This window comes from Stigmatopora argus, chromosome 16 (assembly GCF_051989625.1).
Source record: "Stigmatopora argus isolate UIUO_Sarg chromosome 16, RoL_Sarg_1.0, whole genome shotgun sequence".
In the NCBI taxonomy this organism is placed as follows: Eukaryota; Metazoa; Chordata; class Actinopteri; order Syngnathiformes; family Syngnathidae; genus Stigmatopora; species Stigmatopora argus.
In genome coordinates this window covers 12,212,976-12,357,154 of record NC_135402.1, presented here as the reverse complement: position 1 = coordinate 12,357,154, position 144,179 = coordinate 12,212,976, and the positions used below count along the sequence as shown (strand labels likewise).

Genomic DNA, 144,179 nt, shown 5'->3' with positions numbered 1-144,179 from the left:
TTGGAGCCATAGAATTTGGGTAGGCTGGTGGCCTTAATTTTGAGAATGGGTTGCAGGGCTGGCTGTGCTGCAGGCTTTGTTTGGAGGGTTCCTTCTCTCATTCCCTACCGCTCTGACTTTAGCACCACTAGGTGTTCTGCCTTCCTTTCGTCGAAGATGACCTTTTATTTTCTTAGGTTTCCCAGTCTCCTATCCAGGGTGGCTTTCTTCCTCTGTCGTGAACTCATTTATTCATCTTTTTGCATAGCATACTCGGAGTTCGTAGGCATTCTTAGATGCTGCAGACACTGGGGTCTCAAGGGCCCTTTCGTTGTATGATTCTGCTTCTTCGATTGCCATCGAGAGCTCGGCTTTACCATATCTATCCCAGATATTTGATTGTACTGTTCCCCTTACCTCTGTCAGCTTGGTTTCGCAGTCTTCTCTGGTCTTCTCTAAGTTCAACAGTATGCTGCTTCTCCAATATCACTTCTCTATCTTCCTCATCACCTACCAGTTCTGCTAGTTCGTAATTGCTATTAGTGCAATTTACCTCTCGTGCATGTGCATAGAGCATATCGTATTCCTTCAGCAACTTTGATTTTTCCAGTGTTCTTGCCTCTTTGCCTAGGTAAGTGGCTTGATTGATGAAGGCTCTTTTTGCTTTGGCCCTTTCTTGCCTTAGCAGCTCAATTGTTTTTTATATGTTACTTGTTGTTGGCTGCTCATAAGAACATCAGGGGCACTGGCTCCGCAACTCCTCGTGTAATATCTCTGGTCGCAACTCCCTCTTTGTAATGTCTCTGCGAGCATTGGGCGGAGCGTTGCATTTTTTTCAGTGTTTTTCCCCCCTTAGCCTGTTAGCTCCCGTTGGCGGAGCGATCGCTAATTCAAGACTACTTCTCGTTGGCAAGTGGTCGTGCGTTATCCTATTGTGAGGACATTTGTGTGCATCATTTTCGGAATATTTTGAAGGGAATACAAACTCAAACAACCCTCAATATTGACTGAAAGTCAGTGAGGAGGCGGGGCAAACAGAGCCAACCCGGCCGGGAGAAATGTATAAAAATGTAAAATAAAATTAGAATTAAGTTTAGTGTAAGGTTAGATTAACCTTATTTTTGAGTGTGTCTGCATCGTAATCTAAGTTCATTTAAATTTGTTTATGTTATATTACGATTCACCGGTGCTAAAAGTCTCCCCCACTCGCACAAAAACACCACCCCCCTGCCCCCTCTATGTCCCTCTCTCTACCCTCCGCAAAATCCGTCTAATTTTAGTTCTATTAAACACATTTTACATTTTAGTAATATCACACAAAACCACTAGTTATGTGTTACTTTGTTAATATATGGCGAATTAGAAGAAATAAAACATTTTTTTCCAATCCAATATCCGATTTTTTGTGTTTTTTCGGGGGGGTTGGAACAAATTAATTTGTTTTTAGTTCATTTCAATGGGAAACGTTCGTTCGAGTTACAAGAATATCGACATACGAGCTCAGTCCCGGAACGAATAAAGCTCGTATCTCGAGGTATTGGGATGTGCTGACATGGTAAACACTATGAACACATGTAACAAGGCTACTCGTGTCTGGCCAGTCAGAGTACATTTAACTACTGGTAAAAGGTAAGATGGCAGGCACAAATAAGTGAGTTTTTTCATGTTTTATGCAAGATACTTTTTTTCTTGAATTTCATTAAAACATTAAAAGACGTCAAAATTAATTTTGTTTAGCGTTTTATCTGTTTATCTTTTCTCTATTTTTAAACAAATGACCGTATTGGCCGCATTGTCATGCATTATGGCGTTTCGTCTTTGTCACCTTGCAGTTTTGTCTATGTCAAATCTAATTTGTGCACATATAAGACGTACTCTTGATTCAGTCATCATATGTTTAATTACAAATACGGATTACATGCGAGAAAATACAGTATATATTTTTTGTGCATTTATTCGGCTTACATATATATGAAAAGTAAAGCAGATGATATGATGAGTATATTAGAAAAAAAGACAATTGAAGATGGAACTAGCAGGCAAGAAACAGCGAGGAAGACTTACTAAGAGTAGGTGGGTGGTTGTGGTATTGGAATACATAAGGGAAGGGTGTGTTCGAGAAAGATTGGACAAGTTGAATAAAATGAGGATACAGAACACCAACAGATATCTCATTTTGTGTCAGGTTTGCCATTTGACATCCACAAAAACATGCATAAAGGAAGAGTAAAGACACCCTTCTGGATTTTCACTTGCAAGGAGACGGATGTTGAGTACCGTGTGGCAATTCCCCAACGGCGTTCTGCCCTTTCTTTTCTTTTGTTCATTTTGATTACACGCCAAGGCCATGATTACATTGGCCTCCCAACTCTAAATAGAGGGAGGCATTACACAATTGGGTCCTCAGAAACATGCTCACAATCGTCAAAAAAATAGTCAAAACCGAAGGCACAGGCACTCCAAAACGCCCCGGCTCATATCGTTTTGATTAAGAATAAACTAAACGTGAAGCATTTAACCAATCACATTTCAGCCATTATTTGTTGCCAGGGTCAGAAATCTGCCTCAAGGCCTTCACAATCAGTTCTGCAGGCTCCGCTGCATTAAACAAGCGTCGATAAGACTGTTGCTTTAACCAATCAGATTTCGAGTTGGCAACACCACAATGCCTTGTCGCAGGCGTAGGGATACGTCATCGCTTTCACCAACTATGATTGGCTAGTGATTAGCCAGAGTTACCAAACTGTGTCTGTAGCGAGCTGCACAAGCAAATATATATTGTTGTGTTGATTTAAAGCCATTTTCAAGACTATGCCAGAAATACGACAGGACAGGCTTGACTTTCAGCATTAGCTTCGATGGCGATAGAAAAGAAGGAAGAAAGAAAGGAGGATTGATATTGTGTACAGTTATAAATGATTTTTGGTGAGTAAAATATGGCTATATTCCTAAATAATATTTCAATTGTGGGCCCGGTTCTGATATCTGAAAAGGTCCAGTGTTTGTATTTAAGCTCCTGTGTTTGTATTTAATCACCAAATGCTGCTAGGAAGTGGATTTTACCCCATTTTAGTGCAATTTTTGCCGTTTCACCATTGACGCCCATCGCTGTCTTTTCCCGGGAAAATCACCCCCCGGCCCGGTTGTAATGTGTGAAAAAATCCAGTATTTGTATTTAATCATTAAATGCTGCTAGGAAGTGGATTTTACCCGTTGAAGGCGCTACAAGAAAATGCACGGACCGCCACTGCTAAATTCATAGCAGAGATTTTCAATTGTCAACTCCTTAGATTGTGCAAATATGCCTAAAATTGGGTTCAGTGAGTCTGTATTGCACCTGTGTCACTTGCTGATGCTGGGCATCCCAGCTGTCCAAAATCAGCACATCAGCACTATCTGAGTGTAACAAAACCGTAATTATTAATGGATCACATTTTGACTGGTTTAAATATAGCAGATGCCTAGATTATCCTAGAGATTTATAACCCAGGGAAAATTCAATGAATCGTGCTTTAGAAAATCCTGTCCTTCGGGAAAATGCAATCCTTTGTACAGCGTAACTGAGGGAAAGCGGAGAAATCGCTAATATCATTCTATATGACAGCTGCCAAATATAGTCTGTAAGCTGGCTAAAGTGTCTCCAAATGCTGCCTGCTTATTCAGCTGCTTGTTACAAGGGCATTAACTGTCCTGTTCGCACATCACATGCTGCATCTACACAGCTTAGGTGGGCTCACACTCACACACACACACACACACACACACACACACACACACACACACACGTACTCCTCCTGCACCCTTCAACCTCAACTGTGCCGTGATTTGGATTTTAAATCTGTTTTCCAGCCAGCTGTGGACCTTTGTGTCTGAAAATGATTATATTCCCTACAGATGCTCAGCTGCATTGGAATGTAATATATGTCCCAGCCAATGTGGGGCTGTTGTCCACTGAAGATTGGTTGTTTAAACAAGGGGTGTCAGACTCACTTTGGTTCGTGAGACACATTTAAGGCAATTAGATTTCGTGGGCCAGACCACTTTATTTTCGGTCCAACAAGTTCACTTGCTGCCTGCCGTTCACAGAATCCAATCTATTTTGACCTAGTCCAAAACTATTGGACATCCGGCGCCGTTAATAGCACTGAAAAATGAACGTCCACAGCCCTTACTCCCAGTTTAAGGCAACAAGTTAATTTTGCCTCACTTGGTTGGAATTTTGTGGTATTCATGGGTCACTTACCTGCTTATTTTGGATCATTAGCTATTGATTTGGGGGAATTTCTGGGTTGGCTCCTCCTGATTTCGTGGCACTTTCTGTTGGTTTGGGAGTATTTAGGAGTCACTTCCTTGACAACTCAATGGCTGCTACTGACGGCACCATTTTGATTGGGAGGGGCCGAATGATTACCTCATATTACTTCATAGACACAACAATGTGCATTATGGCTTTTTTTTTTAAAGTTTAGTTACTTCGGTTCCTTAAACCCAAATTTTTTGGTTAACATAAAACTCTAAATTAACGTTGGATGTGATTTTGAGTGTTAGCGCTTTTTTCTATCTATTGTGTGTGTTTTGCAGTTGGCTGGCAAGCGGTCCAGAGTGTACTGTACACCAACTCCATGTTCTCTTTTGTTTTGCTTTGTCCCCCCTCCCTTGTGTGAGATCTATCCAGACTTCGATAAATGCATAAATGCTTAAATTCTAGAATTCTGTGTTTCTGAAGTTCTGAAGCACCTGAAAGGGCGAATCGGCTGGCAGCTATTACTGTGTCGGTCGACCTGTACTTGGAAAACAATTTCATTGTACTTGTTACAATGACAAATAAAGACATTCTCATGGGACATTGTTATAATTTTCATATTGCGTTCATAAATAAATTTTGTAGTGGGTTAATACTTATTGTGAATTCCTACTAAATACAGTTATATTACATTTGATTCAAAATAACACAAAATTGACTAAAGCCCAGTCTTGAGGACTGTCACGCGCTTTCTATATTCTCATTAGGGCAACAAGTGAATTAAAGCCTGGTTTAGCGTGGTTCCAAGTCGCAGTCAATATTGTAGAATAATATGTGCAGTTATTGAGAATAATCTATTTATATCTGGGAGAAACTATTTCATAAGTGAATTTACAAGAAGAACTCATGATGAGAAAAACCATTGAACTCTGGAGTCAGGCCTGGAGGCAGTAAGTCGGATATGTTTCCAATGCGGGTTGGACTTCGCCAGGGCTGCCCTATGTCACCAATTCTGTTCAGTTTTATGGAAAAAAATATCTAGGAGCAGCCGCGGCATTGAGGGGGTCCAGTTTGGTGGCCTCATTATTGCCTCCCTGCTTTTTGGCGATAATGTGGTTCTGTTGGCTTCATCAGGCTGTGATCTCCAACTCTTGCTGGAACGATTCGCAACCGAGTGCAAAGCGGTCGGGATGAGAATCAGAACCTCCAAAGTCAGGGATCAGGTCCTTCCCCAGGTAGAGTAGTTTAAGTATCTTGCGGTCTTGTTCACGAGTGAGGGAAGAATGGAGCGGGAGATCCACAGGTGGATCAGTCCAGCACCTGCAGTGATGCGGACTCTGCATTGGTCCTTCGTGGTGAAGAAGGAGCTGAGCCAAAAGGCAAGGCTCTCTATTTACCAGTCGATCTACGTTCCCACCCTCATCTATGGCCACGAGTTGTGGGTCGTGACCGAAAGAACAAGATACGGAATACAACCGGCCGAAATGAGCTTCCTCCGCAGGATGTCCGGTCTCTCCCTCAGAGATAAGGTGGGAAGTTCGGTCATCCGGGAGGGCTCGGAGTGGAGCCACTGCTCCTCCGTATCAAGAGGAGCCAGATGAATTGGCTCGGGCATCTGATCAGGATGACCCCTGGACGCCTTCCTCGGGAGGTGTTCCGAGCACGTCCTACCGGGAGGAGGCCATGGGGCTGACATTGGACACGCTGGGACACGCTGTCTCCTGGCTGGTCCGGTAACGCCTTGGGGTCCTCCTGAATGAGCTGGATGAAATGGCTGAGGAGAGGCAAGTCTGGGCTTCCCTGGTGAAGCTGCTGGCCCCGTGACCTGACTTCAGATAAAGCGGAAGAAGATTAGATGAGATGACAATTTAAAACTGTTTTGTGGCAAATTTAATTTTCCCATCATCTTTTTTCCTTCCACTGAACTTGTATTTGATTAATGTCTCTTGTATACCAGCACATGGCCACTCCAAAACTCGCTCCTTTTCAGAGTGTTTAAGGCAACGATTGAGGGGAGAAAAGCAGTACAGATGCAGACCGCATTAGCTTGTTGTAATGGGTTACAGTATTGCTTATTTAATTTACACTTTAATTACTTTGGAATTTCCCAATGGCACATTTTTGAATGCAAGTCAATTCTGAGTCACCTGATTTTGTGGATCTTCTGATACCTACTCCCATTCGATACTACGTTATGTATTAAGGAGGAAAAAATAGTGCCTCCATTTTTTTTCCAAAGTGAACAAAGCTATACAACTTTACAAGTGACGTTTATATATTTTTCATTCATTCATTAATTTTCTGAACCGCTTTATCCTCACTCGGGTCGCGGGGGCTGCTGGAGCCTACCCCAGCTGACTACCGGCCAGAGGGGGAGAACACCTTGACAGACAACCATTCACTCTCACACTCATACCGAGGGGCAATTTAGAATGTCCAATCAGCCTATCATGCATCTCTTTGGAATGTGGGAGGAAACCAGTGTACTTAGAGAAAACCCGAGAGAAAATGCAAACTACACACAGGTGGACCGACCTGGATTTGAACCCAGGACCCCAGAGCTGTGAGGGTGATGTGTTAACCACTCAAGCCACCGGGCTGCACGTTTAGATATTTGGTTCTCATAAATAAACTTATATTTTAAAAAAATACTCCAATGTGATAAACTTACCTCTCTTGATTGTGATTTTCTTGACTTTTTGCTGTTGTTGGACTGTGCAGCGACTCCTGCAGACTCAGAGGCGGAGGACTCAGAGGGGGCACTGGCAGATGAATTAAGCAACTTTTTTTCCTGCTTTGAGTCCCAAGCACAGCATTGAGTCACACCACCTCAACCTCCAATACATCACACACCAACCTCTGGACAAAGCATCCAACTCACCGTGGAGGTAGTTGACGTGGGGCCGGAGTCAGTTTGTAACAGGAAAAGTGTGCTGGAGTGCCCAAATGTTAAAATGTATTGTTTTCCAGAAAGCCAGAATCCAATGGCGGTCGATGCATTTTCTCGTAGCGCCTTCAACGTATCAATCCAACCCTCAAAAACTATTTTATGGCTATAAAACCTCTACTGCAGCTAGAGCTGCGACACATAAAAATAATCAATAAATCAATGCACAAAAATGGGGTAAAATCCACTTCCTAGCAGCATTTCATGATTAAATACAAATACTGGAGCTTTTCAGACATTAAAACCAGGCCAGGGGGGCGATTTCCCCGGGAAAAGACAGCGATGAACGTCAATGGCGTGCGGGCAAACATTGCCCGGAAATGGGGTAAAATCCAGCCGAAAACAGCATTTATTGATTAAATAAAAAATACTGGAGCTTTTTAGACATCTGAACTGGGCCCGGAGTATCATTTCCCCGGTAAAAAGACAGCGATGAACGTTGATACGTCCATACGTGAAATGACAAAAAATGCACTAAAATTAGGTAAAATCCACTTCCTAGCAGCATTTATTGATTGAATACAAATACTGGAGCTTTTGAGACATTACAACCAGGCCAGGGGTGTGATTTCCTCGGGAAAATACATCGATGGATGTCAATGGCGAAACGGCAAAAATTAAACTGGGGTAAAATCCTCATCCTAGCAGCATTTGGTGATTAAATACAAACACTTGAGCTTAAATACAAACACTGGAGCTTTTCAGATATCAGAACCGGGCCCACAATTGAAATATTATTTAGGAATATAGCCATATTTTGCTCACCAAAAATTCTTTTTAACTGTACACAATATCCATCCTCCTTTCTTTCTTCCTTCTTTCCTATCGCCATCGAAGCTAATGATGAAAGTCCAGCCTGTCCTGTCATATTTCCGGCATAGTCCGTTTTGAAAATGGCTTTAAATCAACACAACAATATATTTGATGGTGCAGCTAAGTTAGCACACTGAAAGTGGCACGCACACACCATTTTCCCGGCTGTAACAGGCTTGCTAGCTTCGGAGTTGACCGCCCTTTCTTAATGATGTCCATTTTTTCTGGAAAAGTCCGTCTGGAAAATAGCTTTGTGAGAGAAATCTGCAACAGAATCCATTTGTTTTTGCCACTGTCGGCCATTGTGGATGGAGTTTGCGATCTCTGGCTGCGGCCCGCCTACTAGCCAACCATAGTTGGTGAAAGCAATGACGTAACCCAGCCAGCAAAATGCTAATGCGTATGAAAAAGCATTGTGGGGTTGCCAACTCAAAATCTGATTGGTTAAAAGCAACAGTCTAGTTTAATGCAGCAGAGCCCGCAGAACTGATTGTGAAGGCTTTGAGGCAGATCTGATCTTGCAACAAATAATGGCTGAAATGTGATTGGTTAAATGCTTCAATATGAAAACACACATCTGGAAGCAGTGCAACCAGGGGTAAAAGCAATGAAAGGAAGCTAACAGACCATTTGGAATAATAAGTATTGATGGACAAAATATAATATGATTCAGATATTTCTTAGGCCAGCAGAGAAGGCCTTGAAGGCCCTGACGGCCCGCCACTGCCACAATCAAATAAGCCTTTCCAGATTATTCACAGAGTAAAAATCAGAAAATAAATGTATCCGTCTTTCAGAACATCCCAGTTTTGTAACTCGGCTAAATCAAACTGATAAGAAGGCTGGGCTTCATCAATGTCGGCAGTAAATGAGTTCTGGAAAAGACGCATTTCTTTTGCACAAACAGGTAGTTCACGGAATCGCACACCGAACTCCGCCTTCAACATTTACAGGGCTTCCACACACCAGCTGGAAACGGGACCGGTGGGTTCTCTGCAAAGAGGTTTTGTGTAGTAGAGAGATGGATGAAGCTGTGCTTTTTCACTTGTTGCAAAAGCAGCTATTTTTTCACCTCAAATACTTTTATGTGGGAATACATTCCGTAAATGAGTTTCCTCTGGCCTTGTAGTTGCAAGTTACAGCTGTTTAGCATTTCTGTCATGTCTGTTAAAAATGTGAGGTGCCATTTCCATTCTGAGTCAATCATCTCTGGCACCGTTTTGTTTTGTGAATGAAGAAATGCATTAACTTCAAGCAACATCTCATACAAACGCCTCAAAACTCCGCCTGGGCTCAACCACCGTACCTCTGTGTAGTACAGCACATCTCCATACACAGATTCCAGTTCAGACAGAAATTCTTGGAACTGCCTGTGTTTAAGTCCTTTTGCTCTGATGAAGTTTATGCATGACCCCACAACCTTCATGACAGAACCCCATATCAACACTTTGCAGCACAGTGCTTGCTGGTTAAATAGGCAGTGGATTGTAGCGGCGCGGAGAGACCCTGTTCTTCCATCTCCCGGTTCATGCGTCTAATTAGACCCCGAGACATGCCCACCATACTAGGAGCCCTGTCAGTTGTGATGCTAGCCAGCTTTGACCAGTCCAGGTTCAACTCTTCCAGGGTTTGGTACACTTTGCCAAAAATATCCTCCCCGTCATAGTCCCTTTCAGACTTTGGAGGGCTTCCAGTTACTCACGCATCTCAAAGTTTACACTAACTCCACGAATAAAAATTAGCAGCTGCGCGGTGTCCGGCACGTCTGTGCTCTCATCCAGTGCTAATGAAAAAAATTCAAATTCTTTCGTCTTCTGCTGCAGCTGGGCATAAACAGTACCCCCCATTTCTTCAATGCACCTGGTCTTTGTACTCACTGGTAGACTCACTGCATTGAACACATCTTTCTTCTCAGGACAAACTTCCTCTGCGACAGAGTTCATGCATTTCTTGACAAACTGTCCATCGGTGAAAGGTTTACAAGCAACCCGAAAGCTGGCCCGAACAGATGGCTGTTTCAGCTGATAATTGCGCACAAATGTATTCTGGTGAGCTAACAGTCCACTTTTGAGAGTTTGTCTGCTCGCAATTGGATTGGATTGGATAACTTTATTCATCCCGTATTCGCGAAATTTCATTGTGACAGTAGCAAGAAAAGGCATAATTATAAGTTAGACAGTACAGTCGCAAAGGCCGCAGAACAACAAAGCAAAAGCAGAAAGTACAAAGCAAATCAAAGTAAATGGAATCATTAAGAATCACCAAATCATTAAGACAGAAACGCAGCAAAAACACAAAACCGGTAGCTCCGTCCACTCTTGCTCGAAGAGTGGACGGAGCTACCGCCGCCGGCTGCCACTTGAATGGCGCCATCTTCGATTGTTTTCTTTGAATACCGCCACCACCTCTTGACAAATGAGACAGACAGCCTTTTCTTAAATAATTTTAAATTTTCGTTAAATACCCTGCATTCTGAATCAATTTTTCTTTTACCTACCGTATTTACTCGCATATAAGTCGCTTTTGTCAGACAAAAAATGATGACTCAATCGGGGGAACGGCTTATATGGGTGTAAAAACACGACTTGCAAAAAAACTGCAATTTGACGGCCGCGTCACACGATGATGTCACGACAAAATGGCGCTGTTGCGTGCACCGTGTCGTCATGACGCAAGTGAATACATTACAGTCATTTTTTTCAAAATAGAGAAAAGATAAACAGATAAAACGCAAAACAAAATTAATTTTGACGTCTATGAATCAAATTCCTGAAAAAAAAACGTGTCTTGCATAAAATGCGAAACGTTCCCATCACTGCTCGCTCGGGGCACGGCCATCTTAGCGAGGTTGTTGCGCAGCCATCTTAGCGAGGTCGGAGCATTGCCATCTTAGGGAGGTCGGGGCGTGGCCATCTTAGGGATGTCGCGGCGTGGCCATCTTAGTGAGGTCAGGGCGCTCCCGTCCACAATTTTTTTCGCCAGACACGAGTAGCCTTGATTTTGAAATAAACAAAATTCCACCTTGATTTTTTTTCATTTTATTTCTTGTTCAAAAGTGACGACTATTGGAGTAATATGAACCATCGAAATACCGTAATTACTCGAATATAACGCGCACTCGAAAATAACACGCAGGTAATTTTGGGCCAAAAAAATCTGGAAAAACGCAGTACTCGAATATAGTGCGCACCTAAAATTTCCCGCTGACGAAAATCAGAAATCTTACCTTTTTTTCTTCGTTTCACGATTGTTTTGTTCAAACAAATTTATTCATTAGAATCCTTCAAATGAAGAGTTCCTCTCTCTCTTTGTCCTCTCATACATCTCTTCGTTGAGAATCCTATCAACGTCCACGCTTCCTTCATCCACTTCCTCTTCCTCCACTTCCTCTTCCTCCCACAACACATCATCCGATTGGCTTTACGAGATTACGTAAAATCCGTGCGTCAAAGTGAGTTTGACAATGCTTTTTTCGATCGAAAATTTGTAATTTATTTTAGTTATTGATTATAACACTGAACTGAGAGAGGGTGAACTGAGACGGGTACGAGGCTAGAGGGGGGCAGTGGTGGTCTCGGCTTTACGAGATGACGTAAAATCCGTGCGTCGGCTTCACGAGATGACGTAAAATCCGTGCGTCGGCTCTACGAGATGACGTAAAATCCGTGCGTCAAATTGAGTTTGACAATGCTTTTTTCGATCGAAAATTGGTAATTTATTTTATTCAATTCAATTTCAATTCAATTTATTTGGCAAGAAAAAGCACCAGGCTAAGGGCCATGTAACAAGACACAAAAAATAAAAAAAATAAAAAAAAATAAAAAAAATAAAAATTAGTTATTGATTATAACACGCACCCCCAACTATTGGAATTAATTATATAGCAAAAATCTGCGTGTTATATTCGAGTAATTACGGTAATTGAGATATTTTGATTTATAAAATGGCTGCCACAACATCTTAAACTTTTGGTAAGAAATTTGTAATTTCTGTAATTAGAAGGCATCAGGTTCTCATCAAGACAGACTTATTTCTTTTTTGAAATGGAATAATTTGGTATTTTGAATTTACAAAGACAGGCATATTAACTTCCTTATGACATTGACCCTAATAATGTGCTTTTGATTCATACAGTATCTCAGAAATACCACTTGTGAAGATTTTCCCTTCAAAGTAACACACTACCTATTAAAACCATGAATATAGAGGTGACGATGGGGAATCAGGAGGGCGGCTTATACGCGAGAAATTGGAAAATTTAAAAAATTCAAGGCAACTTTCGGGGTGCGGCTTATACGTGCGGGCGGCTTATATGCAAGTAAATACGGTAACCTTTTCGCCATCATTCTGCTTTCTCTTTGAGAGGGGCAGGTTTAGGATTTTTTTGGGGTGTGGGGGTTGCCAGATAGGGGCACAGACTGCAGAATGGTGGAACAGAATGTCACGTGATGTGCGTGTATAAAATAGTTACTAACTAATAGCAGAGCTGCCAACCTCCGTTGACCCCATTTCAGGAGTACCCTTGTCCCATTTCCGGAGTGAATGCGATTCACGCAAAATCAATATGCGCTGAAATCGCACAAGACAAATCATTCCTCAGAACTTGTAACTCGGATGATTTACAATGCAATCATGTTACCGAATTCTTCCAGTTTACAGTGCAGTTGAATCAAAATGACGGAAGTCATAGCAATGGTATGAATTTTGAGGCATTTAGATGGGAAATTTGGTACTTTTCCGAAATAGTTGCTTCAACAAAAATTTAAGTGACCATTTTTGGGGGATTTCCGAAGTTTAGGGACGTTGTCCGGAGTCCCGGAGTTTGCCTTGCATTTCCGGGTAAAGTCCTGAAATTCCGGAGTAGTTGGCAGCTCTGTAATAGTTAATAATGAAAATATTTCATAACTAAGGAACATTTTATTGCAAAAGTCCAACTTAATTATCAAATACAAATACACATACAGTGGTACCTCGAGATACGTGCTTAATGCGTTCCGGGACTGAGCTCATATGTCGATTTAACTCAAACGAACGTTTCCCATAGAAATGAACTAAAAACAAATTAATTTGTTCCAACCCTCTGAAAAAACACCCAAAACAGGATATTGGATTGGAAAAACATTTTTATTTGTTCTAATTCACCATCTATTAAGAAAGTAACAAATAACTAGTGGTTTAACAGTACTAAAATGTGTTTAATAGTACTAAAATTAGACGGATTTCGCGGAGAGGAGAGACGGACAGAGAGAGGGGGGAAGGGGGGATACTTTTTGCACGGCGACGCGCTCGTAACATAACATAAACAAATTTAAATGAACTTAGATTACGATGCAGACACTAAAAATACGTTTAATCTAACCTTGCACTAAACTTCTAATTTTGTTTTAAATTTTCATACCTTTCTTCTCCCGGGTTGGCTCTATTTGCCCCGCCTCCACCCTGACTTTCAGATGCAACCTATCAAGGGCTGTTTGCGTTTGTCTTCCCTTCAAAATATTCCCATAAATGATGCACACAAATGTCCTCACAGTAGGATAAAGCACGACCACTTGCCAACAAGAAGTAGTATATACTCTGCTCGTATTATCGAGCAAGCTCCTCTGCCATTCTACACTGACTAGCGGGGAAAAAACACTGAAAAAAATGCAACGCCCAGCCCATTGCTCGTAGATACATTACACAAGGGAGTTGCGACCAGAAAGACAGTGACCATGATGTTCTTATGAGCAGCCTCTCGCGTCTGCTGTATGCTCGTATATCAAAATTTGTCTCGTATCTCAAGATAAATATTTGCTCAAAATTTGGCTCGTATCTCAAATTGCTCGTATGTCGGGGCACTCGTATGTCCATGCATTACTGTATATGAAAAAAATCTAAATGCTCTCTGGTATTGTTCAGGGGGCTGGACCAAATGTGGAGCTGGGCCGTATCCGGCGCGTGGGCCGTAGTTTGGGGACCGCTGACATAAGACATGTGCTGACCAACTAGCACCAGTCTTCACAGACATTTTCAATTTGTCATTGAATAGATCCACCGAAGATGCAATAATCACGGCCCTCCACGCTCCACTGAGCCACCTTGAGAAAAGGGAGCTAAGTCAGAATGCTCTTTATCAACTACAACTCAGCCTTTAACACCATAATAAGTTGGCCAACGTGCAGCTCCCACCTTCCACCTGCTCCTAGTTTAAAGACTTTCTGGCCGACCGACCCCAGCACATGAAGCTGGGTCGCCACCTCTCATCAGCCTGCACGCTCAGCACTGGCTCACCTTGAGACTATGTGGTGAGTTCACTACTTTACTCGCTCTACACACACCACTGCAGAACCACGCACCCTGAGAACATCATTGTGAAATTTGCGGATGATACAATGGTGGTGGTGATAATCACAGAGGGGAATGAGACGGCCTACAGAGACAAGGTCCTTAGACTCAGCGAGTGGTGCGCTCTCAACAACCTGGGTCTGAATGTTTCCAAAACCAGAGAACTCATCCTGAATTTCCGACGGAACAAGGCCATTCCTGACCCCCTGCATATCAACGGCAAATGTGTGGAGCGAGTGGAGACTTTCAAATTCCGAGGGATCCACATCTCTGCTGATCTCACTTGGGCAGCAAACACCACAAAACTCATCAAGAAGGTGCAGCAGAGGCTACATTTCCTGACAGTACTCAGGAAGAAGCAACTAAACACCAAAGTGGTAATTGAGACGCATCTAATTCCCAACAAAGTCCGTTGAAATAAAGCATATACGCGGCAAGTCTCTTCATGTTTTCAACATAGAAGGAATGAATTAACAAGCAGCTGTGACAGGTCGTTTATTTTAGCCGAGGCTATGGCCACCGCACTTAAGATCCTGATTAGAGTCTAATGATTGTTAAATGAGTCAGATGTGCATCTTCGTAAAAAGTATGAGTATTGCAGCGGGCACATTGCGATGTCGTGGTACCAACGAGTTATTGTTGAGGCTTGAAGGAAATTTTACTCTGAGGCAATCTAACAATAGTACCTTGGCAATCGACATCATGAGCACTCCTGTTTTAGAGGGTTCAACCAGCAACCTTGCATATTTTTGGGATGTGGGAGGAAACCAGAGTACCCAGAGAAAACCCAAACAAGCCCAGTGAGAGAGAACATGCCAACACCCCACGGGAAGGTCTGAACCTTGGATCGAACCCTCTATCTTTGAACTGTGAGGTTAATGCACTAACCACTTGCACATCAGGCCATTCAAAGTTAAAAAAGAAATAAAAAGACGAACTAACTCTTTGACAATTCATACTTAAAAATAAATAAATACATTTTAAATCTCATCATCTCATTTACTGAACTGGTTTATCCTCTCAAGGGTTGCGGGGGGTGCTGGAGCCTATCCCAGCTGACTTCGGGCCAGAGGCGGGGGACACCCTGAATCGGTGGCCAGTCGATCGTAGGGCACAAGGAGACGGACAACCATGCACGCTCGCACCCATACCTAGGAGCAATTTAGAGGGTCCAATCAGCCTACCATGCATGTTTTTTTAAATGTGGGAGGAAACCGGAGTACCCGGAGGAAACCCACGCAGGCCCGGGGAGAACATCCAAACTTCACCCAGATGGGCGTGACCTGGATTTGAAACCACGACCCTAGAGCTGTGAGACCGACGCACTGACCACTTGCATCCCGGGCCGCCCATTTTAAATCCCGATCTTTTTTTTTTACCTCATTCCGATCGTCTGAAAATGACATGACCGCACCTAATTTCACATCTGGATCTGGGAGAACTCTATTAATTATTGTTTTATAATGGCCTGCCTCCTTTGTTGCCTCTCTGGAATTTTATTTTCTGTCATTTTCAAGATAAAAATAAGATTCATGTTTTTCCCTTGTCGATTCCTCTGGAGCCACAGCTGCATAATAACTAAATTGTGATTTGTCATGTCGACAGTGGTTCAATTTTGCCCTGACTAATACAATGGTTGAACGACATCATCGTGAATGAAACAGCCAGTTCTTCGGAAATTAAGATCTCGACATCCACTGCAATATGGCTTTTTCTTTCTTTCCTCCTCCTTTCACTCCTCTCCTTGCCTGACTTTTCTGTCAGTCACACATGAAACAAAACACAGCGAGCTGTGAACAGAGAAAGGACACCTCGCTCTCTGGACATCCCACGAGAAATCTCACTTTATCCTTCTTGTCATCTAACAAGCGCTTTTTTTTCTTTCTGATGCTTGTGGTGTTATTTTGAATCAAGAAGCGATGTGATGGCTGGCTAAAGGAGTATTTTAACATCGTTGTTTCACTTAAATCAGGTTGGTCAAAGATATTTTCATGGTGAAACACAACATAATTTGTCCTTAGTGAGACAGCTGTATTGGTGAAACCACATAAGTATACATTTGTTACGTGTGGACCAGGATTTTAAAATTCCGTTTGAGTGGGGGGCACTTTGCTGATTGATTGCTTAACTCAAAAGATGTTTTAATATTTTGGGTCAAATTTTACTGAAGTACTAAATCTGGACTATTTCTGGTACACATTTATGTTGCTTTAACCATACAATGCTTAGTTATTGCTCATCTCATTTTCTGAACCACTTTATCCTCATTAGGGTCGCGGGGGGTGCTGGAGCCAATCCCAGCTGTCTCCAGGCCAGAGGTGGGTTGCCAGCCGATCACAGATGGACAACCATGCACGCGCACACCCATACCTAGGGACTATTTAGAGTGTTCAATCAGCATGCACGTTTTTGGAATGTGGGAGGAAACTGGAGTACCCAGAGGAAACCGACGCAGGCAAGAACTCCAAGAACATGCCAACTCCACACAGATGGACATGCTGTGGATTTAAACCCAGGACCCCAGAGCTGTGAGGCTGACACACTAACCACTCAACCACCGGGACGCCCTTACATTAACCAATTTCTTAAATTCCTTTTGACATTTTAGAGGGAGAACAGTAATCGTAATATATGAGGCAAATCTTTGTCCACATATAAATCTAAATACATAAACTAAATAGTAGATGCTGAGTTTGGTCGTGCATGCCAAAGTGTCACGCAAAAAAATATATTAAAAAAATGCCATTCTTCCTTTGTTGAGGGTATTTATTGTCTCTGTCCTCAGTTACCTACTGCATTTCCAAATCATGCATTCAAATTTGATCGAACAATGTAACTTGTGGGCAGCCCGGTGGCTGAGTGGTTAGCGCGTCAGCCTCACAGTGGAGCCTCACATTTGGGGACCTAGGTTCAAATCCAGGTCGGTCCACCTGTGTGAAGTTTGCATGTTCTCCCGGGCCTGCGTGGGTTTTCTCTGGGTTCTCCGGTTTCCTCCCATATTCCAAAGAAATGCATGGTAGGCTGATTGGACGCTCTATATTGCTCCTAGGTATGAGTGTGAGCGTGAATGGTTGTTTGTCTCCTTGTGCCCTGCGATTGGCTGGCCACCAATTCAGGGTGTCCCCGCCTCTGGCCCGAAGTCAGCTGGGATATTCTTCAGCACCCCCACAACCCTTGTGAGGATAAAGCGGTTCAGAAATGAGAATATAACTTGTCAGTAAATGTGACTGTGAAACTTTGTTTGTCTAAATGTCTCATGCAATTGACTGTAAATCCAGGGATCTCGATTGGTAACAGTGACAATTTGAGGTCACAACCAATGAACTTTAACATAAGTCGTTCTTAACAACCTGCATTAACTGCAAGCTGTTATTATTATGTTTTTAGAGATTTGTCTGATAATTCTGGTCTTACTTTTTACAATTCCAAACCATTTGTACACATGCACACTTACTACTGTACGTCGCCAGGGTGAATTTGCCCTCAATTGTCCTTAAAGTGGAGCATTACCTTGCTCATGAGCAAACAAACTCGCTCAGATATTACCCTGCAAGCTAACCAAACAAAGCAGCTAGCTAGCTGGCGAACTCAAAATAAACCTGAGACAATTTGAGCTCATTAATTGTTTTGGTAAAAGTTCGAGTAATATCAGAAACAATCTGTTCATAAACTAATGTTTAACAGCCAAATGGCAAGCTGCTCTCTTGTCCAGCTTTCCTGAAAAGCTTTGAGAATACAAAATTACTACTTCAATGAGCACCACAGCTGAGACTGTGTAGAATATATATATATATATATATATATATATATATATATATATATATATATATATATATATATATATATATATATATATATATATATATATATATATATATATATATATATATATATATATATATATATATATATATATATACACACACACACACAATGTGGGCGATTTTTGGCTAATCAATTTCAAAGAGATTGTTAGGTGTTGGTGTTTGGGGGTTTAGTTTGGGTTTTGTAGTCTTGGCTTTTTCCCCTTTGTAAATTGTACTTGTGATCAATGTTCACTCTTTTTTTTTCACGTCTGGGCATACAGACAACCTCCCTGAGCACACATGCCATAAGCATGTGCATGTCTACTACCCATAAATGATCTTGTCATAATAAAATTTAAAGATTAATATCTATGAATAAAATATCTTAATAAATGTCATTTGTATTGTATTTTCACATCTGTCTTTCTCACTTCTCATTCTCATCCAAATGAATTTTCTGCTGAAGGTGTCACTTGAGATAGTGAAGCTTCCATCTATATGCTATATTTTTCTATTGGAAAACTCACTTACAACTTTAGCTTCACTGTATGTTTTGCAGAGGAGACCTTTCTCAAACAATTTCTTCTCTTTGCACATAGTCGACACCCATTTCATCTTAAAAGAACTGCATTTCTTTTTTTACTTTGCCTTGTTGAATGGCTCCGCCACAGCCCGCTCGTTTCGCTATGATAAAGGCTTGGCAGCAGCTCCAATGAACCGTTAGCTATATGCTAACCTGCAAAACAGGCATTACGCGTAACTAACGCAGCCAATCAATATCGTTAACATTTACTAATGCCGCGGAAGTAAACACACGTGACGGGAACCGCGCCATATAATTAGCTGGACACAGCAGTGGCGGGCCGTCAGGGCATTCTCTGCTGGCCTAAGAAATATCTGAATCATATATTATATTTTGTCCATAAATACTTATTAAATAATTCCAAATTGTCTGTTAGCTTCATTTCATTGCTTTCCCCCCTGGTTGCACTGCTTCCAGATGTGTGTTTTCATATTGAAGAATTTAACCAATCACATTTCAGCCATTATTTGTTGCCAGGTCAGAAATCTGCCTCAAGGCCTTCACAATCAGTTCTGCAGGCTCTGCTGCATTAAACAAGCGTCGATAAGACTGTTGCTTTAACCAATCAGATTTCGAGTTGGCAACACCACAATGCCTTGTCGCAGGCGTGGGGATACGTCATCGCTTTCACCAACTATGATTGGCTAGTGATTAGCCAGAGCTACCAAACTGTATCTGGAGCTAGCTGCACAAGCAAATATATTGTTGTTGATTTAAAGCCATTTTCAAGACGGACTATGCCAGAAATATGACAGGACAGGCTCGACTTTCAGCATTAGCTTCGATGGGGATATAAAAGAAGGAAGAAAGAAAGGAGGATGGATATTGTGTACAGTTAAAAATGATTTTTGGTGAGTAAAATATGGCTATATTCCTAAATAATATTTCAATTGTGGGCCAAGTTCTGATATCTGAAAAGCTCCAGTGTTTGTATTTAATCACTAAATGCTGCTAGGAAGTGGATTTTACCCCATTTTAGTGCAATTTTTGCCGTTTCGCCATTGACGTCCATCGCTGTCTTTTCCCGGGGAAATCACCCGGTTGTAATGTCTGAAAAGCTCCAGTATTTGTATTTAATCAATAAATGCTGCTAGGAAGTGGATTTTACCCCATTTTAGTGCAATTTTTGCTGTTTCGCGTATGGGCGTATCGAAGTTAATCGCTGTCTCTTTCCCGGGGAAATGATACTCCGGGCCAGGTTCTGATGTCTAAAAAGCTCCAGTATTTGTGTTTAATCAATAAATGCTGCTAGGAAGTGGATTTTACCCCATCTTAGTGGCATTTTTGCCGTTTCGCCATTGACGTCCATCGCTGTCTTTTCCCGGGAAAATCACCCCCCTGGCCTGGTTGTAATGTCTGAAAAGCTCCAGTATTTGTATTCAATCAATAAATGCTGCTAGGAAGTGGATTTTACCCCATTTTTGTGCATTGATTCATTGATTATTTTTGTGTCGCAGCTGTAGCTGCAGTCGAGGTTTTATAGCCATAAAATAGTTTTTGAGCATTGGATTGATTCGATGAAGGCGCTACGAGAAAATGCACGGACCGCCACTGAGTTTTAGTAATAATTTCATTCCTAATTCCCATTTCTTGTTGTTTGTCAGTGACAGGCTGCCACAGTTGCGTTGCAGAAGGGCAAAGAAAAAATAGTTTTTTTACAATTCAGGTTGGATTTTATTTTGTGCGCTGCATGTTTGCTGTGCACGGAGAACATGAGATTAGTGTATAATTGCGCATGCGCACAGCTTGGAGGGAACATTGCTTGTGATTGCCCATTGATTTCACCTGCTGTTTCCTGCCCCAGGTGTCTCTCCTGCTTGATGCCCATTGTGTCACCCAGGTGTTTCTGATTGTCTTGTGAACCCCTCTCTGTCTATTTAAACCCTGTGTCTTTGTCAGCCCCTCGTCAGATCGTCTGTGCCGTTTTGTTCATGCCTGTTGACATCTGTTCCCTTATGTCCAGTTCTCCTCATGTTCCTTTGTGTTTTCACCATAAGTTTGCTTTAGTTGTTAATGTTGTTGCATTGCCATTATGCCCCAGTTTCGGGATTTAAGGTTTTATTTTTCGTGAACAAATTTCTGTTTGATAAAGAACACCTAAGTTTACCGCCTCCCCTACCTCTGCCTGCTTCCCTGCACATGGGTCATTCGCCCACTCGCTCACCCTGCACGACTCAAGCTCCCATCCCGCCGCATTGCCATGTCCCAGTTGCTTCAGCTTTGGTGCCGCCAAGTTTCTGGTGGGCGCCTATCGGCGCTCGTGATGGCGAAGCTCCTGCCCTGGTGCCGCTGCTCGGCTGGCGCACCCCTCCCGATGGCAAGGAGGAGGCCCAGAGTCTAACTCCACCAGGGAATTGGGTGGGTTTGACTGAGTGCGAAACCTGCGTCCAACCAGTGTCCTTTCCAGACAAGCTAGTGTGTTTCCAGGGCCGAAGCCGCCTGCGTCGAGCTACCATGTTTCCAGGGCGAGGCGCCCGACTGCGCCCCTCCAGAGTCCGTAAATGACGTTCAATCAGTAAATGTCGTTCAATCTGCAGGAAGTCAGCATTGAAAGTCAGCATTGACAGCATCAGTGTCTGTCGCTCAGAGGGCATTGTGTTGACACTTGAGCGTTAGTTAGAATGCCTCACGGGAATCATAAAAAAAGACAGATGATGTTGGCTTTTAGCCAGTAAGGTTGGTGAACAAACTCTCTGCTGCCTCGTTGTAAAATTGAGCGCAATGCTAAAACCCAGCTTTAGGACATAATTCTACTCGCATCGACTATCAACTAGTATCGAGGATGATATACCAATCAGTTTATCAATGCACGGGAGCTGGTTATGTTGTACCGTGAGTTTGCCGGTCTTTCCAAGCACTTCACATTTTAATGCTTTCTCATTCTTTCTTGGAGGTGTAACCTGTTTTGTCAACAGAAGACAGCATGGCAACAGAATAGGAAACGTTTATTGTTGAGGGTAGACTGATAGATTCGTCTTCTGGTTAGATGTCGTGGATCTGGAATCTTGATCTCGTGAGGAGGTGTTCGGGTTAGATGAAATATACAGTAATCCCTCGAATATTACGGATATTGCAGATCAGATATGGCTGCGATAATCAAAAAAACACAAAGTAGGATCACCCCTATTATTATTACCTACCATACTACATGTTTTTGTGACTATACAAAAATACAAGTACACAAGTACAATTATCAAGAAGAGTGTTTATTAAATATTACAGTTATAACCATATGAAAAGACTACTATATTAATATCTAAATATAATATATATAAAAAAGATTGTAAATACTCTGCACTCACAGTGAAATAGTTCCTTTCCACTTGATATAAATCCAAAAAAGACAGGTTAATGGGAGTTTGAGTTCAACTCCTTGAAGGGGAGCCCCTTTTCTGGTTTTACCATGAAGCCAGCCAACAGCATCACCACACATGAAGAGCGTCAGGCGATGTGAGCCCTAGCACTTTCCGTTCATTTTTTAATAAGAATGTCCGGGGAACGCATCCTCTTCCCAAAAATTTGGCTCCGGTAGTGATTCTTCCACAGGAAGGAGTCATTGTAAACGATGATTTAAAATCCAAACAAAGCTGGAAAAGGCTAGGCGTTGGCTTTATCCAAGTGGTAATCTGCACGATGGTAAACTCACTCGCAACAAAACAAGAGAGGGCAAGATATTGTACTCCTCAGCCTTTTATAATGTATGTTGTGTCATTCTTCTTCTGCAATTAAATTCTTCTTCTTTGGTGCTGGCCATACAATTCAGCACCAAAGAAGAAGCGGGGTCCTGACTTCCACCATTTTTCATCTGTCTTCCATTTGCGAGTTTCAGCGTAGATTTTATGAACTTTTTTTATACTTCAGAAAAAAATCTACGATGTAGTAAAGCCACAAAAATTGAAACCGCGAAGTGAAGAAGGATCACAGTAGATCTACAAGTGTATTTTATCTCTGTTGTTAGTTGTGTTGAGTAATGAAGATTGTCCTAGATTGTAGAGGATGGTGCTCCTGTACCAAGTATTATACATACTTAGTACATACTAGACATATGTACGTACATATTATACATACTTAGTAAAGAAAGTAAACCAGTACTTGAAGTACTGGACTGTCCTCACACTTCAAAAATTCATAGTCCAGAAAAATGTGTGAGGGTGGGTTGGTGGGGGAAAATGGAGGTTGAAATGCTCATTAAGGGAACAGAGGAAGGAAATGCTGAGCGAGTGGGCAGATGGAGAATTGGCGTCACGTGGGAGACAGGCAGGCTTCGGCGCAAATGCCGACGCTGTTGGCATCCCGCTGGGTCCATGGTTGATCTGATCGTCCTCAGTTTTCGGGAGGCAAGTGTTCTTGGACCCATAAGCAGGGAAGCAGACAGACACTGATTGATGGTGCACCAAGGTAAACTTTATCGATAAAAACTTGTTCTAAAAAATCAAACGTTGAGTACAAATAGCTGGTGAAAATGAGTGAAGTAGAACATGAAAAAAAACCAAACATAGGGTGGAAAACATGGGGACATGAGGAACACTTGAAGTTGACAAGCATGAAAAACACAGTGAACCCAGAACAGATGATCTGGCAAGAACTGTCAAATTCACAGGGTTTAAATAGACAAACATGGGTTGACGAGACAATCAGAAATACCTGGGTAACACGAGAGGCAGCAAGTGGGAGAGACACCAGGAGCAGAACAGCAGGTGAAAGTGAAACCAAAGGGCAATCACAGTACAAGTCACAAAGGAAAAAAAATAAGATTACAAAAAACCCAACACCTAACAATACTCAGATGGGTTATTGGGGCAATACCTGGGCGTGATTAAGTTCCTGATGTATAAGACAACATATGCCCATTTTTCAGTTTGTAATGTGATTAATAAATGAAGTATTTATCATGTATTTTTGCTTTTTGCTTTTGCTTTGTTGTTCTGCGGCTTTTGACTGTACTGTCTAACTTATAACTTTGCCTTTTCTTGCTACTGTCACAATGAAATTTCCCAAATACGGGATGAATAAAGTTATCCAATCCAATCCAATTGACAGATCAGGAGCATGGGGTGACGAGGACTCTTCTCAGCTGACCTCAAGGCTGATGTGCCGTGATGGCCACAGCATTACCTCTACTGTAAGTGCTGTTTAGAAAATATTTGTGTGCGTGTATGTGTGTGTGTGTGTGTCTGTGTGTGTCTGTGTGTGTCTGTGTGTGTGTGTGTGTCTGTGTGTTTCTGTGTGTGTCTGTGTGTGTGTGTGTGTGTGTCTGTGTGTGTGTGTGTGTGTGTGTGTGTGTGTGTGTGTGTGTGAGAAAGCGTCAATTCCATGTGCTATGAAAATATAGACTCAGCAAAAACAGTGTTTTAATCTAGGTTTTGATCATTTCAGTACAAAGGAAGAAAAAGTGCATTATTCAGGTCAACCAACGTATATTGAACTTCAACGTACTAGCTCATCTTTGGTTCATTTTGGTTTTGTCAGTTTAAAGGACGGTGTGATAAATACAGATCATCATCATCACCAACAAGAGAAGGAGGAATTTCTGAGGTCACTGGAGAACATCCTACTCACCATTGCACTGTCCATTATAATTATCATGACGGTGTTTGGAAACCTGCTGGTCATGGTAGCGCTCTGCAAGGATCGGCATCTCCGGTAAGATTAGGAAAAAACAGCAACATTGTCTTTTCTTTTTAAACCATTTGAAAACTACTTAATAAAATTAAAAAGTTATTAACAAAGAAAAACAGCAGCCATGAGTCATTCACTCGTTTTCTGTACCGCTTATCTTAACAAGGGTGTGGAAGCATATCCCAGCAAACTCTGGGCAGCAGGATTGGTTAACAGCCAATCGCAGTGCACAGCAATTCATGCTCACAATGATACCACGGGTTTCAAGTGTTCAACCAGCCTACCATGCATATTTTGGGATGTGCGAGGAAACCGGAGCAGCCGTAGAAAACCCATACAGGCCCTGGGAGAACTCCATGCAAATTCAAGCACATTTGTCAAATATTGAAAATAATTTTGTAATAGTAGTACAGTAATTTCTTGACATACGAGTGCCCCAACATACGAGTAATTTTGAGCAAATATTTACCTTGAGATACAAGACAATTTTGGATATATACGAGCAAACACACTACGCTTATGAGAACATCATCTCGTCACAACTCCCTCGTGTAAATGTCTCTACGAGCTCTGGGCGGGGAGTTGCATTTTTTCAGTGTTTTTCCCCCCGTTAGTCAGTGCAGAATGGTGCTTGCTCGCCAATACGAGAGGAGTATACTACTTCCCGTTGGAAAGCGGTCGTGTGTTATCCTATTGTGAGGACATTTGTGTGCATCATTTTCGGAATATTTTGAAGCCAAGACAAAAGCAAACAACTCTCGATAGGTTCCTTTTATAATCTGCAGCTGAAAGTCAGGGTGGAGGTGGTGCAAATAGAGCCAAACTGGGAGAAAAAAAGGAATAAAAATTTAAAACAAAATTTGAATTGAGTTTAGTGTAAGGTTAGATTAAACTAATTTTTGAGTGTGTGTGTATCATAATCTAAGTTCATTTAAGTGTTTATGTTATGTTGTCTTTCTCTGTCCCTCGCTCTCCCCTCCACGAAATCTGTCTAATTTTAGTACTATTAACCATTATAACCACTAGTTATTTGTTACTCTGTTAATAGATGGCGAATTAGAACAAATAAAAATGTTTTTCCTTTCCAATATCCTGTTTTCTGGTGTTTTTTTTTCAGAAGGTTGGAACGAATTAATTTCTTTTTAGCATTAAGCTCGTATCTCAAGGCACCACTGTATAGGACTATGGTAAAGCTTGTCAAGGAAGATGTTTAACAACTGGTTGCCAACTGCTTTTTAGGTAGAATTTTAAAAATAATTTCTTACTTGTTAGAAAAGAAAAAGAAAATTTTCAATTCCTAACTTAAGTTTTTTTGTTGATGCTGTTATAAAGTAACTTGTAAACATGATGACAATTTATTTTAAATTTAGTAAATCCTGTCTGGCATGCGTGTAACATATTAGGCCAAAATCCTTTTTTTTCCAAATAACACATCCCTTGAGGATTGAACATGTAAAAGTATTAAATAGGTTAGTCCTAGCCATCCGATGGTTCAATGGTTCCTTCGCCTTACTTCGGTGCACGCAGCGTGGGATCGGTTTCCACTTGGTGGCAGTGTGCATATGGGTTTAGAATGGTTATCTGTGTACTCTACAACCGAATGATGACCAATCTAGGGTGTAGCTGGGATAGGCTCCAACCCCCTACGACCCTTACAAGGAGAGGCAGTGTTGAAAATGAATGAATGAAAAAAAGTCCTATCAGACGATAATTCAATTCAATAATATATCGTGACTAATTATATTAGATTTTTCACTCTCACACTGTGGGGGCGGGCCGGTGGACAAGTGGTTACCGTATCGACCTCACAGTTCTCGGGTTGAGCGTTTGATCCCAGTGTGGCGTTTGCATGTTCACCCCGGGCTTGCGTGGGTTTTCTCTGGGTACTCCGGTTTTCTTCCACATCTCAATAACATGCTTGGTAGGTTGAACACTCTAAATTGCCCCGAGGTATGAGTGTGGGAGTGTGAATGGTTGTCCGTCTCCTTGTGCCCTGCGATTGGCTGGCCACCAATTCCGGGTGTCCTCTGCCTAGTGCCCATAGTTTGTTGGGATAGGCTCTGGTTTCATCATAAAATTGATGAGTTAGGCACATAGTAACATGACTGTAATAAGGGTTGTAACTAAATAAAATGAAGAAGAAAAGCACTGCCATTAATTTAGCATTTTTTTGGCTCATGAATGAGAGTCGTACAAATATTATGAATTTTTATATCTGAAAAAGAAAAATGTTTAGATGAAACAGAAACTGATTTATAATTGTTTTTTTTTAATCTGAGTAGAAATCCACTTAAGTCCCTTCATTTTTCCTCTGCCTCAGGAAGAAAAAGACCAACTACTTCATCGTGTCGCTGGCCTTTGCTGACTTGTTAGTGGCATTGGTGGTGATGCCTTTCGCCGCTATCGAGCTGACCACCGGCATGTGGAAATATGGCGAGATTTTCTGTCTGGTGCGAACATCGTTGGATGTCCTTTTGACCACAGCGTCCATCCTGCATCTGTGCTGCATCGCACTGGACAGGTCAGCGTCTTGCGCACTCTTGTGTTAACTCATTGGTGAAAGCCAGGCTGATATCTGGCGTACGTTTCAGGTATTACGCTATCTGTTGCCAGCCCCTAGTGTACAGACACAAAATGACCCCTCTCCGAGTGGTGGCGATGCTCGGCGGCTGCTGGCTCATCCCCACCTTCATTTCCTTCCTGCCCATCATGCAGAGCTGGAATGTCATTGGCATTGAGGATATAGTAAGTCCTAGTTCCTTTTTGTCCAAGATGACATGATAAAGTTACCATGTGAAAGAGAATTCAAGCTCAACCAAGTATATATGTAGCAGTGAGCAGTCAGTATATCCTCTTTAAAGAGGAAGGTGTTCTTCCAGCAATTCCAAAGAGAACATAAAGTTCCACAGCTTCATACTATGTTTTTTCTTACAACATTTTCAATCCCTCCAACAATGACACAGTTATGCAGTGATCACAAAACAATTTCTCCTCAGCGGCGGCTCACTGGCTGCGAGTGATGACAAGGCTTGAGTGGACATTTTGGGCCGGTCCACCTGTGTTTTGTGACCAGGTTATTTCAGAGCTTGAAATAAGCTGTGCAAATCCCTGAGGGCAGGGCAGAGATGGACTCATTCATTCCGCCACATTTATTGGAATACACATTATTTCGTTCTCCCTAAGTGACAGACTGCTTCCAAATCATATACGATATACGGTGTCAGGAAAACAAAAGATTGTTATATCAAACGTATCGTAAATTTTGTTAGTGTTTTATTCAAACTTTGCAGCCCTTTTGGTGCAATGAGGAGGAGGGAAATGCTTCTTAATTTTCCAAGTTTGCTTAAATGCAACTGTCAACATAAGGCTGAGCAAATGCTGCTGTTACACTCGTAGTGAGAAGTACAAATTAACAACAACATGCTATCGTGACAAAGGAAAATGCCAGGATTGGAGTAGCGCATTACTGGATATAAATTGCAAAGTTACATGCCATGAAGTGGTCTGATTTAATAATACATCAGAGCCAAAGCCCCACAGTACCTCACCACACGCTGAGATTTATGGGTAGCAAATCTCACTTTTTGGCTTGAGCGCACCTGCAGAATGTAAAAGATGGACGAACGTTTCACCTTTACTTTCTCAGGACATGATGTGCCCATGTAAGCCAACATCCCTAAAGAAAAGATCATAACAAACCTTTTTTGGGTAAGATGCAGAGTTGCAAAAGAGCTGGAAATAGCCAACATCCAACGTGCAATTTAGCAGGGGGGATTTTGAATATATGCCAAGTTGGAGACTTTCCATAGGAATGAATACGAACCCACAGAAACAAGAGTAATCAAAGATATTACATCCATTGGTTAGTCGTTACATTTTTTATCGAATATAACGTGGCTCGGATGTAAACTGCGGATGTGAAAAGATTTTGAAAAGTCCCTCAATTGTGGATGATTTGGAAGCAGTTTATTGTCCTCTACCTGAAGTCACCTGTAACACTGAGCACACATAATAAAGAAAATTGCACATAGTGCATTTAAATACAGAAGGTATTTCATTTATCCTAAAACAATGAATATTCATACCTTGTAAGAAAAGAAATTGAATCGACTTACTCGTAACGATAGCCTGATGGATGCTTTTTTCCCCTTCAACTCACTTGGATATGTTGCAATATCTTTAGGGAAAGCGAGTTTTGGCACCAAGCTTGTCCTGCACGTTATGTTCACATTTCTTCCAGATAGAAGAGAGACGGACCTCGCCAAGTGGCTCCAACGAGACAAGCTGCATATTCCTCGTCAATCAGCCTTACGCACTCATCTGCTCCACTGTGGCCTTTTATGTACCGCTGTGCCTTATGGCTCTGGCATACCAACGCATCTACGTGACCGCCATGAGCCACGTCCGGCAGATAGAGACCCTGCAACGTGCCGGATCCGCTCCAGTTGGCAGGCCAGCGGCCCCCATTGTCACGGTACGCTCATCGACGTGCTCTGGCCCGGAGGACCACTACCACCTCGGAGTGGCCGAGGGAGAATTCTTCTCGGAGCCGGCTCCAGTAGTCAACAACCACATGCGCGTTGAGACGAAGGCGGCCAAGACGCTCGCCGTCATCATGGGCTGTTTCTGCCTGTGCTGGGCACCGTTCTTCATCACCAATGTGGTGGACCCCTTCATCCACTACTCTGTGCCTTGGCAGCTATGGACAACATGGTTGTGGCTCGGCTACATTAACTCTGGACTTAATCCGTTCCTGTACGCCTTCCTTAACCGGGCATTTCGTAGAGCTTTTCTAGTGATTCTCTGTTGCGGGGATGAACGGTTTGTACGGCAGGGGAGTTGCTCCTATGGACATACCCGCAGAATCTGCTCACCGACATCAGTCAATCCGACATCGATGGCACTGAGGTAAAGATATCCCTTTTCTTTTTTATTTTTAGTTGGGTTTGACGCACTGATGGTGCAGTGGTACATTGGCCTGATTTGGTTGCGGGCAGGATGGGATAGATTCTTATTTGGTGTCAGTGGGATTGTGAGTGGCAATGGTTGTTTGTTTATATGTGTCCGACTGTCGACCAGTTTAGGGTGTAGCCAACCCTTTCGACCCAAGTCAGCTGGAATAGGCTCCACCACAACGAAATCAACCTCGGTCTCAGTCTGCAGAAGTTCCCCACCTTGTGGAAGACTTGCTGTGTGGTTCCAGTTGTATCTAACTCTACAATGTCTTTTTCATGTGTCTGTATCCATACTTGCAACCAAGATGGCGCAGCTCAAGTGGCAGCCGGTAGCGGTAGCTCCGTCCGCTCTTGCTCGTTTTGTGTTTTTGCTGCTTTTCTCTCTTTATTAATTGCATTTTAATATTTCTTAATGCTTTCCCATATACTTTGCTTTGCTTTGTACTTTGTGCTTTTTGCTTTGTTGTTCTGCGACCTTTGCGACTCGACCCCACCCATCGAGTGGCTTGGTTTCTTGGTGCTAGTCCTACATGTCTTTGGAGCCATTCAGCCGTGCCTCCGCTGTCATGAACGCGGGATCAGCTGTGAGCAGTGGACGATAGTACCAGACCGAGCATTCCATCATTGTTATGGGAGCGTGAGATCTCTCCCTGGTCAGATGGAGGAGCTGCCAGTGCTTGTGTGCTTTGAAGCCCCCCATCGGTCTCTCTGCTGCTGCTGATCAAGTGATAGGACAGCTTAGGAGGATCTAGGCAAGGAAGATGATCTTTAAAACCTGCAGACTACTGAGGGACTGTGCGGATCAGCTTGAAAGAGTGATTCTGCATATTTAACCTCAGTCTCAGTCTGCAGGAGGTCCCCACCTTGTGGACTTCCTGTATGTGGCTCCAGTTTTTTACCTAGGTCTACAATGTCTTCTGTGTCTGTCTTGCTACTGCAACCAAGGAAAAATTATAACAGAAAATACAACACAGAAAACAGTCGGGGGATGCTTTGATCCGCTGTTAGTTTGAGAGGGAGAGAGGAAGAGAGGGAGAGAGGGAGAGGGAGGGAGGGAGGAAGAGAGGGAGGGAGGAAGAGAGGGAGAGGGGGAGAGAGGGAGAGAGGGAGAGGGAGGGAGGGAGGAAGAGAGGGAGAGGGAGGGAGGAAGAGAGGGAGGGAGGGAGGGAGGGAGGGATACATAGAGAGAGACAGAGAGACACAGAGAGACAGAGAGAGACAGAGAGGGGCAGAGAGAGGCAGAGAGAGACAGAGAGAGACAGAGAGAGAGGGGGAGGGGGGAGAGGGAGAGGGGGTATGGAGGAAGAGAGGGGGATGGAGGGAGAGAGGGGGGAGGGAGGAAGAGAGGGAGAGAGAGGCAGGGAGGGAGGATGGGAGGGAGGGCGAGTGAGAGAGAGAGAGAGAGAGAGAGAGAGAGAGAGAGAGAGAGAGAGAGAGACAGAGAGTTTACTGTTGAAAGCAATCAACCAGGTAATCTCTCGCTCTCAAAATTATAATCACATTGATATATAGGCCACTTACTGCAATGTTGATATTTTTTTCCAATTCTTTTTTTTAAATCTAATTTTAAGCATATGCTTTGTTTAGAGCGGGCCTGTTAACTAAGCTAAGCTTATGCAATCACTGAATCCTCAACAGGTCAATCTCAAGGACAGCACATGTGCATATGAGTTGCTGCTCTAACTGATATCTGCACTGACAAATGACATTCTTATTTTCATCCAAGACTGATTCACTTTTTGGTCCACATCCCCCCCCCCCCCCCCCCCCCCAAAAAAAAAAATCCACATGACTTTGCAGCACATGCAAATGAACACTGGGAAACACGCAAATTGTTAAGCAACAGCAAACATAGCGGGACACTAAAAATGCCAAAACCTATATTTACAGCAAATGCTAAACACTAACAAAAGTTCTGTTTATGACATATAGTCTTGAAATAAACATTGATCATTTCAGTGTGCTGCCATGTAATAGCATTGCATCTAACTAAGTCTGTTGATAACTTTTTCAGTCATGATTGTGCTGTGGCAGGTCTGCCTGTGTTATGGACCACAAATGTTGGGTTACTATAGCAATTATAGAGATACTGCTATCCACTTTTTTTTACAACTGAATGTAACTTCAGGGAGGCCCGGTGGCACGAGTGGTTAGTCTGTTGGCCTCCCACATTCCAAAAACATGAATGCTGATTGGACGCTCTAAATATTCCCTAGGCTCCCCACCGATTCAGTTTGTCCCCCCTCTGGCCTGGAGATGGCTGGAATTGGTTACCGGCAGATGAGATGAGATGTAACTTCACAGTGAATTTATTCACTATTGTTTTTTAAGATTTGTGTTTTAGCAATGTATTTGAATATTTCACCCTGGTTAGCTAATATTTGTCTTCATAATTAAGAGCATAAACATTGCTCACTTTCAACGCAGGATTTTGGTGGTTGTTAGTAGTGATGACTCAGTTGACAGCTGTTTGTGTTCCTTCCTTCGAGTGAAATGGATGATGGAGGATGGGAGTTGCTCGCACCTGGTTTGTTTAAATTTAACACGAGCGCTCAGCTTACGCAGATGAGACAAAAGCAATTGCATGCATACATTCCTTAAGAAGAAATCTGCTCATATGGAACATAAATAATTGCAAATATTTGAATGAAAGAATTACCAAGGTTTAATAGGGATTCTATTGGGATCCCACTGTTGGGTCTGTAAAACAGCTTCAGGAAAAGGCACAAACAGACTGAGACCAATTTAAAGGAAATAAGTTTATTACCAGACTGCAGTATGGGGAGAGCTCAAACAGCGTGGACGCACAGCCTGTTTGCCTTGCAACTCTCTCAGAATGAACAGTTTGTGCGTCTATTTATATGTGAAAAACTTGATGCTGCACAGAGAAGATAACAGAAAGAGGGTGTGGGCTGATACGCTCAGACATCTGCAGAGCAGATGTCTCAACATGACTCGACAGTTTATATAACTCACACAAAACTGATGCAATACTAACAAGCAATTGCAAAGAGTGAGTCAGCATATCTTACAATTCCTTCCTGTTGTGAGTACAAAAACATCGGAACCTCGTTCGTTAGCGACGCTACTTTTGAACGAAATTCTTCACAAATTACTTCAGACTGTAGTTTAGACCGACCAGAAGGAGGCGAAAATCCTCGTGCAGTTGAGGGGAAAATTCCTCCTTTGACCTCCCGCTTGGGACGATCGCCTCATGGCCTGGTGTCTCAGAATAGAAAAGACATATTAATCAGTGTCAGACAGTAGCACAACATCAGGGTCAGATTGGGGTATGGATTGTTGCATGTGTATACAAGTTAGCATTAGCTGGGTTTCAACAATCATGGTACGTTCCACTGTGGCATTAATGGTACATTTGATCCAAGCTGAGAAGCAGGGTAAACAACAGGTTAGGATAACAAGCACGAGAGCAATAACAATTACGAACGGTACTAGGGCTTTCAAAAGAGTCTGTGTCCATGAGCCCAAGAGGAACCAGTCAAGCCATCCTCGTTGTGCAACCGGATCTCTTGTCATAGCGTTCTGTATATTCTTCATAGTTTGTAGGGCATCATGGACTGAGTAGGATGCGTTGGCAGGGATGAAGGTGCAGCATGAATCTCCTACCATGGCACACACACCTCCCTGCTGGGCGGTTATTCTGTCAAAGGCAAGGCGGTTCTGGATAATCATTTGGGTCATGGCGATTATTTGGACTTCTCACCCTTGTTGTAGTCGGACTGATGCATTGACATAGGCCTGGAATCTGTAGTCAATGGTTTCCAGACGTAGGGTGTTCTTTGCTGTTCCTACCCAGGGGAACAGATCCATTGGGTTTTTGGAGGAGACGGACCGGTGTTTGTGTTTGAGGGGGACATCCGAGCCCCACACTGGATCATGGACTGATGTATCCAGGTGTCTCTTCCGTCGATTTTGACGGTGGTGGCCAACTTGGTGAAGTTAGCGGTCAAAATGACACGCTGAGGTCCTTCCCAACTTGGAGACGACCAGCACTTTCTTTTTATCACCTCGACGAGAATCAGGTCGCCTGGGGACAGGACTTCCTGTGTGAGAGACAGAGAAGATGTTGGCAGATCATTTGCATTTATCACATTTCTTTCTTGGAACATTTTGCATAACCACTGAGTGAGAGAATCTGTTTTCCCTTTCTCTTCTACCACCAGATCTTTTTTCCCACTTTGATAAGTGGAAGGGTCTGCCGTTCACTGCCTCAAATGGTGTGCATCCCTGTGCTGTTGGAATGATGCTCATGTATGTTTCTACCAGGCTCAGGCATTCTGCCCATGGTTTTCCTGTCTTCCATGTTTTTTCTGAGTCTTACTGTTCTATTGGTTCTTTCAACGAGTCCATCACTTTGGGGGTGGTAGGCGCAATGATATTTCAGGTTGATTCCAAGATGTTGTCCCATAGTTGGATTACGTGGTTCACGAAGTGAGCACCACCATCACTCCAAATGACTTGCGGCATTCCATGGCCTTGAATGATCTTCTTGCATATGGCCTTTGCGACTGCCATGGCATCCGTTTTCTTGGATGGGCATATCTCAACCCACTTGGTAAGTGTGTCAATCATCACCAGACAGTACTTGTATGTACCACTTTGGTTCAGTTTGATGAAATCCATGTTCAGAACCTCGAAGGGATATGTCGCTGTTTGCCTCGTTCCACGCCTGGGTCATTCATTGCCTTGAGAGTTGTGTCTACAGCAGGTGAGACAGTTTCTGCAAAAAGTTTTAAAGTAGGTTTGGAGACCTCTGGGAACATGCATTGTTTGTTGTACTATACTGATCATCCCTCCTGTTGAGACATGGCTCCTCCCATGGCTCAATTTGGCAATCACTTCACACAATGATCGTGGGACGCAGGGCTTGTTTTCTACTGCATAGAGGCCGTTCTTGTGTTGAGTGGCTCCTTCTGTTTCCCATTGCAGTTTCTCTTTTTCTGGTCGTTTATTTTAACCCGTTGTAAGAAGGTTTAGTCTCAATTGAAATCCTTTCACATTTTTTGCATATGGAGACAATAAAACAAATATAAAAGAGTTCCCTATGGTTTATGGCATTGCTTGCTGAGCAATAATCTTTACAATCAATATTGGAGTGGTTGCCGTTTAGTGTTATTACGTCAAAAAGTTTATCTCACCTGTCTCATCAAACGTTTCAACTGAGACAACCTTCTTACAGTGCAAAAGGTGGATCCTCAGCCCCCTCTCGGCTATTTTCATGTCTGCTAATTGGTCAGCAACACTTGGTATGGACGTTCCCACTTTGGGTCGTGCTAGTGCTTCTTTATACTGTAGGTTGGGCACCCAGGCTCCTGGCACCACCATTGGTCCGTTTCCTATTGAGAAGCACAGTCTCCTTCTGCTAACTCGAATTCAATGCGTTCCCTTCAAGATTTTTGTTTTTACATAGTCAGCCAGATTAGCCTCATCATCCAGTTCCAATCGTGCAGTGAATAATGGCGATTTGTATGGTCTACCAGTAGGATTTTCATATGTTGTTGTCCGGTTGAACTCGTTATGTACGCGCAGTGATTTCATAACGAAATATGGAACCTTTTGACAATCCTGTCAATTATTTTGTTAACACAATTTGGGTGCCATTATCACTATAAATCAATGGTTCTTTGGAATTCCATAGCATGCACTGATATGCCGAGCACAGTTTAAGCATGCTCTGCAACCAAGTAATATGTGTAGTGGCACCGTACCAAGGCCACCATCCCCCCTGTCGAGACATAGGACTTCCCATGACTCAATATGGAAGCTCACCTAAGTAAGCTGATGTACAATTTTTTTTTCTTTTCTCAGTGCCCCCAAATTCCCCCTTTCGCAGAGCAGATTATTTGTTCCTCAACGTCAAGTTTCACATTTGGAGTAATGCTGCTGCATTTTCATCAAATATTTGATTTGACGAAATATTTTTTTCCATAATTTGTTGCCGCCATCCCTGAAAATGGCTTATTGGCGATTTCAGAAATCGATTTCAAATTTCCAAATCCTTTTCCACCTTGATATCTGATCGATTGATTATATCTTGGTGGCCAGCCAATCAAAAACACAAGAAGACAGACAACCATTCACGCTCACACTCATAATCAGACATCAGTGGTCTGCAAATTTTCATCACCGGTGGAGACCGCCATCCCCAGTGGAGCTTCTTGGCAGCTCACCACCTTTTGCTGTCCTATCAGCAATAATAATTCCCAAAGGAAATAGGTAATTAACGTATGAGATATGCGTCTCACACATCTACAAATAGAAATTTGTTTTGGAAGTTCAATTTCCGCCGTTCGTCGCCCTGGTCAGTCAGCATGAATGACTGCCAAGCGAGTGGCTGTGATTAACTCTTTGTTTGCCAAATCTGTAAGTTTTAAGATAAAGTTCTCTTAATTTGTATGCCTTTAAAGCAATAGAAAGCAACGTCATTTGGTATCCAACATTTTTTTTTCATTTTTTGCGTGTATGCATGTTCGATGTATGGGACTTAGATTCATATTTGTTTCTTTCTAATTGGTTATTTTGTTTAAAAGCACTATAAATGTGGCTGGGCTTCCTAATAGACAAAAACATGACAAGATAGTAGCATTCTATGAATTTTGGAGATAACATAAGATGGTGGAGGACCCTTAAAGGAAGACATGCCCAGGTTGACGATCAAGCATTGTCAAAACTCATCATTACAGAATCTCTGACCTATAGGTGGTTGGGTCTTTCTAGTTGTAAACTCTTCTGAGAAGGGTATACTGTGATTCTTCTTCACTTCGCGGCTTCAACTTTTGCGGCATCACTACATCGCTGATTTTTTTCAGATTTTTTTTCTCATAAAAATCTGAAAATCCACAATGAAACACAGAGAAAGCCACTCCCTTGTCTTCCACTTGCCACTAAGAACATGGCGGAATACAGAGGATTGTCACTCAACCCAGCACCAAGGGGGAAAAATGGTGGGCAGCGGGCGGTGACTGTCATTTTCATCCGAAAATAGAGCTTTCTGAGCCCCTCTGAGGGTGGATTTTTACCAGAAATGCGAGCTCCGTGCAACTTCACTGCCTGGTGCTTATTTGAAAATAGAACTTGCTCAGCGAATTGGAGAGAGCAGCAGCGCAGGAGGATTATTTTTTTAGAAATACGAGCCCCGGGCAAAGTTACAGCAGACGCCATCGGCCTTGTCCGAAAATTGAGCACCTAGAATGGCGGGACGTCAAGGCGGAGCAATGTGGAAGTTTCATTTATTCATATATACATATGTATATATACATATGTATATATATATATATATATATATATATATATACATAATATAATAAATATATATATAGCGTTGCATTTTTTCAGTGTTTTTCCCTGTCGCTAATACGAGAGTAGTACTACTTCCCGGGCAAGTTGGCAAGTGGTCGTGAGTTATCCTATTGTGAGGACATTTGTGTGCATCAGAAAGTCAGGGTGGGGCGGGGCAAATAGAGCCAACCCGGCCGGGAGTAAAAAGGTATCAAAATTGAAAACAATATTAGAATTAAGTTTAGTGCAAGGTTAGATTAAATTTATTTTGAGTGTCTGCATCGTAATCCAAGTTTATTTAAATTTGTTTATGTTATGTTTTCCAATCCAATATCCTGTTTTTGTTGTTTTTTCAGAGGGTTGGAACGAATGAATTTGTTTTGAGTTCATTTCTATGGGAAACGTTCGTTTGAGTTACGAGAAAATTGACATACAAGCTCAGTCCCGGAATGCATTAAGCTCATATCTCGAGGTACCACTGTATATATAAAGTGGGGCAAATAAGTATTTAGTCAACCACCAATTGTGCAAGTTCTCCTACTTGAAAAGATTCGAGAGGCCTGCAATTGTCAACATGGGTAAGCCTCAACCATGAGAGACAGAATGTGGGGGAAAAAACTGAAAATCACATTGATTGATTTTTATATAATTTATTTCCAAATTAGAGTGGAGAATAAGTATTTGGTCACTTACAAACAAGCAAGATTTCTGGCTGTGAAAGAGGTCTAAAAAGACACCTGTCCACAACCTCAGTCTCACACTCCAAACTCCACTATGGCCTAGGCCAAAGAGCTGTCGAAGGACACCAGAGACAAAATTGTAGACCTGCACCAGGCTGGGAAGACTGAATCAGCACTAGGTAAAACACTTGGTGTAAAGAAATCAACTGTGGGAGTAATTATTAGAAAATTGAAGACATACAAGACCACTGATAATCTCCCTCGATCTGGGGCTCCATGCAAAATCTCACCCCGGGGCGTCAAAATGATAACAAGAACGGTGAGCAAAAATCCCAGAACCACACGGCGGGACCTAGTGAATGACTTACAGAGAGCTGGGACCACAGTAACAAAGGCTTCTATCAGTAACACAATGTGCTGCCAGGGACTCAAATCCTGCACTGCCAGATGTGTCCCCCTGCTGAAGCCAGTACACATCCAGGCCCGTCTGCGGTTTGCTAGAGAGCATTTGGATGATCCTGAACAGGACTGGGAGAATAGAACTTTTTGGGAGGAAAAACAGGTTCTCGTGTTTGGAGGAGAAATAATACTGAATTGCATCCGAAGAACACTATACCCACTGTGGAGCATGGTGGTGGAAACATCATGCTTTAGGGCTGTTTTTCTGCAAAGGGACCAGCATGACTAATCTGTGTAAAGGAAAGAATGAATGGGGCCATGTATCGAGAGATTTGGAGTGAAAATCTCCTTCCATCAGCAAGGACATTTAAGATGAGACGTGGCTGGGCCTTTCAGCATGACAATGATCCCAAACACACAGCCAGGGCAACAAAGGAGTGGCTTTGTAAGAAGCATTTCAAGGTTCCGGAGTGGCCTAGCCATTCTCCAGATCTCAACCGTATAGAAAATCTGTGGAGGGAGTTGAAAGTCCGTGTTTCCCAATGACAGCCCCAAAATATCACTGCTCTAGAGGAGATCTGCATGGAGGAATGGGCCAAAATACCAGCAACAGTGTGAAAAGCTTGTGAAGAGTTAGAGAAAACAGTTGGCCTCCGTTATTGCCAACAAAGGGTACTTAACATAGTACAGTGGTACCTCGAGATACGAGCTTAATCCGTTCCGGAACTGAGCTCGTATGACGAGATTCTCGTAACTCGAGCGGACGTTTTCCATTGAAATGAATGGACAACAAATTAATTCGTTCCAGCCCTCTGAAAAAAACCCAAAAACAGGATATTGGATTGGAAAAATGTTTTATTTCTTCTAATTCGCCATCTATTAACAAAGTAACATAACTAGTGGTTTAATAGTAATAAAATGTGTTTAATCTAACTAAAATTGGGCAGATTTCTCCGACGGGAGACAGAGACGTTTGGGGGCGTGGGGGGGGGGGGGGGGGTTGTTTTATCTTCCACGACAACGCACTCGTAAACGGAACAAACAAATTTAAATTAACTTGGATTAATATATACAGACACTCAAGCATACGTTTAATGTAACTTTACACAAAACTGAATTCTAATTTTGTTGTAATCTTTTGTTACCTTCGTTTTCCGGGTTGGCGGTTTGCCACGCCTCCACCCTCACGTTCGCTATCGATGGACTGTTTGCTGTTGTATTGCCTTCAAAATATTCCCAAAATGATGCACACAAATGTCCTCACAATAGGATAACGCACGACCACTTGCCAATGAGAAATAGTCTTAAAAGAACCATCGCGGGAGCTTCTTTCCTTAGAAAGAATAACAGGAAATACAATAGTTGAGCTTACCAACGTATTGATTGTTGGTATTGAAGTTTTATTCTGAGAAAGGTTGCCATTGCCTATGGGTGTTGTGTGCACGAGTATACTTCATTACCCAGAAAGCCCTATTTTTGCACGCGCATGCGCGTTGTGCGTTTCCTGGTCTTAGGAGAAACTCGTCTGAATTAATCGTTCCGTGCTCGTAAATATTGTTATACACGAAAGACATGCAAAAAAGACCTGGCTTGGTCGCATCACTAAATTTTGATCGCATGACGGGCGAATTATTCGATCAAAATTTCCGCCGTAAGACGAGAATTTTGTATGACGAGCGGTCGTATGACGAGGTACCACTGTATTGAGATGAACTTTTGGTATTGACCAAATACTTAATTTCCACCATGATTTGCCAATAAATTCTTTAAAAATCAAACAATGTGATTTTCGGATTTTTTTGCCACATTCTGTCTCTTATGGTTGAGGTTTACCCATGTTGACAAACAATTACAGGCCTCTCTAATCTTTTCAAGTAAGATAACTTGAACAATTGGTGGTTGACAAAATATTCATTCGCCCCGTTGTGTGTGTATATAAGAAGACGCTTTTACCGTCGTTCTTGGTTGCCATGCTAATGGACAGAAACTACCACCTATGGTGATTTTTAAGCGAAAGATGCTGCCGAAAGAAAAGTTTCCAGCCGGCGTCATCGTGAAGGCAAACCAAAAGGGCTGGATGGACGAGGAGAAAATGAGAGATTGGCTACGTGAGGTGTATGTTAAGAGACCGGATGGCTCGCCGTCACTTTTGATTTGCGACTCACCAAGTCACGAAAATGAACTCCGAGCTTTCCGTCATTCCTGGAGGCTTAACTAAAGAACTCCAACCGCTGGACATCGGCATCAACCGGGCGTTCAAAGCAAAGTTGTGAGCAGCATGGGAACAATGGATGATAGGTGGCAAACATCGCTTTACGAAGGGTGGCAGGCAGCGCCGGGCTAGTTACGCCACTATTTTCGAATGGATTGTGGCCGCTTGGACTAACGTGTCTGCTTGCACTGTTGTTCGAGCTTTTGCCAAAGCCGGCATCATTTCTGTGTAGCCACATGGCAATGTGAGTGACTACGACAATGAAGAGAGGGAACCCGGCATTTTTGATGAATCATTTGGACAATTGTTCAATTCGGACACAGAAAATGAGGACTTTGATGGATTTGTGGGTTTGATCAGAAAACGTGAGTACATTGTAAAATTGCTAAATAAAGTACAACCGAACTCAGTTTTGCTTCCGTTGACTTTTTAAAAACGTGTTTTTAGCCTGTGTCCGTATGTTTAAGCTGGTGTATGATCAAGCTGGTGCATGTTTTGCCATCCCTGGCTGCGTGTATTGGTGCGGTGCGCCTTGTGTGTGTCAAATACAGAAATAGCGCTTGTTACTGAGACTGCGCCTTTAAATGCGGTGCGCCATATAGTCGTGAAAATATGGTATATATAAGCACACGATGAAAGCTGCGTCCCCTAAGTTTGTCACATTTTTTTCGCTTTGGAAACATAACAAATTACAAATAGTTGTGTCAAAGGCTTCCTGTGATACTAAATCTACTGTACTGACTTCCATATTGAATTTCCCTTGAACCTTCCAGTGACATTATAATCGACATCCCTGGACTTTCTCTTTGCTTTTCAGTACAGACGCTCCCCTACTTACGAACGCAATTGGTTCCGAGCGATTGTTCATAAGTTGAATTTGTTTGTAAGTTGATTCAGTGCTATATTTTGTATTATAATTTATGTTTAAGGCCGATATAAGTATATTGAAGATTTATATAAGTGCATTTGTATGTTTAAGGCTTGTATAAGTAACACACATTGGTTTGTACTGAAAAAAAAAACATTTAATAAAATGGAGAGAATATGTACAGTACGGTAGAGAGAGATTTATGTATTAGAAACTGGCCAAAAGAAGCGACCTAATGACAATTGCACAGTTTTCTTCTTTTTTTCATCATAAATGATGTGGTAGCACTGTATGGCATCATTCAATTGATTTGCAAACTTTGTGCAACGTTCAATATTTGGGTCCTGCTGCTCGATCTTTCTGTTTATAAATGGTGTTGAATGTGCAACGCTCACCACTCTCACGCGCATTAAGCTTCGTTATTATTGCCACTCGTTTCAAATGAAATGGCTTGCCTCTTCCTTGCAACTCCCTCAATAGAAGCCTTTAGCTTTTTACCAACCATATTCAATATTGGATGCATGAGATATTTAATGATACAAATGAAAAAGGTTCTTTGCACACTGGAGATACATTCACGTACTTCCGCATTGCAACGAAGAAGAAGGTAGATGCTGGGTGAGCTGAGCTCTCACAGCGCCAGGCGTCGGTATTAGCGGCGGAAAGAAGTACTACTCCGAAAAAGGCGAAATACAAAATTGGACTTGCGAACATTTTTGGACTTAAACGCAATTTGCAGACATGTTCGTATGTACCGTTGTTCGTAAGTTGAATGTTCGTAAGTAGGGGAGCGTCTGTAGTGACACTGTAGATTCAGATCAGAAACAGATCCTCTTTCACTAAAATAGACACTAGGCTGCTATTTGTCCTCAAAGTGTCAAAGTTTGAATAAAAGTCCCGAGAATAAGACTCCTAATGTTTGATGTGGCTGTTAACAATGTGCATGTCCATTACAACTCTCACCTTTCTAAAATTACGTGATCAGGTCCGATTTCCGATCACGTGATCAGTCTTGTTGTATTAACTCAATTTTTGCTTGGAAACATAACAAACTACAACTCGGTGTGTCTAAGTCTTCCTGTTATACTAAATCTACTTTACTGGCTTACATAGTCAATTTACCTTTAGCCTTCCAGTGAAATCATCACCGACAATTCCTCTTTGGGGGCGGCCTGGCAACTGAGTGGTTAGTGTGTCAGCCTCACAGCTTTGGGGTGCTGGGTTCAAATCCAGGTCGCTCCCCCTGTGTGGAGTTGGCATGTTCTTCCCGAGCCTGCGTGACTTTCCTCCAGGTACTCCGTTTTCCTCCCACATCCAAAAACATGTATGATTGGACACTCTAAATTGCCCCTAGGTATGGGTGTGTGTGCATGGTTGTTCATCTCCTTGTGCCCTGCGGTCGGCTGGCCACCGATTCAGGGTGTCCCCGTCTCTGGCCCGGAGTCAGCTGGGATAGGCTCCAGCATCCCCCGCGACCCTAATGAATATTCAAATATTAATACATTACAGTCTTTTGATATGCTTATAGCTGTAATATTTAATAAATATACACTTTTTGGTAATTGTACTTGTGTACTTGTATTTCTGTATACGCGGGAAAACGTAGTGTGGTAGTGGGTGATCCTACTTTGCGTTTTTTCGTTTATCGCGGCTATGTCTGGTCTCCATTAACCGCGATATTCGAGGTATTACTGTATGGCATCATACTGTTGTGAAATCGGTGATGTACGCCACTGTAGATAAAGAAAATAGTGATGGAATTAGAACTTTTACTGAAAGACAAACATTTTACTTACAGAAAATGAATCGATCGCTCCAATAATTTGGGGAAAGGCAACAACTCCATAAAAGAAATGGTTTCTATAACTGAAGACTTTTTCTATTCTGTTTTGCTGAGGCATGAAGGATGAGGGGTACATTTATACAAATTTAGCGGTCCTCACCCCTGCTTGGTGAAGGGAAGTGGACCTTGTGGGGAACACTCAGAGTGAGTGAGAGGGAGATGCTACTGTTTTGCAGTGGCGACCCTAGAGGGAATAAGCCCAAAGTCCACCACAAGGCGTCTTTATGTAATTATCCTCTTTTAAAACAAACTGTTTGACAATTTAGCTTATCAAATCCTGGTGGGGTTCTGTTAGTGCAGGGGTCCCCAAACTTTTTCTTGTGAGGGCCACATAACTTTTCCCTTCTCTGATGGGGGGCCGGTGTCAGTTTGTAACAGAAAGAGCCATGGAACATTAACTTTCTGTTGTGCCATGCACAATCTTCTCCCTTTGCTCTGAAGTTTATGCACGACACCACAACTGTCATTACAGAATCCCACGTCAACATTTTGCAGCACAGTGCTTGCTGGTGAATTTGGCAGTGGACTCGTAGCGGGGCGGTGAGACCCCTTTTTTCCAACTCCCGGTTCATGCGTCCCATTATTAGACCGCGAGTTTCGGCCACCATGCTAGGAGCCCCGTCAGTCGTGATGCTAGCTAGCTTTGACCAGTCCAGGTCCAACTTCTCCATGGTTTGGCACACTTTGTCAAAAATATCCTCTCCCGTTGTAGTCCCTTTGAGACTTTGGAGGGCTGCCAGATCCTCGCAAATCTCAAAGTTTGCGCTAACTCCACGAATAAAAATGAGCAGTTGCGCTGTGTCTTGCACGTCCGTGCTTTCATCCAGTGCTAATGAAAAAAAGTCAAATTATTTCGTCTTCTGCTGCAGCTGGGCATATACATTACTCCCGATTTCTTCAACGCGTCTGGTCATTGTACTCACCGACAGACTTACGGCATTAAATGCATCTTTCTTCTCGGGACACACCTCCTCCGCGACAGTATCCATACATTTCTTAACAAACTCTCCGTCAGTGAAAGGCTTACCGCTGCTTGCTATCAATTTAGCAACCCAAAAGCTGGCCCGAACGGATGCCTGGTTCTGCTGAGATAGTAGTCCACTTTTTCGCTTTGAGAGTTTGTCTGCTCGTATTTGGCCTTGCAATCTATCGTACTTGTCTTTGTGACGGGATTCATAGTGTCGGCAAAGATTGTATTCTTTGAATACCGCCACCGTCTCTTGACAAATGAGACAAACAGCCTTTTCTTTGCATTAAACAAAAAAATAATCGTTTGTCCACTCCAGGTTAAATATCCTGCATTCTGAATCAATTTTTCTCTCACCTAACTTTTTCGCCATTATTCCGTTCTCAAACAGGTTGCAGTTTTAATATGCTTGAATAGTCCGCGATGGTCCCAGGGCTCCGCCCTCACCTGCGATCGTCCAGATGTCTCGGTAACACTGCTCGTGCATGCAACGGTGGACGTGCCCGCATGCATCAAAGGGAAACACTCTCCCCGCGCATGTCACCAAAGAAGCAATGCGAACCCCGCTTCACTGGGATGATTTGTGGGCTCAGCAGGGGTGCAATGAACCAAACACAAGATTAAAATGTCCCAGTCTTCAAGGCCAAATAGGAAAAAAAATCCGATAGCGTCTCTGGTATTGTTCAGAGGGCCGGTCCAAATGTGCCAGCGGGCCGCATCCCCCCCAAAAAAAAAAAAAATCAAAAAAAAAAAAAAAAAAAATTCCGATAGCGCCTCTGGTATTGTTCAGAGGGCCGGTCCAAATGTGCCGGCGGGCCGTATCCGGCCCGCGGGCCGTAGTTTGGTGACCCCTGTGTTAGTGGATCAGCTTCAGCAGCTGCACGATTAAGTTTAGGGTAATTTTTATGAAACAATCCCTTATTAAGTTGGGCATTTAGCAATACAGACACTCCCCTACTTACGAACGCAATTGGTTCCGAGCGATTGTTCATAAGTTGAATTTGTTTGTAAGTTGATTCAGTGCTATATTTTGTATTATAATTTATGTTTAAGGCCGATATAAGTATATTGAAGGTTTATACAAGTGCATTCGTATGTTTAAGGCTTGTATAAGTAACACGCATTGGTTTGTACTGAAAAAAAACATTTAATAAAATGGAGAGAATATGTACAGTACTGTAGAGAGAGATTTATGTATTAGAAACTGGCCAAAAGAAGCGACCTAATGACGATTGCACAGTTTTCTTCTTTTTTTCATCATAAATGATGCGTTAGCACTGTATGGCATCATTCAATTGATTTGCAAACTTTGTGCAACGTTCAATATTTGGGTCCTGCTGCTCGATCTTTCTGTTTATAAATGGTACTGAATGTGCAACGCTCACCACTCTCACGTGCATCAAGCTTCGTTATTATTGCCACTCGTTTCAAATGAAATGGCTTGCCTCTTCCTTGCAACTCCCTCAATAGAAGCCTTTAGCTTTTTACCAACCATATTCAATATTGGATGCATGAGATATTTAATGATACAAATGAAAAAGGTTCTTTGCACACTGGAGATACATTCACGCACTTCCGCATTGCAACGAAGAAGAAGGTAGATGCTGGGTGAGCTGAGCTCTCACAGCGCCAGGCGTCGGTATTAGCGGCGGAAAGAAGTACTACTCCGAAAAAGGGGCGAAATACAAAATTGGACTTGCGAACATTTTTGGACTTAAACGCAATTTGCAGACATGTTCGTATGTACCGTTGTTCGTAAGTTGAATGTTCGTAAGTAGGGGAGCGTCTGTACTAACTTGACCCAACTGAAATTAAAAAACACTGACACCACTAGGTTGTTGCTACATTAATAGTTAGAAATTCGTAGAACAAATAGCAAACATTTTATGATTAATTGTGGCGCACATGGAAAAGATATCCCTTTTCCCTCCTAAATATATGTTGCCTGTCCGTTTATTTAGCACCATGGGGATACAGTCATATTTATGATTTATTCATGAGTGCTGTTCTTGTCAAATGAGCTCATATAAATGAATATTTAATAGACCTAAGCTGACGTGCTAAATTATCTTTGACTCATTTGCCTGATGTTAGATGCTTTTTCCTGTATATTTAAAATACTTTGTTTTTTAATGCTTCACTAAACACTTGTTGCAATATGGCCTCTGGTCTCACCCTTAATTCTTGTTTGTCTGTAATCAAGCCCACCATTTTCATGAATTTACATGTGAAACTAGCCAGGCGTTGAATTGTTGGACACAAAATCCTCCTAAGCTTGATTTGCTGGAGGTCTCTACTTGTTGAGAGCAGGACAGACAGAGCTATGTTTGGACAGCAAACACAATCCCTGTTCAGAAAACACAGGCAGAAAATGAGCTGCCTAAGTTTAAGAACATTTGTGTTTTTCTTTTGACTGCTCCGGTCTCCCACGCCCCCTCATTGCGGGTGTACGCATTTTGTCAATAAGGCGAATGATCATTTTGATGAATGTAAACTTCACCTTTATTATCGCAATATCACCATTGTAAAAACGGTTCAAATATCCATATATAGAAAACATGCCACGGTTCAGTCAATCAAAAATCCTGAGAAATTCTACTACCAAAAAACAACAATGTAGTGCCCATTTTCGGTTACTGAAGACTCTACCAGGGCTGCTGGCCTTCAGATGGAGAGCTGTATCACAAGCTGGATGCTGCAAGAGACCACTAGGATCAACCAACCACAAGCTGGACACGGTGCTTGATCTCCTTCATTGGATGGGGATAGGACAGCCATGTAGGAGAGAGGCCAGAAAAGGCACCAAATTCGGCGGTATTGCACATCACGAGACTGGAGTGGAAAACCTTGGCGAAATCTCCCGGGAGTGAATATATGTATGTATGTTATAATTGTCCGGTCAGGCTGTACCTGGAATGCACCTCGTTGTACAATGACAATAAAGCTTTCAATTCAATAAAATTAAAATTATTGTGTACAGTAATCCCTTGTATATCACGGATATTGTAGAACAGACATGGCCACGATAATCGAAAAACTGCGAAGTAGAATCACCCCTATTATTACTACGTACCATACTACGTTTTCGCGCCTATGCAAAAATACAAGTACACAACTACAATTATCAAGAAGTGTATTTATTACAGTTATAGGCATATGAAAAGACTGTAATGTATTAATATCTAAGTATAATATATGAATAAAAAAATCGTAAATACTTTAAGTACTGTACTCAAAGTGAAAATAGTTCCTTTCTATTTGATTTTTAAAAAAACAAGATCAAGTCCGCTTCGTCAGATTCCAAAGGCATTGGATCATCGATGTAATCTTCAGGGGGCACCGTAGGGGCTGCTTGCCATATTGAAGATCTCCTGCAGATGTCTTATATAAAGGAAGACCACGCTCTTCATCCTCATTCTCATTGTTGTCCGCTGCTCTCACTCCCCGATGTGATCATTTCTACGAAGTCCTCATCAGTTGGGGGGTGGAGGGCTTCTGAGTGTCTCAATTAATGTGCTGACGTTCTATCGTTATTCCAACTTCTACGATGTGAATGCCTCATAATGTTGGTTCATTCTTTTTTTTATTCATAATGGTTACCACTCGCTTAGTGTCCTTGGAAAAGGACATTGTGGCCATTTTCCAAATGTTCACTTCTTTCTTTGTAAAATACACAATAGATTCATTAATGCCGCAATGGCGTGCTATGCCTTTAGCATAACAAGTCACTTTTTCGGTGGTCACTGTCATCATGTCTTTTCTTGGGCTCATTGGCACTTTGGAGGCATTTTTGAGGACTACCGTATTTACTCGCATATAAGCCACCCACGCGTATAAGCCGCACCCTGAAAGTTGCCTTGAAATTTTTTAATTGTACAATTCCTCGCGTGTAAGCCTCCCCCTAATTCCCAATTTGCACCTCCATATTCATGGTTTTAATAGGAAGTACAAATGTGTTACTTTGAAGGGAAAATCTTCACAAGTGGTATTTCTGAGATACTGCATGAATCAAAAGCACATTATTAGGGTCAATATCATAAGGAAGTTAATGCCTGTCTTTGTAAATACAAAATATCAAATTATTCAATTTGAAAAAAGAAATAAGTCTATCTTGATGAGAACTGATGCTTTCTGATTACAGAAATTACAATTCTTTTACCAGAAGGTTAAGGTGTTGTAGCAGCCATATTGCATCTAATGACAAAACATCTCAATGATTTTGATGGTTCATATTACTCCCATAGTTTTTGCTATAACCGGAGTAAATAATGCATGCTTACCCGGTGACAGTTTCAGAAGATTTTAGTAAACAAAACACTCATTTACAATCAGCCAATCGTTACATCAAAACAGTGACGTGGAGAAACTGTGGCAAACACTTAAGGTTCCAGGGTGCATTCTTACAGTGACACAATCACAGTCTATAACAGTTGTCACTTTCGAACAAGAAATACACCGAAAAAAAATCTAGGTGGAATTTTGTTTCATTTCAAAATCAAGGCTAATCACGTCTGGCGAAAGAAATGTAGAGAGCAGCGCCCCAACCTCCCTATAATGGCTGTGCTCCGACCTCGCTAAGAAGGCTGCGCCCCGTGACCTCACTAAGATGGCCGTGCCCCGAGCGAGCAGTGACAGGAACGTTTTACGTTTTATGCATTTTTTTCATAATCTTAATTCATAGACGTCAACATACATTTTGTTTAGCATTTTATCTGTTTATCTTTTCTCTATTTTGAAATAAATTACCGTATCAGCATTCACTTGCGTCATCATGTCACGGTGCACGCATGGGCACCATTTTGCAGTGACGTCAACATGTCGCGTCACGGCGCTGTCAAATTGCAGTTTTGTTGCAAGTCGTGTTTTATGCGCATATAAGCCGTACCTTCGATTCGGTCCTAATTTTTTTGTCCTACAAAAGCGGCTTATATGCGAGTAATTACGGTATTCAAACTGTAAACATAACGGGAATAGGCCTGGCGGAATGTTAATCCACAAGTAATGTGCGCGATTTGATATACAATCTGAAGAAACCAGGAAATGGCACGACATTGTCCTTCTCTTTTATATTATTCAGAGCCTCAATTTTCTTCTACGGTTAAATATAGCTTCTTCTTCTTCTTCAGCGCTGAGTGCCACCCAATTCAGTGCTCCAGAAGAAGCGGAGCCCTGACTTCCGTCAATTTTCATCCCGGGTCTTCCATTTGCAACGGTTAGGGTTAGCGTGAATTTTGACTTTTTTATACTTCATATAAAAAATGTGATGTATTGAAGCTGCAAATGTTGAAGCTGCAAAGTGGTGAAGGATCACAGTAAATGTTTTGAATGCCCGGGTGACTCAGTGGTCTGAACGCCCCGCTGCCCTAGTGGTGGCCCAGGTTCAATACGGCGTGTGTGGGTTGTGTCAGGAGAACGTACATAAAACTTATGCAAAATCTATTATGCGGATCGACTGTTTTGCTCTGGCAACCCCTTCACTGAGCAGATAAGTCAATGTAATTTCTTCAAAAAGTCAGCAGTGTTGTATTTTTATTAGATCAGAAATTTATGATTTCGCCTAAACGCATGTTCTTCTATAAAAAAAACACTTGACTTTGCTTGTTCACTTCTCATTGTCACTGGTGATAAGAAATTATCCATCCATTTATTCATATAGACTTTCAACTTCGACCGAGTAAAAATTGGAAAAGAAAAAAGAACAAGAAATTGTTTGTGCTTCTTCTTTAGATTGTCCTTCCTGCCAAATCGAAGCTACTGTGACAACAGAAGAACCATCCTTGCCAACGAGCAGGAGTCCCAGGATTCACTCGGACCATTATGAGGAAGATTCCTCCAGTTGGAGGCCTGCCGTGATGCCAAATATCCACTGTGGCGCAAACTGCGGCCAAATGATCTAACTGTACCGCACTGGTCGGTAATGTAATCGTATCAAGATATAATTTAAGAACTCATGTAAGCTTGTGAACATTTGCCAACTAAGCATTACAGTTTCTTCATTGTTTTTATATTGTTTTTGGTGTATACAAATTAATTAAAGATCAGCGTTTGCGTGATACAACATTTATATATTATCTTCATCTTCCTCTGCTTATCCGAGGTCGGGTTGCGGGGTCAGCAGCTTCAGCGGGGGAGCCCAGACTTGCTTTTCCCCAGCCACTTCATCCAGTTTTTCTGGAAGGATCCCAAGTCATTTCCGACCAGCCGGAAGACAGTCTCCCCAGCACGTCCTGGCTCGGCCCTGTAGCCTCCTCCCGGTGGGGCATGCCTGGAACAGCTCAACAGAGAGGTGTCTAGGAGGCATCCTAATCAGATTTCCGAGCCAGCTCATCTAGCTTCTCTCAATCCGGAGGAGGAGCGGCTCTACGCCGAGCTTCTCGCCTTATTTGTAAGGGCGAGTCCGGGCCCCCTATGGAGTAAACTCATCTCAGCCGCAAGTATCCGGGATCTTTAGGTCACGACCCACAGCTCGTGATCATAACTGATCGACCGATAAATAGAGCTTCACCATTCGGCTCAGGTCTTTCCTCACCACGACGGACTGATTAAGAGTCTGCATCACTACAAACGCCGGCCCGATCCGCCTGTCGATCTCCCGGTCCAATCTTCCCTCACTCGTGAACAAGACCACGAGATATCAAAGTCGCCCATGTGGGGAAGCACCTCATCCCTGACACGGAGAGGGCATGCCACCTTTTCCCGACTGAAGACCATAGTCTCAGATTTGGAGGTATGATTCTCATCCCGACCGCTGCACACTCAGTTGCGAACCGTTCCAGTAAGAGTTGAAGATCACGCATGGCCTGATGAAGCCAGCTGGACCACAACATCTGCAAAAAGCAGGGCTGCAATACTGAGGCCACCAACCTGGACCACATCGACACCACCGCAGTGTCTAAATCAGGGGTCTCTAAACTATTTCAGAAAAGGCCACAGTGGGTGCCGGTTTTCATTCCATCCTATAAGAAACCTTTCCACCAATCTGGTATCTTAGAAGTGCAATCAGTGGATTGCAGTCAGGTGCTTCTTGTTTCAGCAGAAACCTCATTGGTTAAACTGTTTGTGTTGGATCGGTTGGAACAAAAACCTACACCCACATTGGCCCTCAAGGACCGGTTTGCAGACCCTTAGTCTAAATCGTGACCGGACGTTTGGTCGCCGGACTTTTGGTCACCGGACTTTTGGTCGCCAGACGTTTGGTCGCGGACGTTTGGTCGCCCGGACCCAAACAACCGGCGACCAAACGTCCGGCAACCAAAAGTCCAGCGACAAAACAAGGTAAAACAACACGGTCTACACATCAATAAAAGCCAACAATGGCCCTGAGTAGTTTCACTGAGCGGACGTGTGAGTGTATAAGAGTTTGTATGTACATGAGTTGTCCCATTAGGAAGGCACGTCAGTCAGGGTCTTAACAAGTTCTCCAACAAAATACAATAAAAGTACGGGAAATTTTGAGCTTTTCTTTAGCCTAATAATTAATGGGGCAATAAGTATGACTAAATAATACTTTGCAGTTTGTATTTAGGGAATTTGAGCAACAATTTTAAATGATAATTATCAATAACCTTCCGGGCGACCAAACGTCCGGCGACCAAACGTCCGGCGACCAAAAGTCCGGCGACCAAACGTCCGGCGACCAAAAGTCCGAGTACCAGTCTAAATATTCTGTCCATAACAATTTTGAACAGGATTGTTCACATAGGGCAGCCTTGGCAGGGTCTAAAGCCCATTGGAAAGAGATCCGACTTACTGCCATCTATGCGGACCAAGTCTATGACACCGATAATAGAAGGACCGGACCCCACATATCAGGGGTTCTGGTATGCCATACTCCCGGAGTACCCCTTCTCCAAGTCCACAAAACACATGTAGATTGGGTGAGCAGTATCTTGGTGTGCTGTGAGTGATGGTCAGGTGTGGAGCAAGAAATTACAAGAATTCATAAATTAGCCTGGCGGAAGAGGGTTTAGCGCATCAGCCTCACAGTCCTGGGGTTGAGGGTTGTATTCCAGGTCGGTTCTCGCTGTGTGGAGTTTGCATGGTCTCCGGGCTCGTGTTGGTTCTCTCCGGATAATCCGGTTTCCTCCTACATCCCCAAAAAATTCAGTGTAGGCTGATTGACCACTCTAAATTGACCCTAGGTATGGGTGTCTGTCTCTTTGTGCCCTGCAATTGGCTGGCCGTCTGGTGCCCTTAGTTAGCTGGAATAGGCTCCAGCACCCCCCGTAACCCTTGTGAGGATAAGCAGCTCAGAAAATGAATGAATGAATAAAATCAAACTATGATCATCTAACTATGACGAACATTAAATAGTACAAGTTTCAAATTGTAGAATTATGAGATTTAAGTCATGTTCTTGCTTATTTGTATGTAACGTGAACGGTTTGTTGTTTGGTTTCACACGCTTAAACTTTTGTGGACCTTAAGTCTGTGTGCATAAAACTGCTGTTTGTGTCGGGTTGTGTTAGGAGATTGAAGTAATATTGGGAGTAAAAAATGGTAACGTTACATGATTTAAGTCGTTTTCTTGTTATTACGTTACGTGAAACAAGTTGTTGGGTTTCAAAGGCATAACTTTTGTCAACGTAAAGACTGTATGAGCATAAGATTGCTTTTCATGTCATATTAGGAGATTTAAGCAGTGGCGGGCAGTCGGGGCCTTCAAGGCCTTCTCTGCTGGCCTAAGAAATATCTGAATCATATATTATATTTTGTCCATCAATACTTATTAAATAATTCCAAATTGTCTGTTAGCTTCCTTTTCCCCTGGTTGCACTGCTTCCAGATGTGTGTTTACATATTGAAGCATCTAACCAATCACATTTCAGCCATTATTTGTTGCCAGGGTCATCGCTTTCACCAACTATGAGGCTAGTCATTAGCCAGAGCTATCAAACTGTATTTGGAGCGGGCTGCACAAGCAAATATATTGTTGTGTTGATTTAAAGCCATTTACAAGACGGACTATGCCAGAAATACGACAGGACAGGCTTGACTTTCAGCATTAGCTTCGATGGCGATATAAAAGAAGGAAGAAAGAAAGGAGGATGGATATAGTGTACAGTTAAAAAGGATTTTTGGTGAGTAAAATATGGCTATATTCCTAAATAATATTTCAATTGTGGGCCAAGTTCTGATATCAGAAAAGCACCAGTGTTTGTATTTAATCACTAAATGCTGCTAGGAAGTGGATTTTACCCCATTTTCGGGCAATGTTTGCCGGTACGCCATTGACGTTCATCGCTGTCTTTTCACGGGAAAATCACCCCCCCGGCCCGGTTGTAATGCCTGAAAAGCTCCAGTATTCGTATTTAATCATTAAATGCTGCTAGGAAGTGGATTTTACCCCAGTTTTTGTGCATTGATTTATTGATTATTTTTTATGTGTCGCAGCTGTAGCTGCAGTCGAGGTCTTGGTACACGGTCGATTGGTCGCCGGTCTTTTGGTCGCCCGGAAGGTTATTGATAATTACCATTTAAATCGTTGCTCAAATTCCCTAAATACAAACTGTGAATTACTATTTAGTCATACTTAATGCCCTAGTAATTATTAGGCTAAAGAAAAGCTCCAAATTTCCCGGACTTTTATTGTTTTTTGTTGGAGAACTTGTTAAGACCCTGACTGACGTACCTTCTTAAAGGGACAAAGCATGTACATACAAACTCTTATACACTCACACGTCGGCTCAGTGAAACTGCTCATGGCCATTGTTGGCTTTTATTGATGCGTAGACCGTGTTGTTTTACCTTGTTTTGTCGCCGGTCTTTTGGTCGCCCCTTGTTGCGCTCCGGGCGACCAAAAGACCGCGACCAAAAGACAGCGACCAAAAGACTGGCGACCAATCGACCGCACACGCAAGGTTTTATAGCCATAAAATAGTTTTTGAGGGTTGGATTGATTCGTTGAAGGTGCTACGAGAAAATGCACGGACCGCCACTAGATTTAGGTAATATGTATTGGGAGTTATTAAATTATGAGATTAAAAACCTTACATTATTTATTTTTACATCACGTGAACTGGAAGATGTTTGGGGCGGACCCCCAAAAAGAAAAGATTTACTGACTCAGATTTTGATGAACTGAAATCCTTCTCAGGTGTGCTATGCACTATTATCGGAGTTCTGGTCCTGATGATGAACTTTTTGGTACCTGAATTCAGCCTACCTGGATCATGTAACAGTCTCACCATGTCCAGTGATTTGCTCATGCGCCCTCATATGTACATCCGAGGGAGTTTTCTTTTCTCTCACTGTACGACAGAAGTAAAAAAAATGCATTTTTAAAATCATATTTTGTTCGTTCATTAATTTTCCGTACCACTTATTTTCACAAGGGTCGCGGAGGGTGCTGGAGCCTATGCCAGCCAATTATGGAATTGAATTGAATGCTTTTATTGTCATTATACAAGTATAATGAGATTTAAAGCTTTTACCACATAGTGCACAAATAACAGCAGACAGACAAATAAATCAATAAATGGTATATATGGATAAATATATGGGTAGCAGGAGAGATAGAACCTGAATCGGTGTCCACACAATCATATTTTATACGCTTTTTCTTCAGTCAAGTAACCTCGTTACTCTCATATTTCAGAGAAATGACAATAACTATAACTCTACTTTTCAAAAGTTGAACAGCACTAATGCTTACAAAATGTTGCACTTTAGGGCAATATACTAAAGCAACAATCTCTTTACGTTGAGCTCTAGAGGCCACTTTCTGGTGTTTGATTTGAATATATTCTTGACAAATTTATTACGAACAACATTCGAATTTCCTTTTCGTGAAAGCCCTTTCTTTCATATGTCAAAATGCCACATTTGAATTGATTCCACTTATAACTTGCATTATTTTTAACAACTTCAATTATTTAGTCAATATAATATTGAACCCGAAAAGTGAAGCGTGGTACTAACATTTCGCCTTTATTGACACATTTTCTTCAGTGTTGAATGCAACTTGCAACACAATATTTAAAAGTTGAATTGTCTTTTTTGACCACTAGAGGTCAGAGCAAAAGCATTAGGTAAACCGTCATGATCAAAATAAAAAATACAAATAAAAAAAAACGCACCTTAAAAACAAATAATGACTATTAAGAGGTAATGCAACAATAGGTTGATCGTTGTGCATGTTGATATTTTCTTGTGGACCAAAGTAAAATTAGTATGTTTAGAATGTTTTTACAATTCGAGGTTTACTATTTTGGTTGTTTATGGGATGGCATTCATTCATTCATTCACACTAGGGTTGCAGGGGGTGCTGGAGTCTGTCCCAGCTGACTTCAGGCCAGAGGCGGGGAACACCATGTATCAGTGGCCAGCCGATCGCAGGGCACATGCAGACGGACAACTATTCACGCTAACACCCATACCTAGGGGCAATTTAGAGTGTCCAATCAGCCTACTATGCATGTGTTTGGAATGTGGGAGGAAACCGGAACACTCAGAGAAAATCCACGCAAAGTCCACACAGGTGGACTGACCATGATTTGAACCCAGGACCTCAAAGCTGCGACGCCGACGTGCTAGGCACTCAAGCCGCCGGGCCGCCTTATGGGATGGCATCAAATTAAATTCACTGAGTTACACTATAGGAATAATCAGTACGCCCGCCCAATTTAAAACAAAAAAAGATGCATCGAGGAGACACACTGAGGTTAAATGTTACAAAAATAAAATACAGTAATATTCTTTGGGTCATTGGAGAATTGGTTGACATTTTACGTCCAACCCTATTTTAAATAATCTCATCTCATCTCATTTTCTGAACCGTTTTATCCTCACTAGGGTCGCGACCGTTTTAAATAATCTACATACAAAAGAATAAAGTATGCAGTTTACGAGTAAATAATAAATAGTACATAATGCTTGAAGTCAAATTTTTGCTCACAGTGTGTTGGTAAATTTGGTTCTGCATTCTCTTGTCTATTGAAATTGTGTTCTATAATGTATCTTACATGGAGGAGCCCAATAACAGCAAAACTTGGCAAGAAAACAGCAGTATTTCTGTTTCACTGTCCATTGTGCCATTTTTTTCCAAAGTCCATGGCACAAGGTGATCAAAAATAAACAGACAATTACTAAAATATTGTATTAAAGTGTCATTTCTGTGTGTTCTGTGTGTCGGCCCACTTACACAATTTAGCTATCGGAGAACAATAGAACTATTTGTGCCTTCTCCACAAATGAAAATATTGTCTTCAAAAGAACAAATATTTCATTCTGTGTAAGACTGAAACACAATTTTAACAGGGCCTTATGACCACCTCCACAAAAACTTGTGATCAGGCATGCTATTCAGCTGTACCAAACACCAGAATCAACAATTGTTTTTTTGGCACAGACTCCACCATTAACTAGTATAGGAGGAATTAGTTGCTTTGTGAAACCAATATTGTAGAATATTGTGGCGCTCGTGAGTTTAGATAACATCACTTGTGTTGCTGACAAATGCATCTTCACCCTCGACTATGTGTACGGGGAATGACTCATTGACTGTTGCAATACATATTTCTCATAATCAGTTTTCCCGTTCTGCGGAAAGCAATTTGGTGCTGGATTTAGATTGTCATTTGAATAAACTCCAAAGGATTTACTGACTTATCTGATTTTGTGTGGAGCTCAGCGATCCCCTCAACATCAAATGAGTAACAGAGAGGAAATGTATACTGCAAGAGGTCAATTTTATATTTACAGTAGCCACCCCAATAAACTGGGATCCCTTGGAAAGATGAGTAAACTAATACACACCCCAAAAAAGATATATATAGAATTACTGTATTTTTTTAAGTTCATAAAATTTGAAAACCTACCCTGAAACTCATAAGCGGAAGCCACTTTTGCTACTAGGAATATATATATATATATATATATATATATATATATATATATATATATATATATATATATATATATATATATATATATATATATATATATATATATATATATATATATATATATATATATATATATATATATATATATATATATATATAATAATACAAATGTGAAACTCCACGCTGAAACTCGTAAGCGGAAACTTGTATTGGTGAGCCAGCTCAGTCCCACGTACTCCTCTCTCATGTCCCAATTTTATAAGATGTGAGAAACACACACAAATGAGAGAAAATGATCATGAAATTATTTATTAATGTTATAAAATAGATAACAAGTAGATACAAAATCTATCCGTGTTGAAAAGCAGGGGAACAAGAGGAAGCTAACGGTAGGCAACATAGAAAGACCGCACGAACACATGAACACACAACTAATAAACACAGCATTAAGAATTCAAACAATACCATTAACAACATTAACAAACATTAATGTTTTATGATTTCTTTGGAATGTAATTTTATTAGTCGCTACTGGTTTTTACCTGTTTGGATTTAACGTCTCCTTCTGCAGTGCTGGTTGACTGACATTTTGGGAAAAAAAAAACAATCCAAACATGATTGGTTTTGACGACTTTTAATAATGTTTCTATAGTGCAACAAACAAACATCGTCAAAATGGCCAATCGCATGACCCTGAAGACTTTTTAGGGGTGTGTTTTTTCGACAAAGACAGAAAGTTCCTAAAATTTCTCCAGCATTTCTATTATTTTTGCTGCTGGAATGCTCGCTGCTCCCTCCTCATCCGCCTTCTCGTTATATTGCTCCTCCGTTTAGAGTTCGATTTTATGCTTCTCGACCAACTCGTCATTGTCGTCCTCGCTGACCACTTCTTTTCATTCGCGTTGGTAATTTTCTTGGGAGGCATGATGATGAAAACAGAAGCAGCTGCTTTATATAAAATAAAATAAAACACAGTCAGAACTCCGCAACAACGAACGGGAGTCAAAAGTACAAAAGAGAATCTTGAAACATGGATAGTGGTTGTTGTCACAACAACTCTCATTTGAATTCAAATGAGAGCCCAGTAGAGCGTAGTGAGGTTATAACGTGAGAATCAATGCATCCGCCACAATTTCAAAATAAAATAAAGGATGCAGGAAATGCATTTAATTTTGGGGGATATCATAACTTGGATCTTTTTCGTTTTGGGGTGGCGGGGCTGGGGTTAATTTGAAAAGAAACAAGCATAAATTAGAGTAGCAATAATAAAATGAAGAACAACACGGTAAATAGTCATCTGTTAACAAAACAGTTTTTTTCAGATTGCTCTCGCCCAACAAAACAACAACAAAACATGTGTAAAGTCGCACTTGAATATTAGTCGCAGTCGACAAGCCAAACTGTGAAAAAAGAGAAAGTTATATTCCGTAACATATGGTACTTAAACAAATACAAGTCAATTTGTACTTAAGCTGTAATTATATATTGATATATTCATTCGTTCATCCTCTATACCGCCCATCCTCGTAAGGGTTGCGGGGGTTGCTGGAGCCTAACCCAACTGTCTTCGGGCGAAAGGCAGACTACACCTAGACTGGTCGCCAGTCAGTCATAGGGCACATAGAGAGACAGACAACCACTCACACTGCCACCAAGTGGAAATCGAACCCAGACTGCCCACACCAACGTCAGCTGGAAAAACCACTGCACCATCGAGTGACCTATAGTGTTATACTGATGCTGTTGTTGCTCCCATTTTCATGAGCTGTATAACTGAACACAGTAATTATAAATTTGACTTCATAGTTTATTATAGTCAAACTGTAAATTATAACAATAAAAGAATGAGGTTGGAGATGTTCGGCCGAGCGTAAAACAGCAAACGTGTAAATCACTAACTCAAAAAAAAAAAGATGTTGAACTTGGAACATCTTTCCAATTCTTGCTGCTTGATGCTGTTTTTCCCAGCAGCGTTCTGCTAATTCAGCAGAAAGCCTTTCTGACCTATTGCTACTAATTCAATTATCTAGAATAATTAAAGAACGCACACACATCAGATAACAGCAGATTTCTCTGAGAGGTTGCATGACTCTCCTTTTGTCTCAGTTAATATCTACAAAGTATGTGCTTGCTCTGTGTCGAGGCTGTTAATAAGTAGAAGGTGGTGATTGGATAATGTTTGAGGAGGTGAACTAGCGGAACTTAGATTTTTCTAACCTTGGGATCGTGAGGCTTCTTCAAACATGTCGAGTATGGACACCACTAAGCTTGTTTGTACAAGAAAAGTCAATATTTGAACCAGTATTTGCCTTCTTCTGCTCAAGTAGATAATATTTGACACTTTGTAATGTTTCCACTACAATACTGGTCAGATTGTGTTAAGAACAACATAAGGGCAGCTCTCAAATTCTATCTGAAGAGGATCTTGCTTGAAGACTTCACATCAATTAAAATCTTTTCTCTCTTCTTAAACAATTACAAATTTGTCTGGGAAAGGTGTTTCTCAAGTAAACATCATGTAACATACATCATGTACTGTATTTTTAAGACTATAAGTTGCACTTTTTTCATAGTTTGTCTGGGACTACAACATTTAATCAGATGTGCTTTTTTAAAAAAAAAAAAATCACTCTGACCGCCAACAGCTTGTTCTGTCGTGTTTTTTAGGCTATAGTAATAATTTTAAAAAAATGTTTTACTGTGTTATATTACCATGTGCCTATTTTGTCTGTTGTTCCCTATTTTACTTTAACATACGTATATAATGTTTGTTCTTAGTTTTTGACCGACTAGATCTCATGTCGGCGGGACCAGTTTATTTTTGGCTAGTAAATTAATTACTGGCCACCATTGATGGCGCCCCCCCAGTCAAAATGGATTGGACATCTAGCACCATCAATGGCACTCAAACATAAGCATCCACAGCCAGTTTAGTTAAATTGGACATCTATCCTTGTCAGTGACGGGCGGTGCATTTCACACCCAATTAATCCTACCATTATCAATAACTATTTTATGGCTATAAAACCTTTACTGCTGCTACAGCTGCGTCACAAAAAACATCAATAACCTCATAAAATTGAAATATTATTTAGGAATATAGCCACATTGTACTCACCAAAAATTGTTTTTATTTGTACACAAAATCCATCCTCCTTTCTTTCCTCAAGAAGATTTCGATGACTCTGCTGTACAGATTATCCGTGCATTTCAGTTGCATCGAGAAGTTCTTATTGCCATCGAAGCTAATGCTGAAAGTCGAGCCTGTCTGTCGTATTTCTGGCATAAGTTTTTATTCAATTTAGGGCTGAAAATGTCCGTTCCTAGTTGTGACAGGCTTGCTAGCTTCAGAGTTGTCCGACCTTTTTTAGTGATGTCCAGCTTTTCTTGAAAAGTCCGTCTTGAAAATGGCTTTGACAGTAAATCTGCAACCAAATCCATTTTTTCTCCTCCTTCAGCCATTGTGGGTTGACAAAACTGGTATTAAATCTCATCTCATCTCTCATCTCATTCTGAACCGCTTCATCCTCACTAGGATCGCGGGGTGTGCAGGAGCCTATCCCAGCTGACTTTGGCCAAAGGCGGAGGACACCCTGAATTGGTGGCCACCCAATCGCAGGGCACAAGGAGACAAACAACACATTCACACTCATACCTAGGAGCAATTTAGTGTCCACTCAGCCTACCATGCATGTCTTTGGAATGTGGGAGAAACTGGAAAACCCACGCAGGCACGGGGAGAACATGCATACTCCACACAGGTGGACCGACCTGGATTTGAACCCAGGACCCCAGAGCTGTGAGGCCGACGCGCTAACCACTCAGTCACCAGGCCGCCCATTCCAAAAAAATTGTCACTTAAAAATTTTTAAGCAACTATTTCAGAAAAGTACCAAATTTCCAATTTAGGGGAGTACACACTAACCACTCAGCCGCCAGGCCGCCCACTCACAGATCACTTAAATATTGGATAATTTCCTATTGATTTTGATGGACTTTCCGGAATGCTTCTTGTTTATTTGTCGGTTCTGCATTTCCAGATTATGTCCTGTTGGTTTTGGGGCATTTCAAGGTTCCTTATTAAATCATTGATTGCCTTTTAAGGCGCTGTTTTGCCGGCAGGAAGCGATTGAACGAATGTGATAGCGGATCGAAAATTGCGCAAATCCCAGTAGTGCATGCACTTGATCACACAACTCACAAACATCTGGTTTTGCGGCAACCTTGTCAAAAAAAATGAAAGCATTTAATTATGTACGTACAGTATGAATGAGCTACAAAGTGCCCATCAGGTAGAACAACCCCACGGGCCAGATTGGACCCCCTAGCGGGCCAATTCTGGTCTGCGGGTCACATGTTTGACATTACTGCTCTAGTTCTAATTCAAACATATCACCAAATGTGGCAACATGCTCAGTTAAGCAGGGATCTCCATGGCAACCATCAGTGACTGTACTCTTCCAGTCTTCTCAGCCCTCCCCCTCGAGCTGTGCTGCAGACTGGAATGAGGAGGGTGGGCGGGGGTCACAGCTCCCATCATGCTTTGCAGTCGGAAGAAGGAAGAGGTAACCGCTTGAATGAGATGAAAAGATGTTGGTTAGTGTGAAATCGGTGTAGGAAGCAGAATGTTGCTTATAAACTGTCCAAGACTTCGCTCCTCTCAGGGTGAGTCTTGCCTCTTGTGCTACCCTAACATCATCTTGGCTGATGGTTCTCTGCTCCTCTCAATGGATGTGTTGTTGCTCTGCACTGATGCTTTGACAACATTGTGATTGTTTGTCAGCAGGAGGAGATTTCCTTCCTCTCACTCAGTTCCAAAGAAATATTGAATTTTTTTTCATCTATTCTCGGAAAATGAATTAATGAATGAATGCATTGTATATATGTTTCATTCACGTGTCTTTAGGTCAAACCATTTCCTCCTCCTGACTATCATCTCATCAATGTTTGGAAAGGTGGACCAAATGTTATTAATAATGAGCTCATGATGAGGAAGACAGATGAAAAATTGGTACCCAGATTAGCTCAAAAACTCACAATCTGACCTATCATCGATGTATTTAATGTATTTTCAGTAAGTCATTAATGCATATAAATAGGCATACATGGGTGCTCAACATATGACAAACATTAAAAACACACTCTACATATTATAAAACATTGCAACATAGACATACACAAAACACATATACAAAAGGGGAGTTAATCACCAATTTCATAATGATGCAAATCATTCTCCATTCTCTGGAACATGTTATTTTGTTGTTTCAAGGGCTTATAGGCAATCTAATATAATGACCCTTGTGATGATAAGAGGTTCAGAAAATGAATGAATGTAGGAAACTGTAGGGTTCCAGTATCGTATTTTACATAAATGCATTCATATTAAAATATGAATAATCGAATGTAATACAGAGCTATTATGGTTGTTATTTTCTTGACTTTTTGACTTGAAAATGTCACTTGACATTTTGTCTTTGTTCTGGAAAGTTCGTTTCAGTACTGTCAAGATATAAATAACTGATCTCAACCAAATCAATTATTTAATTGCGATTATTCACATGCAGTCTTGCGATAAACATTTTTTAAATATTGTAAATACAAAAATGAGGCCACCTGATTTCGCCTGAATTTGGAGCAGGCAAGCATGGAATTGGTGGCCGTAACACCTCTACTTCGAGCCCCTCGGGGAAGAAGGAGCTGCTTACCTTATCTCTAAGGGAGAGTCTGGACACTGCGGAAGAAACTCATTTCAGCCGCTTGTATCCAGGATCTTGTTCATTTTAGTCACGATCCACAGCTCGTGACCATCGATGAGGTGGGAACATAGATCGACTGGTAAATACAGAGCTTTGCCTTTCGGCTCAGCTCCTTGTTCACCACGACGGACCGATGCATAGTCTGCATCACTGCAGACGCTGCACCGATCTGCCTGTCAATCTCCAGCTCCATTCTTCTCTCACCCTTGAACCACGTGGGGAAGGACCTCATCCTTGAACTGGAGAGGGTATGTCACCTTTTTCCGACTGAGGACGGGGGTCTCAGATTTGGAAGTGCTGATTCTCATCCCGACTGCTTCACATCGAATCGTTCCAGTGAGAATTGGAGATCACGGCTTGATGAAGCCAACAGAACCACATCCTCTACAAAAAACAGGGATGCAAACCGGACCCCTTCAATGCCACGGCTGCACCTAGATATTCTGTCCATAAACATTATGAACAGAATCGGTGACATGGGGCAGCCCTGGCAGAGTCCAACCCCCACTGGAAACAGATCCGACTTACTGCCGGCTACGCGGACCAAACTCTGACATCAGTTATAGAGGGCCTGGACCCCACGTATCAAGGGTTCTGGAACCTGATACTCCCGGTGTACAACCCTATATTCAACTCACTACCAGGTGGTGGTCGGTTGACAGCTCCCTGAGTCCCTTGAGGAGCACTCTCCAGCACCCCTTCCAAGGACTCCAAAAAGAGTGGGTACTCTGAGCTGCTGTTTGGTGCGTATGCACAAACAACAGTCAGGTCTCACCCCCCACCTTAAGGCAGAGGGATGCTACCCTCTCATCGAACCCCAATGTACACGCACCGAGCTGGGCGCAATAAGTATAGCCATACCTGCTCGGCGCCTCTCACCATGAGCGACTCCCGTGACCGGATGATTTGCCGAGTACCGACTCCCGTGACCGGATGATTCGCCGAGTACCGACTCCCGTGACCGGATGATTCGCCGAGTACCGACTCCCGTGACCGGATGATTCGCCTAAAGACGTTTCGCCGACGGACGTTTGACAGACAGACAGGTCGCCGAATGGACGTTCCGCCAAACGTTCATTCGGCTGAATGAACGTTCGGCCGAACGGAGGTTTCGCCAAAACGGGATTCGCGCACTTGCCCCGCCCCCGGATCGTGTATGTACATGTTTTTCAACCTCGGCCCGCGGGCCATATACAGCCCGTTAGGATTTTTAACCCGGCCCGCCGCCGGCGTTGTCCAAATTATAGTAAAAATCAATGATTCATTTCCCTTTGCCGCTCATCACTCTCAATTTATTAGTCTACCGTCAATGGCAGCCCGGGAATAAGCACTCTTGGGCGGGCATGGCAGCCCGGGAATAAGCACTCTTGGGCGGGCATGTCAGCCCGGGAATAAGCAGAGAGCATTTTGAGCCGTTTGGCGAATGGACATATATAGACGTTTTTTTGCCCCATCGCGACTTGGGCTGCCATGCCCGCCCATGAGTGCTTATTCCCGGGCTGTCATTGACGGTAGACTAATAAATTGAGAGTGATGAGCGGCAAAGGGAAATGAATCATTGATTTTTACTATAATTTGGACAACACCGGCGGCGGGCTGGATTAAAAATCCTAACGGGCCGTATATGGCAGAGAATAAGCAGGAGTGATCTGAAAAACTTGTACATACACGATCCGGGGGCGGGGCAAGCGCGCAAATCCCGTTTTGGCGAAACCTCCGTTCGGCCGAACATTCATTCGGCCGAATGAACATTCGGCGGAACGTCCATTCTGCGACCTGTCCGTCTGTCAAACGTCCGTCGGCGAAACGTCTTTAGGCGAATCATCCGAGTACCAGCGACTCCAGAGTGGAAGTGTCCAACCCCCCTTGAGAGGAGTGGTACTAGAGCCCGAGCTGTGTGGAGAGGTGACCCCAACTAAATTGAGACGAAACTTCTCAACCTCACGCACTAGCTCAGGCTCTTTCCCAACCAGAGAGGTGACATTGCACGTCCCAAGAGCCAGCTTCTGCAGCCGGGGGTCGGACCACCAAGGATCCCTCCTTTGGGGGCCGCCCAACTGTCGTCTGAGTGAGCCCATGGGAAGGGGAACCCACGTAGTCTTTTCGAGCTGTGCCCGCCCGGGCCCCACGGATGAAGGTCCGGCCACCAGGCGCTTGCCATCGTGCTCCTCCTCCATGCCTGGCTCCAGAGTGGCCCCGTGACCTGCGTCCGGGCGAGGAAAAACGCTTTTCAATAGTGTTGCTCATCATAAGAGGCCTGGTCCCTCACCTCAGACCAGTTTGGCATGGAGGACCCTACCAGGGGCTCAAGGCCCCAGACAACATAGCTCCAAGGGTCATTGGGACACACAATGACCATGATAAGATGATGACTCATCGAGCGTGTTTCACTCCTGTTGAAAATGAAAGTGGAAGGATTTCAAGATGGCCCTCGCATCCTTTGAGCTTTGTAAAAGCGGCCCTCAAAGAGAAAAGGTTTGGACACCCCTGATCAAAAGCAATAAAAAAAACAAATCGATTTTGATGGCTCAACAACACTGTTGCTAAAACATCTCAGGCATTTGAATAAAAATGAGCTTTTCAACAAAACAGTGCATCTTAAATGATCTAATTTATGTTTTGCAATTTTGTGGATTTCAATTAAGTTCTGCTTAAACAATGGAAATATAAATGTAAACTGATGTGTCGTTACTACCCTTATACACACAACACAGACTTACATTGTTTCACCATGGAGGTCAAACGTTAACTTGTATGTAATCAATCTGTCTGTGTGACAGCTGCAAACATACTTGGGAGGAGGCAGATAAGGGTTGCAGTTTGGTCAAAAATTGACTGCCTTAATTAACCCATGTACAAGTATAATACAAAACAAAAATGAAGACAAACCCCGCCCACTTTAAGATGGTAAACCAATAGAAAATGCTTGCTCAAAGAGCTGCCGTAGTTTACAGTCTGAGCAACTAGACTCACTCAGTCAGACAACGTTGACATCACATTGGACTTTGTTGTAGGTGAGTACAGGTGCATTTATTTGTGAGTCTTAAATCTTTAAGAGCTTAACACTTTATTAAAGCATCTTTAGTAGCCAACAAAGCTAGGCAATGGTCCTCGTCACTTTATTTAAACTTTGCGAGTTCTAAATAATAAAATTGTGTGAATTATACTGCTGCTTTGCACTTTACAACAAGGCTTGCTTCCTTTCGTTTTCAGCAAACTGTCACATCAAAAATTTGACTAAAACACAATTCGGTGTTTAGGTAGTTTTAAACAGCTGTAAATCACATCATGTTAAACATTTGGGGGAAAAACAAACATTGTTTTTGGAAAATAGATTCATTCATGTTCATGCCCACAGGGTGCTGGAGCCCATCATGGCTAATTTGGGGCAAAAGACTGACATCACCCCTAAACTGTTCGCCAGTCAGTTGTAGTGCACACATACTGTAAATAGGCAACCATTCGCACTCACAATCGCCACTGAGTGGGACTCATACTCATGCAGCCTGAAGTGAGGTCAGACGGTGGCTGGATAGTAGATTCATTCATCCATTCATCTCCCGTACTGCACATCCTCGTAAGGCTTCGGGAGTTGTTGGAGTCTATCCCAGCTGTCTTCGGGTGAAAGGCAGGCTACACCCTAGACTGGTCGCCAGTCAGCCACAGGTTACACAGAGAGACAGATGACCATTCGCGCTCACAATCATACTTCCACCAGCGGGAATCGAGCGCGTGCCTTCGCGCACCGAAGTCAGGCAAGTGGACCCCTACTCCACCGGGCTTGGATAATAGATATTTAATTTAAAACATGTACATAGTTCAAATTTATAAAGAAAATGTCATTTTGGGATATTCTCTCTTTGACTCATGTTGTATTTTATACACTGTAATAAGTTGAGTCTTCACACACATTCTCAGAACTTGTGTGCTTCAAACCACATGATAAAAAGGCATACACATTGATTTGAAACAGCCAAAGAACAGAGTCGTTGTTTTAAGTGTTCTGCAGGGTGATCAATCTTATAAATTCATCAGGGTGTCACCCTCCCCATGCTTAGCCATACATCCGTTGCTTTCAGATGAATAAGAAAGCAGTGTCACTGCTTACTGTAATTTATTGATTGAGCTGTGTCTTCTGATTCCAGGGAACATGTTGTTCAGATGGGTCATTTTAAATAACAAAGCAAAGTCATCGCATAATTTGTGTCTCATGGCTTCTTTTTCCACATGAAGTCAAAATACCTGCAGAGCAATACACAGCATTTTTTTTTTTTGCATGAGAAATCCTGTAAATTGCTGGATTGGCACAATTCTCACATATCTCCAATGTCATAATAAATGAATGTTAATACCAACTGTGAAATGGGCTTGCAAGTACTACTTTCTTATACTGACTGCATCAGTGTCATGTCAGCCATTGAGTGTTCTAAATAAACTACATAGCACTTTTGTGAAGAAGTTGATAATGGACAACATTTAGTGTTTTACAGCTACTTTGACACAATTCCGTCATCGGCTGCTGAAACTAACAAGCTTTGTGGAAAGGATGTCACAAACAACCCATAACTTCTGTAAATACTACAATATATGGGTATATGACTGTCAAACAAAAATAAAATAAAATTACAATCAGATGATAACTTTTTCAATATCATCAGGTTGTCTGGTAAGTACTAGATAGTGTTCAATCATTAAACATGAAATCTTCTTCTTAAATATTACACTGAGAATACAAATACAAATTCAGAGGTAGGATGGACAGCCTTTATAGGGCTGAGTTTCAGGTCACTCAATAATGTCAAATGCGCATCTCATTTTCTGAACCGCTTTATCTTCATTAGGGTCGCGGGGGTGCTGGAGCCTATCCCAGCGGACTCCAGACCAGAGGCGGGGGACTCCCTGAATCAGTGGCCAGCAGAGCGCAGGGCACAAGGAGACGGACAACCGTGCACTCTTACACCCATACCTAGGGGATATTTAGAGTGTCCAATCAGCCTACCATGCATGTTTTTGGAACGTGGGAGGATACCGGAGTACCCGCAAACTCCGGAGAACATGCAAACTCCACACAGATGGACATGACCTGGATTTGAACCCAGGAACCTAGAGCTATGAGGCCGACACGCTAACCACTTGCTCCACCGGGCCACCCACTATGCAAACCATATACCTTAAATATACTAATACATGGAAAAACATTTGCGACAAAGACAGCAAAAACGAAAAGAAGAAAAAGTGTTAGGTATTACGCAGGTCGTGCGGCCTGGCGGCTGAGTGATAAGTGTGTCCGCCTCACATTGGGATACTTGGGTTCTAATCCAGGTTGGTCCACCTGTGTGGAATTTGCAGGTTCTCCCCAGGCCTGCGTGGGTTTTCTCCAGGTACTCCGGTTTCCTCTCACATTCCAAAGACATGCATGGTAGGCTGACTGGACACTCTAAATTGCCCCTAGGTATGATTGTGAGGGTGTATGGTTGCTTGTCTCCTTGTGCTCCTTGTGCCCTGCGATTGGCTGGCCACTAATTCAGGGTGTCCCCCGCCTCTGGCCTGAAGTCAGCTGGGATAGGCTCCAGCACCCCCAGCCACCCTAGTGAGGATAAAATGGTTCAGAAAATGAGATTAGATGATATCACGCAAGTTAACTTAAGTATAAGATATGAAATGACATGACAGGGTATTCTTAAATTACATTTCAACCTGGGCTGACAAGGTAGTGTAACCTTTGGACTTCCGTGACTTTTATTGCTTTTAGAGCATGTTCTAATTTTTCTCACTCTTTGTTTCATTCTGACAACCTCTCATGGCCACACGGAGCAGAAGTACGTCTCATGAGTGCTTTCACACTCACCCACATTTGCCTCCAGTGTAATTTTATCATTTTTAAAGTGTTTAGGGGTAAGCATTATAGATTGTGAAACAAACTATGCTAATCCAATTTAAAATCTGTTTTACTACTAAAGTCCAAGTTACAAAAGCCCCTCTTAAACAATTTAGTTTTGTAAATGTAAGTATTTATCAAAAAGGGAAAAAAAATAAGAACATTATTCATTAAACCATTAAGATGGATATAACGCAAAGACATTTTTCAATGGGGTGGAATTATGATTGGCAAGTCAGTAAACATACACATACACCATAAACACAACTTAAAGTTATGCTACGCACACTCAGAAAAACTCAAGAAATTCTGTGACAAACAAAGGTTGAAGGCCCATGAATCAGAAACTCAAGTTGCTCCACCATATTACTAGAAAAAGATGAAAAAATGCCCAGAAAATAGGCTTTGGTCGGACAGTCATGCTCAAGCTCTGGCGGTGCCCACTACACCTACACCATTTTGGGACTGCTCTAGAGCTACAATTGTATACAGTTGATAGCTTTTTAAGGTTTATTGAGAAAAAAATGTAAAATCTGTGGGTGGATGGATAGACGGATGGTGAGTTAAGTGTCCCATTTGGTCCACCCAGCAATGGTAAATATACAGCCAATCCTAAAGTGAGTCGTCGGTGGAGTACGCTGTGAATTAGTTGCCAGCCAATCATAGACTAAATTGGATTTTACCATAACATGTCCAGTGTTGACAATCTCTTTCTCTCTGATTTGTCCCTCATGATGATCTCCAAGGAGCACACGTGATTGCTTGGCTCTCGGAACTTTCAATCTCCTCTTCATCATCTTCTCCCCCTATCTGAATCCATGGAGGATGTTGGCAAGCTCAAAGAAATAAATCAGACTCACCCACCATTTCTGTTGGAAAGGAAGGCTCACCATTCGCAGCCCACGCTTACGATCCTTAAATCCAAGCTGAAGCGAAGCGTGAGCTGCTCCCTTCCCCGAATACGCTCCACCTTGTCCAGCTTCTTCCCTGTGGTGCGCTGGCTGCCCAAGTACAAACTGCGAGAGTACGTGTGGGGGGATGTCATGTCCGGGTTGATTGTGGGAATCATCTTGGTACCGCAGGCCATCGCATACTGCCTACTGGCCGGAGTGAAGCCCATCTATGGATTATACACATCATTTTATGCCAATGTTATCTACTTCCTCATGGGAACATCCAGGCACGTCTCTGTTGGCATCTTCAGCCTGATGAGTCTCATGGTTGGACAGGTAAAATACATCTGTGTTACCTATAAAATGCACCAAAAAAGATTGATCTCAAACAACCAGCAGGTCCACCATGGTAATATGAAGTTTATAGTTTGTATTTAAAATGTATCTTTTGTGGCACACCCGGATTTCTTCGGATGACCTCTTAGGTAATAACACGCTCTCCTTTTCTGCAGGTGGTCGACAGAGAGGTTTTCCTTGCTGGATTTGACCTCAACGAGGACTCTTCTGGTCTTCCGGGGTTTAATGATTCATTCACCATCAATGTGACAGAAAGTCAAAATCATGTTGTTGAGCTAATGGGGGTGCCATGCGGGAAAGACTGTTATGCTATTAGCATCGCTGTTGCTCTTACTTTCCTCGCTGGGATTTACCAGGTAAAGAATAAACTTCCACTCAGAATTTAGCGCAGATTGATAGATTGAATAGGCTTCAATTCATTCACTACCCAAATGAATGCCATAGAAAGTGCATGGATAACATGACAAAGTAAAGTACCTATACATTAATCTCGAGGCAGCCTGTTACTCTAAATATACGATGCAGTCTTTTATAAATTTCCGAAACAGGTCTCACTATCTATCCTCAACGCAGGTCATGATGGCTGTGTTTGGTCTGGGCTTCGTCTCCGTCTATCTTTCGGCTCCCATGTTAGATGGCTTTGCCACAGGAGCCTCCTTCACCATCCTTACTGTCCAAGCTAAATACCTCTTGGGTCTCAAGATCCCTCGTCATCAGGCGTACGGCTCCGTCGTCATAAACTGGTTTAACATCTTCGCCAACATTCACGAGGCCAACATGTGCGACCTCATCACCAGTGCCATCTGTATCACCGTATTAGGTCGGGACTCCTAGGATTGTAACAAAATGATGTCTAGTGAGGCCTTTTTAATACTTTTGATTTTGTATTCTCCGTAGTGGCAGGTAAAGAGATCCAGGAACGCTACAAAGATCGTTTAAAGATCCCTCTGCCCACAGAGCTGGTCGTGGTTGCTGGAGCCACGTTGGCCAGTCATTTTGGGAATCTCAACCATCATTACGGCACCAGCATTTCAGGTCACATCCCCACTGGCTTCATTCCACCTCAAGTGCCCAGCTTTAGGCTAATGCCAAAAGTTGCCCTGGACGCCATTCCTATAGCTGTTATCAGGTAGTTTTTCCAACGTTTGCTAGCGGGAGCTGCCAACTATGCACTCGCTTTAACAACACTCCCTAAATAAATCAGAATTTAAATGTCTGTTATGGTAAGAAAATATCTTCATATGATTACAACTGATGTTTTGTTTCTCGAATGTTTGAAGGAGATTTTAATAGTGATACGTAAAAATTTTGTTTTATCCCATAGCTTTGCCTTTACCGTTTCTCTGTCCGAGATGTTTGCCAAGAAAAACGGCTATATGGTCCGTCCCAACCAAGAGATGCTCGCCATCGGCTGTTGTAACATAATTCCATCCTTCTTTCATTGCTTCACGACCAGTGCGGCTTTGGCAAAAACTATGGTGAAGGATTCGACGGGTTGTCAGACACAGGTAAAGTTTGCCACTATCCCATACTCTTTTTAGAAATTTCCAACCATGTTCCTGCGATTTCCCATCAGGTATCAAGTCTGATTAGCGCTTTGGTCATCCTGATGGTGTTGCTTTTCTTCGCGCCTTATTTCCACACCCTTCAAAAGTGTGTCCTTGCCTGTATCATCATTGTCAGCCTTCGGGGAGCACTCAGGAAGTTCAAGGACGTCCCGGCGAAGTGGCGATCCAGCCGCAACGACGCAGTGGTTTGGTTGGTCGCCATGTCAGCTACTGCTCTGATCAGTGTTGAGATTGGCCTACTGGTTGGGGTCACTTTCTCCATGTTCACCATTATCTATAAAACCCAAAACCCCAAGGTGAGTAACAGCAATGAAACTACAAAGCACAACTGTTTCTCTATTTACTTACTTTTCATGGATTTAAAGTAATCACAACTGTAGATTTTTTTAGGCTGAATTGTATATCTTTATAAGAGATTAACCTATTTTCCGGACTATAAAGTTTTCTTTTATAGTCTGGCCGATGGTGCGACTTAAATATGTGTGAAATTACTGTGATCCTTCACCACTTCGCAGCTTCAATACATTGCGTTTTTTATATTAAGTATAATTTTTTTAAAGGTTCATAAAAAGTCAAAATTCACGCCGAAACTCGCAAGCGTTAGACAGGGGATAAAAATGGCAGAGGTCAAGGCTCCGCCTCTTCTTCAGTGCTTAATTGGGTGGCACTCAGCACTGAAGAAGAAGCCATATTTCACTGTAGAAGAGGAATGGCACGCCGAATAATATAAAAGGCCGACATCTTGCCATTTCCTGGTTACTTCAGATTACATTTTGAATCACATACATTAACTGTGGAGAAACACTAGGCCAAGTCTATTGCAGCTTTTTGGGGATTTCGAATCGTCCCTAAAAGTGCTTCATAAGGGCCAATGGGCCCCCCAAAAAATCGGGACATGATGACAGTGACCGAAAAAGTCACGTTGCTGTGCTACAGGCAACGCACGCCAATGCGGCATAAATAAATCTATTGTGCGCTATATGAAGAAAGAAGAAGCGAACATTCGGAAGACCGCCATAATATCCTTTTCCAAGGTGACTAGCCACTATGAATAAAAATATGAACCAGGATTATGAGGGATTTACGCCGTAGATACGGCCATGAAACTGGCATGACGAGAGGACATCAACACACATGCTTGAGCCACTCAGATACCTCGTGCCTCCCCCCTTTTGGTCTGTGTTGATCACACTGCAGTCTTTTCCTGTCAGCTCCTGTGCAACTTGAGTGCCACACTGACACAGCGTAGGTCAGCATGCTGTCAATGGCAGACCGGCAGAAGGTCACCAGCAGGTTGGTGTTTAGTTGCTCCTTCCTGAGTATTCTCAGAAAATGTAGCCTCTGCTGCGCCTTCTTGACAAGTGCTGTGGTGTTTACCACCCAAGTGAGATCAGCAGAGATGTGGACCCCTAGGAATGTGAAAGTCTCCACTTGCTCCACTCCTTCGCCGTTAATCTACAGGGGGGACGGAAGAGCCTTGTTCCATCAGAAATCTAGGATGAGTTCTTTTGGAGAGGTTTAGCGCCAAGTTGTTGAGAGCGTACCACTCGCTGAGTCTAAGCACCTAATTTCTGTCGGCCGTCTCATTCTCCCCTGTGATCACCCCCACCACCGCTGTATCGTCTGCATATTTCACAATGATGTTTTCAGAGTGTGTGGGTCCATAGTTGTGAGTGTAAAGCGAGTAGAGTAGTGGACTCAGCACACAGCCTTGGGGCGAGCCGGTGCTGACCGTTCGGGCAGATGAGAGGTGGCGACCCAGCTTCACGTACTGGGGTCGGTTGACCAGAAAGTCCTTAATCCAGGAGTATGTGGAATGCGGGAGCCGCAGGTTGGCCAATTTGGGGATAAGAATGTCTGGTCTTATGGTGTTAAAGGCTGAGCTGTAGTCGATGAAAACCATTCTGACATACAGTCGGGCAAATAAGTATTTAGTCAACCACCAATTGTGCAAGATCTCCTACTTGAAAAGATTAGAGAGGCCTGTAATTGTCAACATGGGTAAACCTCAACCATGAGAGACACAATGTGGACAAAAAACAACAGAAAATCACATTGTTTGATTTTTAAATAATTTATTTCCAAATTAGAGTGGAAAATAAGTATTGGTCACCTACAAACAAGCAAGATTTCTGGATGTCAAAGAAGTCTAACTTCTTCTAACGAGGTCTAACGAGGTCGCCACTCGTTACCTGTATTAATAGCATCTGTTTTAACTCATTATCATTATAAAAGACACCTGTCCACAACCACAGTCTCTCACACTCCAAACTCCACTATGGCCTAGAGCTGTCGAAGGACACCAGAGACAAAATTGTAGACTTGCACCAGGCTAGGAAGACTGAATCTGCAATAGGTAAAACGCTTGGTGTAAAGAAATCAACTGTGGGAGCAATTATTAGAAAATGGAAGACATACAAGACCGCTGATAATCTCCCTCGATCTGAGGATCCATGCAAGATCTCATCCCGTGGCGTCAAAATGATAACAGGAACAGTGAGCAAAAATCCCAGAATCACACGGGGGGACCTAGTGAATGACCTACAGAGAGCTGGGACCACAGTAACAAAGGCTTCTATCAGTAACACAATGTGCTGCCAGGGACTCAAATCCTGCACTGCCAGATGTGTCCCCCTGCTGAAGCCAGTACACATCCAGGCCCGTCTGCGGTTTGCTAGAGAGCATTTGGATGATCCTGAACAGGACTGGGAGAATAGAACTTTTTGGGAGGAAAAACAGGTTCTCGTGTTTGGAGGAGAAATAATACTGAATTGCATCCGAAGAACACTATACCCACTGTGGAGCATGGGGGTGAAAACATCATGCTTTGGGGCTGCCAGACGTGTCCCCCTGCTGAAGCCAGTACACATCCAGTCCCGCCTGGGGTTTGCTAGAGAGCATTTAGATCAGGGTTGTCCAAACTATTCCACAAAGGGCCGCAGTGGGTGCGGGTTTTCATTCCAACCCATCAAGAGGACACCTTTTCACCAATCTGGTGTCCTACAAGTGCAATCAGTGGATTGCAGTCAGGTGCTTCTTGTTTTCTGCAGAAATCTCATTGGTCAAAGTGCCTGGGCTGGATCGGTTGGAACAAAAACCTGCACCCACAGCGGCCCTCGAGGACCGGTTTGGCCACCCCTGATTTAGATGATCCAGAAGAGGACTGGGAGAATGTGTTATGGTCAGATGAAACCAAAATAGAACTTTTTGGTAGAAACACAGGTTCTCATGTTTGGAGGAGAAAGAATACTGAATTGCATCCAAAGAACACCATACCCACTGTGAAGCATGGGGGTGGAAACATCATGCTTTGGGGCTGTTTTTCTGCAAAGGGACCAGGATGACTGATCTGTGTAAAGGAAAGAATGAATGGGGCCATGTATCGAGAGATTTTGAGTGAAAATCTCCTTCCATCAGCAAGGGCATTGAAGATGAGATGTGGCTGGGTCTTTCAGCATGACAATGATCCCAAACACACAGCCAGGGCAACAAAGGAGTGGCTTCGTAAGAAGCATTTCCAGGTCCTGGAGTGGCCTAGCTAGCATTTTCTATGACATGACTGTTCTTTGTTTTGAATTTTATCAAATAAAATTCCCCCACAATACAACTTATACTCCAGTGTGACTTACCGTATTTTCACGACTATAAGGCGCCCTAAAAAGTCTTAAATGTTCTCCAAAATAGACACGGCGCCTTATAATGCGGAGCGCTGTGTGTAAGCTTTAAAGCCTGACTGAGAACACTTCTTGCCGACACGCTTCTTATATAGAGAGAAGGCGGACGTGGGTGGGATCAGACGCTAAAGGCACGCTCCTACAAGGTACCCGTATATAGTGTGGGCATGTGTTTATTGCAAAACAATTTCGGTTTGGTTTCTAAGGCCCCCCTGAAGCAGCGGTGAAAAACCAAGTCACGAAAATGAACTCCTAGCTTGCCGTCATTCCCGGAGACTTAGCTAAAGCGCTGGGCAAGTTACGCCACTATTTGCGAATGGATTGTGGCCGCCTGGACGAACGTGTCTGCTTGCACTGTTGATAGGTTCACCAATAGGCATTCCCGAATGCACCTTGAAATAAAACAGACATCTTTCTCGTAACTGGGTTCTTGGAAGATAGAATCGATCCACATGCGTCCTCGGTCAAGATCATTCTGATGACTCGATGACTCTCTTGCTAATTTATTTCATAAGATTCACAACATTCATCTCAGTTCTCAAAACAATTGTAGGTCTGTCGAATCTTCCCGAGGGAGTGCTGTTGACAACACTGTCAGAAATCAAAACAATTGTAAGTCCTCCGGATCCGAGGAAGCGGTATCACCACCTGGTGCGAAGTCGAAGTCAAAACAATTGAGAGTCCTCCGGATCTTCGGTGCGAGCGACCATGTGGAAGGTCGATGTTTCTCAAAACAATTGTTGAAAGTCCTCCGGATCCCAAGGGAACGATGTTTCGGTGTGAACAATTGTTTTGAGAAGTCCATGTAACAGGGGAGTGACCTTCCCGTTGTTTATCATGGTTGCAAGCAGATGTACTAAAAATGACTTTTTTCATGCTAATAAGCTTCATTGCAAGCACATATATAATGATTATATTTCAAGCAAATTTATAATAATGATAACCTAACAACTGTTGTTAGAGGCACTAACAACAGATGCTTGAAAAACGCTGGACATCGGCATCAACACAGCTTTACGAAGGGTGGCAGGCAGCGCAGGGCTAGTTACGCTAGCTACTATTTGCGAATGGATTGTGTCTGCTTGCACGGTTGTTATGGGCACTAACAACAGATGCTTGAAAAACGCTGGACATCGGCATCAACACAGCTTTACGAAGGGTGGCAGGCAGCCCCGGGCTAGTTACGCTAGCTACTATTTGCGAATGGAATGTGCCCGCCTGGACAAACGTATAAAACTCATTTGGACGATTGTTGAATTCGGACACAGAAAATGAGGACTTTGATGGATTTGTGGGTGATGATGACGTGAGTACATTGTAAAATGGCTAAATAAAGTACAACCGAACTCAGTTTTGCTTCTGTTGCCTTTTTAAAAACGTGTTTTTAGCGTGTGTCCGTATGTTTAAGCTGGTGTATGTTTTGCCATGCCTGGCTGCGCCTTTAAAAGCGGTCCGTCCTGTGTGTGTGATATACAGTATATGTTTTTCTTACCCCTTCATTTAGCATTTTTGGCAAGGTCAACTAATACTAAGGTGCAACTTATAGTCCAAAAAATATGGTGTATTTTTATATTAAATATGGTTTATTTTATTATTATCATATTTGTGTTATTATTATTAATATTATTATTATTGTTATTATTATTATTATTTCATCAAACTGACTTTAATCAGTCCCATAACCTGAGCTAATACATTGTCAAACATCAGGTGTCTCTCCTGGGCCGAGCTGGAAACTCAACTCTTTATGCTGAGATGGATGAATACCAAAACCTCACACCACCAACGCGAGTGCGAGTCTTTCGCTTCCAGGCACCTCTCTACTACGCCAACAAGGACACCTTCCTGAAAGCCCTCCACAAATCTGTTGGAGTGACACCTTTCTTGGAGATGACCAGAAGAAAAAAGGCAGAGAAGAAGGCCAAAAGGACGAAAGCTCTGGCAAACAGGGACACCGACAATGGAGATGCCATTGTGGCCCTCATGCAAAGAGAACTGGACTTTCACACAATCATTTTGGACTGCTCTGCCATCCCCTTTGTAGACTCCACGGGCGTGTCCACGTTTAAGGGACTGCTAAAGGAATTTGAAGAGATTGGCATTCGCATGGTCTTTGCTTGCTGTAATCCCTCCCTCATTGATACTTTGCAGAAGGGAGAGGTTTTTGAAAAGGATGACAAAGACATGAGCAGCATCTTGTTCCATACGGTTCACCACGCGGTACTGCAGATAAATACCCAGCAGCCAGACAAGAGCTCTGAAGACTCGGTTTTGTAGAGCAAAAAAATGGAATCATTTTTTTTTTATTATTGTGGGTTGTGGTAGTGGTTGTCATAAATTTCTAAAATTTGGGTTACTCCCTGAATCTGTAAGAGATGACACATGAGCAGGGTCAAAGGGAATCTGGAAACTCAAAATTACAAATCAATCTACAGTGGCTGAATGATCATACTGTACACAAGTTCCACTTCAAGGATGTAAAACTTTTTAAAACACATACCATAGTTTGCACTTGGGACTGATACTCAAGGGAGCCAAAAACAAGCCTGATTCTGAATGTGTAACACATGATCATAACTGTATAAAACTGATACAAGGTGAAATCAATGTCTGTGGTCACACAATCCTCCCCCTCCCCATCCCAGCAAATTCACATAAATGTGAGAAGAGGGAATAAAAAATATAAACAAACCAACATCTCACCTTTAGGGTAGATATACTAAATGAAAGGGGAAAACATATATAGAGTGGTACCTCTACTTACACAATTAATTCTTTTCAGAAGTGGTTTCTTAACTTGGATTTTGCACAAGTCGAAGACACTTTTTACATTAAATTAGCTTAACTTGTTCCACGATCTGTAATACTCCCTAAAGCAGACATGGGCAAACTACAGCCCGTTAGGCCTTTTAATCCGGCCCGCCGACGTTGTCCAAATTATTATATATATATTTTTTATGCGGTCAAAATACAGGAAATCATTGGATGACCTGCATGAGCAATTCTGCCGTCGGCTTTGTGATTTTGGAAAAATTGACAGCTGGTGTCATGTCCTTTCTCACAAGACCCAGATGGTTCCACAGGAGTTTCAGTTGGAACTGATTGATCTCCAATGTGACAAGTTCAACTCCCTGAAAGTCTCTGAGTTTTAGGCTTCATTAAGTGCAGCCAAATTTCCAAACATCCAGAAGATGGCACAGAGGATTCTGGTGTTATTTGGCTGTATATAAGTGTGAACAGACCTTTAGTCTGATGAAAACCAAGAAAGCACCCCATAAATGCCAGATGAGCGATGAGTATGTTCATACTTTAGTCCTTTTTTTCTGTTTATGTTTCATATGTACTGTTAACGGATGCAGTTTTTTTTATATGTATCGTATCTTGTGCTGACCCGGCCCGCCTGTCAAATTTTTAAAGTCAATGTGGCCCCCAGGACGAAAAATTTGCCCAACCCTGCCCTAAAACCTCAGAAATTCTAAAAGTATACCCCTTTTGTATGAAGTGCCACTGTATGGAAAAATAAAAACGCCATATTATCCGGAATATAAGCCACACTTTAAAAAAATAGTCTAATTAATTTAGCATCAATTGTACAGTTTTATAATAACTGTCACTCAATACACACTACTATGGTCAGGAAAATCCTATTCATCCTTTTCCTCATTTAAAATTAAAGAAAAGAAATGTTCGTATATTTGAACTTGTTTTTTAATGGTATCATGTCGAGGTAAGGAAAGGATGGCTCAAATTATTTAAGATTTATTTTGAAAAAATGATTCTGCATTTTTTTCATTTCCAGAATTTGGGAATTTGTCACTAACCTTCCTCAGAGGAAGAATGAAGAATAGTATCTTAAAAATTGTAGGATTTCACTCATAAATAGAAAATAAACCATTTTATAATATTTTCTCCTTGGTTTATTCTTTTTATCTTGGGAATTAAACATGATTATGTTAAGGGAAGACTATGGAATAGGATTATATACCTGGAGATGTTTTTTTTAATATTAAATTTTTATTGGTCAATGGGAAAAACTGTCATGCTGCCTCAAATTTCCCATTAACTCTCCATAAAGCCTGAAAAATGTTGACCCAATTTATCTGTATACCTCTTCATTATCTCATCTTCTGAACCACTTTATCCTCACTAGGGTCGCGGGGGATGCTGGAGCCTATCCCAGCTGACTGGCCAGAGGACACCTTAAATTGGTGGCCAGCCAATCGCAGGGCACATGGAGACAAACAACCATTCACGCTCACACTCACCTAGGGGCAATTTAGAGTGTCCAATCAGCCTACCATGTCTATGGAATGTGGAAGGAAACCGGAGTACCCGGAGAAAACCCACGCAAGCCCGGGGAGAACATGCAAACTCCACACAGGTGGACCAACCTGGATTTGAACCCAGGTCCCCCACTGTGAGGCCGATGCGCTAACCACTCATCGCCGGGTCACCCTGCCTCTTCATTATGTTTATTTTATTTTACATCTTCAAGATCTATGGATTCTTAGGTTACATAAAATTTTAAATCAAATTGGCTGCATTTAGTTTCTTACAAAATTTAGATTTGCCTAGTGAGCCATTTACTGGTAACCAAAGTCTGGACCTTGTTGGAGCTACCGAACCCCACCAGTTTTATATGCGCATTCACCGAACCCTACTTTAGTGTAAAATAAAATGTGATTTTTTTTTTCAAATTCAAGATACTTTGCAGTACTGATTGGCCAAGCAATATCACGTGATCATCTACACCCAGTGAAAGTCAAGTGGGGCATGTTATTGTGAATAGACATGATGAAGAACCACTGGTTTACACATTCTGATTTAACCAAAGTTGATTATTGTACAGCGCGTCGGCCTCACAGTTCTGGGGTCGAGGGTCCGACCTCAGGCTCGTCCTCATTGTGTGGAGTGTGCATGTTCTCCCCAGGCTTGCATGGGCTTTCTTCGGGTGCACCGGTTTCCTCCCACAACCCAAAAACATGGAGAGGCAGCTGTTTGAACACTAAATTTCCACTAGGTATGTGTGAGCGTGTATGGTTGTTCATCTCCTTGTCCCCTGCAATTGGCTGGCCACCAATTCAGGGTGTCCCCCATCTGGTGCCCGTAGTCAGCTCCAGCACCCCTCGCGAACATTTTGAGGATAATCAGTTCAGAAAATGAACGAATAATTATTGTACAAGGCCTAAAAAAATCATTATTCAAGATATTTAAAACTCTAGACACGTTTTCCACTCAATGTCCTTAATGTGTGTTAGAAGTTTACTCGTCTGACTTCGGTGCAGGCAGGTGCGGGCTCGATTCCCACTGGTGGCGGTATGATTGTGAGTGTGTATGTATGGTCGTTTGTCTCTGTGTGCCCTACGGCTGACTGGCGACCAGTCTAGGTCGTAGCCTGCCTTTCGCCCGAAGTCAGCTGTGTTAGGCTCCAGCAACCCCGCAACCCTTTCAAGGATGCATGGTATGGAAGATGAATGAACCTTCCAGTGGTATCATCACTGACATCAATGGGCTTCCTCTTTTCTTTTTAGTAATGACACTAAACTAAAAGTTCAGATCAGAAACAGATCCCTTTTCACTAAAAGAGACACCGCAACCCTTTCAAGGATGCGCGGTATGGAAGATAATTGAATGAACCCAAAGGGTTGATTTATTTTGTCAACAATGAAGGTCTACTCTCACTACAACAGTGGTGGGCCGTCAGGGCCTTCAAGGCCTTCTCTGCTGGCCTAAGAAATATCTGAATCATATATTATATTTTGTCCATCAATACTTATTAAATGATTCCAAATTGTCTGTTAGCTTCCGTTCATTGCTTTTCCCCCTGGTTGCACTGCTTCCAGATGCGTGTTTTCATATTGAAGCATTTAACCAATCACATTTCAGCCATTATTTGTTGCCAGGGTCAGAAATCTGCCTCAAAGCCTTCACAATCAGTTCTGCGGGCTCTGCTGCATTAAACAAGCGTCGATAAGACTGTTGCTTTAACCAATCAGATTTCGAGTTGGCAACACCACAATGTATTGTTGCAGGCGTAGGGATATGTCCTTGCCTTGTCGCAGGCGTAGGGATACGTCATCGCTTTCACCAACTATGATTAGCTACCAAACTGTATCTGGAGCTAGCTGCACAAGCAAATATATTGTTGTGTTGATTTAAAGCCATTTTCAAGACGGACTATTCCAGAAATACGACAGGACAGGCTCGACTTTCAGCATTAGCTTCAATGGGGATATAAAAGAAGGAAGAAAGAAAGGAGGATGGATATTGTGTACAGTTAAAAAGGATTTTTGGTGAGTAAAATATGGCTATATTCCTAAATAATATTTCAATTGTGGGCCAAGTTCTGATATCTGAAAAGCTCCAGTGTTTGTATTTAAGCTCCAGTGTTTGTATTTAATCACTAAATGCTGCTAGGAAGTGGATTTTACCCCATTTTAGTGCAATTTTTGCCGTTTCGCCATTGACGTCCATCATTGTCTTTTCCCGGGGAAATCCCCCGGTTGTAATGTCTGAAAAGCTCCAGTATTTGTATTTAATCAATAAATCCTGCTAGGAAGTGAATTTTACCCCATTTAATTCAATTTTTGCCATTTCGCATATGGACGTATCGACGTTCATCGCTGTCTTTTTCCCGGGGAAATGATACTCAGATACTTCTGATGTCTAAAAAGGTCCAGTATTTGTATTTAATCAATAAATGCTGTTTTCGGCTGGATTTTACCCTATTTTCGGGCAATGTTTGCCGGTACGCCATTGACGTTAATTGCTGTCTTTTCCTGGGAAAATCACCCCCAGCCCGGTTGTAATGTCTGAAAAGCTCCAGTATTTGTATTTAATCATTAAATGCTGCTAGGAAGTGGATTTTACCCGTTTAAGGCGCTACGAGAAAATGCACGGACCGCCACTGCACTACAACCATATATGTATGTTATGATTTGATTTCTTAGTTAAAATAATAATTGGTGCCACATTCTTTTTGGAATGCTTGCTATAGTTTGTCCAGTAACTTACAGAAACATTCAATAATTTGTGTCTTTGCATATTTAAAAAAAAAATCAGAATTAATGTTTTTAAATTTATTCACATTTTTTCTAAAGTGTTAATACTGCAAATGTAATTCAAGCAGTCACCTAGAGCAGGGGTCGGCAAATTAATCCGCAAAGGGCCGCAGTGGGCACGGGTTTTCATTCCAACCCATAAAGAAGACACCTTTTTTTACCAATCTGGTATCCTACAAGTTCAATCAGTGGATTGCAGTCAGGTGCTTCTTGTTTCAGCAGAAACTCCATTGGTTAAACTGTCTGCGCTGGATCGGTTGGAACAAAATACTGCACCCACAGCGGCCCTTGAGGACCGGTTTTCCCGCCCCTGGTGTAGAGGTTCACACACCTGACTTCGGCCGTCCAGGCTCGCACTCAATTCCCGCTGGTGGCGTAATGATTGTGAGTGCGAATGGTCATCTGTGTGCCCTATGGCTGACTGGCGACCAGTCTAGAGTGTAGTCTGCCTTTCACCCAAAGTCGGCTGGGATAGGCTCCAGGAAAACGCAAATGAAAAAACAATGAAAGCAAATACTTCCCAACATTCTTTATTCAAAATAGATTTTTGTTCACAGGCGGCCTGACATTATCTCAAGTTATAAAAGTCAGTTCCAGAACGTCATGAAAAAATTGCATTGTTGAATTTTAAAATAAAGAATATTGTGCATAAAGCAAGACAGTAGATGTACTGAATAAATTTTTTGAGGTACCGGGCAAAAGACGTGCAGTACAACAATGACTGAGGCAAAATATAGTAGAAACAACAAACTCTTCAAGACTCCTGATTCACTTCAAACTGGCAAAATGTTCACACACGACATACATTACAATACAGTGGTCACACAAAGCTGGCCAAGTTATTTTTTAGCCTGTAAAACAGGAGTAATACAATGTCAGCTAATCTGCCATTAAAACATGCAGTCACTCCTCCAAAAGGATACAAAACCTGATTGCATAGCATGCAATATGTACTGTAGTTACACAGGTGGTTAATGATCATGTCATCTTTCTCTGAATTTGTACGTTTTGAATTTTAGAATACAGAATATGTACAGTATGTCATTTTTCTTCATTGACTCAATTGCTGTCAGTGGGTGGAATCCAATTTAAGTCAATGGGAACCAATGAATTAAAATGCGCCAAAAATGTATCACAATTTAGTTGTGATTATTTTTCTAGATTTTCACATTTTCTGACTTTTGCCATCATGACAAAAATTGTCTTTTTTTATAAAATCTTAGCTTTGTAAACTATCCCATTTGTCGCAAAACACACAAATGATATTAAAGATTATTTGCCATTAAATTTCCCGAATACGGGATGAATAAAGTTATCCAATCCAATCCAAATAACAAGCAATGGAGTGTATTAGCTACTATTTCACTGAGTGAAGTTATCTTACTAAAGCCCCACCCTTTTCTAGAAAATTGCAATCCATGATGGCATAAGTAGGGTTAATTATTTTTTGGTCAACATTTAAAATTTTTGGCAATATTATATACCTAGCAGCCAAACTATAATTACAGCAATTGAATTGTTTGATATTGTGATGCTGAATTGGCATCAGGTACATCGATCACAATGTCATATTTACTGCTTCTGAACAAAAGTTGTGTCATGCTGAATAAATATGATCAATTTAAACATTCACAGTAGCACTTCGTTAAATAAAAGGGTCCCAACTATCACTTCACTTGTCAAATGTGCAAATGTATGTTTGAGTTTCCTGTCTCTAACAAGATACTGCAGTTCTATATAAATACAAACTTCATGCAATAAAACCTGGACATTTGCAGTCATCTTCAATTGACCTGATACTGACATATAATCGTTTTTCTGGACATGCTTGTTCAAAAAATAATGACCAAATGTAAACATTTTGGGCATTAACAAAAATGACTTGGTTTGTTTGGTGAAGTGTATTGAGTGCATTGTTTGATCATTGTCATTTTGTCCTTGGCTGGCAAGGCTGGCTGTGACGGAACTGCATGATATCCACCGCGGTCTGGTGCCACCAGTAAAACATGGCGACCACCAAAACGTGCCACACCTGATGACTAGCGCCGACGTAGTTCACATGGCCTAAAAAATACAACGTACATTTGAACATTAGCCTTTCACGCAGCTGTGCGTAAACTGAACCAAAGCAAAGTTGATCCAGTTTTGTGGAATTATCAGAACTAGACATGCCAACTTCAATTTCTGAAAATATTGCCACCATTGCGCCAATATTTTTGAAATGAAAGGGATACCCTCTGAAATCCTCCCATTGCCAATGATGATCATGTCTTAATGCAGAATAAATGATGTGCTTTTTACCAATTACCATATAAATTATTCAGATTTTGCTTCATTAGTCAACACCTTGCGCATGCAAGGCAGGGAGTATTATTTTTGTCCACATGGAGTCGCCATTCCCGAGTTCTACAGTTAATTTGTACATCTTTTAAAGGACTAGACTGGATTGCCTTAGACTGGTCTGTTGAGTTCCATGGGCGTCAACGAATTAGTGCATAATGTGACACTCAAGCATGCGTAGTTCACTCACTCTATCAGAGCTGCCAACCTCCCATTTCCAGAGTTTTTCTGGAGTGAATGTGATTCACGCATATTGATATAAATTGTCCAAAAAATAACATAGGACAATTTAAATCAAATTGTTATTATCATGTTTTTACATTCATTGAAATATTGTGTTTTAGCAAACTATTGAACAAGTACAGCATAATGAAAATACGTTTATATTTGTGTTTGGGTTCTTCTAAGTGCGGTTTATTCGGTAATTCCACCATGTGTGGCGCTGAAGTCACACTTGCATGTTGTGCAATGTGCTAATGTCGGTCCTTTTGGAGACGGGTTCAACATGGGATAGCTCATTGAATACGAACCAATAAATTTCCCGCGTCTGGGTTTCTTATTAGAAGTTTCATCCAAATTGCCATCCATTTTGTGCTTCTCCCGAGCAGACATATTGATAAGACATGCCAGTGCTGTGTACTCCTACTTCCTTCAGAACAAATGATAAGATTTGTTTCAAAACAAAAGACCGGTGGTTTAGTCAGCCTTAATAATAATTACTTCACTTGTGAAAAAAAACGAAAATGTTAAAGCGATAGAGGCTACCTATGCAATCGATTCTGAAGCGATTGCCACGCTGAAGTCGCACAAGACAAATCATTTGTCAGAACTTGTAACTCAGATGAATCACAATGCACTCGTGTTACCGAATTCATCCGGTCTACAGTGCAGTTGAATCAAGCAATTTAAATTGGAAATTGGAAATTTGGTACTTTTCCGAAATAGTGGCTTAAAACAAAAAAATGGGGGGAATGGGCGGCCCGGTGAAACGAGTGGTTAGCACATCGGCCTCACAGCTCTGGGGTCCTGGGTTCAAATCTTGGTCGGTCCAACTGTGTGGAGTATGCATGTTCTCCCCTGCGTGGGTTTTCTCTGGGTTTTCCAGTTTCCTCCCACATTCCAAAGACATGCATGGTAGGCTGAGTGGACACTCTAAAATTGCCCCTAGGTATGAGTGTGAGTGTGAATGGTTGTTTGTCTCCTTGTGCCCTGCGATTGGCTGGCCACCAATTTAGGGTGTCCCCCGCCTCTGGCCCTAAGTCAGCTGGGATGGGCTCCAGCAGCCCCCCGCGACCATAGTGAGGATAAAGCGGTTCAGAAAATGAGATGAGATTTTTTTTTGGGGATTTCCGGAGTTTAGGGAGGTTGCCAGGAGTCCCGGAGTTTGCGTTACTTGTACGGGTAAACTCCAGAAATTACGGAGAGGTTCGCAGCTCTGCTCTATGGCATGCATTGATTTTATCTCGTTTATGACATGTGAATGAACCTGAAATTTGGACTCTTTCCTCTGCCAACTTTATCAAATTGTATTATGTATTTTTCATTGAAACCAAGGATTTGTACAAACACATTCTCTTAAATGAAGCATGAACATTTGAGGAGGTGGCGCATGGTATGGGTCAAATAAGGAGTGAAACAGGCTTACCAGGGAAGCAGCGCTCAGGCATTTTGGTAATATAGAAGACAAAGGCAGCTGCTCCAATGAGGTACATGACAATCAGGCGAGGCAGGAACATCTGCACAAAAGATAAACCTGCATTGGTAAAGAAAGGTTGCATTAAAATGGTCTTTATGAATCAGGTGGGAGAATCACGAGCTACAGCAGGGGTGTGCACATTTTACCTTGCAGGGTACTTTTGAACTAGCTACAAAAACACAAAACTCAACAGTCAAGATAATGTAAGTATGAACATAGACATAAATAAATACAATACATTGTAATGTCCCATACTGAACCCTAATGGTGGACAATCATTAAATAAGTTAAGACAGTGCTTTAAAAAAAGGTCCACCTGATATTGCTGTTTAATCATCTAAATGTTTAATTCATGTTTTCCTGTCTGAGGTAGTGTTATAAAAGTGTCCTCAAGTGCACCATATGCCATTGTTTCCTTGGAAGTACAGTAATACCTTGACATACAAGCAATTTGAGATACGAGTATAATTCCGAGCAAATATTTACCTTGAGATACGAGACAAATTTTGATATACGAGCATACAGCCAGGTGGCCGACGCGAGAGGCTGCTTTATGATTTCACTGCACTGTCTCTCTCGCTGCATCTCCTTCGTGCAAAGATCTCTACAAGCACTGGGCGGAGTGTTGCATTTTTTCCGTTTTTTTTTTAACAGCAGAATTAAGGGAAACACAATGGATCCAAAGCAAGCTGGTGCAATGAAGGGTAGTTCGATGACAATCGATATTAAGCACGAAATCATGGAAAAACATGAGTAGTGTACGGATGACTGAGCTGGCTCGTCAATACGTATGGAGAAGCAGAAGTTCGCCGAAAGCCGCGGTGGAATACATTAACCTATTTTCCTTGGTTATTGCACAAGAAGGTTTAAATTTAGTGTAACGTAAGATTAAAACTTTTTTAAGTGTGTGTGTGTGTATAGGAATCTAAGTTCATTTAAGTGAAATTTAAAGTTTATGTTATGTTATGTTTACCAATTTCGTCATACTCAGTTTCTGGGTGTGATGACAATTAGGCTTTTGTTGTTGATGATGACGACAGGGCCTATGTCCGATTATTATTATGTTACGAGCGCATCTGTCAAGTGACTCTCTCTCTCTCTCTCTCTCTCTCCCCCCCCAATCCACGAACTCCCCGTTGTATAAAATAATGCCTCATTTTATTATTAAACATCATAACCACTAGTTATTTGTTACTCTGTTAGTAGATGGTGAATTACAACCAAAAAAAATATGTTTTTTCCATTGTAATATCCTGTTTTTGGTGTGTTTTTTCAGAGGGTGGGAACAAATTAATTTGTATTTAGTTCATTTCTATGGGAAACGTTGATTTGAGATGTGAGTAAATCAACATACGAGCTCAGTCCCGTAACGCATTAAGCTCGTATCTCAAGGTACCACTGTACCTAAAAGTAGCTTTCCTGAACTTTACCTAATCAGTTTTTTTTGCAGTGGCAGACAAGATAGACAGCGCAGGTGTTTTGATTGGTGCAAAAACGCAATCAAAATTGTTTCAATGAATGTCAATAAAAGATTGAACGCCAGGGAAAGTGTGTGATAGGCTAAAGGGCTTTGACAAAGGTTGTTTTTACCAGTTGACTTTTATGTCAAGTAAAGTCATTTTAAGTTTATTTATATAGGCAAAAATGATGAAATGATCCCAGGCTGATTTTTATATGAAAGACATAATGACCAGTAAATGAATAATAAAGTATTAACAGTAAATATAGATAACAGAAATGCAATTACAGTATTCAATGATGACTTCCCCTGATCTAAACCCCCTGGGCATGAAGTACTCAAAACCTTTGATATCACCACCAGTCATTAACATATTGACCACTATTCTGTAATTTTCCTTACCTTAACAATGTCACATGTGAGCCCCCCGTTGAGCCACACCCAATGACATGTTGGAACCACGCCAATACAGGCCACGCTGAAGAAGATGGAGAGCCTCGTACAGCGCCACTCAGCGCTCATATAGCGTGGGTGGAACTGAGCACCAAACACAAAGAGGATCATGCACAGCACCGTCAGCGAGTAGACCTGACGCCAAAACTGATGAAACCCAAACATAAGAATTGATCAGCTGTTGAACTGTAATTAGCGCCAAAAGAAAGACGGAGTGAGTACGTACATCATTGCAATAAAAGGAGTAAAAGATGCCTGGCACGTAACAGCCCAAGATGCCGATAGAAATGCCCGCATAGTCCAGCGCCAACCAGCGGCGACTCATCTTCTCTGATCGGTGGCACAAGAATAGATGATACCCGACAGAACACAACATGCATACCTGAAAGTAACATACGTACAAAATTAGAAATAATGTTATCATCCTAAATTCACATTTTTCCATTGTATCTTCATCAGTAGTACGTAAAAGTAAGGGCACCGCAGGTAATGCTCAGAATTTGCATTTAGAAATTATTGCCCATGTAGATCAGCATTTTCTCTTGAATATGTCACGTATAAGACAGTAATATTTGTGAAGTGAAACATGTTTATAAAGTTAAGGAAAGTGGGTAGTAATTGTTTAAACTTAAGAAGCCAGGTGTATAAATTTGGCCAGATCCTCAGTAATCAGGCTGAACTGTCAATAAAGTACAGTCCTACTTTTACTTAATTTAAATTTTTTTGTAACTTGAATTTTTCGTAAGTAGAGCAGTGATTTATATGTGAATTCTGTAATTCATTCCACGGTCCTCAAAAAACTACCAACTAAACCCTTTAAAACGATCAGTGTCCCATCTGTGTGAATGTTGTGAGAAACAGACATTTTTTTTAAAAAATGATAAGAAAATGATTTACTAATTTAATTAAATGTATAACAAGCAGGGCGGCCTGGCAGCTTGAGTGGTTAGCACATGGGCCTCACAGCTCTGGGGTCCTGGGTTCAAATCCAGGTCGGTCCACCTGTGTGGAGTTTGCATGTTCTCCCGGGCCCGCGTGGGTTTCTCCGGGTACTCCGGTTTCCTCCCACATTCCAAAGACATGCATGGTAGTTTGAATGGGCACTCAAAATTGCCCTTAGGTATGAGTGTGGGACTGAATGGTTGTCCGTCTCCTTGTGCCCAGAGATCGGCTGGCCACCGATACAGGGTGTCCCCCGCCTCTGGCCCGAAGTCAGCTGGGATAGGCTCCAGCACCCCCTGCAACCCTAGTGAGGATAAAGTGGTTCAGAAAATGAATGAATGAATGAATAACAAGCATGCAAAAACTTGTTCTATTCGTGCAGTAATACAGTCATGGGCAAAGATTTTGACAAAGTTTTCACAAAGTCTGTTCCGTCTGGGGTTTTAGGTGTTTGCCAGATCTTTCGATGGAAAAGTGACTTTCAATTAGAAGCATTTCACAATTACCAAAAGCTTTTATTGAGAATTACATGCTATAGGTCAATATTTCCAGTGTTGACACTTATTTTTCAAGACCTCTGTAATTCTCCCTGGCATGCTGTCGCTCAACTTCTGAACCAAACCCTGACATTATGACTGTCCATTCTTGTAAAATCAATGCTTGGAGTTGGTCAGAATTTGTGGGTTTTTGATAGTCCACCCGCCTCTTGAGGATTGAACACAAGTTCTCAATGGGATTAAGATCTGCAGAGTTTCCTGGCCAAGGGCCAATCTCCTTCCCGGTCAGGCACAGAAAAAAGTGAGGTCCAAAAGAAAGTCTCCCGTCTCTCCCCAGTCTCCTTCCTTTATACTGTCTCTGCCAATCCACAACTTGGTTTTTGCAACTTAGTGTTAAGAAAAGGCCCTTCTGTGACAAGCCTTCCCCAGACCAGGAGACTAGCTTGGGATCTCAGGTGTGACCCTACCTGGCTGTCTCGACAGTCAGCAACAAAGCCACCATTCCTCCCTTTGGGCTTCCCTACCGAGCTAATTGAATTAGCTTTGTAGTAAAAGACTTATTTTTACCTACATAGCCCACAGGGGCTCTTAAATTTCACATACATTCTGTCTCCAAACCAAAAGATAGCTAAAAAAGTCTTATTTGAAAACAATTAAAGAATGCATGTGATTAAAAAAAATATCTCTCTTCAGGGTACAGGAAAAGAGTTTACGTTTAGGGGGATTTTGTAACCTGAAATTCGTACCGAGATGCATTTGTAAGTAGAGGTACAACTTTTGTCGCCACCCAAAAACAGGTTTAGCAAATTGTGCTGAGAGTAGCTGTTAAACACACCTTGAGTCACTGCAGAGATTTTTTTTATTTATATTTCTGAGAAAATGCCAATGCCCAAGCAAATTAAATATCCCTTTACAGAAAAGCCAGGTTTAACTACAAAACACACCTATCTGAGGTATTACAACACAATGCAAACCAGTTACTCACATCTTTGGGAGGAGTGAACTGAATGAACCTGTCTGAGGGAACGTGAATTTCTTGAAATACTAACAAATTATCCTAAGCAAAACATCCAGTAATTTCAAAAATAGGGCTTTTGCTATAGTGGAGTTAGATGCCATGACACAATTGCTGTGTCGTCTTCTAGACGAAAAAAAAATACTGTCAAAGACTGAACGACTGTCTAACCCAGAGGTAGGGAACCTATGGCTCGGGAGCCACATATGGTTCTTTTGATGGGTTTATATGGCTCTCCGCTAACCTGTGAGGTGAACTTTAGAAACAGCTAGTGAGAAAGTGCAGGAATAGGAGCGTTACGTTGGTATTATGGCATTGACACGACCTCCAGTGCCTTCTAATCCTAATTTCATTACACTCTTCTGCATAGATATTCTCATTGATACTTATTGATTGGCAACAACATAACAATGTTGTCAAAATAATTCAGAGACTTTTTGTACTTTAAAAATGGTGAAGTGACTAAAAAGGCATTTTCATGTATGTTGACTTTTAAATTCAGAGCATGGCTCTCAAGCATTAACATTTAAAAAATATGAATTGTTTATGGCTCTCTCCATCAAAAAGGTTCCCGACCCTTGGTCTAACCTATTTTATCACACAAATTTAAATGATAAACACATGTCCTGAAGGTCTACATCTTACCTGAAAGCAAAAGAGACCTATGGCATAGATGACATAGTCCTGACTGCTGGCTCCAGAGGCCGGCAGAACTTTCACAATGTCGTTGACCGCCAGAGAGAAGAAAAGAAGGAAGCCCAGAAGGTGGCTCCAGATGTTTATGGTCTCATTGGACAGAACAAAAATACTTGAGGAAAACAAATTGGACAGTTAAGCTGGCACATGAAAGTGTTTTTAAATATATATATTATAAGTAATCTCACCTCTTTAGGCAGAGTTTGGAAGGCAGGTGGGCCCGATAGCCATCAGTGATGTAAGGGTTCTCTCTGAGGTACATGGGGAGTTGGTCAAAGGTGTACAAGTGTATCTTCTGTGGTATGAGCATAGTCCATTCTGCATAACTTCCCAGCTCAACGTATTGGGCCATCTTCAGCATGGTATATTTGCTTCTTTTTCAAACTAACCAGTTTGGAGTTGGGGGAAGGGCGGGAAAATAAACCTGACAAAACACATTAGGATTTTTTAGGTTACTAGCAAAATGATACAGAACTCAGAAATGGTTAAGATTTCCATGCATCACTGTACTAAGATGGACGGATGAACAGAGAGATTGATAAGATAGTCAATTGCTTCAAAACCTTTGTGGAAAATAGAATTTCAAAACAACTTTCAATTTACCTGCACAATTCTAATAAAAATAATTTAAAATATCTTGGGGGAGCAGTAACAAAAATATATGTATTCGTTCATTCATGTTCCATACTGCTTATGCTTATCCAAGCCAACCACAGGCAGCAGGTGGGGAACAGCATGAACAGGTTGCCAGGTTGCACAATGAAACAGACAACACTCGCGCTCACAATCACACCGAGTGAAAAATATATATAATAGAGCTAAATGTATCTGGGATTTTGCTGTGCTCATAATTTTATTCAAAGTCATGTTAAATGGATGTCAGCATACACCTGCCACCTTATAATGTGCCTCTTACCAATATACCAATATATATCCCCAAATAGAGTTCACTTTTTAGTAAACTTTTCCGCATTATCAACCACTAATCTCTTTGCCTCCACCTTTTGAGGGCGCAAATTCCAGTCGAACGAATTCCAAAGCATGTTGCTGCCAAATTCAAACTTTATTGTTGACGATTTTTGTGATGTATTATTTGAATGAAGGATGTCTTTTGAAATAATGGGCAGAAATTAGACTGATATTTCTAGTGATCAAAAATACGCTTCTGTGTTAAAACGGACCAGTGAAACCAAGGTGGATTCTTTGAATAGTTTGTCATTTTATATGTAGACATTTTATACCTTTTACTTTTCTTCTGAGCCCGTCATCCTCTTCCTCTGACGGGGAGTGAAAGGCCAACTTTTTGTCCGAGGAGGTTTATTTGGCGAATCGGGAGGGCAGTTCAACCGGTTTTCTATCTTTTTTTGTATAGGTCTTTGTTGGGCTGTTCCTGGAATGCATTTTGTTACTCTTGTTGTAATGACAATAAAACACCCAGGGGTGGCAAACAAGTTAGACACAAAGAGCTAAAATTTTAAACTGAGAGTCAAAGAGCCACACCTTATGTCAGAAGCAGCATAAAAATTCCAGTCTGCCAAATTCTCATCTCATCTCATTTTCTGAACCACTTTATCCTCACTAGGGTCACCAGCTGACTTCGGGCCAGAGGTGGGGGACACCCTGAACTGGAAGTCAGCCAATGGCAGGCCACAAGGAGACAAACAACCATTCAAGCTCACACTCATACCTAGGGGCAATTTAGAGTGTCCAATCAGCCTACCATCCATGTCTTTGGAATGTGGGAGGAAACCGGAGTACCCGGAGAAAACCCACCCAAGCCCGAGGAGAACATGTAAACTCCACACCGGTGGACGTGACCTGGATTTGAACCCAGGGCCCCAGAGCTGTGAGGCCGACATGCTAACCACTCGCTCCATCGGGCCCCCCTAAGCAGTATGTATTTCTCTATATAAATTTCATGAAGAATTTAAAAGCCAGGGCGGTCCGGTGACTTGGGTGGTTAGCATGTTGGCCTCACAGCTCTGGGGTACTGGGTTCAAATCCAGGTCCACCTGTGTGGAGTTTGCATGTTCTCCCCGGGCCTGCGTGGGTTTTCTTTGGGTACTCCGGCTTCCTCCCACATTCCAAAACATGCACGGTAGGCTGATTGGACATCTCTAAATTGCCCCTAGGTATGAGTGTGAGCATGAATAGTTGTCCGTCTCCTCGTGCCTTGCGATCGGCTGCCCACCGACTCGACACAGGTGGATCGACCTGGATTTAAACCTAGGTTCCCCATTGTGAGTCTGACACGCTAACCATTCAGCCGTCAGGCCGCCCATCTGCCAAATTATTTTCTGATCTCATCTCATCTCATTTTCTGAACCACTTTATCCTCATTAGGGTCGCGGGGGATGATGGACCCTATCCCAACTGACTCCGGGCCAGAAGCGGGGGGGGGGCACTGAATCGGTGGCCAGCCGATCACAGGGCACGAAGAGACGGACAACTATGGACACTCACGCCCATACCTAGGGGCAATTTAGAGTGTCCAATCAGCCTACCGTGTTTTTGGAATGTGGGAGGAAACCGGAGTACCCAGAGGAAACCCACGCAGGATTGGGGAGAACATGCAAACTCCACACAGGTGGACCGACCCTGGATTTGAACCCAGGACCCCTGACGTACTAACCATTCGCTTCACTGCGCTGCCTCCAAATTATTTTTTTAATATAAATTATTATTTGTGCTTAATGGCCCCTGATGAATTTGTGTGTGTTTTAAGAGAGAAGAAAAACAAGAGAAATATGAAATGAGGCAAAGAGGCACAGTATACACCAAATATGATAAGAAGGAAAGAGACGCATATTTGGTCGGGAGCCGCAAGCAGCTCGAGAGCCGCGTGTTTGCCATCCCTGGCATAGTCATGCTCTTTTCATTTTAAAAATGCCCTATACGCACAAGACTAAACCATAAAGGCGCATAATTAGACACATGCTTAAATTAATTAAGTGAAGGGTTTCAACGAAGGTTTACTCTTGAGTTAAAGTCCATTTATATCGTCCTGCACGTCTTCCTTTGAATGACATCCTATATTTTGCAATATTGATCACATCAGACAACAAGGTAAAGGGCAACAATTTTAAATGAGACTAAGACTGGCGTATAGCATGTGCTCCTTCACGTTTTATTTTTTTTCACCCGGATGAACATTTAGAAAATCTACTCTCAGATCGAACTGGTTATCCTAGCATTGGCAGGCATTATTTGGGGCAGCTAAATTGATGGAAATCAAACTCACCAGTGAGCTCTAGTCCTCGCGCCAAAGCCAGTAATGTCTCGTCTTTGCCATGATCTCTCCAATGAGTCAGGCCGCTGGTGTGTCTGCTTCCAAATAGATCATAATTGTTCAATAATGCGCACAAGGCAACGTCAGCAACCATTACAAAGCATTTTTTTGTATTCGTTGTAAACAATTGTGAGTCTCTCTACTGCCACCGACTGTTCAAATAGAAGTATTTCATCCGCAGCCCATTCATTAATGAAATGTGACGGGAATTGGATTGGATAACTTCATTCATCTCGTATTCGGGAAATTTCATTGTGACAGTAGCAGAGGGTGATTAGACAGAACAACAAAGCAAAAGGACAAAGTACAAAGCAAATCAAAGTAAATGGGATCATTAAGAATCACAAAATCAAATCATTAAGACAGAAAAGCAGCAAAAACACAAAACGAGCAATAGTGAAACGTCTTATATTTATTCCAATTGCTTGGCAAATTTCACATCCATTAAGATAAATCCTTTAACTATTCTCATTTTCAAAGTGTTTTCCCTGAAATGGATTGCTATTGTAGTTCTCTATTGTCAATAAGAAAGGGTTTTAAGATTTAATTCTGTCAATTTACTTTAGGTTGTGCCATCAGGTATTTTCAATATGCATTAGTTTTAATGTAATTGTCATTTCTGATATATATATAATTGGTGGTATTTTATACATATTCATTATATATTTACACCTAATACCTTTGCTTATGTACATACATTTTGATGGTAGCTGACATTGTTGTCAACACAAGTCATAGTTGACCTATTTTGACACATTGGCTGGCCACCAATTCAGGGTGTCCCCCACCTCCTGTCTGAAGTCAGCAGGAATTGGCTCCCGCACCCCCCGCGACCCTTGTGAGGATAAGCCGTTCAGAAATGAACGAATGAATTGAACTAGGGTCTTGGGGGGGTGCAGGAGCTTATCCCAGCTAACTAGATGCACTGGGGTAGGATACCCTGAATCGGTAGCAAGCCAATCGCAGGGCACAAGGAGACAGACAACCATTCACGCCCACACTCCTACCTAGGCGCAATTTAGTGTCCAATCAGCCTACCATGCATGTCTTTGGAATGTGAGAGGAAACCGGTGTACCCAGAGAAAACCCACGGAAACCCAGGGAGAATATGCAAACTCCACACAGTGAGGACCGACCTGGGATCGAACCCTGGTCCCCAGAACTGTGACGCGCTAACCACTTGTCCACTGGAATGAGATCCAGCACCCCATGCGACCTTTGTGAGGATAACCGGTTCAGAAAATGAATGAATGAATTAATTAATAAAGATTGGAGTGATTTCCAAAACAAAGCTGAATAAGGATGTCCAGACAATTAAGCCAAAATCAACATTGTGTGCTGTAATGAAAGCTCTCCTCATAAAGATTGAAAGTTACACCCACAAGCAAAAGAGCGACCATTGGACACAAAAACAGAGGCCTCCATGATGGATTCTACACAAGGCAAAGATTCAATTTCCTGACAAAACGACTTTGGTATGTATCTCATATGTCATGACATCATACTCCCTCCATGTTAATGAGTAAATGATAGTTGATGCATCATGAAAAAAGCATAATGTAGATTTTTGTTTGGTTTTGTTTTAAAAGGGTGGGACTGATTTCTGTCTTTCTTGGTTACTGCTGACCAGAACTGATCCCAAAGAGAATATCAAATTTGAAAATTGAGTTCATGCTCATCTATATCTCATTTTCTGAACCGCTTTATTCTCACTAGGTTCGCAGGGCGTGTTGGAGCCTATCCCAGCTGACTTCAGGCCAGAGCCAGAGGACACCCTGAATTGGTGACCAGCCAATCGCAGGGCACAAGGAGACAAACAACAATTCACGCCCACACTCATACCTAGGTGGCAGCCCGGTGATGCGAGTGGTTAGTGCGTCGGCCACGCAGCTCTGGGGTACTGGGCTCAAATACAGGTCACGTCCACCTGTGTGGAGTTTGCGTGTTCTCCCCGAGCCTGCGTGGGATTCCTCTGGGTACTCTGGTTTCCTCTCACATTCCAAAAACATGCATGGTAGGCTGATTGGACACTCTAATTGCCCCTAGGTATGAGTGTGAGTGTGCATGGTTGTCCGTCTCCTTGTGCCATCGATCCAGGGTGTCCCGTGCCTCTGGCCTAGAATAAGCTGCGATAGGCTGCCGCACCCTCCGTGACCCTAAATCGGTTCAGACGATGGGATGAGACTTATACTTTTGTCATGTCTTTGGAATGTGAGAGGAAACCAAAGTACCTGGAGAAAACCCACACAGGCCCAGGGAGAACATGCAAACTCCAAACAGGTGGACCAACCTGGATTTTTGAACCCGTCTCCCACTGTGAGGCCTGCGTGGGTTTTCTCCAGGTACTCTGGTTTCCTCCCACATTCCAAAAACATGCATATAGTAGGATAGTTGGACATGGTTGGACACTCTAAATTGCCCCTAATTATGAGTGTGAGCATGAAAGGTTGTTTGTTTCCTCTTGCTTTGCGATTGGCTGGCCACCATTTCAGGGTGTCTCCCACCTCGTTCTCAAAGTCAGCTGGGATAGGGTCCAGCACCCTTCAGCAACCCTTGTGAGGATAAAGCAGTTCAGAAAATGAATGAATGAATTAATATATTTTTAATTTACATTTCAATGATGACAGCTGAGGCTGCTGCCTCCACTGACTGAACGTCACAGAATGCATGATAAATGTAGGAGTTATATTACGCTTTGATGATTCTTTCATAAGGCTTTGCATATTCCTTGTCCCAATCATTTACTATGTATGCTACTATTTTGCCAGCTGTTAGGTTTTGACAAATGCCTACAGAAAACAGAAGAAATGTGAACACGTTGCCCTTCAAAATAAAGCATGCTTAAAAGTAGGTAGATGAAAAGACACACATGCACATACATTTATTACAAGAATATTATTCATTGTATGTTATTGTTACATCAAGATTAGAATAACATTTCACTGCTGCATATTGAACATTTTAAGAGCCAACATGTCCTTAAAATTTCAACTTAAAGTAGTATGTAACAGAAGCAGTGATAATGTTTGGGCATACGGACAGAGGGAATACTATATCAATGTAATAGTTTATGGTTTTGTCTCACATTTAAGGTCACTTGAAGGGGATTTTTAAATTGATTTACTCTCATACACTGTAAAGAAAGAAGTACAATAGACATTTAAAGGAAAAGACATGCAGAGAAAATCAAAATGGTGACAAAATCCATGATTAAATGACTACACTTCACACTCGGTGGCCCGGTGGGGTGAGTGGTTAGCGCATCGGCCTCACAGCTCCGAGCTCTTGGGTTCAAATCCAGGTCATGTCAATCTGTGTGGAGTTTGCATGTTCTGCCTGGGCCTGTGTGGGTTTCCTCTGGGTACTCCGGTTTCCTCCCACATTTCAAAAACATGCAATGTATGCTGATTGGACACCCTAAATAGCCCCCAGGTATGGGTGTGAGAGTGCATGGTTGTCTGTCTCTTTGTACCCTGCGATCAGCTGGACACCGATCCAGGGTGTCCCCCGCCTCTGGCCTGGAGATAGCTGGGATAGGCTCCAGCACCCCCATGACCCTAGTGAGGATAAAGTGTTTCAGAAACTCAGATGAGATGAGAGAGAGAAAAAAATGCTAAATTTAATGCAGATTTTGGTACTTGTTGTGTCTTTGTAATGGTGTGGGATGCTCGCAGTTTATTATGTGGTGAAAGCTGCATTTGTCTCCAAACAGAAAAAGCAGTTGCGTTTTATGATCGCAGGCATGCACTTAAAACAGGGTGGATAAAATAACTAAGCACTTAAAACAGGGTGGATAGAATAACTAAGAAAAAAAAGAAAGGAAAATCTCGTCTCATGTCGTTTTGTGAATCGCTTTATCCTCACTAGGGTAGCGGGGGGTGCTGGAGCCTATCCCAGCTGACTTCGGGCCAGAGGAGGGGGACACCCTGAATTGGTGGCCAGCCAATCGCAGGGCACAAGGAGACAAACAACCATTCACGCCCACATTCATACATAGAGGCAATTTTAGAGTGTCCAATCCGCCTACCATGCATGTCTTTGGAATGTGGGAGGAAACCAGAGTACCCGGAGGAAACCCACACAGGCCCTGGGAGAAGATGCAAACTCCACACAGGTGGCCCTATCTGGATTTGAACAGGTCCCCCACTGTGAGGCCAACACGCTTACCACTCACGCCGAACTGCCCATAAATGAAAATTACAACAAAAAAGAAAAAAATGAAAAAAAGCAATTCAGCCATGATTTAGTGTATGGAAAGTTATGTCAGTATTGACAGCACAAAATAACAAAATACTGCTCTAATGTATAAAAACAATGATGTAACAACAAATGACTGCTTTAATTTTGAAATTTAGAGTGGGTGGGGCTGTTCGGGTGCGAACACATGCTTCGGACAGCAAAGGCTAATATAATCCGTTAAATGTACTCCCATACTCGCATTTCAGGATGTGAGGCACCAAGAGGAATAATAAACCCGCCATGAAGTTAAAAGAATTCTTGAATTAAAAGGAAGAGAAATCAAAACAGCTAATTTTTGTTGTGGCAACGTGAGGACTATGGGTCGTTTTTGGGTGTGCTACACCATCATTCTTTTTACGGCTGTTTTAGTCGATTCAACATCCTCGGAGGACGACGAGGAGTCCTGCAGTGGTGCATTCGACGTGTATTTTGTTTTGGACAGGTAATGGATAACATACAGTTTGAGAGTAAACACAAGTGCAGTGTTCATTCGTTGCCCATGTATGGTTGTTTAAATTGGGATGTTCCGCTGCAACATTAACCTCAGTTTACCTTTTACCCTTAACTTGAACCAAGCTTGGAAAAAACACATTGCAAGTGACTTTGGCATTAATGAAAGATTACCTATATGCACACATTCATTTTTGTAAGAAACTGTTCGTACTTCTGTCTGTAGGTGTGAATGTGGGTGTGATGAATTGACGACCAATCCAGGGTGTGTTACACAAGTTGCAGAAGTACTGTATCATCCATAACCAAATAATAACAAGGGTTTATATCATTTTTGATTGATTGATCGTTGTAGGGGCAGCCCGGTGGTTTGAGTGGTTAGCGTGTTGGCCTCACAGCTCTGGGGTTCTGGGTTCAAATCTAGGTCACGTCCACCTGTGTAGAGTTTGTTTTTTGGATGTTCTCCCCGGGCCTGCGTGGGTTTCCTCCAGGCACTCCGGATTCCTCCCACATTCCAAAAACATGCATGATAGGCTGATTGGACACTCTAAATTGCCCCTAGGTATGGCGGTGAGTGTGCATGGTTGTCTGTCTCCTTGTGCCCTGAGATTGGCTGGCCACCCGCCTCTGGCCTGGAGTCAGCTGGGATAGGCTCCAGCACCTCCCGCAACCTTAATGAGGATAAAGCGGTTCAGAAAATGAGATGAGATTATTAATTACATGAAAAAAATATAATAATTGCTACCATTTGAAAAAAATGTAAAATAATAATACAGTGGTACCTCGACATACGATCTTAATCCGTTCCGGGACTGAGATCGTATGACGAGATTCTCGTAACTCGAGCGGACGTTTCCCATTGAAATGACACGACAACGCACTCGTAAACGGAACAAACAAATTTAAATTAACTTGGCTTAATATATACAGACACTCAAACATACGTGTAATGTAACTTTACACAAAACTGAATTCTAATTTTGTTGCAATCTTTTGTTACCTTCGTTTTCCGGGTTGGCGGTTTGCCACGCCTCCACCCTCACGTTCGCTATCGATGGGCTGTTTGCTGTTGTACTACGTATTCCCTTCAAAATATTCCGAAAATGATTCACACAAATGTCCTCACAATAGGATAACCCACGACCACTTGCCAACGAGAAATAGTCTTGTAGTACATTTTAGCGATCGCTCCGCTGCTTATAAAGACCGGCTCGCAACTCCCTCGTTGAAATGGCTCTGGCGCAGCCGCTTTGAACGGCGCCTATGAGAGAGAGTTGCGACCAGAAATATTACAAAGAGGGAATTGCGAGCCAGTGCCGCTGATGTTTTTAGGAGCAGCGAACGAGAAGTAATATAATACTCCTCGTATTAGATAATAAAAATAACAGGAAATGCAACAGCTCAGCTTACCCTCGTATTGATTGTGGGTAATAAAGTTTCATTCTGACAAAGAGTGCCATTGCCTCTCAGCGTTGTGTGCACGAGTATACTTCATTACCCAGAAAGCCCTCTTTTTGCCCGCACATGCGCGTTGTGCGTTTCCTGGTCGGAACTCGTCTGAATTAATCGTTCAGTGCTCGTAGATATTGTTACACACGAAAGATATGCAAAAAAGGCTTGGTGGCATCATGAAATTTTGATCGCATGACGGACGAATTATTCGATCGAAATTTCCGTCGTAAGACGAGAATATTGTGTGACGAGCGGTCGTATGACGAGGTACCACTGTGACAAGGAGACGGACAACCATGCACACTAACACATACCTAGGGGCAATTTAGAGTGTCCAATCAGCCTACCATGCATGTTTTTGGAATGTGGGAGGAAACCAGAGTACCCAGGGAAAACCCACACGAGAACATGACAACTCCACAAAGATAGACCCTTTTAAATTCTCCATAAAATTTATATAGAGAAATTCATAATGGTTACGGCCCCAGTCAAAACATCTGCAATCAAGACAGACTACAAGCACAACCACAATAAATCTTTCAGTAAATTTCAGAGTCGTTCATGTCAAAGTTGATCAAAGCTAAAGGCAAAATTGTTTGCTACCTATTTTTACTCTTTGTAGTTACATGCTGCAAAAATTTACCTTCTGGTGTGTGCTGGTTGTGTTCACAGGTCAGGCAGTGTGTCAGAACACTGGCATGAGATCTATGAATTTGTGAGGCAGCTCACCAATAAGTTTGTCAGGTGGGTCAGGAGACATTCTGTTTGTCCTTACAAGTTATTTTCCTACGTATTAATATCCCCGTGGCCACGAGAATGTTTATTTACAGCACACATGGGAGTGTAACAATGTAGGACAAACCTATTTTGGGAAGCTGACATGTCGGACAAGGCTCCAAACCATTCTGGTTAATGTTGGAGAAACTGCGTGTGATATCTTTCGGTTTATAGTATTTTACTTAGACCTGAGCGATAAAACATTCATGATAATTATATAAAATATCTATACATAAATATAATATCAAATATTTTTTGTCAACAACAAACTTTCAATAAAATTTAATGGATTAAAACTACAATTACACTACGCAAACACCATGCGACGTGAACGCTAAATCCTGAAGAACATAACGGTGTCATGCTGACACATGTTTCTAATTTGTGGATGCCGCTCTTGAATTGGCTCTCACAGGCTTGTCCATTAGTACATAATGTTGTGATGGACAATTCAGTGTACTTTATTTATTGGACTTATATATCTGTAAAAATCCACCAACTGTCTGTCTCAAAGTTTTTAAATACACCGCAGCTGATTTGGAATATTGGTACCAAAGCTGTGAATAGTTTCAGGGAATATGCAGTACATATTCACTCTCATCTGAACTGATATTTCTAAATGAAATGTGTGTTTTAGTCCAAGGATGAGGGTGTCCTACATTGTATTTTCAGCCCAAGCAGTTGTAATCCTGCCATTAACTGGAGACAGGTATTTTAATCCTCCTATTCTAATAGGCAAAACCAGAGATAACCAGATTTCACAAAGACTGCTCTCTAATCAACATTTTGTTTATTTTAACCTGTGCTGTCCACAATGGAATTTCTCACTCCACAGGTCCAAGATAGACGAGGGTTTGATGAAACTGAGTCAAATCAATCCTGCTGGTGAAACATACATGCACGAAGGTTTGAAAGCAGTACGTACGTATTCTGTATATAATTGTACCAAGGGAGCATTTCTTTGGTGACGTCGATTTGTCATCCATAAAATGTACACACTCACACAGTTACATTTGACCTCATCTCGTCAGGTGGCGGGGCAGATGAAGGTGCAAAAGACACCGTCTCGGAGCATCATTATTGTTCTGACTGATGGCAAGCTAGATGTTTACCCCTTTGAGCTCAGCGTACAAGAGGTGGCACACACACTTACACTTATCTAGTTTGCTGGTGTCATAATGTGAGGTATTTTATGTTTGTAGCACACCTGTGTTCAATAATGCAGTGCATTTACCATATTTTCCAGACTAAAAGTTTCACTTTTTCATAGTTTGGTTGACCCTGCGACCCAATACCCGAGTGCGACTTATATACCGTATTCACAGGTCCAATTTCTTTATCTAGCCCATACACAAGGCGCTTTGGCTCAATGGGCGCAATATATGGTTGTGCTAGCATGAAACATACGCTAACATGCATGCTAGCGTATGTTTTAAAGAAGGCAGAAGGATCAAACCTGAGTTTGATTGTGCTTCATTGACGTAATCGGAACTCACCTTACTATAAGTCAAAGCATTCAAACATCTTCAAATCCGCTATTGCTATTGTTATTTTAACATTTGTTTCTTCTTGGTTTCTGATAAAATAAAATAACCCCCCGCCCCCCAAAAAAAAAAAAACAATGATCCAGCCTATATATATATATATATAATTTCCTCTTTCCTGTGTATACTTTGGTTGGTGCGACTGATCTTTTGGAAAATACAGTAAATATGACTGAACGAAATGGTCTTTTATTACCATTGATGAGTGGAAGTGAAGCAAAGTTAATGTCTAGGTTTTTCCGCGTCACCCTCTCTTTGTCAATTTTATCTGACTTGCTGTTTGCGTTGTTGCCAGGCTGACAAGGCCAGAGCTTTTGGAGCTCGAGTGTACTGCGTCGGGGTCATGGACTTTGACGACAAGCAGGTAGAAGCTCTATTATATGTTCTCACTGTCACACTAAGGGGTTTATTTGTCTCTCGCCGAGCTTCCGTGTGTGTTTTTGCCTTATCAGATGAGGCAGGCCTCGCTAAAAGAGGAAATAAAAAGTGTCTTTCAGGTTAAGTTTGACTGGGCTTTTGTGGAAATATTAAATGCTTTTACTTAGATGGACTTTTTAAATGAAAGAATTATGTTTAATTTGATGTCCTTGAGTTTATCCGATCGCATCTGATGCCAAAGAAAATACTACTGTTTGGACTAGGAGTGGTGAGGTTCCACCTCGCTAAGCCAAACAATTTGGGGTAGAAGGCAACAAATAAATATAAAAGAAGCTCTTCTCATCATTCTGTTGTAAATTTCAATGAATTTATTACTAATAGACACCCACTCTATTTGAAAGCTTCTCTACCATCCCTCACACTTCAAATCGATAAGACGTCTATGGCCAGCAATGGCTGCCAGTGTGTTGATTTTGTTTTTTTAATTTACTGTTAGGGTTGCTTGGTTTTATGCTTTTTTCGCCTGGTGTCCTGTCTGAATGATTGCCCATTGTGTTCAGCTGTTGTTTCTCCGCCCCTGGTGTATTCCCTGCCTGCTGCCTCGTTTGTTTCCCAGGTGTTCCTAATTGTCTCGTCAACACATGTCGGTCTATTTAAACCCCACTGATTGTTATTCCATTCGTCAGATCGCCTGCATTTGTTTGTCCTTGCCATGTTTCCACGTTACCTCGATCCCTGTTCCATATGCCTCGTTCCTTGCTTTCCCGTGTCAGGTTTGGTTATGTGATTTGAATTATACGTCTTTGTTATTTTCTAAGATCCTGCTTAAGTTATTAAAGTTTTGGTTTGAGCACCACCTCCCTCGTCCTCGCCTGCTTGCCTGCGATTGGGTCCTAATTCCTCGTTACCTCACCTCGACGTCTTGCCAAAGATGGAACATTTACTCTTAATTTTTGGTCACTTCCTTTTGATTTTGAGGGCATTTCTGGGTCACTTCCTGTTGCTCTTTGGGGAAACAGATCACTTTTGAGTCACTGAATAGGAAGTCACCCAAGAATGTCCCTGAAGGAATTGGAAGTAACTTAAAATCAACAGAAAATGACCTGTAAGTGGCCTACTATTATAATACAATAACAATGTGCAATATCTTAGACTGTGCAATATTTTAGAATTGTCTTGCCCGGACATGACTTTTTAAATTACTTATTTATGTTTTTACTGAAACACGCACTTTGTGGAGTAGCACCACTAATTTCATTATACGCAGCTGTTGTATAATGACAATAAAGGCTTTTTGATTTGATTTGATTCTACTCACGACTACTACTACTGCTACCACCACTACTACTTTTTCGGTGTGTCCCGTGAGGGGTCGCCACAGCTATTCAACTTTTTTCATTTTAACATAGTACAATGATTATATCTACGACAAGGCTTGATGATAAGCTTTAGAGCAGGAAGTCATTAGAGTGGTCTAATCAAATAAAGCCAGACGGCTTCCTGTCCGGCTGGAGATGAAAGTATCTTTGTTTATTTTCCTCCTTAAAAGCTGTTGTAGATAACAAATCCAATACTGGATGAATGCTGAAACTTGCACAACGTTAACAGGTTAGTCATAAATTGAGGATTCTTCTTTTATTTGTTCTTCAGCTCGCTGAAATAGCAGACAGCAGGGAGCAAGTCTTTCCTGTGTTGAGTGGCTTCCATGCTCTCAAAGATGTGGTTGGCTCGGTGAGCTCCGGTCAAATGCGGTGCAAATCAGTCCCGTGCTGCGGCGCAATAAGAATATGTGTACGTACCTCCTTTGCCACACAGATCCTGAAGCAGTCCTGCTCTGAAATTTTCACAGTAGAACCTTCGAGTATTTGCGTCAACGGTAAGGTGATTACCGTATTTTCTCACATATAAGACGCTGATAGGTTTATTAATAGGTATACTTTAATAAAAACAGAGAGACATCGTTGACATATTCCAGCGTTGACACTTGCAAGTGAGAATAGTCCTGGCTTGTTCTCGCCACCATGACATTCTGAAGAAACGGCATCCTCCTCTGTCCATTTAGTCGTGCATTATCAAAACACTTAAGGTAATCTGATTCAAACAATTGCATAAGCTAACCGAATAACACCATTAAGGTAAAAAAACAACTGCCACAACAATTGCATATCAGGTCGGAAACCAAAAACACCTGTGTAAGAATTTGCACAAGTAAGCATACAAGGTGACCCGAGCGGATCGGAAACCAAAAACAACTGCGTAAGAATTTGCACAAGTAAGCATAATAATTCCATATAAGGTAAAAACCGAGCGACAGTATTTTTAAACAATATGCGAGTATTTTCGGAAGTTGATTCGATTATCGCCATCTGCCGGGTTCCAAGTCAAAGCAATTTAAGAGTCCTTCATAAATCTTCATTGCAAACTCAGATCAACAGTCCTCGGCCTGGAACATGTTGACCTGTCCGGTCAATAGTCCTGAAAACAATTAAATGTCCTCGAAGCCAGCTGTGGGGGGAAGTGTCCTCGAGCTTGCTCGGTCCCAAATTAAAATATAGCTCCTATACATATTAATGATTAATGCACATATAATAACATCCCAGAATAACCCCAACAGACGCCCCCATGTATAAGCGGCACCCTTAAAATAGTCTTAAAATCATTGAATTTTACAATTTCTCGCGTATAAGCCACCCCCTGATTCACAATTTTCCCCTCCATATTCATGGTTTTAAGAGGGAGTACAAATGTGTTACTTTGAAGGGAAAATCTTAAGAAAATCATCGCACGTGGTTTTTCTAAGATACTTTATGAATCAAAAGCACATTATTAGGGTCAACAAGCAGAGGGCCCCAGCTTTGCCGGTCCCACCTGCTTGGGCGACAAAGTCTCTCCACTTTAGAAGCAGCCGCGCTGGCAGTTTCTCATGGTGCCTCTACCGATGTCCTCTCTGGATCTCCGTATTGAGGTTGATGCGAAACAAAATTGGCCGGATACAAAGGCATGTTTGCGCAATCGCCCCCGGGCCTTGTTGGAAGTGGCCAGAAGAATGCCGAAATGTTTCCCAAGTGGATCCAGCAATAACGACAAAGTAGTTGACTCGCATAGTCCCTAAGCATTACCCCCCACAAAATGAAATATAAGGACGCAAGTGTACGCACCACACGAGGACGCATGTGACCAATTGGTATTCAAGGTGAGCAGTAAGAACTGGGCAGATGCGTGCCCAAGTGTGTGCATACACGGGCCCAAATTTAAAAATCGAGCACGGTAACAACCGCATTCAAATCGGATGTACAATGTTGTATTCATTTTGTCCGATGTTAACGGACAAACACACTAATGCACACACACATTCTCAGAAATAGTAATATGCATAGATATAGATATAAGGAAGTTAGTAACTCATCCAGTAATGATTGTTTTCTTCCTGCAAAACAGAAAATAACCAACAAATAGAAAAATGTTAATTTGCCGACCCCTATTGGTGAAAAAAAGTATAGCAACGCTGTAAGTCTTGTGTGCATATAAGCCGTGCCCTTGATTCAGTCATCATTTTTTATGGTTACAAATACGGCTTACATGCGGGAAAATACAGTAACTGTATCTGCTATGACACCGCATAGTAACGCTGCAAACAATAGCGTGTATTTACGTCTGCAGAATCTTTTCATGTGGTGCTGAGAGGAAGTGGCTTCAGTGGATCCAAGAGGGCACACAATGTTCACTGCTTCCTCACGGTCGGAAAAGAAAAATACAGTGAGTAGAATGTGCTTCAAAGGAGATCATCGTATTTTCCAGGCTTTAAATCACTAATTTGTTTTCACTCTGACTCCCAACAACTGTTATGTTGTGTTAATATGTTACATTAACAAGTGCCTATTTTGTCTTTTGTTCCCAATTTTACTGTTACAGTCATACCTCTACTTACGAATGCCTCTAGGCACAAAAGTTTCAGGTTACGAAAATTTTAATATGCAAATAAGTGACTCGAGATACGAAAAATATCCAAGCTACAAAATCCCACAAAAATTAAATGCATTTTCTTTTCCGTTATTTTATTGTGAATTCCCCTTATTAAGCGATTAAAAACTACAAATGCAACGTGGCACATATTTTCACACACACACATAGGACACAAAGTAAAAGTCTAAAATATACTACAAAGTGAACGGCTTTCAGCCCTGGAAAAACGCGCTCTTTCTGCCATCTGGCGGACAAATACGGGTATTACATCTATAACGGCCACGGGGGGGGGATATTTCAGCGGCGCAGGGCACATTTTCATATGCTTTATTTATTTTAAGACATTAATAAATCATTTCCTTATAATTTTCTTTCATTTTTGCGCGTTTCCTCACATCTTTCATACAAAATTGGGACACTGACCAATTTTAAAGGGTTTAGTTGGTAGTTGTGCGAGGACCGTGGAACGAATTAGATAATTTACATAGAAAGTACACCTCTTCTTATGAAATTTACAAGTTACGAAAAACCTCTTGGAACCAATTAATTTCGTAAGTGGAGGTACGACTGTACTTTAACATACAATGTTTTTGTTGTTTTCTGAAAAATTGAAAAATTGACCCCCCGAAAATGCAACTTCATACTCCCATGTGATTTATATACTTTTCTTATCTTACACTGTACATATTTTGGCAAGTGGGACTTATGCTAAGGTGTGACGAATATGGTAATCTTTGATTTTACACTCTAGAGGTGTCGTGAAAAACGCTTTCTGATATTCGTTAGTCACACTGGTTTTGGAGGGGGCAGTTTTATAATTGTGTGGGTTTGTTATAACAACAACTGGGGATGTGTTATGGCATGAATTGAAACAATTTGGTATGAAGCCATCAAAAATCTCATCTCATTTTCTGAACCGCTTTATCCTCATTAGGGTTGCAGGGGGTGCTGGAGCCAATCCCAGCTGTCTCCAGGCCAGAGGCGCTGTTACGATCGGGGATGGAGGACCCCAAAGCAGGCAAAGGCAGCAAGTCTGGTTCTTTATTAGAATCGTCCAAGAGACGGGCAAAGGCACAAAAGGGAGTAGCGTAGGCGAGTAGTTAGTCGTGGAAGGGAGGTCGGTAACCGTGAAGTATGTCGTGGTGTCCAGAGTGGAGGGTACAATAAGTGAGAGCGAAGTCGTCCGTGGTCCGTGGTCATGGGGGGAGCGTGGTCGGAATCCTGGGAGCAAAAACAAGAGGTCGTAGATTAGTAGAGGCAGGCAAGGAGACAATACAAGAGGGTACTTAACAGTGAACTGATTTAGACGATCTATCAGCATGGTCATGGTCTTCTTGGCTTTAAATATTCCCCACTAGCTGATGAATCACACCTGGAAGCGTTTGAGTGATTAGGGGCTGGGCCTGTGATTTGGTGGCAGGCGCAACCAGCCACCAATCTGGTCCGGGGCCTGACAGGCGGGGGCACCCTGAATCAGTGGCCAGCCAATCGCAGGGCACAAGGAGACGGACAACCATGCAAACTCACACCCATACCTAGGGGCAATTTAGAGTGTTCAATCAGCCTACCATGCATGTTTTTGGAATGTGGGGTGAAACCGGAGTACCCGGAGGAAACCCACACAGGCCCGGGGAGACGATGCAAACTCCACACAGATGGATATGACTTGGATTTGAACCCAGGACCCCAGAACTGTGAGGCCGGCGTGCTAACCACTGGCTTCACCGGGCCGCCCACATCAAAAACCTTTAGATTTAACTGTTTCAGTTTGGTCTGCGTGTCACTCCGTCGTTTTGCATTTCCTGGTTGGTGAATCTGGGTTGCTATTCTTTCATTCATTCATTTATCATGCATTGATCCTCGCAAGGGTTGCTGGAGTCTACCCTATGGCAGTGGTCTTATATCTTTATTTACAAGCCACACAACGATTTGTGGCGCAACAAGACTGGGCAAAGGTACAAAAGCCATGGGTCGGGCAGGTCGGTGAACTTGGCGTAGGAGGTCTAGAGCTATGAGGTCCGTAGTAGAAGTTGAGGCCAAGGTGCAAGAGTGGATTGGGCAAAGACATGTTCATAGGGCAAAACCAGAAGTCGAAGATCAGGTAACCTGAAGCAGTGTTTCCCAACCTCTGTGTCAGGTGTGCCGCAGTCATTGATAGATCTGAAAATACAACTTCAGAAACAGGTTAAGAAAGAGTGAGATCAATTTAATACGAAATAGGTTTATTACCGGACTGCAGGATGGGGAGAGAGCTCGAACAGCTGTGAACCGCTCACAGTCTGTTGTCTGTGCAAGTCGCTCTCCGAATGAACAGTGGGTCAGTCTTTATATAGGCAAACAGAGTATAGTATAGTTTCTATGACAACGACCAAACTTTGGGCGAAGTCTGATTAATCAGTGTCAAGTCTCCATGACAACGACCAAACTCTGGGCAAAGTCTGATTAATCAGTGTCAAGTCTCCATGACAATGACCAAACTCTGGGCAAGTTTCTTATGACAATGATGTTTTCTATACTTACAAAAACTGATACAATATGAACAAGGAATTGCCAAGCGACTTTGTCATTTTATCTTAGTCATACAATGTAATATTCAGAGAGAAGAATTAATATGAATATAATTAGATTAAAATTGAGCTATTACAAGGTTAAAATCAAAATATGATGAACGTTAAATTATAGATTATACTATTATAAGATTCAAATTGTGAAACAGTCATTTTGTCTCTTATTTTTCCCATGAACCGGAAGTTGTTTGGTTCCTAATGCATCAACTTTTGGTGACGTAAAGTCTGTGAGCACATGTTTTGCGTAATACGTATTAGGAGATATAAGTAATATTTGGAGAATAGTCACAAAACTCTGCGATTAAAAACATTAGATTACTTATTTTTGCATCACTCAAACCAAAAGTTGTTCAGGGTCCTCAGACAGGTTTGTGTGATTCCCGCTGATAAAACTTTGATGAGAATGACTATCTTTAATATAGGCGACGTAGTTTTAAATTAAAAGATTTTCAGATGCAGGTGTCCCTTGAAATTTTTTCAATGCAGAAGGTGTGTCACAGCACAAAAGTGAAATGAGAGATGATCCGGTGACATTGTCAGGCTATGGCTAGATTAAGTAGATCAGTGACGATGATTGGTGTCACCTGTTGCTGTTCCACACGTCTGGTGCTGGATCTGTGATTGGATGGCACACACACCCAATCACCCGCCTAGTCCTGGCTTTCTTTCCCTAATGTCATGTTGGCGTGGTATCTTCCTATTCTTCAGCAAATGACTGTCTGTCTTTATGGATGAAATGATATAACATTGCCCTGTAATTGGTTGGCCACCATTTCAGGGTGTCCTACAACTGGTACCCTTAGTTGGCTGTGATAGGTTTCAGCACCCTATGCAACCCTTCTGAGGGAGGATAAGCGGTAAGGAAAATGAATGAGTGTATGATATAACATGCATATCTGTGAGTCGCGATGGAGAGTCAAACAGTAGCTGCCTTTCATCGACTGGAACCAGTAAACAGAGGAGGCATTATGAGCCTGAGGAAAAGTGGAGGAGATGGTATTATTAGATAGATGGAAAAATTTGAATTCGTAGTGTTTCCTGAAGATGCCACGACACCTCATGACAGGCTCATATTTTTCTTCATTGCGTTTGTTACACGTTATCTTGTCAATAATCGCACAAAGTATACAAACACTGTATAAAGAATTCATCAAAACGATATAACACTGTAACTGCAAGACAACTAGTTTTGTGACTTGAATATAAAAAGTAAAAAGGGCCCCTGATAGATTTATTATTAATACACTTTAATCAAACAGGGAGACATCTTTAACATACACTGGCTACAACTTGCAAGGAAAATCACTCCCAACTCGCCTTCGTTCAAGAAGATTCTGAAGAAACGGCATCCTCCTCTGTCCATTTAGTCGTGCCATACTCAAAACATTTAATGTAATCTGATTCAAACAATTGAATAAGCTAACCGAATAACACCATTAAGGTCAAAAAACAACTGCCACAACAATCTCATATTAGATCGAAACCACAAACACTTGCGTAAGATTTTGCACAAGTAAGGATACAATGTGACCCGAGCGGATCGGCAACCAAAACAACTGCGTAAGAATTTGCACGAATAAGCATATAATTTCTTTATAAGGTAAACAGAGCGACCATATTTTTAAACAATAATGCGATTATCGCCATCTGCCGGAATTCAAGTCAAAGCAATTTAAGAGTCCTTGTAGATCTTCATTGCCAACTCAGATCAACAGTCTCGGCCTGGAACAAGGTGTCCTGTTCAGTCAATAGTCCTGAAAACAATTAACTGGCCTCGAAAGCAGCTGTGGGGGAAAGTGTCCTCGTACTTACTTGGTCCCAACATAAAGCACAAATTAATTTATAGCTTCTTAATGAACATATAGTAACATCCCAGAATAAACCCAACAGCCCCCTTCTTGGTTGTGTCACCGCAGGCCAGAAGGCAACAGTGATAGGAGAAGGTCATCTGCTATGTCCTCCCCCTGTGCTACTACATGAGGTGGGACAGTAAGTATGCGCATGAGCATTCATGCATACATAAACACATAATTTTTCAGGCTTCAACTATAATATTAAACATTTTATTCAATGGCTAAATATCTGATTGTGTCACTTATATTCACCGACTCAAGAGAAGTCACATATAAAACCGTGCTGATTTAAACTCTTGCATGACAATAATCAAACACTGAAACGCTGAAAGAAATGCTAGAAAAAAAGACTTGATAAATGAGTACTCTAGTTGTTTAAAAAGTGTAAGTACTCATGGGACATGGGTCTTCTCTGACTCAATTAGAGAGCTTCACAATTGCAAAGCTGCCAACTTCTCCAGAATTTCCGGGGTTTACTCGGAAAAGTAACGCAAACTTTAAAAAAATTGTCACTTACATTTTTTAAGCAAGTACCAAATTTCCAATTTAAATGCCTCGAAATTCACACCATCGCTACGGCTTCCACATCTTACTTCCGCATTTGATTCAACTGCACTGTAAACCGGATGAATTCGGTAACAAGTGCATTGGGGGTACATGGTGGAATTACTGACTGTAAAACGCACGTAGAAGGACCCAAAATCAACTTATTTTCATTATGCTGATTTTTTTCAATAGTTTGCAAAAACACAATATTTCAATTAATGTAAAAACATGATAATAACAGTTTGATTTGAATTGTCCTACGTTATTTTTTTACATTTTATATCGATTTTGCATGAATCGCATTCACCCCGGAAAATTCCGGAAAAGGTACAAAGGTATTCCTGAAATGGGGTCGAAGGAGGTTGGCAGCTCTGCATTCGCTACCGTTTCCTGGTCCACGATTAACACCTGGATCTTAAAGTGTCATCCTGACGAATATGTAAATAATACCAGTTGTGTAGTTTTCTGCATGAGGCCATAATCATGGGTGATCGATTTATTATTAATACATTTTAATCAAACAGGGAGACATCTTTAACATACACTGGCTACAACTTGCAAGGAAAATCACTCCCAACTCGCCTTCGTTCAAGAGGATTCTGAAGAGCGGCATTCTCCTCTGTCCATTTAGTCGCGCATAATTCAAAACATCTAAGGTAATCTGATTCAAACAATTGCATAAGATAACCGAATAACACCATTAAGGTAAAAAAACAACTGCCACAACAATCTCATATTAGATCGAAACAAAAAACACCTGTGTAAGATTTTGCACAAGTAAGCATACAATGTGACCCGAGCGGATCGGAAACCAAAACAACTGTGTAAGAATTTGCACGAATAAGCATATAATTTCTTTATAAGGTAAACAGAGCGACCGTATTTTTAAACAATAATGCGATTATCGCCATCTGCCGGAATCCAAGTCAAAGCAATTTAAGAGTCCCTTGTAGATCTTCATTGCCAACTCAGATCAACAGTCTCGGCCTGGAACAAGGTGTCCTGTTCAGTCAATAGTCCTGAAAACAATTAACTGGCCTCGAAAGCAGCTGTGGGGAAAGTGTCCTCGTGCTTACTTGGTCCCAACATAAAGCACAAATTAATTTATAACTTCATTACCTATTAAAATGCTTAATGAACATATAGAAACATCCCAGAATAAACCCAACAATGGGTATGTAAAAAAACTTTTAAAAAAGGCATGATCTTGATCTTACTGCAGGACAGTTGAGGTGCTGGTCAGTTTGAATAATGGACAGTCTTACATCTCTGCTCCTATCGCCATCTACGCCACTAACTGTGTGAGTATCAGTCTAGTCATGAATAGAGTCAAACATGCAAATATGAAAACAAAAAAAAGTTCTATCAACTCATTGGCTGCCATTGATAATGACATGGACAGGCTGATGGGATTTGGGTGTTGTGGCTGCTGTTGGCTCTTTTGCTGCTTCTGCTTCTTGCTCTCCTTTGGTGGTTCTGGCCTCTGTGCTGCACAGTGGTGAGTGGGCTCATGTATTAGCTAAAACAAAGTCAGTAGTAGCCGTATTGGAAAGAGACTCCTGCTTTTCTCCACCACAGGTGATTCGAGACCCTCCACCCTCTCGCCCACCTCCTCCTCCCATGCTTGTGAGTAGACCACAGGGTCGAAAAACAGAGCACAACACAATCAGGAAACAGTAGATAAATTATATTTTAGCACAGAAATCGATTAGTGAGGGAATTTTTGATAAATTCTGTTTTGTGATTTGGAAAATGCTACTGACTATTATAGCAACATGTTTTCCCTTCTTGGCCTAAGTTTGCCCTCAAGTAATCAAACATTGTTAGGTGTCACATTTGGTATGGTTATATTGTTTAAATATATATTGTAAAATTCCAAATTTTGCTCATGGGCAGACTACCCTGAAAAGGACCGATCTCGTCCGAACTCAAAAGCTTAGCAGGGTCGGGCCTGGTTAGTACTTCGATGGGAGACCGCTTGGGAATACCAGGTGCTGTAAGCTTAGGTCTGGGTTCAAGTCCAGGTCGGTCCACCTGTGTGTAGTTTGCATGTTCTCACCGGGCCTGTGTGGGTTTTCTCTAGGTACTCTGGTTTCCTCCCATATTCCAAAAACATGCATGGTAGGCTGATTGGACACTCTAAATCAGTGGTCTCAAACCGGTCCTCAAAGGGCCGCAGTGGGTGCAGGTTTTCATTCCAACTCAACAAGAGGATACCTTTTGCAAGTGTAATCAGTTAATCAGTTGATTGCAGCCAGGTGCTACTTATTTTAGAAGACACCTGATTGGTTAAAATGTTGGCACTGGATCGGTTGGAACAAAAACCAGGACCCACTGCGGCCCTCGGCGGAATCGGTTTGAGACACCTGCAAATTGACCCAAGGTATGAGAGTGAGAGTGAATGTAGTCTGTCTGTGGTTCAGCGTGTCCCTGTCTGGCTCGAACTCGGCTGGGATAGGCTCCAGCACCCCCCCCCCGATCCTAGTGAGGATAAAGCGGTTCAGAAAATGAATGAATGATAAAGTAATTACAGTGGTACGTCGAGATACGAGCTTAATGCGTTCCGAGACTGAGCTCGTATGTCGATTTTCTCATAACTCAAACGAACGTTTCCCATTGAAATGAACTAAAAACAAATTAATTCGTTCCAACCCTCTGAAAAAACACCCAAAACAGGATATTGGATTGGAAAAACATTTTTATTTGTTATAATTCGCCATCTATTAACAAAGTGACAAATAACTAGTAGTTTAATATTACTAAAATGTGTTTAATAGTACTAAAATTATACGGATTTCGCAGGGGGGAGAGACAGAGAGAGTCAGACAGAGGGAGGGGCTTTTTGCACGGCAACGCGCTCGTAACATAACATAAACAAATTTAAATGAACTTGGATTATGATGCAGACACAATCAAAAATAAGTTTAATCTAACCTAACACTAAACTTAATTCTAATTTTGTTTGACATTTTGATACCTTTCTTCTCCCGGGTGGGCTCTATTTGCCCCGCTTCCACACTGACTTTCAGTCAATATCGAGGGTTCTTTGATTTTGTGTTCCCTTCAAAATATTCCCAAAATGATGCACACAAATGTCCTCACAATAGGCACAACCACTTGCCAACGAGAAGTAGTCTATATAACTCGTATTAGCGATTGCCTCGCCATTCGCAATAACTAACGAAAAAAAACACTGAAAAAAATGCAACGCTCTGCCCAGTGCTCGCAGAGACATTACACGAGGGAGTTGCGACCACAGAGACATTACACGAGGGAGTTGCGGGGAGAGAGACAGTGCCCATGATGTTCCTATGAGCAGCATCTCGCGTCCGCTGTATGCTCATATATCAAAATTTGTCTCGTATCTCAAGATAAATATCTGCTCAAAATTTGTCTTGTATCTCAAGATAAATATCTGCTCAAAATTTGTCTCGTATCTCAAGATAAATATCTGCTCAAAATTTGTCTCGTATCTCAAGATAAATATCTGCTCAAAATTTTACTTGTATCTCAAATTGCTCATATGTCAGGGCACTCGTATGTCAAGGTACCACTGTATCTTGAAATTGTCTCTAGGAAATATAATTTCCATGGTGTTTGTTTATTGTTGCCTGTTAAAACAAGATAATCTCATATCTCATTTTCTGAACCGCTTTTGTGAGGGCTAAATCCCCAACATCAAAATAATCTTCAAGCAGAGGAGGCACCAAGCATGTAATAGTTTTAGACTCCGTCGGCCTTCTCAGAGTGGTGAATGGCAGGCTGCTTTCGACGATCGTCGCGGCTCGCTCGCTTCTTTGTCTCTTGTTCGCCCCCACCCTTCCGAAAAGGGGGGGGGGGGTAGGACGGACAGAGCCCAAGTCGATCTGGTCGCTCTGCTTTTCCAAATACACATCCGAAAAGCGGACCGCGAGCACTTTTATTCAAGGTAGGCGGAGACAAACTTTAGGCGGGAACAACAAGGGGACAAAGTGATGACAGGCCTTGACCAGTAGGTGTCACTAAAATTATATTCTAGATGCTAATGCTAAGAATACAAAATAAGAATACAAGGGAAATACATTCCATATTCCACAGCTTTATCCTAGAGTTCTTACATTCACAAGGGTTGCTGGAGCCTATCCCAGCTGACTCCGGGCCAGAGGCAGGGGACTCCCTGAATCGGTGGCCAGCCGATCGCAGGGCACAAGCAGACGGGCAACTATGTACACTCACACCCATACATAGGGGCAATTTAGAGTGTCCAATCAGCCTACCATGCATGTTTTTGGAATGTGGGGGGAAATTGGAGTACCCAGGGGAAACGCACGCAGGCCCGGTGAGAACATGCAAACTCCACACAGGTGTAGCGACCTGGATTTGAACCCAGGACCCCATAGCTGTGAGGCCAACGCGCTAACCACTCGCCCCATCTGGCCACGTTATGATGAAAACATACAATGAATATTCCACCTAGGGTCTTTTGGCTTATCTGTGCTGCTGTTATTGTAAAGGAGGAAGAGGATGTGTTGTCCCCAAAACACAGGTGGCCCACAGTAGATGCCTCATACTATGGAGGACGAGGTCCTGGAGGAATCAAACGAATGGAGGTGATTAAAAAATAGTGTTTTTGATATGCGAACCAAGTATTAAAAGTATTTTCTGGTTGCTTTTATTCAACAAACAGGGGGTGTGCAGACCTTTTACATCCACACTATATGTGTAAACATATACGGTACTGTGTTCTGTAGGTCCGCTGGGGCCAAAAAGGCTCCACAGAGGAAGGCTCGCGGCTGGAGAAAGCCAAGAACGCCATGGTCACCATGCCAGGTGAAGCAGAGGAGATCATCCCTCTACCACCGTCAAGGCCTCCACCTGTTTACAACTCCCTACCAGAGCCCAAGTGGTACACTCCCATCAAAGTGAGAGATATAGTACCCCAATTTTTACAGTTGGCTGACCAATCCTTGCATTAAATAACATCAGTGCAATGTATTTATTCGTTGTTTTGTGTGTTCCTCAGGGGCGTTTTGATGCCTTGATGGCATTGTTGAGGGGGCAGTACGATAGAGTGGCAATCATGAGGCCAACAGCTCATGACAAGGTAAAGTTTACTCTTGAATCTTCACAATATCTTTCAGTCAATTAAAAGTATTAGCATTGATTTTTCTTTTTATTTCAAGTAAGCAATCCTGTATACAATAATTTAATTACAAGATGTATGCTATATTTTTTTCTAGATATATGCTAATAAATTAGTTTTACTTTATCTCAGTTGAATTAAAAAAAAATTCAACCACTGAAACTCATACAGCAAAATAACTAGTAAACAGAGCAACAATAGTCTAAGTCTATTTCTCACTCTAGTAATTCTATTTTTTTATCAGCTGCATTGGCTGAAATTAATCAATTCATTTAATAAAAGTAGTTAATCCATGATTTTTAGTTCCAAATTAATGATCTAAAATTGTTGTATATTCTGTATTCCTTAAACTAATAATTTGTTGGTTCTGCTGATCATGTTGAGATCTAATTTTCATATACTTAAAAAAAAATAATTCTTTATTAATTTCCTGATTGTTTTTATCTGCAGGGCCGTTGCATCAATTTCACACAAGTTCACTAAGATGGATAGAATTTGTATTTTAGACCAAACACACGTTTGTTTTGAGTGACAAAAATGTAAATAATTATTGTAATTCTACACATTTAGCCTGGTGCTGTTTCAATTAAATATGATTTGTTTCTTTGTCCCAAAAAATAAATAAATAAAAAAACCTGACTGATTCAGTTTTTTGTTTATTTGCAAGAAAAAAAATATAGCTGACTTTTTACAATGGTTTAGTACATGTACAGGTATGAACATGTAATACACAAGAAAGTTTGAACAAAGGTAGAAGGATTTTTTTAATAAACATTTACAACAATCAAATTGATCCAAATGTCTCCCATTGAAGAAAAGAGCCATGGAGGATGACTTGTTTCCTATTTAAACTGTACATTAAAAACGTGCACTTCTGTCAACGCTGAGCTGGTGATGTGTGTGAATAACCAAATGCCCTACAAACCAGCATGGTAATTACATGAAAAAGTAAACAAATTTTCTACTTTCTGATACAGGTTAATACTGTAGGAATAAAGTCCAGTTAAAAAAGATACAGATGAAGTGCATTGCTTAGCTTGCATGACATTAGACAAAGGGTTTACCAAAAGTGCCACAATGTAGATCATGTCACATCATTGCAGTCATTAAAAATGAAGCGCTCACAAGACGAAAAGGCAGAATGTTTGGTTCCAGACCTTTATCTATTGTGTTGCAACAAAACACTTTGGTCCTCGACTTTTTCAGATTTCACAAAATATACTGTTGGAGTGATATCGTAAGTGTTTGCTGGACACGTTTCTTTCCATGCTGGTGGGAATTACTCAAGTCCATCCAAATTTTCCAAGAAAGTCTCGACAGTAAGTGCCTCAGATAAAAATGATCATCCGGTCATGCAGTAACTAATCCTTCAGCAGAGGAGGGCTCTAATCGCAAGCAGTATACCTACGATCATATAAAAGTTGTTAGCTCATTGAAGGTGATCATTCACTGGCAGTTATCTCAGTTTTAAAGGATTAAATGTCCATCCCCATCAATGGAATCCAGTGAGCTCAAGTTTGTACACTGAATTGCATATCTGAGAAAATTCAGATAGCTCTTTGCACGGTTTAGCATATACATACAAGGCCATTTAGTTTAATCAGGCTATTTGACATGTTTATTTACACTCTGCTGAGTGGAACAACTCATCCTTATGATCGATTCTCACGATGCAAAAGGGAGGATCTACAGGAGGGAAAAGAAGAACAAATAAAATCATTACTCAGCCTGTCTGTGATCGCTTCTATGAATTTTAACTCACCGGAGAGATCGACGACTATCCTTCTCCATATTGTTTTCTGGGCCTTCACTCTCATAAGAAGCAAGGTGCAACTCTGCACAGACAAAATGACCACATGCAAATTTCAACCATCGTCACCCAGAGAGAGAACCAAATATATCGGTTCAATTGTTGTACAAGGTCCGTTTGACAATGTAATACAATGAAAAACACTACAGGCAAAGGTAAAATAACCAATTAGTAAAATTCAACTGTATTGACGTTAATCAAAGAGGTGATTGTCCACACATTAAAGTGAGGAAGAATTGTATGTACTGGTAGCCATCTGTTGTGTAATGCAGACCAAAACAAGAAGGTAAAAAGCAGTTTAACTGACCGTCTTCGGCGAAGATCGGCGTGGTGACCAGATACTGCAGGATCCTGCGATCTCTGTCGAATGGGCAAATCACCTGACGCCACACTAGGAACTCGCTAACCTGCTTCGCCAGCTCCCAAAGTTTCTGGGAACAAAAAAAAATCAAAATTTAGCACATTTAGCACATAGTAATTCCAAGATGGCGCCGTTCACGCGGGAGCCAGTGGGAGTAGCTCTGTGCTCTCTTGTGATTTTCGTGTTTTACAGCCCTTCTATCTTTTTTTAATTACATTTTAATATTTCTTAATACATCCCTTTTTACGTTACTTTTTACTTTAATGTTTTTACAACTTTCCTTGTCCTGTTAGCCTGGCTTCTCTCAGCTACTTTTTTTGGAACCATTCAGCAATGCCTACGCTGTCACACACATGGGACTAGCTGTTACAATACGCAGCAGAAGGAGCAACACCTCGGTGCCGCCGGAGTTTCGAAGCTGGACAAAAGTGCCGGGAGGAGAGGCCACGCTTCTGACCAACCATTCCATCGTGGGATAAGATGGAAGAGCTGTCGGCGCTTACCAGCAACGGAGTCGAGGCGTTCTGCCCTGCTGCTGTTTTATTCAGCTCCAGACTACTGAGGAACTGTGCGGATAAGCTTGGAAGAGTGACTCTGCATATTCTCTACCTCGGTCACAGTCTGCAGAAGTTCCCCATCTCGTGGAAGACTTCCTGAGTGTGGTTCCAGTTTTTGTCCAACTTTACGTCTTTTTGAGTCTATCCGTTTTTGCTACCGAAACTCGCAGCTCGTTTTGTGTTTTTGCTGCTTTTCTGTCTTAATGATTTGGTGATTCTTAATGATCCCATTGACTTTGATTTGCTTTGTACTTTATGCTTTTGCTTTGTTGTTCTGTGGCCTTTGACTGTACTGTCTAACTTATAACTATGCCTTTTCTTGCTACTGTCACAATGAAATTTCCCAAATACGGGATGAATAAAGTTATCCAATCCAATTTAGCCTGAAGGGGGCAGTATTACATTGTTGTGAAATCGATATTTGGGAAGCCTACTACAACTTTGCTTTACATGCTCCTACTATCTGTCATAACTGGAATTGTTGGATCTCAAGTGTAACAATTTGTAAAGAGGGAAAAAAATGTAGGAACTACATGAATACAAAATCGAAATCATGCAAGCAAATACCCTACACTGAGAGACATGTTCTTGAACTGTTATTTTCAGCCTCACCGAGTAAAGCGGGCAAAAAAAAATCTCTGATTGTGGGCCAACCTCAAAGTTGATGTGTCCGTTGGGCAGCCTGCTGGCACAGCCTTCGTTTAGGAAGTAAATATCTTTGATGAGCAGGCTGAAGAAAGGGATCACAATCTTCTCCTGGACGCTGTGTGCCGTCTCTGACCTTTGGGTGGCGCCGCGCAGCGCAGTGCGGTAGTTGCTAAAGTTACTGGATGGGTCCATTTGGTGCTGGAGGAATACAGTTGCACATTGGCCCAATGAGCACAACATTCTTTATACAACTGCACATTGGGAAAACCCAGGAAACATTTAATGTGTTGTCACCTCAAGAATTTCAAACTTGTCAGTGTTGACTTTACTCCAAGTCTTTTTCAGTCTGGCAACAGGACTCATATTCATCCCAGCTGAAACAGACACCAAAAAGATGCAATTTAATACAGTTAAATCTCGTTCCTATGCCACCTCGTTACTATGCCACTCTCGCTATTATGCCACTTTTTCCCGGTCCCGACAAAATTCAATACAAAATAAATGTACAATGCCACACCCTAATCTCGCTACTACGTCACTATTTTGTGTGTGTTGTACTTTCGAATTCATTCATTTTTGTAATTTAGCCCACAATGTCAGCTCAGAAACGCAAGAGAACCGACTTTACACTGCAGGAGAAGGAGATCATCGATGCTTCGAAGAAGGAGTCGAATCAGTCCAAGCTAGCCAAGGGGATAAGCAAGAAATGGGGCGTCAAAGTTAAGAGAACCAATCAAATCCATCAAAGCTGGAGTTCCATCAAAGCGCATGAAGCTGACGCAGGCTCCAAGACCCAAAGCTCGATTAGGGGGTGCTCATGTGGCTGAAGTAAGCAAGAGGACAGAGTCTGCCTGTCAGCGGCGATCTCATCAAGGTGAAGGCGATGAAACTGGCCGAGCTGATGCGCATCCCGGACTTCAGTTAGACAATGAGATGCTAAAACCGCCGAAAAAAATGCACCAGCGACAATTTTTGAGAGCTTTGGACTGAGCAGATGGATAACATGAGAAAATAAGCCCTTTTTTAAAACATTAAAACCGTTTTTAAAAACCCTCGTTAGTATGCCACTCTCGCTACTATGCCACTTTTGCTCGGTCCCGACGGGTGGCATAGTATTGAGATTTGACTGAACAGAGATTCCATTCTAGTCTTTCCGAAGTGCAACAATGGTATACAAATATGTTTAATCGCATAAAAACAAAGCCCCCAGATCTCATTTTACAGAAGCTACCATTCCACAGCTCTGAATAATAAATCCTGCAAAGAGGGACCAGAGGGAAAGACCTTCTGTTCATAAGCCTTTGGCAAACAGGCGGCCATAGCAACAAAGTGATAGTTGCGATCTTTGTCATGCCAACAGTGGCTATTTAAAAATGCCACCCTGAGGTGGCGCCGTGCCTGCTGTGTTTGGCTCAGTGCAACAAAAAAAACCAACGAAAAACCACCCAATAGTGAGGCCGAAATGGATGCCACTTAAAAGACTAAGTACAGTGAACAAACCGATAACATGTCACAGTAGACATGATCTGCTTGGCTGTAGACAATTTCATATTAAGGCTAAGAGCCAGTAGATATACGAAATTATTTATCTCCAAATTAATTGTGTCTTGTTTATCCCAAATACTAAATTATGACAGGATTTAACAGCTAGACATTGCACAATAGTATTTTTTTAAGTGACCCATAAAGACAGCGCTCCAACCACAAAATGAAGTAGCAATAAGCAATACAAAATGAAAGATGTTTGAATTAAGTATTATGTATATATGTCATTTCTACCGGCTTTCTATTGTCACCTAGTTGGACTTCACCTGCATGCTTTAAATGCCCACTTAGTTGGGATTTCATCAAATGGCGAGCACCGATATTCCCACAAACTGGCTGCTGCGGGCACTTCCCTGGCATAATGGAAACTATTGGGGATTTTTTTTCTAACCACCAAGTGATTTTTGGGTGTTAGTGTTGAGGATTTCTGTATTAACACCCTCTGGCAAAAATGTTTGAGTTTTCAGTCAGCCTTCGTGCAAAAAAGGTCTCATTTGTTTGAATAACATAGAGAGCCTAAATACTCACTGATGATGGCCATTAGGGAGTTAAAGTTGCCAATGTTAAAACACTCCTGTGCCACATCGATGAAGAACTCGATGATCCGTGCTCTGTGTTTCTTCTTCACCGGCTGCAACACAAGAACCCAGTCAAACAACACACCCTGGATACATTTTTCATCTAGACGATGAACGTACCATACAGATTTCAGTGGCCACGAGGTAACTCAGTCTGTTGAACCAGTTCACGTATGCCTCTAGGTTGGTGGTCTTGCGCTTTCGGAAGAAACCCTGAAAAACACATGCTATGTGAGAATGGGCTCAAAACGAACAACAAATATAACAAAAAAATAAGTGGGTTGAATAAAAAATGCTTCAGCAATCCATTCATTTTCTGGTGAAATTACTATTCTTTCAATGAATTAGATCTTTAAGGGGAAAATATAAAGCATTTTGAGATCAAGCAATGATATAACTAGATAAATAACATTCAAACGTGAGTTCTGTTTTGCCCCTCTCCGTTTTAAGAAAGTTTACATCCACATTTAGCCATTGAGGCAGACCAATTCTAAGCAGTCCTCAGTCTTGAGGAAATACAAGTACTGGCCTAGCTCAGTTATATGTCATGATTTTTTCACCACTCACTCCCACATAAGATCTCCTAAACAGAAATCTGTGACGTCTACATTGTTTCTTCCATCTCATCTGCATCACCTCGTATACACGGTGTTTGTCAAAAGAACCTTTGCAACTTCATAGAAAAATTACAAGTATGACCATTATAATAGTATTATTCATTCATCCATTTTCTGAATCGCTTTATCCTCACTAGGGTCGCGGGGGATGCTGGAGCCTATCCCAGCTGACTTCGGGCCAGAGGCAGGCGGGGGACAGCCTGAATTGGTGGCCAGCTGATCGCAGGGTACGAGGAGATGGACGACCATTCACTCTCACAATCATACATAGGGACAATTTAGAGTGTCCAATCAGCCTACCATGCATGTCTTTGGAATGTGGGAGAAAACCAGAGTACCCAGAGAAAATCCATGCAGGCCCGGGGAGAACATGCATACTTCACACAGGTGGACCAACCTGTATTTGAACTATAATAGTATTAGTAAACTCTAAAATTGCAATTGTATATTAGCTAATTTCACGGGGAAAATCTCATCAATTTGGATTTGATAATACAATCTTTAACATACTTACACAACAATAGTAGCACAGTTACTCCTCAAAAAGCTCTCCCATACTAATCCTTCCACAAAGTGGTCTTACATAACCTTATGAGGGGCTCAACACACAATGAGAGTGCTACAGTGGTCATTGCAAGGCACCTTTCGGCTGACTCACCGTTATTTCCCATCGTCTTCGGTGCACTTTGAAAAGCTACCGGGTCATAACATTCAAACTCAACAGCCAGTAGCATGCGTCATGTGGTTTTGAAAGCAATTTAGCACTCTAAATGAGTGAAAAGCCAATGGCAAAAATAGGAAGAAAAAAACACTGAAATTAACAGTTTTCTTTATTTGATCTTGTTAATCACAAACCTAACAAACCACATGCAGCTGCGGTTGCTTTTTAGAGAGCACACAGCATTTTTATCTATAAAAACAACAGCAAGAAAAAAAAACACTCAAGTGTGGTTGTACTATTGTCTGTTTTAAGTTCAGCTATTGGGCAAAGGGTCAGCGTGCCTTTGATACCTTGTGATTCTCCAGAGGGTCCTTTAAGGCGAAGGTCTGGATAAACTCTTCTGGTCCAATAAAACTCAGCCTGTCCTATGAGGGCGAGACAGAAAACACAAACACCAATAAGGAAAGATGAATTCTAACCCTTTAACGCACAAAAAAGTGCACACATCTAACACATCCCTGAAAATTGCTTTTAAAGGGCCACCATACAACATGCCTGACATTTTTGTTTTTCCAGAAAATGTAAATAGGCAGTAAAACAGTTCTGTAAAGTTTCATATCAAGCTTCAAATCATGTCTATGAATGTTTGTTTTTGTACATTTATTTGAGTGCTGGTAGCATGACACAATGAATAAAAAGACAGTCCTCAGTAAATACCAAAATACACATACGAAGAAGCAAACAGTGCTAACCAGTTCAATGTGAGTCAGCTGTTGAGCGAGGACAAAGGGGTCATCGCATACGCTCAGCATGTCACTTCTTGGCATCGACTCCCTTTTGCTTTTCAGAGAAGCAGGACGCTCGATCGCCACGGCGTTTAACGCCGCTATTGCCTCCTCGTATTGGCCGAGGGCAGACAAGCGCTTTATCAAGCGCTGCGTCATCTGCTGCATGGCACGCCATGAGTACTGGTGAAAACAATAAAGCTATTTAAAATGTGTTTCCACAAAACAGTCATTATTCTGCAAGGAAAAGGTGTGTCAGTGCTGTTTGTTTTTTAGTGTGTTTCAACCATGGAAGAAAATGTGACACTAACTTCATCCCCTCTGGCTACGTGGTGGGTCATGTCTTTGAGGCCACGCATCATCCGCTCGTCCCTAAAGTCATACGGGAAGGTCTCGGTCCACTCGGTCAACAGCTGCACAAGCTTTGGCGCCACATCGCGGAAACGGATCTGGAAAAATATCACATTGCACTGTGACTGGCTTTGCTAAAGGAGGGTTGTTCTGGCAATATTGTAACTTGGTTCTTATCTACTTTGTCAATATAACATATTGTGGCAAGCTCTCTATGTTTGTCCTACCATATTTTCTCGCATATAAGCCGCCCTCGCATATAACCCAGACCTTAAAATTGCCTTAAAATCAATCATTGAATTTTTCAGTTTCTTGCATATAAGCCGACCCCTAATTCACAATTTTCCCCTCCATATTTATGGTTTTAATAGGGTGTACAAATGTGTTACTTTGAAGGGAAAATCTGAAGAAAAATCATCGCACGTGGTATTTCTGAGATACTATATGAATCAAAAGCACATTATTAGGGTCAATAAGGAAGTTAGTAATTCATCCAGTAATGGTTGTTTTTTTACTGCAAAACAGAAAATAACCACAAATAGTAAATGTTGATTTGCAGACATTTACTGGTGAAAAAGTGCATAGTAATGCTGTAAGTCTTGTGTGCATATAAGTGTACCCTTGATTCAGTAATCCTTTTTTTGTTACAAATGCGGCAAATATGCGAAAAAATATGGTAGTTCAATTCCCACGAGCACAGCATGTGTGTTCAGCTAAACAGGTCCAGATTTGAAAATAAGTAAGTACAGTAACAGTGAAAAGGGAATTAAGATTTGATTACCGCTTCAGTACATGGTATGAACTTTTCTTGACATCTACGTTTGGTGTTCTGACTGAGATTTTTGTAATGTTAAAAATGTGGCTTGCCTTAATATGTGCTGTGAAACACCGGCTTGTAAAATTGTCATAGCCACAACTGTGCTCTGATGTGCCCATGCGTGGCTGTTAATTAACGACTTTGTTTTGGGAACATGAATCCCTTTGCGAGGTAACAATGTGAGAACTCTTTATTTGGACACAGGTTAAATTGTACAAGACAACATGAATAATCTGCTCACCTTGTCCAGCAGGATGTCTCCAGACCGCTGCTGCTCCACACACAGGTGACAAACTTGTGTCATGAGCTCGTAGGGGTGCAGGAAGAGGCGTGAGCTCAACAAGAAGGTGAAAACATACGACCTCTGATAATGTGACAGACACAGAAAAGAAGGAGTGAGCACGTATTTAAAAAATAAAGATGTTTCTTTGCCTTACATCAGGGTAGTAGTCCAAGGTTGGGACCAGGTGTTGGATCAACGCCTCGAGAGATGCTGAAACCAAACTGTTGTCGTGGTAGCACATTTCTCCATAGCTGGCAATGACGCCGTGCCTGTAAAGCCGTGTTTTGGGCGCCGAGTTGCTTCGACAGGACTCCTCGCTTGCACTACTGACTTGGCGGTGCACTCGCGCAGGACAGGTAGTGCTGTGGAATTGCGGGCTTTGAGGCTGCGCGCCGTACCGCTTCTCCGAAATGGCGCTCCTGCTACTGTAATGACGCTCTTTAGAGCTCAGTGAGTCCGTTGGCATAGCATAATATACATTGTGAGGGTGCGGGATGTCGTAAGGGTTCTCCGTCGCAGAGTATGCGACATTGTAGACACTTTCCTTGGTGGTCTTTTCTGAAATGCAGTGACGGTATGGGGTGTGTGATTGCTGGTAGTTGTTGTTGTTGCTGCTGCTGCTGTAAAGTCCGCAAGTGCTGAACTTTCCTGCATGTGGGGTTGTGGGAGGCATGCTCAACTGGGGGGAAAACAGAACAAAGAGATTATTAGGTTTTGTTAGTGATGTCGAGATCCAATACTCAATATCGGTGTTGCCGACCGATAAAGATACAGCTATTTTTTGAGAATTGGACAGTATACATAATCGGATCTGATCAAGTAGTCACTTGGTTCTGTAGCATCCAACCAAACAACTCGGCAAGCATGTCCGCTCAGTTTCTCTTTAAATAGAGTAAAAGAGCATCATCTGAATTACAGATTGACCGATTATCGGGCAAATATTTGGACATTTTGCGTATGTCAGTATCGGCCTTTTTTTTTGTTTTTTAATCCAACCAGCCGATATTTAATTATAAAAAAGTAAGAAAAAACCAGGGAGAATTCACTTGGATCTTTTAGTGGATCAGATCTGTGTTGTCATTCATCTCATAATCGCTCATTTTGGCCGTGTTGCTAACATGCTAAAAATACGTTTTCTCTTCTTCTCCTAAGGGTTGGTGTGGAACTAGCTGTAAGAAGCTGTTCTTGTAACAGCGCCCCCCACTCTCTGTGGTGGCCGAGTGATGCAAGTACAGCTTTATCGAATGTTTTAAATATTATCGTTGACAAAAAAGTATTTCAACATAATTATCATTATTGTTTTATCACACAGATCTACTTAAAGGAAAACAAAGACAGTCGCATGGTCTTTGGACAGCAGTGGTTTTATGGTCTTAATGGTGAAGATAATTGGATCTGAGTAAGGTAAGCTGATACTAAATCACCACCCAGGCATGCTTAAACTCTGGAGCCCTCCTCATCCTATCTTAGTACCATATGGCAGTGTAAATCAAGCTGAGCTTACACGCACGCGCAGAGAAAAAACACATACTTCAAAAACTGAAGTGCGTGTCAGAAAAGAAAAGCCCTCAGGAATCCAGCGGGCTTTTGTTCGTCCGTCACACGGCCAACAGGGGAGGGCCTGCTTCAGCCAACATCATGCACGCAAATAGCCGTACACTTGGCATTACATGAGTGCCGGTCAATCCAGCTACCAAACTCTGCAATCTGCAGCTCTCCTGCTAAACGAGTTAAAAGATTACCATAGCTTTAACTTGCTCAATTTACAATATGCCATTTGGAAAAGCCAAGAAAGGGGTCCAATCCAAATAAGAACAAACTCATTTTTTTTCTTCCAAGCTTGCGCTGAGGGGTGAGCATCTTTAAAAAGGGGAAGGGATTTTGCTGGCATTTAAAGCATTTGGGGCTGACTCCCTTCAAAGTTGACCCTTGGGAAATTTAGTACTTCCATAATGCATCTTGAAATCTTACACTAAATTGTAGGTTGGACAGCCTAATTATGACATGGAGAGGATAATTTAAAGTTAGCATTCACTTTGATTTTAAACTCTAAAAGACTAAAGCATTTGAAAAGTAATTTGATGTGGGAATAAAAGTACAATAAATGCCTGAACTAAAAACCACAGGTATAAAGACTCTCTGTTTAGCCAATGACCAAGTTAAGTCATCCTTTTAGAATTCATTGACTCTTTAATCTGGAAGCATTCATTTGCATGACATAACAGCCAGTAACTTTTTTGTAGGCTAAAAAGTAGTACTCTCGGTTCCTCAAAAGGTTAAGTGAAGTTAAGGAGGCAGGCAAACATAATCTTTCTGATGGATCAAAACTACACAATGCTCCGGTTTCAACATGATGTACATTGTAAGGCAATTAATCTAAAAATCCCTAGATCTGAGAATGTTTTTGTTCGTGTTGCATAAAAGTTGTCAGCGAATCAAAGTCTAGAGTTGTGTCATCAGTTTGGTATAGCTAACTCTAAGCACCCTGCGATTTGAATGTGCGGACATGCGTGTTTATTTTATTAACCTTTCTTCAATAAAGCAATAGTGTGTCTAATCTACTCGACTGCTTCTGGGAGCATTATGATAAGATAAATAAAATTAGCAGACATTCATCCATTTTCCATACTGCTTATCTTCACAAGGGCCAAGGGGGGTGGTGGAGCCTATCTCAGCTAACAATGCGCACATCATAAGATTAAAAATAAATAAAATATTTGAAGGGCTGAAAGATGTATAGGGGTTGGGCTTCCTACAATGGTGGTTTTATCTGTCCTGTCCTGTTATTAATAATCAAACAAAGACCCACGGGAAGAGATTAGCGCAGATCACACACAGACACACATCAGCTTTCAACCACTGTCAGGTTGTGCGACGCCACTGCCCTGTTTGTGTTCTCGCATCAGTTTCACTTCACTCAGAAGTGATATAGTTTGCCATTGTAAATATTATCTAACCAGACATTGCAAACTGTAAAGCCATACTTATATTTGTAAAGAGCCATAAACAAATGGGCATTTATATTGATGGCAATAAAAGGCGTGCCTACAGAAATTCATTTACAGACCTGACAGATACGCACGCTCTAAAAGGCAAGGGTCGGTGACAATTTGACTTTTAATGTTAACAAGTATGTTGGCCCGGGGGGAGAGTGCTTAGCACGTCAGCCTGCCAGTTCAGTCCAAAGTTTGGACCTTCTTTTGTGGGATAGGCTCCAGCACCCCCCTGTGATCCTTGTGAGCATATGCAGTACGGAAAATGAATGAATGTTCCGGATAGAACAGCTGGCTCAGCCTTGGGACCATAATTTCGTCCCAATGGAAGCCAGTTAACTCCTTCGATCTTTTACTACATGACCCAGAAAAAAATGCTGTAAAACAGTTGCATAAGAGGAGGGACTTTGTACTGCTAGGTTTTAGTCATAAAATACCTCCCAATGTTTTCGTTTTGTTTTTCCTCCTTATTGGTTACTTATTACAAGTTTAGACAAAAAACACTCAGTATGTTGGTGGGTGGCTATAGAAAATATTTAGCAGTTTAATGCGAGTATATTTTTATCAAAGACAGAGACCACTGGTAAGAAAGCGCGTCCTTAAAAGTATAAAATTGTGAATGTGAGAAATCGTCATGCGATCAAAATTTCGTGATGCGATCAAAATTTCGTGATGCGACCAGGCCAGGTCTTTTTTGCATATCTTTTGTGTATAACAATATTTACGAGCACGGAACGATTAATTCAGACGAGTTTCTCCTAAGACCAGGAAACGCACAACACGCGGGCAAAAAGAGGGCTTTCTGAGTAATGAAGTATACTCGTGCACACAACACCCATAGGCAATGGCAACCTTTCTCAGAATAAAACTTCATTTCCCACAATCAATACGTGGGTAAGCTCAACTATTGTATTTCCTGTTATTCTTTCTAAGGAAAGAAGCTCCCGCGATCGTTCTTTAAAGACTATTTCTCGTTGGCAAGTGGTCGTGCGTTATCCTATTGTGAGGACATTTGTGTGCATCATTTTGGGAATATTTTGAAGGCAATACAACAGCAAACAGTCCATCGATAGTGAACGTGAGGGTGGAGGCGTGGCAAACCGCCAACCTGGAAAACGAAGGTAACAAAAGATTACAACAAAATTAGAATTCAGTTTTGTGTAAAGTTACTTTAAACGTATGTTTGAGTGTCTGTATATATTAATCCAAGTCAATTTAAATTTGTTTGTTCCGTTTACGAGTGCGTTGTCGTGGAAAAAAAACCTTGATTTGATTTACAGCAGTCGAAAAGCACAATAGAACTGGAAACTCATGTGACTGCTGGATCAGATCTGATCTTGTGACCAAATCCGATACTCCAAAAATACTAGTATTGAGCGCCAATACCGAAAATAAGAATTGGATGAGGACATCACTAGTCATTGGAAAAATATCACAACAGTATGGTAACAGGAGTCAGTCAACTTTTCCCACCCCCACATCAAAGACTAAATGTAAGCAAAGAAGCCAACACCCACTGACATTGTGTTATAGTGGTATTAACCCCTTTTTCAGTATCAGCGAGGTTTCACTGATATGGAAACAAGTAGTATCTAGAGCACCTCATAAGTATCACTTTTGGTATCATGTTTCTTTTCTTGTCTTTACAAATACCGGAATCTGCGTGGATCTTTGTACAACAATAGAAGTAAGTTTTCTACCAATGCCACCACAGTTCCAATGTCTTCCGCACCTACCGTATTTTCTCGCATATAAGCCGTATTTGTAACAACAACAAAAAAGATGACTGAATCAAGGGCACGGCTTATATGCGCACAAGACTTACGGCGTTGCTTTTCTGGTGAAAAGGATGTCAGCAAATTAACATTTATTATTTGTTGGTTATTTTCTGTTTTGCCGTAAGAAAACAACCATTACTGGATGAACTTCCATGTGATACTGACCCTAATAATGTGCTTTTGATTCATACATTATCTCAGAAATACAACGTGCGATGATTTTTCTTAAGATTTTCCCTTCAAAGTAACACATTTGTACTCCCTACTAAAACCATGAATATGGAGGTAATAGTTGTGAATCAGGGTGTGGCTTACACGCGAGAAATTGTAAAATTCAACGATTTTAAGGCAATTTTATGGGTGTGGCTTATACGTGGGGGCTTATGTGCGAGAAAATACAGTAAATGGATGACCCAAAAGAAGAACTCAATCTAGAGACCACAACAGGATTAAAGCTTCTATTTTCTATACCAATAACATAGATAACATTGCTTGCTATCTTTGTGCATGTGCTCTATCCACACACACATACACACCCTTAATGAGCTGGTAGGCTAGTACAGTATTAACCTAGAGTCAGGGGGGATAAAGACGCATTATCGCCTCTCCTACGATGATATAATAAACCTAAGCTTTGCATATGGGCGTTTCCCCTCTCATTGCCACGAAAAGTGCAAACCCAATTAGATCCACAAAAATGAGTGAAGATGTGTCCCTTTAAAAGGTGAAACAAGATTATTTTGAGACTAGGTAGAGCACTGGTCTCCACACTATTCCACAAAGGGGGTGCTGGTTTTCATTCCAACCCAGAAAGAGGACACCTTTTCACCAATCTGGTGTCCCAAAAGTGCAATCAGTGGATTGCAGTCATGTGCTTCTTGTTTTCTGCAGAAATCTCATTGGTCAAAGTGTCTGTGCTTGATCGGTTGGACCAAAAACCTGCACCCACAGCGGCCCTCGGCGACCGGTTTGGACCTGGTAGAATATCAAGGGATGCTTACTGCCTTTATATAAATTATTACGTGTTGGGTGTAAATTTAGGGACTTCTGTGCTGTGTGTCAGGTAGGCTGAGATGAGAGGTTAAAAAAGGGGGGAATAAGAGGAGGAAAGCCTTTTAAGTTTTTTTTTCGGACTGGAACTTGGCATGGACTATACATTTTATCCTCCCAATTTCTTTTCCCTGCAGGCACACACAATCTGTTATTCTCTCTAACACACATACATAACTACACGCAGAGACGGGCATCATGCCTGGTCCATATTATGGGCTTGTGAGTGAGTCAGAACACAGTCAAGTCAGAGACAGAGCTGCCAGGGGGGAGGAAGGCTGTGCAACCACAGTGCCTTCACAGGTGCTGGAGAGCCATGTTTGTTTGTGGGGGAATACAAGCCTAATTATAGCCTCAGTGATGGTAAACAAATAATAACATATGGGGCAACAGCGTAAAACCACGTGTGCCCTTTCCACGAGTGCTTTTATAGTAAAGGTTGACATTAAATAACCAAGTTGACTTGAATTTGTTTCACAGTTTGGAACCTTGAATGAAAGTAAAACTACAAAGAACATAATTAGGATTTAAAACTTTCATTAAGTAGTTTTCGTAACACGAAGGAATGTATCCTGCATTTATATCATTTAATAACATTTGACGTACTAAAGTCATGTCCGAAAAAACATTTATTTAACTTCCTACCTTTGGATGCGATGAAGCTCAGCGTTTGAATAGCAGTTCGTGGGCAACACTGTCCGTACTTTTCGCCGTTGGCTCGAACAGTCTTATCACATGCGAGTAAGACTGCACGACATGTTCTGTACTCATAAGTCTTTCAGCAGGTTATCCGTTATGTTCTCAGCTACATTATACGACTCCACTCATATTATTTGAGTGGGCTTGAGGTTAGAGAGTCGGAGATTCGCTCTGACTCTCGCTTACGAGGCCTATTCAAATGCGCACAGAGAGCCGCGAAACCTGACCAATCATAGCTCAGAAGGCGGTGCCTACAGGCTCTCATTGGGCCAATAGAGCCGAGAGTGTACAAAATTGAATACTAGCCAAATGTTGATTGGTTAGTTGGCCATCGCTTCAGCTATTTTTTTTTCACCGAAAGCGAGCGGCAGCAATGTTTTTGAGGGCTGTATAATGAAAGGAAGGTGGGAGGTTTCCGGATGGGATGGGGTTTTGTAGTTTAACCCTTTGTTTACTCATTCATTTTCTGAACCGCTTATCCTCACTGGGTCGTGGGGGTGCTGGAGCCTATCCCAGCTGATTACGGGCAGAGGCGGGAGACACCATGAATCGGTGGCCAGCCGATCGCAGGGTATGAGGAAACGGACAATCATACCTATGGGCAATTTTGAGTGTCCAATCAGCCTACCATGTTTTTGGGAATGTGGGAGGAAACCAGAGTACCCGGAGAAAACCCATGCAGGCCCAGAGAGAACATGCATACTCCACACAGGAGGACCGACCTGGATTCAAACCCAGGAGGCCAGAACTGTGAGCCCGACACCACTCATCCGCCAAGCCGTGTTTCGTCACTAGATTGTTTTAGGTAGTTATTTAAACCAAAGTAAAAAAAAATACAGAAAATAACACCCTCATAAAAAGCTGGCATCAACATTACGTGAACATCAGTTTCATGTTTTTAATTGTATCAATAGCAAAGGTAAAATAAATTGATTTAAGAAGATATATCATCTATTTCAGTGATGGATAAAAAAATAGAATCTATTTTATATTGGGTTATAGATTCACATGAAAAGCACCGTGTTACATCTACCAAATGATATTTTAAAGTAAATCGAAGAACATTTTTACCCGCTCTCACGACATACTCTGCATCTAAAGTACGCCGCTCTTCTGGTTGAGTTTTCACCATGAGGGGGCCTCAACTTGTTGCCTGCATGTGACACCAGTCTTCATCTCAAGGGAGCAAATGTCTTTGAAATCAAGGATATTGTTTTTGGTTAAGCAAGAAAGAAACAACAACAACAAATTCAACAATTAGAAAGAGTTAAGTTGCCTAAATTCAACACTTGGGGATATTCATGCCCTGGATAATCGATGCTCTAAACTTTCATTCTGAACCGCTTACGCTCAATTGGGTTGTGGGTGGGCTGGAGTCCATCCCTATCAGGTAGGGGCAGCAGGTGAATTAACCCAAGCCAGTCATAGGGAGAACATGCAAGCTACACACAAGAAAGCCGGAGCCCCGGATTGAACCCTGAAACTTAGAACCATGAGGCAGAAATGCTAACCACTTTTTCCACCGTACCGTACGCTTTAAACCAGCGGTGTCAAATCTATGGACTGGGGGCTAACTCTGGCCTGTTGCCCTGTTTTTACTGGCTTGCAGCGAATGATCAAAATATATTTGAATATGACCCGCAGAAGACACTTAAACTCTCAGATTGTGCAATATTTTAGAATTTACCTTAACAGGATGTGACTATTTATATTTTTTATATGACTTATTTATGTTCTTTTACTGGGAAAACGCACTTTGTGGAGTAGCACCACCAATTTCGTTATACTCAGCTGTGTATGATGACAATAAATGTCTTTGATTGATTTAAATTCAGCCTACATTCTGTTGCACTGCTCAGCTGTAACATGAATGTATTTTGTTTTAAATAAATACCCTTTGGCGGCCCGGCGGCTTGAGTGGTTAGCATGCTGGCCTCACAGCTCTGAGGTCCTGGGTTCAAATCCAGGTTGGTCAACCTGCGTGGAGTTTGTATGGTCTCCTGTGTGGGTTTTCTCAGGGTACTCTGATTTCCTCCCACATTAACAAAAACATGCATGATAGGCTGATTGGACACTCTAAATTGCCCCTAGGTACGAGTGTGATAGTGAATGGTTGTCTGTTTCCTCTTGCTCTGCAATTGGCTGGTTCAGGGTGTTCCCTGCCTCTGGCCCGAAGTCAGCTGGGATAGGCTCCACCACCCCCGCGACCCTAGTGAGGATAAAGCGATTCAGAAAATGAACGAATGAATGAATAAATACTCTTTGTTCTGCAAAGTTTGTTTCAGTTCAACAAAATATTACTACTGTTGTTCCAATCGTAGCAACATCAAAGTTTAATTATCGTATAATCAGGGTTCATAATGCTTTTTCATCAGTGAGACATTTTCATTGGCTGGCTCTTTTTAATACATTTTTTTAATATTTTTATTGTGTAATATAGTATTGCCTGATTTGGTCCTACTGGGATAGGGATCATCTTCCTTGTTTGCATCAACACCACATTAAAAAGACTCATTTGGGCTAACGAGGAGAGATGCTCAATATTTTCAAACCTAAATACTTAAAATTGCTTATTTTGCTTTCATTTATGCGACTGCTAGAGATTCATAAAAGGGAAACAATAACATTAGCAAATAACCGTCCCTTGCCTGTGAACGTTATGCAAGGTAAATTGTGTTGAAAATGCCTTTAAAAGTGCGTGCTAAGATCGGAATGGCCACTGCACAAGAGGAAACACAAAAGCTTGTTTCCTGTTTGTGTCCCATTGAAACCCCATTCCCTATTTCCATCCCAGGGGTTGATTTGATTGTGCACCTGCACCTCTATGGCCGGCAAAAACAATGTGAAGGGTCTCGCCTTTAACTGAATGCTTCAGCCGGGCTTTAATGTGTGCAGAAACAATACATCGTCTGGCTAAAAACAAGTTTGTTGTCATAATTCTCTCCTAGATTGAATTGAGAGTACAGGATTCATCTGGAGTCATTCACATTCCTCTTTTTAGGAAGGGAGGTTTGTATGATATCATTGCAAATCTTAGGAGTTGCATTCATGTTATTGTGAAAGGGAATGATAAGAATGTGTTTGGTCAAATACAATGAGGCTGGATGTCAGTGATGGATGTGGTAGAAACTGAGAAAATACAATTCTATTTTGACTGTCAGATTTATAATATAGTACTGTGATCCTTTACCACGTCGCGGCTTCAACATTCGCGGCAGTACATCGTGGTTTGTTATCTTAAGTCTAAATAAAAGTTCATAAAAATGTCAAAATCCACACTGAAACTCGCAAGCGGAAGACAAGAGATGAAAAATGGCGGTGAAAAATGGAGGAAGTCAGAGCTCTGCTTCTTCTTTGGCACTGGATTGGGTGGCACTCAGCGTTGAAGAAGAAGACTGTTTGTCTCCACGAAGCCCTGACGCTTTTGCTTGGCCACCGGCGCACACGCGCCGCTATTCGAGCCCACACAGAAGTCAGGCAAGTGAACCCCTACACCATAAGGTGGCGATAATAGTATAAGGAAGGTCAAAATGTGCTTACCATTTGTAACATTTATAGAATTTTTTAAATAAAATACTTTTATGAAGCTTAAATCCTACTTTATTTTGAAATAAAAAATCATTAGCTGGCATAGGTTCCAGCACCCCCACAACCCTTGTGAGGTGAAGCGGTTCAGAAAATAAAGGAATGTTCAAATGCCAATGCTTTGTCTCAAGCTTACTAACAAATATATAAATCATTTTTAAAACTTTATCAACAGTTTCCCATGTATCCCATAAAACTCGTTTGTTTTTGTTTTGTGTTTATTCTTCAGAAATGAGTGTGCACGTGTTCTAAATGAAATGTGGCTCTGCTGAGACAGAATCAATCACATTGAAACTCATGTTAAATTGGAGTCACCACACATATTTCACTGTTTTAAATGTCCTCTGATTAACATGAACCAAATTAAATTTTCATTTTTCTTGTAGGCATGGTATTCTTTTGCTGATGAGTGGTGTTGAGTTTGTGCAGAAAAATACTTTTCAAAGTAATGGCCAATAAGCTCAGCCTTGGTTTCAGTGGACTGTAACAACATCTCCCAAACACATGTGGAAAAATGTGTTATGGTCTATTGAAACCAAGGTTAAACTCTCGTTGATTCAATGGTGTGCCCCACCCTCCAGACAATGTCAATTTGGATAGACTCCATTCAACTTGCAACTTCGAACACAAAAAAATGGAAGGATTGCTACTCACTTCTAACAAGCTCACTCTGGCACTTTGTCATTTATGAAAATATCCATACTTAATGAAACATCTTTCTGCACAGCCTTCTCCATCTATAAGTATTATTTTCTGTGTGAAAACATGAACTTGGGTATTACATTCCTTGGGCCTTCCCCCAAACCTTAAACACCACAGCTATGTCCAAACCCCAAAATTTAAACCAAACTGAATTCAGTTGTTATGCTCAAAGCTAAGACCGAACTGACATTTTAAAAAAACGTTTGACAGATAGAAACAACACGAAAGAAATGACGCTCTATGTCCTTGGAAACATACTCGCCCACATGAACACATTCTGTAAATCAACATATGCTTCCCTCCGAATTCATGTAGGTAAAGTATCACATCTGCCGACATCGTAGCAGTCGTTTACAGTAAAAACCACTAGAACCCAATGAAACTACAGAACTAAATCAAAACACTGTATAGGCTGCTCTCACTCCCAGATGGACTGTGGCTTGTGTTTTTACAGAGAATGTGGGCAGCTCACATCCTACATCTGACCTCTGCTGCCTTTAACACTTTTTTGGGAAACAGCTTTGTGGGGAATTTAGGCACATCATGTGTGGGAGGACCCATGCGTGTCTATGAAAAAAACACCAGTTTCAAAAACAAGTTTTACTTATAGGCAGTCCCAAATAAACAGGTCCGGTTCACCAACACAGATAGATTTATTATTAATACACTTTAATCAAAACAGGGAGACATCATTAACATACTCTGGCTACAACTTACAAGGAAAATCACTCCCAACTCGCCCTCGTCCAGGATGATTCTAAAAAAATGGCATCTTCCTCTGTCAATTTAGTCGGCGCATAATCAAAACATTTGAGGTAATCTGATTCAAACAATTGCATAAGCTAACCGAATAACACCATTAAGGTCAAAAATCAACTGCTCATATTAGATCGGAACCAAAAACACCTGCGTAAGAATTTGCACAAGTAAGCATACAAGGTGACCCGAGCGGATCAGAAACCAAAACAACTGCGTAAGAATTTGCACGAATAAGCATAATAATTTCTTTATAAGGTAAACAGACCGACCGTATTTTTTAAACAATAATGCGAGTATTTTCGGAAGTTGATTCGATTATCGCCATCTGCCGGAATCCAAGTCAAAGCAATTTAAGAGTCCTTTGTAGATCTTCATTGCCAACTCAGATCAACAGTCTCGGCCTGGAACATGGTGTCCTGTTCAGTCAATAGTCCTGAAAACAATTAACTGGCCTCGAAAGCAGGTGTGGGGGGAAAGTGTCCTCACAAATGAAATTATAACTTCATTACCTATTAAATGCTTAATGAACATATAGTAACATCCCAGAATAAACCCAACAGACACAAAAACAGAGAACAGTAATGTAAGATTAGAGCCCCCAACCTTTCAATTTCTTTTTTTTGTTTAAAGAAACCCTCACCGCTTACCCATAGAACATTGATCCATAGTGAATCCTTCACATACTTTGTCAAGAGAACCTGACATATCGGCAGATTTTCTTGTTATAAATATAGCATAAAAAACAACATAGCATCGTATCGATGCTCAGAGTGAGGAAAAAAAATTAAGTTGCTCTTGAATATTAGTGGCAGGCCCAACCAAAGTATGAAAAGGGTATGACTTATAGTCCAGAAAATACAGTTGTTGAAAAATGTGCTGGTTTTGTGATTATGAAAAAGCAATTTGGTGCTAACAAACAAGCCTTGCACATTAGTCAAACAACAAAAACAATAAGGTCCATGTTCACCAAATTTTGAGGCATGTCTTCTTAATGTAGAAAAATTCTACGTGGTAGTCACGAGTTACTTGTGCCTGACAGCCTTCATACAAAACTCAGCCCTGGATATAAAATATGTTTTTTTAGCAGTAAGGATAAGAGGAAATCAAACATGTTCTTTCCACAGAGGATGTTAAAGTACAGTGTGTTATGAATGCTTGCCAATGTAGGCCCTGCATGTGAAAGTTTTTGTGTGTGTAGCAACCTCCTCTCTATCCTTACAGGATATCTGTGTGCGCGACATAGAAGTTAAGGGCACATGCAGGAAACTGGCCCTCTGTCCTCTCTGGCATCCATCAAAAGCAAACATGAGTCTAGTCTGGGGGTCGACAACCCTAGTAGCTCCCTGGAGCTTTTTCAAAAATGTTTGAAAATGAGGAAAATATATTTTGAGGTTTAATATGGTTTCTGTAGCAAACATGACACAAACAGTCAACATGTTCCAATGTTGTAAGAATGTTTATAGTAAACATTAAATTTCAACATTTCTGTCAACAAAGATTTGTCATATCCTGCGACACATGTATCAGCAGGGCGGGATGCTAGGCAGGTCACTGTTGTAAACAAACTGGAGTAAAGCCGCTCTACAATGAGAATGTATAATGAAAGGAAAAAATAAATAAACCACACTGGACTCTAAATTGCATTTTTGAGGTGGCAGTTTTAAATTTAGCAGAAAATAAGAATACACATATGTTAAAGCAGTGGTTCTTAATCTTGTTGGAGCTACCGAACCCCACCAGTTTCCTTTGCGCATTCACCGAACCCTTCTTTAGTGTAAAATAAAATGTATTTGTTTTCAAATTCAAGATATATAAATTCCTCGCAGCACTGATTGGCCAAGCAATGTCACATGATCATCTGCAGCCAGTGATGGTCAAGCGGGGCATTTTATCGTAAATAGACATGATGAGTCGATGTGTCTCGATGAGTCTCCGCATCAGAGGCTCCACCGAACCTCTGAGACCAACTCACCGAACCCCTAGGGTTTGATCGAACCCAGGTTAAAAACCACTGTGTTAAAGTAATAGTAAAATGGGGAATAACAGACAAACAAGGTAGCTGTTAATGTAACATAATTCCTTTTTTTTCGACAACTGTGGCCTAAAAAACACAACATAACATGCTGGTGGGGGCGGCCCGGTGGAGCGAGTGGTTAGCGAATTGGTCTCACAGCTTGGGGTCCTGGGTTCAAATCCAGGACAGTCCACCTGTGTGGAGTTTGCATGTTCAGCCTGCGTGGGTTTCCTCCCACATTCCAAAAAATGCATAGTAGGCTGATTGGACACTCTAAATTGCCGCTAGGTATGGGTGTGAGTGTGCATGGCAGTCCGTCTCCTTGTGCCCTGCGATTGGCTGGCCACCGATTCAGGGTGTACCCCACCTCTGGCCCGGAGATAGCTGGGATTGGCTCCAGCGGTTCAGAAAATGAGAAAATGAGATGAGAACTGGTTGTGGTAGAGGATGAATGGCATTAGTCAACATTGACTCTGTGGGTGTCATTTGATTACAATTTAAAGATGGCATCCAAAGTAAAAGACTGTGTCGAAACTAAAGTCTTTTTGCCTTGACACCGCACTTGTGTCATTTACATTTGAATTTCCCAGAAATCCATTCTTTGTTTTCCTCATGAACATCGCAACCAAAACTCTAACATCTCACCTAAGGTTTGTTGAAGAGAAGGCCTACTTACTCTGCTGTATATTTATTATAGTAACATGATTCCTTGGCACCTGGCTATAAACCCCAAACTCAACACCACCAATTGGTCCTCATAACTGAAATTGCTTAACAGCTTCTGCTTCCTCCCAAATTGTCCGTCTGTCCATTCCAGTAACTAATCAATGGCTATGTGTTAAGAACAAAGATTTGCTATTTATGTTGAAAAGATAAATGCCAAATGTTTTCTTTTTGTTTTATCAACAACAACAAAATATACACAACTAAATAAGAGATAAACAATCGTTACTACAGCGGTTTTATATGATCTTTTTTCCTGCTCGTCTTCAGTTCGATGAAAGTGAGTCACTTTGGAGTCTCAAAGTTGCTATAGAAACTCACTTTATAGGTCACAGGGTCACACAGAGAGACGGGTCACACCGAAAAAAGAACAGAACAGGCGGAAAAATCAGTGAATGGTGCCTACTGTGCATGTGTTTGAGGTTATTTCTGTGGAAGAGGGGAGTGATGAGTGTGCACCTATGATTCATGTTTTTGTAAAATCTATCTTTAAACCATTCTCTCTGCAGACTCAAACAGCAGAAATGTGAAAAGCTTGTATCACATGCAGGAAAACTGTTTTGAATTGATCTGACAGTTTCCATGTTAGTCTGTGCAAGAAAATCCATTAGACCACAAAAGACAGAATGGAAGCTGCAGCTTACATAATTGGCGGATTCACATTTTGACGACCTTTCTGCTATTTCTGTGCGGCAAAATGAAAAAAACAGATGATTCCTTGTGTATTGTATCAACGCAGATAGAGTCGGGGGGCTTCCAGTAGCTAAGACAGAGCTTTTACTGGAAGAAGCCGATGAGTCAAACGTTTTCGTCTACCCTTTCCGACCCTCCACCTAAACAACTCCCACCCCACTCAACCAAACCCCTCTGATTGGGACAATCTGTTCACTTGTCACCGGCTGCCGGTTGCCAATATAAACAAACATGAACGCACCGCTATAGTGCACAGGTTCTTCACAAGAAAAACATTCTAAACTCTTTTCTGAATTGTGCCGGTTTCCTCCCACCCTTCACCCCCTGCCACATATTGAGATAATCTCACCCAGCTGTCATTGAGATCCCACCCCAAAAATTAAAAGACACATAGTAAGTTGCTGGCGCAGCCAAACTATGAAAAATAGTGCAACTTAGAGTGGGGAAATTACGGTGTACATGTGAATAGGGACTTTTGCTGATGTGTGCTTTTGTGTGTATTTCATGGGATGTTCCACACAGTGTGGGAACATGTCCCAGGTCTGTACAGGAAAGACATTGAGAGCAGCAGGAGCGTTGTGGCAGAACGGCAGAGACAGAGTGGGCGTAGGGTAGGGGGTCTTTCAGGGAAAGGAGGAAACGAAAAACGAACACCCTCCACTTTTTCATTTTTAAAACAAAACCCCTCCCTCTGTCTCCTACCACCCTCCTCCCCTCCAAACAAGTGCAAAATGTCCCTCTTGGACAATAAGAGCACTGCAGCGTAGCACAACAACAAATAGTGCGTCACTAACAAGTGACGACAAACATTCCTGACTGTCTACGTTTGGTTGAGTCCCACTTTGTCCTTTTTTTAACTTGAGGGCAGGGGTGTGCTAAGCTTTACCATCCAACCAGGAAAAAAACATCCACATCTAACCACGTAGGTGGGTTTATAAGCACATTCATAATAAAGTAATGACATCCTGCTTCCCATTTCTTATTAGCCTGCAGTAAATAATGAAGATTGAATATGGCTCCCACAAGAAGCTTAAGTTCAGCCTACACTCTTATTGCAACTGTTACACTAGATCAGGGTCGGGAACCTTTTTGACAGAGAAAGCCATAAACAATTAATATTTTCTCATGTTATTTCTTGAGAGCCATTCTCGGAATTGAAAAGTAAAAATATATGACAGTGTAATTTTTATTTTTTTGTCATTTCATCACTTTTAACGTACAAAAAGTCCCTGATTTCTTTTGACAACATTGTTATGTGGTGGCTTACAAAATCAGTATCAATGATATCATGCATCCAGAAGAGTAGTAAAAAACTAAATTATGATTAAAATAGGGGTACAGGTAGTGTCGACTCCGCAGTGACGCTCTTGTTAGTGCGTTCGGGACTCAGCTCTCTCACCAATGATTTCCATATTTTACCTCACAGGTTAGTGGAGAGCCATATGTACCCATGGAAAGAGCCACATATGGCTCCCGAGCCATATGTTCCCTACCCCTGCACTAGATGTAGCTAGTCACTTCAATAGCGCCTCTTCATTAGCTCAAGTGTGAAACCTATTGACATGTTAAACAAATAAAAGTGTGCAGAATTTCAGTTCCCTTTCTTCTGCAGTTTGTTTTAGTAGTGCAAATATATACATTTTGGAATATCCTTATAACTCTGCATTATTTTGTTTCTTGTAGCCTTTAACTCATTCACTTCCACCAACAGTTCATTAATTCATTCATAATCTGCACATCCTCACAAGGGTTGTGGGAGTTGCTGGAGCATATTCCATGTGTGTTCGGGCGAAAGGCACTCCCGTTTCCTCCCACTTCCTAAAAACACACAGCGAGAATGTTTGTCCATCACCTTGTGCCCTGCGATTGGCTGGTCACCAATTCAGGGTGTCCCCCTCCTGGCGCCCATACATAGGTGGGATAGGCTCCAGAACCCCCTGTGACCTTTGTGAGGATAAGTGGTTCAGAAAATGAATGAATAAAACTAGAACAAATCGTGAAGAATATCTTTGTTTATATCTTTGTCTGTTAGGGTTTAATCCCTACAGGCCTTGTTGATGTCAATTTGGAAACATTATCTCCAATAACAAAACAAATGTCCGACCTCTCTTTATCTGGATCAGCTGGTCTTTAATAAACATCAGAGTCATACAAGAGACCAGCCTTCATGTTGTCTTATTAGGTGTTGTTCTATAGTGTTTCCTGAAAGAAGGTGATCGGAGAGTTGATTTTGGACAGCCGATCACAGGACACCTATGAAGAACCAATAATTCACATCTTTTGACAATTCTGACCCTGTCCGAAAGCCAGATGTTAAAACTTCATTCAGGAGTACATTGGCCAAGAGTCGACCTCTGACTGTGAGCCAGACACACTAGAACAGGGTTGGGCAAATTTTTCAGCCCGGGGGCCACATTGACTTTAAAAATTTGACAGGCGGGCCGGGTCAGCACAAGATACGATACATATAAAAAAACTGCATCCGTTAACAGTACATATGAAACAGAAACAGAAAAAAAGGACTAAAGTATGAACATACTCATCGCTCATCTGGGATTTATGGGGTGCTTTCTTGGTTTTCATCAGACTAAAGGTCTGTTCACACATATGTGGAGCCAAATAACACCAGAATCCTCTGTGCCATCTTCTGGATGTTTGGAAATTTGGCTACACTTAATGAAGCCTAAAACTCAGAGACTTTCAGGGAGTTGAACTTGTCACATTGGAGATCAATCAGTTCCAACTGCAACTCCTGTGGAACCGTTTCCAGGTCTTGTGAGAAAGGACATGACACCAGCTGTCAATTTTTCCAAAATCACAAAGCCGACGGCAGAATTGCCCATGCAGGTCATCCAATGATTTCCTGTATTTTGACCGCATAAAAATAATAATAATAATAATTTGGACAACGTCGGCGGGCCGGATTAAAAGGCCTAACGGGCCGTATATGGCCCGCGGGCCATAGTTTGCCCATGTCTGCACTAGAAACTACATCTCCATGCCGCCTGACAACTTTCATTGTGACAACACAAATTGGAGAAGATCATTTTTAGGGACAAACAGAACATATGACGCTGACACAGTTTCTGTAAAAGGAAGCCACACATAACAACGAGACTCAGTTTGGATGGCAACAAAGGCTGATTCATATCAACTTACTTGATGACTAAAATGCAACCCCCTGACCCCGTTTATGTGTTTTTTCTGACCTATGACTCCAAATTAGTTGAACTGTACAATCGGCTCTTTCATTGCACCCCCCACCCCCTCGTGTGTAATTGAGGGCTCAGGGTAAAACCAGTTGGGGATAAATAGCACTT

At 41.8% G+C, this 144,179-nt stretch overlaps 5 protein-coding genes and 1 pseudogene across 12 annotated transcripts in view; 4 read left to right on the top strand and 2 right to left on the bottom strand.

Annotated features, from left to right (window-relative positions):
* Positions 1 to 51,091, top strand: part of LOC144091112 (5-hydroxytryptamine receptor 4) — a 60,438-nt gene extending 9,347 nt beyond the window's left edge. For 2 of the 5 annotated variants that reach the window (XM_077623161.1, XM_077623163.1), the window contains exons 2-7: positions 23,736 to 23,817; positions 24,165 to 24,338; positions 26,635 to 26,835; positions 26,906 to 27,059; positions 28,555 to 29,222; positions 49,265 to 51,091. In XM_077623161.1, the coding sequence (XP_077479287.1) occupies positions 23,795 to 23,817; positions 24,165 to 24,338; positions 26,635 to 26,835; positions 26,906 to 27,059; positions 28,555 to 29,222; positions 49,265 to 49,358 (1,314 nt within the window). In that variant the 5' untranslated portion in view covers positions 23,736 to 23,794 and the 3' untranslated portion in view covers positions 49,359 to 51,091. Of the gene's footprint in view, positions 1 to 6,955; positions 7,111 to 23,735; positions 23,818 to 24,164; positions 24,339 to 26,634; positions 26,836 to 26,905; positions 27,060 to 28,554; positions 29,223 to 49,264 lie in introns of all 5 variants that reach the window. The other 3 variants (XR_013305623.1, XR_013305622.1, XM_077623162.1) reach the window with 3 other exon arrangements.
* A 9,802-nt stretch (positions 51,092 to 60,893) lies between these two features.
* slc26a1 (solute carrier family 26 member 1) lies at positions 60,894 to 78,415 on the top strand. The gene is made up of 8 exons (XM_077623193.1): positions 60,894 to 61,047; positions 68,766 to 69,248; positions 69,425 to 69,625; positions 69,843 to 70,089; positions 70,167 to 70,398; positions 70,594 to 70,777; positions 70,846 to 71,133; positions 76,222 to 78,415. Exons 2-8 carry the CDS (start codon positions 68,838 to 68,840, stop codon positions 76,786 to 76,788), a joined length of 2,130 nt encoding a protein of 709 aa, XP_077479319.1. The 5' UTR covers positions 60,894 to 61,047; positions 68,766 to 68,837; the 3' UTR covers positions 76,789 to 78,415.
* A 3,671-nt stretch (positions 78,416 to 82,086) lies between these two features.
* LOC144091130 (progestin and adipoQ receptor family member 3-like) lies at positions 82,087 to 94,081 on the bottom strand. 2 transcript variants are annotated; one of them, XM_077623198.1, is made up of 8 exons: positions 93,912 to 94,081; positions 91,912 to 92,060; positions 90,859 to 91,094; positions 90,620 to 90,782; positions 87,747 to 87,902; positions 87,470 to 87,667; positions 85,558 to 85,648; positions 82,087 to 83,636 (listed from the first exon to the last, which is right to left on the bottom strand). In XM_077623198.1, the coding sequence occupies exons 3-8, from the start codon at positions 91,029 to 91,031 to the stop codon at positions 83,500 to 83,502; spliced, it is 918 nt and encodes a 305-aa protein (XP_077479324.1). In that variant the 5' UTR covers positions 91,032 to 91,094; positions 91,912 to 92,060; positions 93,912 to 94,081; the 3' UTR covers positions 82,087 to 83,499. The 2 variants fall into 2 exon arrangements, with proteins under 2 accessions (XP_077479324.1, XP_077479325.1); XM_077623199.1 differs by lacking the exon at positions 91,912 to 92,060.
* A 4,224-nt stretch (positions 94,082 to 98,305) lies between these two features.
* On the top strand, positions 98,306 to 117,731 carry LOC144090643 (anthrax toxin receptor 2-like). 3 transcript variants are annotated; one of them, XM_077622339.1, is made up of 17 exons: positions 98,307 to 98,640; positions 100,773 to 100,844; positions 101,515 to 101,586; positions 101,713 to 101,794; positions 101,909 to 102,013; positions 102,717 to 102,785; positions 104,450 to 104,530; positions 104,615 to 104,675; positions 106,460 to 106,555; positions 111,246 to 111,318; positions 112,951 to 113,029; positions 113,131 to 113,226; positions 113,307 to 113,354; positions 116,222 to 116,317; positions 116,459 to 116,629; positions 116,731 to 116,811; positions 117,301 to 117,731. In XM_077622339.1, exons 1-17 carry the CDS (start codon positions 98,516 to 98,518, stop codon positions 117,331 to 117,333), a joined length of 1,440 nt encoding a protein of 479 aa, XP_077478465.1. In that variant the 5' UTR covers positions 98,307 to 98,515; the 3' UTR covers positions 117,334 to 117,731. The 3 variants fall into 3 exon arrangements, 2 of the variants coding, with proteins under 2 accessions (XP_077478464.1, XP_077478465.1); XM_077622338.1 differs by having other exon boundaries at positions 98,306 to 98,640; positions 101,515 to 101,794; XR_013305472.1 differs by lacking the exon at positions 117,301 to 117,731 and having other exon boundaries at positions 98,306 to 98,640; positions 101,515 to 101,794; positions 116,185 to 116,317.
* LOC144091408 (5S ribosomal RNA) lies at positions 113,613 to 113,731 on the top strand (annotated as a pseudogene).
* Positions 117,491 to 132,614, bottom strand: LOC144090642 (ras-GEF domain-containing family member 1B-B-like). Its single transcript, XM_077622337.1, has 13 exons — positions 132,330 to 132,614; positions 126,018 to 126,542; positions 125,822 to 125,944; positions 124,724 to 124,861; positions 124,380 to 124,595; positions 123,978 to 124,052; positions 122,470 to 122,562; positions 122,300 to 122,402; positions 120,521 to 120,600; positions 120,233 to 120,424; positions 118,968 to 119,091; positions 118,613 to 118,685; positions 117,491 to 118,536 (listed from the first exon to the last, which is right to left on the bottom strand). Exons 2-13 carry the CDS (start codon positions 126,534 to 126,536, stop codon positions 118,503 to 118,505), a joined length of 1,770 nt encoding a protein of 589 aa, XP_077478463.1. The 5' UTR covers positions 126,537 to 126,542; positions 132,330 to 132,614; the 3' UTR covers positions 117,491 to 118,502.
* Between the last annotated feature and the right edge of the window lie 11,565 nt (positions 132,615 to 144,179).

Coding starts and splice junctions, on each gene's coding strand:
- LOC144090642 (XM_077622337.1), bottom strand. CDS start 126,536: ATGCCTCCCACAACCCCACATGCAGGAAAGTTCAGCACTTGCGGACTT. Junction 124,053..124,379: donor AGCTGACTCACATTGAACTG/GTTAGCACTGTT, acceptor TCGCCCTCATAG/GACAGGCTGAGTTTTATTGG. Junction 119,092..120,232: donor ACGGACACATCAACTTTGAG/GTTGGCCCACAA, acceptor TTTTGTTCCCAG/AAACTTTGGGAGCTGGCGAA.
- slc26a1 (XM_077623193.1), top strand. CDS start 68,838: ATGGAGGATGTTGGCAAGCTCAAAGAAATAAATCAGACTCACCCACCA. Junction 70,090..70,166: donor CATCTGTATCACCGTATTAG/GTCGGGACTCCT, acceptor TATTCTCCGTAG/TGGCAGGTAAAGAGATCCAG. Junction 70,778..70,845: donor CGACGGGTTGTCAGACACAG/GTAAAGTTTGCC, acceptor ATTTCCCATCAG/GTATCAAGTCTGATTAGCGC.
- LOC144090643 (XM_077622338.1), top strand. CDS start 98,516: ATGGGTCGTTTTTGGGTGTGCTACACCATCATTCTTTTTACGGCTGTT. Junction 102,786..104,449: donor TGGACTTTGACGACAAGCAG/GTAGAAGCTCTA, acceptor TTTGTTCTTCAG/CTCGCTGAAATAGCAGACAG. Junction 113,030..113,130: donor CCATCTACGCCACTAACTGT/GTGAGTATCAGT, acceptor TGACATGGACAG/GCTGATGGGATTTGGGTGTT.
- LOC144091130 (XM_077623198.1), bottom strand. CDS start 91,031: ATGCTGAAGATGGCCCAATACGTTGAGCTGGGAAGTTATGCAGAATGG. Junction 90,783..90,858: donor TCCAAACTCTGCCTAAAGAG/GTGAGATTACTT, acceptor GTTTTCCTCAAG/TATTTTTGTTCTGTCCAATG. Junction 87,668..87,746: donor ACTCCTTTTATTGCAATGAT/GTACGTACTCAC, acceptor GGGTTTCATCAG/TTTTGGCGTCAGGTCTACTC.